The sequence below is a fragment of the Taudactylus pleione genome, unplaced genomic scaffold (genome assembly GCF_031769625.1).
Source record: "Taudactylus pleione unplaced genomic scaffold, aTauple2 ptg000138l, whole genome shotgun sequence".
In the NCBI taxonomy this organism is placed as follows: Eukaryota; Metazoa; Chordata; class Amphibia; order Anura; family Myobatrachidae; genus Taudactylus; species Taudactylus pleione.
Window position 1 is genome coordinate 7887798 of NW_028284540.1, and position 144179 is coordinate 8031976.

Sequence of the window (144179 nt, forward strand, 5' to 3'; positions counted from 1 at the left end):
ATGAAACAGGACATTCACAGTTTAACAAACCAATCACTTCAGCGACAAGGACTACCACTTGTGGCTGAAATTATTGGTTTGTTTGGACCCCCCACAAAACAAGCCGGCAATGTGCAGTGGACATTGGTGGCAATGATCCCATACACAAACTGGCTTTACAACATACTGTAGGTAAGCTCAGATGTCATCATTGTTATCCCCATTAGTGTGTACATCCTCTTCTTCACACAATATTAATTCGTCCCCGCTGGAATCCACCATTACAGACGTTTCTGTATTGTTTTTTACTTAATTGCTGGTAAAGGTCATCCTTGTGGAATATGTAGTTCATTTTGATGAACATCATCTTTCCACATTTTGAGGAAGTAACCTCCTATGCTGATCACTGACAAGGTTCCCAGATGCGCTGAAAACTGTTTCAGAGTACACACAGGTGGGTGGGCAAATTAAGTAAAGCAAATTTAGATAAATGTGCAGTGTAGCACGCTTCTAAGGAGTAACTATTTAGTAATAAATAGTGGGTTAAATGTTGCATCTTTAGGACACTGGTGTGCTCTCCGTTCTCACCAATATTCGTAATTCAGTAGGTATAGTGGTATGTCCCTAATGGCGCAGCATTTAAGATTGGACTATCACCTATAATAAAAAAAATTTTTATGAAATATAGAATATCTGATAACATCAAAGGTGTATCAATGCAAACTATAGAAAACATATAGCTGGTATATAACATGTACAGAATATGAATTAACATAAATACATAAATAAAAGGTTGGTGTAATGGTGATGCTTCAGTTAGAAGTATAAATGAATACTAAAATCAATTAGTGTATAAATAATTCTTGCTGAAACTAAAAGGTTAATGTGAAGATGGTATAGCAGTATGAAATACACTAAATGCAGTATGTTGTGCTAATGATATATGAAGGATAAAATGAATGAATGTGAGTAAGGGGTAAATTTACTAAGAATCGGGATTGTCACGATTTGCAAAGTGATTCATCTTGCTGGAATTCACCTGAACTCGGGTGATTTAATCTCTTTTTTATCTCTCAAATTTACCAACATTTGATTTGAGGCTAAACGAGTTTACTGATGGCGATGTAGGTTGAGATTCTCGGGTGATTTGTAAGCAAGCTATGTCACCCGAGATTGCAATGATTTCTCTCTGCACAACACTCCCTAGCAAGCAGCCTGCACATATCAGTGAGATATGTGTAAGCTGCTTGTGTTGTACCTGTAAAAAAAGGGTTAATGTTTAAAAAAAATGACGTGAGGTTCCCCCCAAAAGACTAACCAGCCCGGACTTGTCAGCCAGTCCTGGTTCTTAAAAATTACGGGGAACAAAATTTGTAGGGTTCCACTGTAATTTCAGAAATGGCAGCAGGGCCAGACCTGGTTTTAAATATATGGAGAAAAAAATTGGAGTGAGGTTCCCCATATATTTAAAACCAGCTCTGGACCATTTCTAGTGGGGGACTGATGCCACAGCCAGGGGAGCCCTTTCACCAGGCCCCCCAGCTGCAGCATCAGCCCTGACCACTAGTCAGTCCATGCCAGGGATCCCAGGGGAGTTGAAGACCCCTCCAACAAAGGGGTCCCCATCTCCAGGGTACCCCTGGCCTAGGCTGATAGCACAGGGCTATCCCCGCCACCCCTGGGCGGTGGGTGGCGGGTTAGTAGTGTATGTAGTGTTAAAAAAAAAGTATATATAATATATATAATATAATATAGGGGTAACCTCACACCATTTTTTTTCTCCCGATATTTAAAACCAGCTCTGTCCCTGCTGCCTGGTGCTGGTTCTTAAATTACAGTGGAACCCTACACATTTTGTTTCCTGTACTTTTAAGAACCAGGACTAGCTGGCAAGTCCGGGGCTGGTTAGTCTTTTGGGGGGACCTCACATAATTTTTTTTTTAAAGTAACCCTATTTTAACCATTTACAGAAATAAACATACACAAATCAAAATGATTTGTGTATGTTTCTGACTATCTCACAGCTCAAAGGATTGAGAGAGTGAAAAGTGATTTTAACAGAGAGTTTGCTCCTATCTCTTGTCATCATGATTCTTGGTAAATTTAAGAGATTTATGTTTTAGGTGAAAATTACTTCCGATTTGGCCTGATGGTGATTTGATTTGAGATTGCCATCTCAACCAAGTTTTACGAGTGAGATGAGAGAAATCTCTCTCTAACTCACCCGACTTTTGCCTTTAGTAAATTTGCAAGCAGGAAAAAAATTAATAAATCACCCGAGATGGTCATCTCAACCTATCTCGAATCTTAGTAAATTTACCCTTAAAAAGTTAAGTTAAAAGTTAAAAGATATTAGCACTGTGTCATATTTCACAAGATCTCACAAGATACTACAGAGAGTCATAGTACAATAACTAACACAGAAGAATCATTCTGTGATCTATACTTAAAAATGGAAAACTAATGACAATAGAAATAAAACAATGATGTGTAACAAATACCATAAAAATATATTGAAAGTAAACTAGTCCCAAGAAGCCTAAGGCTATTTAAGAATCCCACTTTTAAACCATATAGAAAAGATTTACAAATCCAATGGGAACAAGCCCTAGATGAATGCTCTAACAAACTTATGGAACTAATTATAAGAGATAGGAGTGAATCACTAATTATTATCAATAAAGAAATAAAAAATATTAGAGACAAACTCAAACCCATTGAGGAAAAGGAGGATTTCAAGAATTTGGAAACAATGACTAATAGTAAACACATGAATATTGAAGATGGAGCGATAGAGATAAAAAAGAAAAAAATTCATAGGGATAAACTAGACTGCAATGAAGGCAGAAGATCATGACACACATATAGGAAGACGACCACGGATTTAACCACCTCAAGACAAAAAACACAGTACCACAATCCAAATCAACACATTAAAAAAAATTAACCATACACATGAAGAAGAAATCTAGAACCAACGTATGGAAATACCAGAAGATATGGACACTATGAAGATCATCGGACAGAGGGACACCATAGACAAAATAGATGCACCCAACCAAATACCAACACACGACACACAGGATCAGAACTATGCCGAAGATATAAACAACCACTCATTGACAAACTACTGAAACAACTTGGACGGGAAAGAGGACAAATGAATATAACACCTGTGCTAGGGTAAATACATATACACATAAAATTGAATAACACTGAAGGACAATAAGTTTAAAGTTTAAAATACATGATATTTATTACATAAGGATTAATATACCGCTTTGAATGAGCATGAAGGGTGCCCAAAAAATATTAGAAGGGATGTTTAAATTGGGATGACACAAATTGTCCACTTGAATCCGCTCCTAGAGAAAAAAGTATTGTATGTCTTTGGAAATAGGACTTGCTCTCATTCTCAAAGTTAATATTGCAGCAGAACTTTACCAATGATAGAAATGTAGTCCTGTGGGGAATCTTCTGGCATCCAGTACAAGGCATGTGTGTTGAAGCACAAGTAGGAAGGTATCCTCTTAAGCTGTGTAAAAGTTCCAAGGCTGAGAGAAAAGTCCAATGTAAATCCAATATGTCACTGGAGTCCGGATCAAGGTAACCTCAAAGTGTTTCCCTGAGCAATTGTCGCTCAGCACCTGATGACCAGAGCAGGTGAAATGTGTTGGCCACATCTCCAATTGCACAGCTGACCAAGGAAGAGACGAGACGAGACGACAGAGAGAAAGTGCACGCTCACTGCTGGAGCTCCGGTCCCCGTACCAACAGTTCCCCATCTGCAACAGGTGGCTGCCAGCATTTATCAAAGGCAGCCCCCAGCAGACCCCTGACAATGAGCAATTGGAGGACACACACACCATTATCTACTGCACTGAAACTCTACATAGGTGGTAAGAGGTACACACACCCACTCATCAAGGTTCTGACTTTCATTAATTTAAAAAGCGGACAATGCTCCTTGCTCATATGCAAGATCTATCATCTTCCAGACTCAGCAACAGATTTTAAGGAACAGATCCCAAGAACAGTATCAATAACATCATGTTTTATGTGATTGGTGGATACGACACAGTGCTAATATCTTTTAACTCTTACTCACATTCATTCATTTTATCCTTCATATATCATTAGCACAACTTACTGCAATTAGTGTACTTCAATCTGCTATACCATCATCACATTAACCTTTTAGTTTCAGCAATAATTCTTTATTCACTAATTGATTTTAGTATGCATTTAAACTTCTAACTGAAGCACCACCATTACACCCACCTTTTATTTATGTATTTATATGCTTATTCATATTCTGTACATGTTATATAAAGGCTGTTTTTTTATAGTTTGCATTGATTCACCTTTGATGTTATCAGATATTCTGTATTTCATAAAATTTTATTTTATTATACATGATAGTCCAATCTTATATGCTGCACCATTAGGGACATGCCACTATACCTACTTAAGTGTAGCAAAGCCAGTTTGTGTAAGAGACTCCAAATTGCCTCTTTTTCCTGCCAGTAATGAAATGTCTATGTCTGACATGCCTATTTGGATGCTATCACTAAAATAATCAACCACCATTCTCTGAATGGTGACCATATCAGACAAAGTCATGGTAGACATGTCACTATTTGTAGGCAGTTCTTTCAGACCCAACCAGATGTCACTAGTTTATGCTGACTGATCTGCATCACCACAAGCAGTGGGTCTCTTAGGAAAATTTAGTTTTTTTCCTGGCAGCCACAGAAACTGAAGGAGAAGATGCTGCCGTGTTGCTTGAGCTGACAATTTTTTCATCAGATTTACAGTATGTTTGTCTGAAAGAAAGACAAAAGGTATGACTTAAACCTAAGATCAAGTATGGTTGCCAAAATATAGGGATCTGATTTCAAGAGATTGACGTTCCTTGGATCCTGGCAAAGCGAATGAAGGGCTTGATCTACACGTAAAACATACTTAGCGGAATCACTCCATTTCAGCTCCTACTTCAGTTTCTCCAGCTGCTTTTGAAAAAGTCTGATTAGGGGAATGACCTGACTCAAGCTGGCAGTGTCTGAACTAACTTCACATGTAGCAAGTTGAAAGGGTTTGAGAACCTTGCACAACACAGAAATTATTCTCCACTGCGCTTGACTAAGGTGCATTCTTTCTCCTCTCCCTATGTCATTGCCTATGTGTAGCCTTGGATGGCCTTTTGCTGCTCCTCCATCTGCTTAAGCATATAGAGGGTAGAATTCCACCTAGTTACTACCTCTTGCTTCAGCTGATGGCAGGGCAAATTCAACAGTTCTTGCTGGTTCTGCAGTTGCTGAATTTAAAAATTTTCAGAAATCTTTCGGGTCACCGAGAGCATCTCCTGCACGCCCATGTAATTTAAAAAAAAAATGTTGCACCACCAAATTGTGTGAGCAAAAAAATGGGTTGTGTTTGAATTCGCCTCTATGTGATGCTCGCACAATATTGTTGGCATTGTCAGAAATCACAAATCCCTAGGAGAGTCCAAGTGGGGTAATCCATTTGCAATGATTTCCCTGAATTTTTCTAAGAGGTTCTCAGTGGTATGCCTCTTAGAGAAACCATCGATACACAGAGTAGCCTGCCTCTGAATGAGCTGGCATTTGTTAGATGATGCTGCTGCTGTTTACACTGTTGAAGGTAATACTCCTACCCAGTGGGCTGTCACAGTCATGTATTCTTTAGTTTGTCCTGTTCCACTTGTCCTAGACAACATAGCAGCACCCCTTTATGGACTGCAGTGATGCAGGAGCCACTGAAGCCCGCCCTTTCTGTCTGCAGCATTGATCCTGTAGACTACACAGCCTTTATGGACAACAGCACAGTACAGCCCAGCCAGCCCCTATGGACAACAGCAGCCAGCCCCTATGCACAGCAACAGCACAGCGGCTATGGACAACAACAGCACAGCACCTGCTTCCTCTTCACTCTCCACAGCCAGAATGAAAATGTTGGCGAGAGCCCTCGAGAATCCGAGAGCGAGATGATGCTCTTTTGCCTCGCTTTGAGATCCGAATCGGCGGGAAAACCCGAGCCAGACTCGGATCTCATCTCGGATCTGTAAGTTTGGGTGGTTTCGGTACTCAGAGAACGGCACCCACTCATAATAATTATGGATAGGTTGGAGCATGTGGCCAGCTCAATCTTTAATTTGAATCCTGCTACTTTAGGAGTGAACCAAAAAATGTTGTGATCCCCTGCCATAATGCTGTGTAGTTCGGGAGAGAAAACTTCAAGACTGTCAGTGGAGTCTGACTCATTCTCAGTCACCTTGTGTTCTTGAAATGTTTTATGCCATTCGCTGTAATTTTTGTGCTTTTTGTGAAAGAGCATTGTGCTTGATTTGCACATTTTCTATGTGGCCTCTTTTTTTACATTTATAACAATCTTTGTCTTTAATCCAGCAATAATTGTCATTCTGTGATGATGTACCATAGCAGAAACAAGTTGGTTTCTATTTGAAATACATTTAATTTGTGCCATATTAAATCTCCTTTTGTGCAATTCCTCGGCATATTTCACTACCATCCCTATGCAGATTGCAATGGATAATGAGCTTTTCAAAGTTAACTCTTGCTCTTACAACAACTCTTTCTGCAAGCTTTTGCTAACTATACCATACAACAGCCTGTCCCTTAATGCATTTGAGAGCCCAGCTACAGACTGTGGGCTAATTCAACATTGCACGCAAGTGCAATGCTGAATACAGATTCCAAAATATTGGGAATCTGCGTGTGCACACGCAGCCAGTAGCGGATTTACCACTAGGCAATACAAGTGCCTGCTTAGGGCCCGGTGGGTCCCAGGAGGCCCGCCATGAGCTGTATAGTGGAGGCTTTAATATAGTTCCGGACCCGCGCAGACTATCAGCACATTGATTGGACAGCTGCCGGGTGCCACTCTGTCTCATCACAGCCCTCCTCTCCCGTGCTCTGTGCTGTGTGCTGCGTGTGACCAACGTAATGTATAATAATTAATAAGTGTGTGTCAGTAAGTGTATGTGTCAGAAAGTGCCAGTAAGTTGTGCCAGTGTGTGTATTTGTTAGTAAGTGTTATCTGCCAGTAAGGGTATCTACTGTATGTCATTAAGAGGTGTATGCAGTGACATAACTAGGGCAGGGCGAGCGGGGCACGTGCCCTGGATGCCATGGCAAGCCCTGCAGAGGGTGGCACTGCTGGCCAGGGCATTGTACCCGCACGCCCTACCCACACAACCATTGTGTCCTGCATCTGCTTTCTAATGAGCAGGCAAGTGTGCTTGCTAGCCTGCTGTTCGCTTAGCTGCCTGTAGGGGGAGCTGCAGTGGAGGCTTGCAGCCCCTCCTAGGCAGCCTTCATACCAGCTCCATTCTCCTCCTGACCTGCTGGAGTCCTGGACTAGAGCTGCGGTCTGTGCTGGGTGAGGAGTGATTCTTCCCTCCCGGGAGTTCTCCATCGCTGCTGCCTGCTTACCACAGGTAAGTTCTTGGGGGGGTGGCTAATGGCTAAACTGCCACTGGGGGGGTGAATTGTATGGCTAAACTGCTGCAGGGTGGGGAGAGGGGGTGTATTGAATGGCTAAACTGCCGCAGGGGGGGGATTTGATGGATAAACTCAGATGCCGCAGGAAGGGAGACTGGATGGCTGAGCTGCCTTGGGAGGGGAGGGGGTGTTAATTTTTTATGTGGAGGGCTGCTGGCTGCATTTGTGTGTGTGTGTGTGTGTGTAAGTGTTTGTCTCTGTATAGGCTTTGTGTGTGTGTAAGTATGTCTGTATAGGCTTTGTGTGTGTGTCTGTAAAGGCTTTGTGTGTGTGTGTGTGTGTGTGTGTGTGTGTGTCTGTATAGGCTTTGTGTGTTTGTAAGTGTGTCTGTATAGGTTTTGTGTGTGTGTCTGTATAGACTTTGTGTGTGTCTGTATAGGCTTTGTGTGTGTAAGTGTGTGTCTGTATAGGCTTTGTGTGTCTATAAGTGTATGTCTGTATAGGCTTTCAGTGTATGTGTCATGGTGTATGTGTCAGTGTGTGTGTGTATTTGTCAATGTGTATGTATATATGTGTCACTTTTTGTGTGTATGTATATATATGTGTATATATATATATATATATATATATATATATATTTATGTTTCAGTGTGTGTCTGTGTCAGTATTTGTATGTGTCAGTGTTTATGTGTGTATATTATCAGTGTGCGTGTATATGTGTCAGTGTGTATCTATGGTAGTGTGTGTATGTATGTGTGTATCTGTGTCAGTGTGTACAAATGTGTCAGTGTGTGTGTGTATATGTCTGTGGGTATCTGTGTCAGTGTGTGTCTGTATTGAGAAACAACACGGGGGGAGTGATGGTGTGCTGAGAGTTGATGCAGGGGGGGAGATGATGGGGTGCTGAGAGACAACACAGGGGGGAGGTGATGATTTGACTAAGAAGAGATGACATGGAGGGAGATGATGGTTTGGCTGAGATGATGCATTGAGATGATGGTGTGGCTGAGAGATGCAGGGGGAAGGAAGTTACACAGGGGGAACGAGTCTGGTTGAACCACTATTGTATGATGATGACCTTGTTAATATTCCTACACAAACAGGCAGTGTGTGTGTGTATGTGCGGCTATGGGGCAGTGTGTGTATGAGTGGCTATGGGGCAGTGTGTGTGTGGCTATGGGGCAGTGTGTGTGTGGCTATGGGGCAGTGTGTGTGTGTGTGTGTAAAATTGCATGCAGTGTGTGTGTGTAAAATTGCATGCAGTATGGGGCCCCAAACTGATATCTTACGTAGGGCCCACTGAGGTCTAAATCTGCCTCTGCACGCAGCCCCTTCAATGCATTTGTCTGTCTGACAGGCAAAGGCATTTAAGGGACAGTGTGTGGGCGGGGTTGGAAACGTGTCTGCCCTGTTTTCTGGGTGTGGCAATGCCTGGGGCTGCATCCACAGATGCAATCTCCTGGCCTTGCTGGCTGGCCAGCCTGAGTGAGCTGAGGCTTACTCAGCTGGCTGGAGGCCCGGCACTGACCACCATCATGACCGTGATCCCAGCCTTTGACCTTGATTGCAGTGCTGGGATTGCAAATGAAGCAGGGGGTGTCATACACCTCTTTTTGCATTTGCATGTTTGCAAAACTGGAATTGCAAAGCTGGCTGCGTGCAGCTTTGCAATTCTGTCCCTAGCTGAATCAGCCCCCTGTGTTCAAATATCGCCTTAACTCAGCAATAAATTCTGAGATGCTCTTGAGCAGGAGTCAGGGAACTTTTTTACCTTTTACCCCAAAATATATTTAGATATGCCGAAGTTAGCCCCTAGATTGAAAGGAAGGAAATCCTATAGTAGTGCCCCCATATAATGCCCCTGTAGTAGTGCCCCATATAATGCCACTGTAGTAGTGCCCCCATAGTTATGCCCCTGTAGCAGTACCCTCAGTTATGCCCATGTAGCAGTGCCCCCATAGTTATGCCCCTGTAGCAGTGCCTCCATAGTTATGCCCTCATAGTTATGCCCCTGTAGTAGTGCCTCCATAGTTATGCCCCTGTAGCAGTGCCCTCATAGTTATGCCCCTGTAGCAGTGCCCTCATAGTTATGCCCCTGTAGCAGTGCCCCCATAGTTATGCTCCTGTAGCAGTGCCCCCATAGTTATACCCCTGTAGCAGTGCCCTCATAGTTATGCCCCTGTAGCAGTGCCCCCATAGTTATGCTCCTGTAGCAGTGCCCCCATAGTTATGCCCCGGTAGCAGTGCCCCCATAGTTATGCCCCGGCGGCAGTGCCCCCATAGTTATTCCCCTGTAGCAGTGCCCCCATAGTTATGCCCCTGTAGCAGTGCCCCAATAGTTATGCCCCTGTCGCAGTGCCCCCATAGTTATGCCCCTGTAGCAGTGCCCCCATAGTTATGCCCATGTAGCAATGCCCCCATAGTTATGCCACATAGCATTGCCCCCATAGTTATACCCCTGTAGCAGTGCCCTCATAGTTATGCCCCTGTAGCAGTGCCCCCAGCAGAGACGGACAGCCGGGCATGCAATGATTCATATGCATGCCCGGCTTTCCGTCCATTAACTCCATGAATTTCATTTTTGCCTCAAATGGGGTAATTTACCCCTGTTCCCCGACCACTGCTCTTGAGCTTGGACTGATTTCTTTGGTAAAACTTGAATCTTACCTCTGTTACTAGAAGCTTTGGGATCAAATAATTCTGTAAAAATTAAACAATTTATCAGCAGGCTTAACAGATGAAAAACTGTCTTTGTTTCCATGACACTAGTATGCAGTCCAATCTTCTACTGAGCTATAAAAGGCTGCTATTTGTGCCAATAAAGCCTGTCATTTTAATGGCTTGAAAGAACTCTCCCTCATTATGTGCAGGATACATGTATATGTTGTTGAAATGTGGAAAGTGTTACTGCACAGTCTCCATGATGCTCCCTCAGGGAGGCATCAAGTCCCTTACCAAGATGGCTGCCATTTGGTCTTCTGCACATGCACAGTGTCATCAAGTCTGTCTGTGCATATCTGTTAGTATGGCTATACAACTACACAATACTGCTAAAAAAAACACTCCATTCATTATGCACTGGACTATTTGGTGGACTTTAAGGGATATACTGTTGCATACTATTACTGTGTTATTACTATTGCTAATAGTACACACATATTCAACATATGTCACATGGTCCAATTACAGCCTGGGGTCACATAGCATTCCTCCACCTTCATGCACTACATGCCTCCTCTGTATCTCTCCATTGCTCCTTCAATAAAGAGTCACTGATGGAATGCAAAGAAAGATTTAAATCCTTGTCACTTATTGTGGGTTGGGTATGAGATCCCGGCAGACGGGATGCCGCTGGTCTGAATACAGACAGTGGCATCCTGACAGTCAGAATCGCAACACCCATAAGGAAAGCAGGTAAGACTAACCCTTACCCTTACCCCCCCCCCCTAGTGCCTAAGCCTAACCTCCCCATCTCGGCACCCTAAACCTAACACTCCCTCCCTGGTGCCTAAACCTAACCTCAACCCTAGTGCCTAAACCCAACCTCTCCTTCCCCACACCCTAAACTAACCCTCCCCCTAGTGCCTAATGTTCCCATAATGCCTAACCCTAACCCTGCTCCCTAACCCTCCCCCTACCACCCGATACTTACCTTTGGGATGCTGGCGGTCAGGATTCTGGTGCCGGGACCCTGACTCTGTAGGGATTTCGGCATCATTATTTATCCCGTCGGCATTCTGCACGCCGGGACGCTGACTACATCCTGTTGTTGTGTATGCTGTTTGGTAAAAGCGACACTGTACAATTTAAGAGAGGAGCAGCAGCTGAAATAATCATTTACTAAACACAGGGAACTACAAAACCAACATGGTATTATTAATACGCCTTAAAGAAACATGTATACAGCCACGGGAAGTTAATAGTACCAGATACTACAATAACCAATTTCAATTCATATTGGTCTAAAAATACCCTAGTGATCATACTTCATCTTTATTTCATGTAAATTGGAAAGGATTCCAAGATGCACATGTGATGTAAATACCACCTAGAAGTCAGTATTTTTCATACAGCAAGTTAAGTAGCGTACAAATACTTTCATCAATTTAGTAAGAATGTGCATTAATACATCAACATTTAAAAATACTTTACAATGTAAATTAGCACAAACATACAGTCTGCTGCAATCAGTTATCACTTTTCTATTGCTCCTATATAGGATGCTATAGTGAAAATAGAAGAAAAAGTCTGCCTTATAAAAGCCCAATTCAGGGCAGCTATTCAGTATCCTTGTTTAATTATAGTTCAACAGCTGATCATCTGTAACCCTTGTCTCCAAGCAAATGCCAAATAAAGCACCTGACTCAACCACCTTTTGGGGCGATGTAATATCCAGACTCAAATGCCCATAAGGTATTGCAGTGTTAAAGTAGTAAGCTTTAGTGAGGAGCACTTTCAACTCTCTCATTCCAATCTTACCACTCCTTAGTATATAGGGCTTCATTCAGAGCCGCTTGTAAGCGGCCGCTCGTTCGTTCCGAGCGATGTTCGCCCAACTGCGCATGCATACGGATTGTAATACACATGGGCGAACCAGTCAGTTCGGCCGAAAATCGTTTGTTCGCTATATAGTGAATGCCTGCTATTTTGAGTGACAGGAGGAGGCGTATGTGGGTGGTAACAGGGGAAGGTGCTTGAAAAACGGGGAGTGGAATTCAGAATGCAGGCGTGCTTAAAGGTCAAAACGGGCGTTTTAAGGGTGTGCATAATTAATACAGCAGCGTCATTGACCACGTCAGTTGGTTGTTTTAAAGTCAGAACTGCTCGCAATATAGCGGTAGGAAAAACCAGCCACAAGAATAGCGAGCAGTTCATACGCTGCTCGATGTACTCGATTAATCTATTAAATAGCGGACATGACGTATGATGCGAGCGGCCATGGGGCGTATTTTTCAAAAAAACGACCGCATGTTTTGTTCGCTTGTTCAGACATAGAGGTGGCAACAGGCCGCAAAGAGCGAACGGTTCATTTGAATAGCCACCCCCTTTTTCTGAACGAGCGAGCGCTAATAGCGTCCGGCTCTGAATCAGGCCCATAGTCAGTGTGGGTTAATTTCTCCCCATTGGTTTGATACTGCGAGAAGACTGATGATGTCCAGCAGATATAGGACCTCATTCAGAGTCGGTCGTAGCGGCCGCACGGTCGTACGGCCAACGACCGCAAAATCCGATCGTACGGCAGGGCGATCGTAAACAAAGTGACGCCCATTCGTTAGCACTGCACCTCCTCTAGCTACCGACTGATCTGAACGAATGATCGAGTCAATCGTAGTCCGGCGCTGTCAGTCGCTATATGCTAATTATGTTCTGATGTTTGCGGACGTGTGTGCTGTTTTGATGGTCACGTGTCATGTTTACATGGACTATCGATCAGCTTGTTATTAGCTTGTTGGCAAATATCTAATTAAGTGTTTAACTCTTGCTGTTCTTTCAAACGAGTTTTTTAACATGTGTCAATAAACTTTATTGTTCATTTCGTGTTTGTTTTCTCCGTTCTTATTTTTTAACACAATCTGAAAAACAAAGCAAGGTATATTAACTGTGAAAGTCCGTTTGCTAATTGTGTTAACTTTATAAATGCATTTGCATTTTGCGTTAGGATCATTTGCACTCTTATGTTTGCAATTGCACACTGCGTGTTGTAGCCAATCAAATGTGACCTTATTTTGGGGGACACATGATTAAAGGATTGGCAAATAGTGGTGTTTTTGATGAAAGTGTAAATATTTTAGCCAATCATATTTTTTATACCCCATGTATATTTCACGTTTTCTGTAAAAATGCCCATTGCCATCATTAGAGCCGCAGCATTTACCAGGCGCGAGCTCCTTGTCCTGGTCAGCATTATGGACAGGCGGATCACCCAGGCTGAGCCGCCCATTTCCAATCGGGCAAAAAGGGCCGCCTATGCGGAGGTAAGGGGAGCCCACCTATCAGCAGGATTTTGGAGAAATATAGCTCAATTAGAGCTTCGCTGGTCAGACGCCTGCGCTCCTCAGGAATTTGCGTTTGCAAATACGCAGACGTAAGTATGCGTTTGTTTATATGTATTAATTAGTGGACTGTTTAAAATGTATGTTGCTTTCCAAATTATTTTAGTCAATGTTCCAAAACCCTCCTGTATATTGTCCCTATTGTACAGAATGTGTACTTGTATTGTGTATCCGAATTTCTAAACTATGTTTGTGTTTTTATGTTTACATTTTAGGAGCTCAGAGGAGACAGAGAAGGGCACGGCGTCTACAAAGAGCAAATTTGAACCTGCAGCCCTCACCTGCATCTCAAGCCAGCCCTGCCTCCACACCACCATACTCCCCCAGTAACCCTCCTTCCCTGTTCCAATCCTCCCCAAGTCGGCATCCCTCCCCTGCCCACTCATCCCAAATGTCCCAAATCTCCCCTCCCTGTGATCTTGCCACCTCCATTTCACCTTCCACCATTCCCCCCACTCCCGAATATTCACCCTCCCTGGAAGCTTTGCCGGCACCATCTGGTGCTGTGTCTGATCACTCTCAGGGTACATTTACAAAAAAAAAAAAATTTGTGGTGTTGTTGTTAGCCATGTTTTTTTTTTATTTTTCTAAATAAATGCTGGATGGGGTTTAACATCATTGTGCAGTAATGCTGTTTTTCAGACTTACAACATTATGTTTATTGTCTGGCCCTTTTTTGGTTTTGTTGTCGTCCTAAATTTTTTTTTATTTTTATTTAATACATTTTTTGTAGTTTGAGGAACTAATGATTACATTTTTTTTAGTATTTTACAATGTCCAAAAACCTGGCACCAAACTTGCCAAGGTGCTAGGAACCAGACTACCCTTGTTGATGTTGTGTACACTGTGTTTAAAATGTACTAATGTACTTAGGCAAAGTGATGTTTTTTCTAGGCCCTAAAAAAATTTATGATTTTGCTTTATCAACAACATTCTAGAAGTGAATACATTCATTGTGTTTTAAGGATATGGCCATCATGACTTAAGAATACACCTCCCATTATTTGTAACATCATCATAGTGGTTTTTGGATTATGCCACATAGTTAGGGTTTTACATTTTTGGAGCAACAGAAAACTAGAAACCTATTAATAAAGTTGTGTGTCTGCTACTTTCAAACACACTGTAACATCAGTGTGTTTAAACACTTTTTTGTACATTGAATAATGTGTAATGATCAAATCTTTCTAATTGTAATGAAGTTTTTATTTTGCATTTTTTTTAATTTTTCACCAGATCTAACCCACATCCTGAGGGATATCCGGGAGGAGCTGCGTGACACATCTGCCTACTTACTGCAGGCCTACATCTGCCTACAAAGAATCGTGGGGCGTTTGGAGGCTTTTATTTTTTTTTTCTATTTTGGTTTCATTTTTCTGACATATTAAAAAAAATAAATAAAGTTGTGTTCTTTCCAACATTTGTCCTCTTTTTGGCAACACATTAAAGGGTGTAATTCTGCATGTGAAAAATTTGGGGAACAAAGGTGGTTGCCTTTCCATAGTGTAAGAATTTAAAACATGTATTAGTAAACCTTAATAAAATTTGGAGTAATGTTGTTTATTTTACAATTATGGTTTTGCATAAGTTATACAACTCAAAATGGCTTACAAATTTTTACATAAAAAAATTAAAATTTAGCATCATTAAAAACATGTTGCCAACAGGCTTTTAAAGGTAAAATTAAAAACATTACAGATTCACACATAACAAATGTCCTCATGGTTTGGGCAAATTAAACATCTGGCTTAGTCAAACATAAACAAGTATAGTAAAAGTAAAAAAAAAAATATGCAAAGTAAAACATAACATTTACTAAATCAAAAGGCAAATTAACTAAACATGTTGGGGGATATCCGTGCAAAATGTGTTAGTAGTCCAAAAACATACAGGGTATTGCCAATGTGTTCCATTTTTAATCCATGTTTTTGAAAGTGTTGTGATTTTGTTGTTTGGAAAAGAAAACAAAAGAAAAAGGGACACATTAGAATACATTTTGCAAATTTGTATTCTCTTTACCAAAAAAAGTTAATGTGCATACCTAAAAAAATGAGAAACAACCTCATCGCGTCTGGCCCCCCCGACAGCATCACAACACCTTCCTCCGGAGGGCCCTCCTCTGGCAAGGCCTCCTCTGGCTGCATGGGTACTCGACTCCTTATTGCAATGTTGTGGAAAATCCCACACAGGACCACAATGCGAGAAACCATATCCGGCGAGTACATGAGTGCACCACCAGAGTGACGGAGACACCGGAACCGGCCCTTTAAAAGGCCGAAACAGTGCTCCACCACCTGCCTGGTGGCAGTAAACACGGCATTAAAGTGAGTTTGTGGCCCTGCTGTGGGAGTCAAATAAGGAGTCAGCTGCCAGGGCGTGCAAGGATATCCACTGTCACCTGATGGAAATGGGACAACAAAATATATAAATTTACCATGAGAACTTGTTTACACTATTACTAGAAATACATACTGGATTTTAACTTACCAAGAATCCACGCGTCACCAACTTGAAGTGTGCTTAATTTGGGCCAAATCCCTGAATGCTGGATCACATACGCATCATGGCTGCAGCCTGGAAATTTAGCATTCAGGGAGAGGATCTGGAGGGAGGCATCACATAGCACCATTACATTTAGGGAATGGTAATGTTTGCGGTTCCTATAAATTTGTTCCCTGCATGCAGGGGGCTGAAGTGCTATGTGAGTGCCATCCACTACCCCTATGATGTGTGGAAAGCCTGCAATTTCAAAAAACTTCTGCTATACCACATCAAGGGCTTCCAGATCCAAAGGCATACTAATAAAATGTGCTAGATGATTAAAAAATGCATCTAGCACACGCCTCAGGATCCATGAAAATGAGGGCTGGGAGAGGCCACCCACCAGCCCCACAGTGGTTTGGACACCTGCGTTACGGTTTGACAGGTGTACCGCCCCAGTCAAACTCCCCACCTGCCACTGTCCTGAAATGTAACACTGCCAACAACTGTTACAGAAATGTAACACCGCCAACAACTGTGTAGGTGGTGAGATTGCTGTAGGAATGTTAATCTGACTTTCTAGATCATTCTTTATTATTGAAAGAGTGTCTAGGATAATATTAGGAGGCAGGCGATACGTGGTAACAACCACATCATCAGGCATTCCAAAAAGGGTGACACGTGTTCTATATATCTTGGCCCTTGCACGCCTCCTATGCCTACGCCCAGGAGTAGGCTGAGGAAGGTTGGTGGGGGTCTACATGGCCACTATTAGCTGTCCAACATCGCTCTGTAAAGTTAAATATACATTTTTAGTTGGTTCTCCATAGTGTATTGTGAAAATATGTGCAAAAATACTTAGCTTTATAATAATGGGGCACATTCTTACAGGGTCGGGCAGTGCCATCTTCAGAAATCACTACATGTGTATTTGTTGTTCGTTTTAAAAATGATATGAAAAAAAAAAAATTATTAATGACAAACCAATATTACTACTTTTAGGGTTAAACCCATGCTTAATTTTTGAATTAGCAAATATGAAGTGTTGTTAAATGTACCAAATTAAAATTTAAAAATTTAACAATTTCAAATATTTCCAAAAATTTGGGTTTAAAAAAAAGATATTAAATTTTAAAATAAAATGTAGGTTTTAAAAAATAGACACTGTCCTGATTCCAGACCAAAAAGGAGTGTAAAACACCTTTATGAAATATTATAAAAAAATATTAGATTCCAAAAACTTAAAAATGGAAGATTCAGATTGATGAACCCAAAACAAAATATAAAAATGCAGTAGGCTGGCACACTTACTTGTTTCATCAAATAACGTTGGATTTATGAAGTCAAAAGGTCAGACAACCACCCACAAAAATAACTCCGAAACAAGACCAAAAACAAACGGTGTTTTTTAAACCCCACCCCCAAAAAAAGAAAAAAACTTTAAAAAAAAAAAAAACACCAAATACCAAAAAAAACACACCCAAAAAAACACAACACAAAAACAAACAGACAAAAAAACACAACACAAAAACAAATAGACAAAAAAACACAACACAAAAACAAAAACACACAAAAAAACACAACACAAAAACAAAAACACACAAAAAAACACAACACAAAAACAAACACACAAAAAAAACACAAGCAGCTCACAATCAAATTCAAACAAACTCACAAACTACACACACAAGCAGCTCACAATCAAATTCAAATAAACTCACAAATTACACACACAAGCAGCTCACAATCAAATTCAAACAAACTCACAAACTACACACACAAGCAGCTCACAATCAAATTCAAACAAACTCACAAACTACACACACAACCAACTCACAATCAAATTCAAACTATTTTACTGATATTCAACACCTCCTGCACCACCAAACACTCCAACTAAAACCCACAAGTAAGGGAACATTTGGCTTTGCCTTAATTAAAGAAACCAAAACACAATTATTGAAACATGCAGAAAAGGTGTGCATTTGTAGTTAGGGAAATAAGGATGCATGGGTAACCAATCCAGGGATGCGCTCACATCTAGCCAAACCCACGCAGTGATTAGGGAATGCAGGAAAGGTGTGCATTGTACGAAAGCAAATAGGGATACATGGGTAACCAATCCAGAGATGCGCTCACATCTAGCCCAACCCATGCAGCGATTAGGGAATGCAGGAAAGGTGTGCATTTGTAGTTAGGGAATTAAGGATGCACAGGTAACCAATCCAGGGATGCGCTCACATCTAGCCCAACCCACGCAGTGATTAGGGAATGCAGGAAAGGTGTGCATTTGTAGTTAGGGAATTAAGGATGCACAGGTAACCAATCCAGGGATGCGCTCACATCTATAAAGAATTCTACAGAAGCAGTATTCTTCATGCTCTCTCACAGGTTAGCAAAATGGCAAGCGAGGAGCATGGTGAGCAGAGGCCAACTGAGCCAGGTAAGTTCCAATCACATTTTTTACACAACACAAGAACTGGTCAACTTTCCCATACAATTGTGAACATTTTTTACTATTTTTGTAATTTTTGAAGGTGCAGGGATTCAAAGTCCAGCAGTAGAGGAGGAGGAGACGGGCCAAAGCAGGCCAAGACCAAGGCCCAGGCCAAGAAACCCTCCATTTTCCCAGATCGAGCTTGAGACATTGGTGACCATGACAATGGACAACCTAGTCAATGCACCCAGAAATATGGGGGCTGGAGCCAAAGACAGGATTTGGGAGGAGATATCCAGGGCTGTTAATGGTGTGGGGATGACCTACGATGGTCCCATCCCTGAGGAGCTGGCCTTGACAAGGTTGGAGACGCTGGCTCAGGGATGTGTGATGGAAGAGGAGATAGTCGGCGTGTCAACTATGGACACTGACATGGCCGACTTCAACACTCCACATGTGCAAGAAGGTAATTTAATTCTGTAAGCCAAAAAGTATAATGCTGAAACGTCTCTTTATTTTTTGGGTCGGGAAAAACAATTAAAATTTTTCAATTTATATTCCAGACTCAGTGGAGGTAGTGCCTGCTCCTGAGGTCAAGTCTGGGTCCAGCACAGATGGGGACTCTGCAGGGGAGGATCCAAGTACTCCATCTGGGGACCCTGTGCAGTCTACTCCAGGGCAACCATCAGACCGAGCAGTGCCTCTCCTCACCAGGTTGGTCTCCCAAACTCAGGATAACACATGTGTTCTTCTGAGGATGGAGACCTCTCTGGTGAGGGTGGCGGTGGCCCTGGAAACCATTGCTGGGGCCATAGATCGTTTGGCCAATACCCAGGAGCAGGCCAACCCACCTGCCATGATGGAGCGAGACTCCCTTCCTCCCAGGACCACCACCTCTGGCAGCCCAACAGCCACCCCCGCAAGTATGGAGAGCCCTATGCCTAGGCCAGAGGAAATCCCATCTACCTCTGGCCAGGCCAGTTGGCGTGTTACACGCCAGTCGGCTGTCCGTAGCTTACCTCTTCCTCCGAGCCGGCCCAAATGCCGAAAGTAGCCCTGGATATCTCCTCCCTCACCTGTTGTCAAGTCCCCATATTTCTGGTCACCAATGTCTCAATCTTTTTTTTTTTTTTTTTTACAACCAAATTATAAAAAATGTTATGGTTATATTTTTATTTTAATTATATACAAATCTTGCGTTCAGAATTAATATGTTATGTGTGCTGAAAGGCAAATTACAAATAAAACAAAAAATAATTTCACCAAAAATGTCTCTCTTTAATTATATCAATGTATACAAGGTTTAAAAAGTATGGTATCTGAAAAGGGTGCAATGCAAAACACAATGCTAGATGTTTTAAAAACTGTTTGAGCCAAAAAGTTTTTAAAAAGCGCTAAGAAACAGTTTGGTTAGGAATTCCCTAATGCACACGCAAGTGAAATCAGTTACAAGGTAATTAGCAGTGTTAATAGTTACAACGCAGCAATCTTAGCTGCTTGGTTTGTGTGGTTCTAAATCGAAACATCGCAGGGAACATCAGAATAATGATTGTACTGTTGTGGCTTACGGACGCTTCTTGCTTACCTTAGCCTGGACGATCATCCTGTTCGTAGAGTGACGTTTTCATGCATCCGCAATTCTTGGTCGTACGAAGCAGGTAATTTATGCACTCCCCTAAAATGCCTGGAAACGCTGAAGAACGCCTCCGTTTCCAGACCACCACCCACGTATACTCCCACAAACGACCTTTCATGTCAATCAACTTTAGCAATCCACTTCCGTGTCGGAAGCCCTACGACCGACAGTATTTTTGATCGGTAGACCTCGTAAGCACATGCGCACTGCTAGCCGTGCACAGGCGCAGAACGCACAACATCGTATGCGTACGACCGTGCGGCCGCTACGACCAACTCTGAATGAGGTCCATAGTCTCTAGGAGAGAGAATGCAGGTAGTCACGCTTCTGCTGGTAGCACAAAGGGTAAAATAGACGGCTGTAATAATTCCTGTAGGTAATAGCAAATAGGTAGAGTTTCCTTTAATCTTTGACTAGTTTCTCCACTGTTAAGAAGCGTTTTTTTCAGAAGGCAAAAAGGTATGTGGTTTCTGAGACTCTAGTGAAATATTTAAGGTCATTTGACCAATCCAAAAGGTCTCCATAATTAAAGCACCTGTGTTGAAAACCTGATTACATATAACTGACATCTGTGTCAATCTTTAGGCTTTTATCCTGATATATCAGGAATACAATTATGGTGCATGCACACGGTCAGATTTGTCAGATGTGTCAGATGAACGCTCTGAACGATTTGATGAAAGATTTGACCAACGATTTGAACTATGAATGATTTTTTTACTCCATTAAAATGACTGAAATCATCTAAAACTGACTGCAAACACATCAGATGTCAGATATCGTTATCTGACCATCGGGAACGCGCATCGTTCATCGTTCCAAACATGTCAGATATGTCAGATTTTCCTTCAGATATGAACGATTGAAGAAAAATCTGACCGTGTGTATGCACCATTAGACTTAAAACCAATACATTTTACAAATATAGAACAAATCAAATTTATATTGAAATGGCATCATTGAGAGAGAAGAAAAAAAAAATAGAAATATATATTTAATTACTTACAAATTAATTTTTATATATTCTTTGTTAAATAAAAAATAATTTACAAGTCTCTAAAGCTAATCTTCTTTGGCTCAGTGCGCTAATGCAATCATACATTGCATAAAGTAATCCTGATTCTAATCCTGGTCAAGGAAGACCCTTCTCCCCTCAAGTTTTAAATATAATTATTTTTAATTTTATTATATTAATATTATATTTCAATTGAGAATACTTTTTCATTTATAGATCCAAACACATTCAGCAGGCTTTTGTAGTCAAGCAAAATATATATACTGTGTATATATAAAATATATATATATATATATATATATATATATATATATATCTCAGGCTACAAGCAAAAAGGAAAATTCTTAATTAATTTTAACTTATTCAATGTTATATTCTCTGTTACAGGTCTTTAAGGTCAGGCTTCTATGGCTCAGCAGGCTAACGCAGTCATACATTGCATAATGTAACCCAAGTTCCAGTACTGGAAGAATTTTTTATATATGTTTCTTCCCCTCCTTCTTCCAAGTTTTAAATATATTTATTTTTATTTTTATTATTTTTCAAAAGTTAATAATTTAGTTTATGGATCCAAACACATTCAACGGGCTATTGCAGTCAGTCAAACATATATCAGGATGCCAGCCCCATTAAAAATTAATTAATCTAAAACCAAAGACGCTTCATTGATTCAAAAGTCAACAGTAATCATTAGTTAAGTTAAGTACATTACCTATTAAGCAGACATTTGGTTGTTATATTCTTTAGCTGTCCTCTTACAAATAATTATCTCCTTTGCAAAATAAATATCTTTGGACCACATAAAAGTACGGCTTCTAGCAGTGGCAGAACTGTGGGAGACAATGGAGTCAGCTGCTGCCGGGCGCCAGCCCTGAAGGGGGTACCTCCGCTGCTCCATTGTCCCCAGTTCCATGTCCTGCTTGCAGTGCTGTCACAGAGGTGCTGCCGAGGCTGAGTGAGCTCAGTGCCAATCATGGATCTGCCAGACCGGTTGACACTGCCTGTCAGCCCAGGCAGATTCATGAGTCTGCAGTACAAGGGCCGGCTTGTCTAGTTGTCACCTTTTTGCCTTAAGACTTATCCCAGTGAGCTGCCCCATGGATCTGTGTGTTTAATTTGCCTGGAGGATTTGCTCTGATTATTGCACCTGGCCTCTCCTCTGTCTGTGAGCACTGCTAGCCCTGATTGGAATCGCAGGTGTGGTTCTGATTCTCAGAGCTGCAGAGATGAATACTCCATCTGCATGTTGTGCCTTCCACCACTCACAATGCTACTACCAGACCACCTGTCCGTATCCACCAATTGCTGCCAGACCCATGGTATATATATCTTCTCCTGATTGCATTCTGGGCCTGAACATCTCGTTTTCCTGTGGTGTATGGTTCATGCTGTTTCTGCATTCAAGTATATCCCTGAAACCTGCTACAGCAACCCCGGGTGCAATCCAGAAAACCTGTTACAGCTGTACCTGGCAATCCAGTAAATCTGCTGGCAGCAACCCTCGGTGCTTCCAGAAAACCTGCTACAGCTAAACCTGGCAATCCAGTAAATCTGCTGACAGCAACCCCTGGTGCATCCCAAAAACCTGCTACTGTAATACCTGGCATCCAGTCGTCCTGTTACAGCAATACCTGGCCTGTGCTCTGCTGCTAGTCCTACTCCTGGTTGGTCCCTGGCACTCTGTAAACCTGCATCGTGTCACCCTGCCCTGCTTCCTTCTGTGGATCAACTCCTGCCCCTTTTACCTACATTCCAGTCCAGAGTCAAGTTCCAAGCTCATCAGTTCAGTCCACATTGCTCCAGTCCAGAGTCAAGTTCTTAGTTCATCAATTCAATTCAACAAGTCTTCCTGCCGGTCCCAGTCCGGTTCCTCCAGTTCCTGCCATTTATCATCAAAGGCAGTTTTCACTGCTACACAAGTCTTGTAAATAGAGCTATCTACATCACCCATGGTTCCGGTCCAGCCGGCCTCCAGAGAATCCAGTTCATCACCTGAGACAGGTAACTCACAAGCACCAATCATGACACGGCTGCTGCGCTTCCAGAATATGCGTTCTGCGGCGGAACACATACTGGAAACTCCCGGCTCCTGTGTCCCCTCTCACAGCCTCCACTGACAGGCAATTTCCACCCCCTGCCTCTGTGTCACCTCTCCCTCCCCTTCCGTAATGTCCGCCGCCTGCAGTGTGACTGTGCACCAGCGCGACGCTGGTCAAATACAGAGTAGTGGCATGTGGTGTCAGCAGCTAGTCCCAGGTCAGCGCAGTCTCCCTGCTGCTGCCCTGAACTCAGCACATTTAGGAAGAGAGCAATGAACCAGTCCCCAGTGGTCAGCGCAGTCTTCCAGCTGCTGCCCTGCACTCACTTCTCCCCAGGAAGAGAGCAGTGAACCATGGGCCAGGACCCGGGATCTGCATAGAGGACTTCTTCCCGGTGAGGCCCTTCTCAATACTACTCCTGCCCCCTGCTTCCCACTACTCCTCCTATCCTGCCCCCTGCTTCCCACTACTCCTCCTATCCTACCACCTGCAGTGCTTCCCACTTCACCTCCTGTCCTGAACCCCTGCTTCCCACTACTCCTCCTATCCTGCCTCCCTGCTTCCCACTACTCCTCCTATCCTGCCTCCCTGCTTCCCACTATTCCTACTATCCTGCCCCCTTTAGTGCTTTCCACTACTCCTCCTATCCTGCCCCCTGCTTCCCACTACTCCTCCTATCCTGCTTCCCACTGTTCCTCCTATCCTGCCTCCCTGCTTCCCACTACTCCTCCTATCCTGCCTCCCTGCTTCTCACTACTCCTCCCATCCTGCCCTCTGCTTCTCACTACTACTCTCATCCTTCCCTCAGCGGCCTCGGAGTGAATGGAGCTTGTGCTGGCTCTATTGGGGGGTAATAGGCTAACCAACCCTAGCCACTAGTCCCACCTTCAAAACATACTGTAACCCGTCCTACCCCCAGTCCCCTATATATACAGTACCCTCCCCCTCCCTGGCCCCAGAGACATACTCTGACCACCACACCCCCAGGCCTGGTTACATACACTATCCACCCTACGACAACCCCACCCCAAAAGCTAGGGACATTCACTCCCTACCCTACCTCCCCTCGACCCCCTAGACACAGCCCCCCCAACCCAGGGACATACATTATCCACACTATCCAGGCCAATTTGCTTGTTTCATTTTGTTTTTTGTGGAGGCTAATGTCTTTTAGATTTTACTGTGGTGGCTTTTTTTATTTCCTGTTTTGGTCAATGTGTTAGTTTTTTTTTTTTCTTGTGGGGGCAAATGCGTCTGTTTCTCAGCTGTGAATGGGGTTGTGTTGCACCCTGCATGCTTCGAGCAGCGTTGCAGTACAGGCACATGCAGTATACTAAAAAAGAGAGAGAGAGAGAGAGAGATTTTTTTTCCACAGTAGCACTTTCAAATTTTTTTTTTTTTTTTGGGGGGGGGACACCAATACTTATGTTGCCTCCGGGCAACTGGGATGAAGTTACGCCACTGCTCCCTGGAATGTTTTAAGTCCATGTTTTCTTCAAAGTGTGTGAAAGGAAATGTAATATCCATTTGGTGGCTTTAAAAAATAAAAAACAAAGGCTAAAAGGGATAAATCCAACAGTCTGGCAAACCATTTGCAATAACGAGTAACTCATAATTTAGTACAGCATCCATTGTTGTGTGTTTAAAATTGAGACCATTGTTATTAATTTTTAGAAGAGTAGTATAGTGACAGCAGATAGTAGTAGCAAAGTAAAGCTGTCACAGATATGTGTAGTGAAATGTGCTTAGTGCAGAAGTCCTCCAGATAAGAAATTGAAGTAACATACACATGTATTTGCCAAGGTACTGATGGTTCTGTGTGTGTAACGCTGGTGTTGGCGCTGGTGGTGGTTAGTCCACACATGGTTTTTAGGTATTGTCCTTTGGTAAAACAGCTAGAAACAAATGACACAGGGATATCACAGGTATAACAGTGGTAGGCAATCTGTGCAGAATATAGCAGCTTGGAGCTTAGGATAATGCTTGGTGTAGTAGTGCGCTGGGCGTGAGCTGGGTGAATACACCAGCAGAAAGTAGCCCTGGTGTTTTGTATATTGAATGTGGTATAGGGTATTTGTGATTAAGTTTGGGCGCTGAAATGATTTCGATGTGAGAGTCTCATAGTCCTATTTGCCCTAATGGGCATAATGGAGTAAAGATGCACAGAGATGCCATGCATGTGCAGTAACACATGTCAGAGGTTGAACCCCTTCTGACTGATCTCTGGTGGGTCCTAGTAGCTGTAGTTCAGTGTAACTAATAGGAAGCTGGAGGGAGGAAGCACAGGAGTGTACTCCTTCCAGCAATTTTGGGCGCACTATCATTAACAGGGAGTCTTTGGGGTCTATCCATCATTTATTTTTTATACATGGAAATCTTATTTTCTGTGTCTTTTACAAAAAAAATCATTAAATATTGGTCCAGTTCATTGTCTAGACAACACGATTTCACTGTCCCGGGTTGGCCCTATAAAAAGTACTGTAGGTCATCCTAGCTGCCAGTCACTCACAGATGCTCAGCATATCATGAGTAGGCATTGGAGGGGGGAGTTTAGAGGGGTGTTCCAAAGCCTACCTGCCCACTACATCATATGCCATCTAACTGTGGTCACCATGGAAGCCACTTGATAATGTTTAGACCTATAAATTATTAACAGTAGCCTTACAAAACAAACATAGGAAAAATGGTGACTGACAACATTTTTATATCCTACCACAGTGATTTCTGTTAAAGAAACCCTTAACATTTTTTCATCTTATTGCTGCTCTCAGTTATTTAGTGACTACATTTGATAATTGGACTCAAATGGAAAATATTGAATTTGAAGATTTTTTTTCAAGTGGATTATATATTTGTCTACTGGCAAAAATGTACAGGATGCAATAGTCTTACTCTGCACTTACAGCGTACATGAACAACTAAACAATCTAATTTCTACAATGACAAAGAAGCTATGTTTGTTTTAAGTAGGTCACCCTTTGTCTGCTCTAGACTGTGCTCACATTGATCATAACTGAGACAATCGTGTTTCTTCACTAGTTTTTCTTTTTTAACTTCAAGAAACTAAATGAGCCTTTAGTATTTATTGCACTGCAAAAAAAATACTCATACTTCTCCTCCTTGAGGGAATAACCTTGATCTGTGCTAAAACTTTCACTTGTGAATAAAGAAAAATAAATATTTGTTTCTCTGCCCTGTCACCTGGGGTAACAACAGACCCACGGTTATCCTAGTGCAATAAGATCTGTCACAAGCTGCCCATTTCCACTGCTTGAATGCCTCTCTTCCAGATGATGCTACACCTGCTGCCTGTGCTGGGGATACAGATGAAGCAGGACTGCTTTGCATGATAATAGATGTCATATTTTCTGTTTTTATTTTGGCATTGCATCAAGTTTCAGGTAATGAAACAAACTCAGAAGTGTTATTAAATGTTCTTTAATAATATATGGTTTGTCAGGTAACAAATAGAAATAAATTATAAAGTGTGCTAATACAAAAATCGAATACAAGCATATTAATCTAAGTTTACATAGAATGATCAAGTGGGATCTGTCTTGAGTTATGAAATACTACATGCAGATAAACCTGATGCTTCTTTGTTATAGATATCAGGAGATGTGCTCAGCCCTGCAGTCATTTAAAATATGCATTTGAGAAACACAAGTAGTTATAATTCTGTACATTTCATGCAACTGGGTGACAATTGTAAACATAAGAAGGATCCTGAAATACTAATAGATGGTTAAAAATATGAAGAATGGTTTTTGCATGACCATTTCTGTAGAGGATCCTGTTTATGGTACCAACGGCTATAGGGCTTCATACAAAAATCCACGTTTGCTGGACGAGACCGGGCCATGAGGGGGGCGAGTTGCAGGGATGTTGGCTGCATTTCGACATGTTAGGAGGGGAATGCACTCTGCGCTGTCTGTCCTCTACTGACAGGTCTGGAACTCTGTACCTAAGATGGAAATTACAGTGGGACCACCGACCCAACTGTGCTATTGCACATGCACAGCCTATCTGCACATATTTTCTCTCCATCCTCCATTGAGATAGGATGTGTCCCTGAGCATCTCACTGCACCGGTGGAGGTACAATAAGTGCCACAGTGTCACCACTGCCTACTCTTAAAGAGCAAATTAATATTTTATCTGCATTAATAAATCACAAAGATAATATATTTAATATCTTTAAAACAGCAATAAGACCAGTCATAAAGTTAAACATCCCACATATAGCAATATTCCATGTAAAAATATACTACTAGTGAATATATCAATTATATTACAATAAAATCTTTCTGTTAAACCTAAAGGAGGTGAATCCTAAAAAACCTGGCTATACCAGTAAAAAGTAAATGTGTGTGATACTCAAAGTTTATAGTTTGCACCTGTATTGCGATGCAATTTAATTGGAGTCCTGGAGCTTACTTAGAGCTCAATCATAGATTTTGTATAGTCCTGCAGAATTCTGCATTAGAAATGATGATTCCAGCTTATTAACATGCAGTATGCATTCGATAGAGACAAGGAGACACAGAGGGAGGCAATATTCCAGCCAAAGATAATGGGCAGCGACTACCTGTTATATGTGCATAGTCCCGTAGATCGCATATTAAGCTCAGCCTCAACCTTCTTAACAGCAGCACATCCAGCTGTACACTGTAGCGTGTGACTCTCTGGGGCACCACAGATTAATGGCATGTGATAACGAGTATCCACAGCGGGTCCAGTACAAAGGCTCTGATGCATTTTGCACCATAGTATGGGGGCTTTTTCTTAAAGAGCCACTGCCATCATGGATGTATATTACAGGTGTGTTACCCTAAAATGCACACCACCTGCATTAACCTGCTTTAACCCCCATAGAGCTCATGGCTGGTTCTGTTTGTACCAGTTATATGTGCATACCTGCATGAACCGTGTATCCTGTTTTTGCTACTGTAGTTAATAAACCAATAAGCCTGGATAAGTTTTATGCAAGTGGACTGACCTCCATCGCACATTGCTGATACCTATCAACATACCTCCCAACTGTGCATATTTCAGCCAGACAGTCCTGATTCTTGGGCTATGTCCTGCTGTCCCACCCATGGGCCATGGTGTCCCACTGGACTGGTGGGGGGAGGTTGGAGAGACACTCTGACACCACTGCTCTGCATAGTAGAGCAGCGGTGAATGGATGATGCATGCAGCTTTAGGAGAGGCTGGGGGCTGTCCAGCAGCTCCTGGACAGCTGGCCAAAACCCCAGCATGTTGAAAATGGGGGCGTGGTTGGTGGGTATGGGCCACACTCCTTTGTTCATAAGCCCCTGACCTCCTCCATACAAATGTTGGGAGGTATGTCTCAACACCACAGGTTCTACCAATAACTACAAAAGTAACTTACCCCCGTGAATCTAATTGTATTGACCCTATGACTTTCATTCAACTGAAAATCTGATACATATTTGGGCTAAAAATAAAAACATTCTACAAATGTAAAGAAATTAATATATCTATATGTGTGTGTGTGCGTGTGTATATATATATATATATATATATATATATAAATAAACTTTATTTTCACTTATTTTCCCACTATACATATATATATATATATATATATATATATATATATATATATATATAAAAGTTACCATCCATCTTCTGACCTTGCGTAATAGTATGGAATACAACCAATGCAAAAATAGTTTACATTTGTTTCGCCAAGATAAAAAAAAGGGGAAAACAAGCCATCCAAACAGACATGAGTAGTCAACAGTACTTATCTGGTGCCAAAAATTCTCGTGGAGCAACGCTCTAACACCCTTGACATCCATAACCCCATGTGTTACCCAGCATGTCCTGACAGCTGTTTCATAATCACCTTCCTCAAGGATGTATTAGGCGGCACTCCGAGGCTTAGTAAATAAATAAAGCTGTATTAAAGCATGTCACAGTGACCAATGTTTCAGAGCACCACTGTGTTCTTTTTTTCAAGGTAACATGTGCTAATATTAAAAAATCTTACTTTAAATCACCCACCACCATCTACACGCTGTCCCCTTTCCAGTCCTGGACGCTCACCAACATTGCGCCGGTGGCCGCCTGCGATGATGTCATGGATCCTACAGTACATTCCTGGTTGCAATGGTAATCAGCAGCCTCCTCTGTGTGGATCTGTCTGGGAGTATATTACACTGCAGTATAAAAAACACATGTAATAAATAAATACATCTGTATAAAAGTGCATAAACAAAGAAAGTGCATGAGCAAAAAATCAACATATGCAGGCATAAGCAAGTGACATAAAAACATACTGAAGATCAGTGCTCGAAGTGGGAATTTAGAGGTGGGGGTATGGAGATTTGAATCCCCTCCCCTTTCGGCCCCTGCTTCCATATCACCCCCTGCACCCACCACACTTCTCCATGCCTGCTCCCCTCTCTCAACCCTGTCCTTCTCGCTAACTTATTCCCTCACCTTTGACACCTCTAACTGTCTGCCCCTCTCTCTACTCCCTCTCTCACACCCCTCTTACCTGTCTCTCTGAGTCAGCGCTGTCATGGAGCTGCCGCAGGAGATTCGGGCCCTAGCACTGCAGTAGCAGCTCCTGCCTCCTACACTGCACTTTACAGTTAGGACCGGCCGTCAGTCAATCCTGGCTCACGGACAGGCTCAGACGGCCAATAAAAAAAGGGGAGGCTATTTATATCTGGCGCCGGCTGCAGACCAATGAGAATCTGTTATTTGGCAGCTTCTCATTGGCTGGCTGCCCGTGAGCTGCGATTGGCTGGGGCAAGTGCTTTAGTGCAGCTGGGACATGATGCTGCATCACGGCTACGTGCCACCACCGCTGCAGATCGAGATGTGTCCCCAGAGACACATCTCTACATAATGCCGCTGCTGTTCCAGTGTTGGGATCCCATACTCGATACCAGTGCTGGTACATTCTCTTCTGCGGCTAAAATGTAGTTGCGGCGGGAAGTGGTGGTATGTCATACCGCCGTATACAGCCCCACTTCGATCACTGTTGAGGACACCATAATCTAATAGTCGGTGAAGCTAGTATTAATGTGAACTGTTACCTAATTCCCTAAATACTTGTAATGAGCCAGTGGGAAAATAGACGTAGTATATCAGCTCAAGAAAAAGGAACACATTAGAGAACGCTATACTCTTCTTGGGGAAGCTATTCTGAGCCATCCGCATAAAGGAATTATGGAGAATTAACTAATTATGCAAGCATTATTAAGGTATCAGCCAAACATATTTTACAAAAACGTATTTTACAGAAAAACATTCCAGGGCATCTTATCGTTTAAACCATGGGGCATGATTGTATTTAATTCATACATCCATCTAGACTCTAGTTTGGATAATTTGTTGGCACGATCGCCCCCCACCCCCAGATTGGAGGGTGGAACATGGTCTATAATTTTGTGCTTCAAAATGGACAAGGTGTGTCATGCCTCCCGAAAGTGTCTTGCTACGGGTTGTTCCATGTTCTTTCCGTCAAGTGCAGCTCATATGGCCGAGTGGTGTAGTGCCATTCTTTCTTTAAACAATCTAGTTGTTTGTCCAGTATAGTAAATGCCACAAGGGCAAATTAATTATGTATATCACGTAATATGAGGTACAATACAAAGTATGTCTGATTTTGTATTTGTGGCCAGTATGTGGATTCTTGTGTCCATATATTTGCATGTTAGACAGCTTGGGCAGGTGTAACACCCTGGTGGCTTAAGGTATATACCCCTGGTATCTGGATTTGTGAGGCAAAAAATATCCATACATACTAGTAGATCTCTGATGTTTCTACCCCTAGTAAAACAAGATAAAGATATGACAGGCCTCAAACATAAAAAAAACTCTAGGCCTCAATATCTTAGTGGCTCTATTGATGACCGGGCTGGCTGTAGTGTACTCACTTTTCCAGGTTATAGCCTTCTGCTGTTCTCTGTTTATAGTTTCAGTAATTGTTCTCTCGGGATACTCATAATCTCTTTCTTATGTTCCATTAATTGTCTTAGGTCATATCCTCTCTGTGTAAATTTATGGATTACTTTATCCAGTTCTTCACTTAATTTCTCCATATTACTGGTTATCTGTGACATTCTCATCATCTGTGATCTGGCTAGTCCCTTCTTTAGTGATCTGGGATGATGGCTAGATGCGAAGAGCATGGTATTTCTGTCGGTCAGTTTGGTAAATACCTCTGTATGGATGATTCTGTCACAGATGTTGATGTGTACATCTATATAATTGATTTCTGTCAAGCTATACTGGTATGTAAATTTGATTTCCATGTCTGAGTTACTGAGCTCTCCATCTCCATCTTGGTTTCGCCCCCTGTCCACAGTATGAGCAAATCATCAATATACTGCATGTACAAGTAAGTGCTTTTTTGATATCAGGTTTGGCTAGAAACAGTTGTTCTTCCTGCCAAAACTTGTAATCATTGGCATACGATGGGGCCAAATTGGACCCCATCGCCCAACCATTCTTCTGTAGATAGAAGCTGTTGTTATAAAGGAAGCAGTTCTTTCATGTCAAATTGAGGAGCTCTAGGAACAGACCATGCTCCATCTCTGTTATCTTGTTGGAATTGAGGAATAGCTCCATACGTATCATGTCACTTTCATGAGGAATAGAAGTATAGTGGCTACATACATCTACAAAACATAGTAATGTTACCTATGGGAGGTCTTGAATATTACTCAAAAGTGTTAATAAATGTGTTGTATCCTTTAAACAGGTTAGTTGTCTTTGTATGTAAGGTTGAAGAATGATGTTGAGGAGCTGTAAAAGTGACCCCCTGGCCAAGATGATTGTCTACCAGGGGGTCTGTCAGGCTTTTATAAATTTTTGGTATGGTGTAAATTACCGTACCACTGGGAAATCAGTCGTTAGCACCTTCTGATTTTTTCATTGATATATTTGTTCTCTTTTGCTTGTAGGAGGATGCCATCCAATTACTTTTTAAAAGGGATAGTGGAATCACAATGCAATTTTTTATATGTATTGGTATCTTCCAACTGTCTTTCCACTTCCCTCACATAATCAGTGAGATTCTGCACCACTATTCCTCCCCCTTTATCCGCTAGATGGATAGTGTGTCTTTATATTTGCTTACATCTTGTAATGCTCTTCTTTCCAACCTGGATAAATTGAAATGAGTGGTTTGAGGAGTGGCAGTATAGTGAGTCACTGAATCATCCAAAAGTCTTGTAAATGTTTTTATTGATGGGTTTGTAGATATGGGTTCAAAGTTGTAACAACTTGTCATACTAAGGAACTTGGTGTACGGATTTTCTTACTGAGTTTGGATGTTATGTTGAAAGTGTTCATGCAGGTGAAGTTTTTGTGAAAATTTATGTAGGCTAATTTTTCATTTAAAGTAATCATGCAAGTTAGAGGGGATATAATTTAGTCCCTTGTTTAATACTTGTACCTCAAAATTACTTAGTACCCTCTATGAGAGGTTGTATATTAGGTATTCCTTTTGCTGGTGCCTCTTCTGGAACCTTTTATTCTGGCCGCCCCTGCGTGTGGGTGCTCTGCCACAAATTGTTCCACCTCCCCTCTTGTTGCCTCTAAAGGAGCCATCTGTGCTCTTGTGGTGTCATCGGAATCTGGCAAAGCAAATATGCTATCACTGTTGGATGACTGTATTTCTCTCCTTTGATTTTCACACCTCTGTCTCCAGCTTTGCCTGGAAGTCTGAGGACCTCGTTTCAAGGGTGGTCCTTCTCCACCCATCAGCCACCAGTACACTCAATTATCCTCATAATCAGCTTTAATGATTTGATGCTTTTTTTCTTTTTAAATCTGATTAGTTCCTTCCTGTTTTAAACTAAAAGTCTTACCTTGGGGCATATTGACACCTCTACATCCTGTTATATGTTATGTAGGAATCCACTCGAACCGGCACTCTATCTCCAATGAATCAACAGTCCGGGTGCCCTCCTCTGTAATTGTAATACAAATCCAAGTAATAATAGGCGGCACTCTGAGTATTTAGGGAACTAGGTAACAGTTCCCATTAATACTAGCTTCACTGACTATTAGATTATGATATCCTCAATATGTTTTTATGTCAACTGCTGATGGCTGCATATGTTGATTTTTTGCTCATGCACTTTCTTAGCCTATGCACTTTCATATACGTCTTTATTACATGTGTTTTGTTATCCCAGACAGAGCCACACAGATGTGGCTGCTGATTACCATGGCAACCGGCAATGCACTGTGGGATCCATGATGTCATCCCAGCTTGGACAACGGCGCACTGTTGGTGAGCATCCCGGACCAGAAGTGGGACAGCATGTAGATGGTTGTGGGTGATTTAAAGTAAGATTTTTCAATGTCTGTAAATGTTACCTTGAACAAAAGAACACAGTGGTGCTCTGAAACGTTGAATGCTGTGACATGCTTTAATACAGCTTTAACTATTTACTAAGCCTTGGAGAGCCGCATATTATTACTTCGATATAAATATATATTTATATATATATATATATATATGTAGCAGGAGATTACAGCGCCAATGTAGTACAGATCCTTGTGAATGGTATTTATATATACTGTACTTGTCACATACGTGTATATTCCTTGACTATATATTGATGTAGAACTAGGTATCAGGCACTCCCCAAAAATATGAGTGTCTGCTCAACCAGTAAAAAAATGTATCAGTGGTAGTCTGTTACATAAAAAAATGTGCAAATATTGGAACTGGAATAGAGCGCCTCATGTGCTTATATACCCTTATATATGTATATTAAAACTAGTAACTTTATGCAATAAAGTGCTTAGTGGCATACAAAAAAGTGCTCAGTGCATAAATACAATTCATATGGAAAAATCTCCTAATTATAACTAATATTCGCAAAGTGATAGAGTATGATTAGCAGCAGTATATGGACAAAAATTTCATAAATGTGTACAACAGTGCATTAATATTCAGATTATAAATGTGCAAAAATACTCATACAATTTATAAAGAATTATATAAAAAAAAAAACATTTTTAATCAAAGACAAGAGTAATATCCTTCCACATGTAGGATAATATGCATAAAATCCACAAATAAATATACATATAAAAATATTTTTTTTCATAAAAAATGCCGTAAGAATATCAGAATAAAATAGGAATAAAAATGGCTTATCTGATCATAAAAATGGCAAGTTCATGAGTGGGTAGAGAATAGGAGCCTCCAACGCATTTCGTCTGTGTCTTGGACTTCTTCAAGGGATACCTGAGCTCCTGTGGGGCACCTGATATTTATACCCCTCAAATGAGGACAAACAAGGAATCCGTCTTTATCTGGCATCGTGTCACTTCCGCCCGCATCACTTCCGCCCACGTCTAGCATCATATCACTTCTGTGGTCATCTGCATAGTTAGTCCATCTCCTCTATTCAGTCCCCCGTCCATGTGCTATCACGCAGCCGTTCACTTTTCCTCTCCGGACATCTCGTATCCATCCTCCATTGCTGGTGGTGGCCATCTTGGTACTCCTAGTAATAAATTCACCCGCGACCATCTTACTACTCCTGATATTAATTTCATCTGCGGCCATCTTCCTACTCCTTTATGCCTGATGACGTAACCTTTCTTAAGTCCTGGAAGTGTCAATATTTTTAATGTGTCCTATATGGCATAATGGGGACAGTATTAGTATCAATATAAGTTTACCCCATGTATTGGGAATATAAAAAATATAAGTTTTCCATAGAATCTAATTAAAATGGTCTAGTAATTCATTGCACCTGACTTAACCTTATTCATAATTATAATTGGGAACATCCACATATCTATTAATAAAAAACTCAAACGTATATTAATATATTAATTGTTTTATGGATAACATCTATGATATGCTGTTAACTAATAAGTGTAATATAAGTAAAAGTATGTGTGTATTTCCAGAAGGGGAGGAATAAAATGATTTTCCTTGGTTTTCTGAGTTCATATACAGTCACTTCATGTTCTTCTTCTTTTTCGAATGAGTCTTTATGAATAATTCTTAGATGATCTATCAGATGTAGTTCAGGAGTAACTTCATAGGTCACATGTCATGAGGGATTCACACCTGCATGTCCCATACAAAACTACAGTACCCATTCTTCCCTAGAGCTCTATTTAAAGTAAGATTTTTCAATGTTTGTAAATGTTACCTTGAAAAAAAGAACACAGTGGTGCTCTGAAACGTTGAACGCTTTGACATGCTTTAATACAGCTTTATTTATTTACTAAGCCTCGGAGAGCTGCATATTATTACATGGATTATATATATATATATATATATATATATATACAGTATATAGTAACACGGGGTGAAATAAGGACTCACGGCAGGCAGGTAATCGGTAAAGCAGTGTCTTTAATGGCAGCAGACACTGCACTTTAGCATATTTAGGCTTATGCCTGGACCCACAAGCACATAATATAAATGAATGTCCCAGCAGTCCCAGTGCTAAATAGTTAGTCTGCTGCAATGGCCAGCAGCCACAGTCTTCCATGCTCTTCTAACAAAGTCAAAATCATCAGTCCCTGGCACTACAGAACTTTGGGCTACTTACTGGCTGCTTGCCAGCATCAGTGCCCAGAGCAGTGGGTGTATGAGAGTTTTAAACCTTTTCTGTCTCTCAGTGATGAACTGCAGCTCAGCCTGTGTAACTGTGAAACTGAAATGAATCGCCTCCACTTTCTGCAGTTGGGGTTTTACCTGTTCATTGCCGATAACATTCCCTATGTAATTGGCCACTGAAAATCCAATGGTACACTTGGCTAGTTAAATTATGGCAAAGGCCTAGCACCTCCAGTTATATGATTGCACAGGCTTAATATATAATAAATAATAAAAGAGGTATGGGTATTAAATGAGGCATGGGCCTGATAACAACTGCAGCCAGGAACCTAGTGTCTGCATTTATAACTTTGTCCATTGGTCTAGCTCCCGAAATCAAGCTCCCAGTGTTTAGGGAGATTACAAGTAAAAAGTGCAGGGATGTGCCCTTTCCAGCGGGACATGCTGCAGTCAGGCGCTTCATGGAGTTATTTATCTTTTCATCACTGTAGGCTTCTCTGTCCTCAACTTCTTTCTTGTCTCCAATCAGCTGCTGCTTCAGGGTCTTCTCCAATTGAGCTTGCTGTCTTCTGGTGTCTGCCGGGGACTGCTGGGTCTATTCTTCTCCAGAACTCTTCTGTTTCACAGGTTACAAGAGATAATTTATGTTCCATACAGTCCTGGTATTGTCATCCTCGATGCGGATCCTGGTCTTCTACTTCAGTAGCAATGTCCCCAACTGGTCTCTTCCAGGTCATCTTCGTCCTGCATTAGGCATGGCCATATTTCTACAATACTTTTAGTCCGTACCAATAAGATGTATTGTCAGTGGATTACAACTCCTTGGTTAAATTGAAGTAGAGCATTAGGATAATGTGGGCTGTACATCTGTGGCTCTGAATTCCTGTTCTTCCAATCTGATTTGCCAATCAGCGACCATCAATGATCAGTGATCCGTAAGTGGATTGGGGAAAAGCAGCATTTTAAAAATCCCCGACTTACCGATCCTGATCAATATTTGGTTGGGTTAATATAGGCAAATCGAGGAATTTCTCTGATTTCCCGACCCACCGCTGGCAGAATGGGGGAATTGGTGCAATACATTGCAGATGTATGGGCCCCATAAGATAAAGGAATTGGGGGGATGAGAAAATAAATAATGGCAAATGTACTGAATGGTGACTTTTGAGGGCCTTAGTCAGAGTTGAGCGCATTACACATAGCAGCTGCATCTTTGTATGCAGCTACTGTGTGTAGATATGCTAATACTGCAAGAGGTGTCTTGTGTAAATAAGCTCCTTCTGCAAGATTCTGTGATCCAGTGCTGCATCCGAGGATGCAGCATCAGATCATTTGCGAAAACATCAGCCATCTGAGTGACCCAACAAGCCCCCATTTTTAAATACGCTGGCCATCACCGCCCCCTTCAAGGCCCCCAAATGGCCACAACACGTCAATTATGCTGCGGCCTAGGGGGGACTGCAACCAACATCACAGTCAGTAATTGGCACAAGTACAGTACAGATCCTGCACATGCACCGATCATTAAACATCAGAGTTGTCCATAAACCATTGGGTTTACATACATCTCTGAAATAGGCGGGGTTATTAATAACAAAATTATTTAATATCCTCCTCAAATAAATACAAATTAAAAATAAACAATAGAGTGTTAAAGACTCTATACAATTTAAACAATTTGCTAAATAATGGACAGTGGTATAGGAAAGGTAAACAGAAAAATTGAATTATATATTTTATATTAGGATGTATCTACTCAAAAGTTAAATCAATTGATTAATAAATCTAGCTCAAAACACTAGATTTGTAGTTTAATGGATTATTTTATTAAAATAATTTTGCTTGATGGCAGAAATGAATTTGTCAGAAGATTATTTATGGGCAAAACTTGACTTTTAAAGCAGGAACTGTAAATGGTTATTTAATTCTAAACAATATGCTCCTGAAAGAAAAATAGTTTTACCATCAATGTTTGTTATCAATTCTTACCTGTCACTAAGGTAAAGACAAAATTCAGTTACCTAAATACTACATTGAGCCTTTGGTTAATTTGAAATGACTACCAACCCACTATCTCCTCTGCTCTATCTACTGTACATATTCTATACGCTAGATTACTGATTGTGCTTTCTAATCCCAGAGAAAACATACCACCCAACTGTCCCGCTTTGGATGGGACAGTCCCACTTTTTGGGGACTGTCCCACTATCTACCCTCGGGCAGCAGTGCACCGTGTGTGTGTATGTGTGTTGGGGGGGGGGATTGGCGGGCAGAATGGGTAAGCACTCTCTCACCACTGCTCTCCATAGCAGAGGAGCAGGTGAATTGATGGTGTTTGCATGTACACGACATCTACACAGTAAGGGGGGGAGAGTCTGAGGGCAACCCAACATATCCAAGAGTGCTGAGCACTCCCCCAGAGTGATAAAAATGGGGATGTATCACAAAGCCACAGTCCTTCCCATGCCCATTTTTAGGAGTCTGTGTTTTATATGGAAGAAACTGAAGGGTTGTTTATTGTATGGGAGAAGATATCTGAGTCTGTCCTGTAGTGAGAATGGAGAGGTTGCCATAGAAACAAGGAGCAAGCTGGATGGGGAGCACTAGGCATAAATACAGACGCCACAGAACAGCTGGGAAGAGCCTGAGGAAAGGGGCTGGGAGACTGTTCCTGCCACATACACCCTACATCTGGTGAGGGGGAGAAAGAGAATGAGGGCAGTATGATGTGATTGATTAACATACTAGAAGTTTCAGGAGAGAATTATTAGCACTGCTGGAGAGAAGTCAGCTGATGAAGGGATCTATCAAAAAAAGCAATATGGAAACAAGGAGATAGGAGCAAGAGGTGGCAGAGGATTATCAGTGCTTGGAATTATACCTTGTACAAACTATCAGACCTGAGGGCAGAGGAGCAGAGCAAAACACAATATATACTGTGCACACTGAACTTGTGCTATGATGTGGGATCTGCCCAAACAGGTTTAAAAAAATAAGTGTGACTACACCTACATACCTCCCAACTGTCCTGCTTTGAGCGGGACAGTCCCGCTTTTCTGGGACTGTCCCACTATGGGGGGGAAGTTGGGAAGAGCACACTGAAGAAGGTGAACTGATGCCGTGCGCATGCGCACGGCATCTGTTCACCTCTGTAGTGAGAGCCTGGGGGCTGCCAAGCATCTCGGAGAGTGCTGGGCACGATCCCTATAATAACACAAACGGGGGTTGCCGTGAGACTCTGCCCCGTGTCTGGGAAGCCACACCCTTTCTAGTGAAGCCTCATCCCCTTTTCGGGCGAGCACGCCTCCGGCGCGCTAAGTGTCCCTCTTCAAGGGATGAAAAAGTTGGGAGGTATGCACCTATCAGCTGCCTGGAGGATACAGCCCTGGTGGGGTCATGGTAGCCAAGCAGGCCTGTGGGCCAGAAGGTATCATATAAAAAAGAAAGCAAGCAGCGCTACTAATGGTAAAATGCACAACAATATATCTCACAATGAAATGGTATTTATTACGAATTAATGTATAAAAGATTTTTCAAAAATCAATAATAAAATACATGATACATGAACCAATAATATATACACTTGTTCCTAATTTGATGGCTGGACTAAAATATTACTACTCACTAGGACAGAAAGGCATGTAGGCATGCTGGAGCATAGTCCATATATTAAGTCTCCCAAATCCACACCGCTGGAGGAACAGTCCCGTATTCAATAGTGGTTGTTATCACAATATAAATGGGGGGTTGTAAATTCCTCACCAGTAAGCGTTGTCTTGTTGGTAGAGTCCTTTATAATTGGCAGATGAAGATATGTCCCAAAGTTTGGAGTAGTGATGGTAAGGTTTAAAGTCCAGTCCTGGTTCAAGCGTAATAGTAGGTTCTTGATAGGTCCTTGATAGGTTTAAGATCCACATGAAATGCGTTTTGCTGCTATTCTAATGCAGCTTTATCAAAGGGACATATCTTCATCTGCCATATACATATAAAATTCAAGTTAATATTAATTTATTAATGTCCACTCCTAATTTACTTTTACTACTAATATTACTAGTAGTTACTGATGGTCTTCACCCTCTTACACCTACTTTAATACAAATTTCCAGCAGACTATGATGTGTGTATACATTATTAAGATTATACAGCTAATCCCATTGATTTGTTTTTTCTTTTTCACCCTCTATAAACCCCTTTATCAGAGCAGAATTCCAGCAGTCAACCTCTCCGCATGCTTTCTATTCTAAAATGGCAGCTAAGGCCAAAACATGCAAGATGTGAGATTTCAAGAAAATGATGCCTTGTTTTCATATATAAATTTGGTGAGTGCAACCGATCCATGACTCAGTGTACCTGGATCCCCAAAATTCTGTTCTGTGAGATTTCTCCAAATCCGAAGAGCTCATTTTTACGTTACATTTGCATTTACACTATAAAATACTTAATCCTCTAAATGTTCATTAAACTACTTACTGTATATGTTTGAATTTTTTATTTTAATTTGACTAATTTTAACAAGAACTAATGGGCCAATAGCTGTTTGTGACACTACATAAAGAAAGCATCTTTAGTTATTAGAAAGCTATCAATGTGACTGCCTGACTGTTACTCTTATTAAACTGTAACAAGATGCTAATTGTAAAGCATATCAATAGAAAGCCTGAGATGTCAAAAGCAAGAGATATGCCTAAACATCTGTGGTCAAACATAATCTGCAATTTCATCAAGAATTCCAGTGTCAGCATGAGCAGGGAAATCCTCAGAGGGTTGTTTTAATGGCTGGTAATGGGCCATGTGGAACAATACAACAACTGAAATGCTTTGCCGTTAGGATCTAATTTGCAACACACAAAGCTTGAAGTATAAAGTGTACTCGGGACTAGAGCTAACATCTGGATACAATATATATGGAATCTTCTATTTCGTGTATTTATGGAAGAACTATTGCAGTTTGGAATAACCATCCCATGGCCCTCCTTACCTAGGAGTTTGTGGTATTAAATATATCCTAATTATGCTAATTAGGAAAATAACTATATGCCATTTATGATCTAAAATATGAAGTTATTATAGAAAACATGGTTTCCAGCAAATCGCTGTAAATAAGTAACAAGGGTTTGATGTACAGCAATCCCCCTACATAGCGCTGTTAATTATTTTTAAAAATTGGTAGACTAGCCAAAAAAGCTACCACAAATAATACAATTGATCCCCATAACAATTAATTCATTTATTCCTAAATTCCTGGAAACCATATCAAAGTGTAGTAAAACTGTGGTTATTCCACATTTCCTCTTCAGACATCCTCTTCATCCCCACTGGCAGCATTCACTTCCATTGCTCCCATGCCATAAACTTGTTGTCTTCATATAAGATTTCTCACATGCATCCAACCAGTGGCGTAAATTCATCCCAGATGCCTGGAGGCAAGTTATAATGTAGCATTTCACATGCAGAAACACCAGCAGTTGCACACAGAATATAGGCATGGCATAGATCATTTTAATCAGCAGAAGCTGCTTGTGCATCCTATTCGCAACACTGTGCAAATAAGACACATTTTAAGGGACAAATTTGCACAAAAAGATGCTCGGTGCTACCGAGTCACTTTGCACTATGCGTCGCACGGAGGATAGATGTAAGTGGACACATCTGTATGCAGTAGTCAGACAAGATAGTGACCTGTATGGTGCAATTATCATGAGGCTCCTGATGGAGGCGAAAGCCACCTGATGTGGGGCGGGGAGCCCTCCTGATACCCCTGATGGTGGCTTTGAGGACTGAGTTTAAGTCAAGATACTGTAAGACTGCCACTGTGGTGGGACTACAAATCACAAAATGCCTAGTCTACTGCTGACTGCATCACATGCCGGGAAGTTGTTCCAGCAAAGATCTTCCCCCGTTGCTGGTGCCTCAGGTCCCCACCTCTCATGCCCTCTTACCCACAGCTCCATTCGAAGCATCCTTGTTGACATGCCAGGAAGTAGTTCCAGCAAAGATCTGCCCCCCATACTCAGTTGCTGGTGCCCCAGGCCTCCACCTCTCATGACCTTTTACCCGCAGCTCCGTTTGAAACATCCTTGTTGACATTCAGCGCCTGGAAGAAGATTTGCAGCTGCGTTTATCCTTGGGCCAGCCACTCAGGACTCTGCTGCATGGGTCTGTGGCTAAAGCTGCCACCAGGAAGGATTCTGGAGGATGGTTTCCACCAGGGAGGATCACCGGACTGTTGCACTGGTCCACAGCTAGGGCTGTCCCCAGGGAGGAGTGGTACGAGAAGTTGTTGGTACTCTGATGTGCCGAGACTGCTGCACAGGTCCGAGCAGCTAGGTACATAGTTACAGCTCTAATTGGGGTGAATATATTGTGGGCAATGGAGGAGGTGCCTCCATTGTCTCCCATAGTTCTGCCCCTGTATCCAACCATGTTACCAAATGTTTTCACATATAACACAAAGTCCTGCTCCAGTAGTACAATAGAATGCATGTCCATCTAAAGTTTAATATCAAATTATTATTTTAAGTGCAAAACGAGTTCATGACATAAAATAAAAAGACAATTTTTGATTTTTAGTTAAGGTCTGCACCTGGAAGGGTTAATTTTCTGTTAATGTTGCTGAAAGGTTTCTGCATGAACAATAAATATACCATGGGTATTATTGTTACAGAGAAAAATCAAATGAAGCATGTAGAATGTGTAATAGAAATCATTTAATGAAGAGTGGGGAGGAAGGTGAAATTACTTCAGGTAGTCTTTAATTTTTGGTCACAAATAGAGTTATCAGCCGGAGGTGGGCGTCCCTCACCTTCCGGGTGCAGCAGCTGTAGCGGTAAATGTCAGCTGTGAATTATAGTACCAGTGGATTAGATAAATATCAAAGTCCCAGTGAGGGTTCACCTTTGTCCGGTCTCTGTCCTCTTCTTTCTTCTGGTCACCTGTCCTCAGACCGTATTCCGGAGAGTGTATACTCACCACTCACCAGCGTGGTCCCCGCAGTGTGTTCCACTTCCTGGTGCCCGCGTCATCCATACCCGGTATCGCGAGATCACTGCTTGGGGCTGGAGAGGGTTCCGGAGGTGTTCCTGCGCACTCAACTCTGCCAGGTGCCTGTCTGCGAGGAGACTTGTTGTTAAATAATCTTATTTGGATGCATTGGATATGTAGCAGTGTCCTCCTATGCATGTCGACCTTATCAGGCCTTCTTCAGGGAGTTAATGGCAGCCATCTTGGTTAAGGGTGTATATATATATATATATAATATATATATATATATATATATATATAAATGTCATGCATGACGTCATCCTGTCCCGCTATTGGCTCGCTGGTTGTCATAGTAACTCTATTTGTTTTAGTGGTGTTTTAGCGAATGGACATAGTCCCAGTAGAGAATAGTTCAATGCAGTTTGCCAGGGATGCATAAGAAGTGGTATCTGTTGTTAAACACATCTGTCAGGGGAACAGCTTAGAGGGATTCTAATTGCAGTTTTATTTAGATATTAGTGTATTTTATTTTGGTTGAGTGTCTTCAATCAATTTATGTGTCATGACATATTAATAGCTTGTCAATTTAGACAAGTTGATTGAATGGTGTGGTGTACATCCTGTGTAATCGCACATGGTCAATGTTTTGTTACTATGCAGGTAATCATCCTGTAATGACGGATTTAACCTCGTTATCCAGGTTCAACCCATGTGGTGTGATGGTTTTTAGGTTACCCATCTATCTTAGTTCTTCCTTGTTTATTCTTTTCAGGTAGTCCCCTCCTCTCCAGTAAGTGGGTACTAGCTGTATCCAGATCAAATATAAGTTGCTCGGGTCTTAGTTGTGCTTCTCTTTGAAATGCCTTGACACACTATGTGTATCCAGAGTGACCTTCCAGATATTTCTGATATGCTCAGCGACTCTTGTTTTTACCTTCCTACTGGTTCTTCCAATGGAGTGCAGTGCGCAGGGGCATGTAATTAAATAGATGACACCAGTACTGTTGCATGTAATCTGGTCACTAATTCTGAATTCTATCTGTGTCTTATTTAATTTAATAGAATTGGCTTTTTTCATGGTTCTAGGGACCAATTTGCAGTATTGACATGTACCACAATTGTAGAAGCCTACATTTTGTGTTGTACCAGCTAGTGTAGTCTGTACATGTCTTTTACCTTTCACATAGCTATAGACCAGGAGTTTTTTCAGCTCAGGGGCTTTTTTGTAGATTTTTGTGGGCTTGTCTGGTAGTATGTCACTCAATGTTTCGTCCTCTAATAACATATGCTAATTTTTTTTTATGATGTTACGTATTTGTCTGTGGTGTTTGTTATATTGTGTGATAAAGGATGTTTTGAACTTGCTGCAATTGCTGTCATTTTTGTCTTTATATGTTAAGAGAGCTCTTCTCTTTTGTTTTTCTACTTGTTCAAATGCTTGAATGACAAACTTCTCCTGGTACCCTTTCTCCACAAATTGTTGTTTCAATTTGGTGCCCTGTGTGTGGTAATCTTTTAGATTGCTGCAATTTCATCTGGTCCTTTTAAACTGTCCTACAGGGATGTTGCTTAGCCAATTCTCATGGTGCCCACTATTTGATAGTACAGGTTGAGTCTCCCTTATCCAAAATGCTCAGGACCTGGGGCATATTGGATATCGGAATATTCCATATTTTGGAATATTTGCATACCATAATGAACTATCTTGGGAATGGGACCCAAATCTAAACACATTACCTCTATTCCTTGTTTGTGATTAATCACCATGTACAGCAAGATCACATCACTTGTGCACAGCCAATAGTTTTGTTTCCAATTAACCTTTTCTATTGTTCTTAAAATATCTGTAGTGTTGCTTATATGTGATCTTTATTTTTGTATGTATGGCTGTAAAAAACTATCTATGTACTCAGATAAATTAGATGACAATTAGTTGATCACCCGAAATGATGGGGTGTCCAGGTGGGTTGATTGGGTGTTTATGTATTTTTGGTAACAATTGCATTCTTGTAGGTAATTGGTATTCTCCATAATCGCTACCCCCCATCCTTATCTGCTGGTTTAATAACTATGCTTTTGTTTTGAGCAAGTTCTTTCAGTGCCTGCTGTTCATTTTTTGAAAGATTCATGGGTTTGGGGGTTTGGGGGTTATTTGGGTTTTAATTGAGTCTATGTCTCCGCATACCAGTTGTTCCAAGTTTTCTATTAGGGGTCCTTTTACTGTATATGTTGAGGGTATAATGTTGAGGGGGGTTTCTTACCTGTATGTTGTAGGTCTGATCTTCTTTTCCTTGTTGTGGTTGACTAATGGAGTTCTTAGCAAAATACTTGGCTAGAGTCAGTTTCCTTGTGAATCTGTGGAGATCTAAATATGTCTCAAATTTGTTAAGCTTTTAGTAGGAGCAAATTTAAGGCCGTTATATAATAATGTATTGTAATGTGGTTCTTGAGTTCTCTTGCACAGGTTAAATATCCTTGTGTTTTTGTGGGTGTTCATTGTGTTTTCTGTGTTTTGTTCTTGCCTACTCTAACTCCTCTTCTAGTGTGTTTAATTTACTTTTGTTTGGTACTGTAGTATTCCTTTTGCAGGCCTAAAGGCCTACATCTATATCTAAAAAAATGATCCTCCCATGCCTTATTATTGGTAGGAATTATTTTTGGATTAATCCCAGTTTTTGTTTTAGGTGTATCTTCTTAGTTTAATATTTGGAAACCTTTTTTGATGGAGTGCCTTGCTAGGTGATCGTAGTTCTGTATTTCGACAACAGACTATCAATAGTTGTTTCCAAATCTGTGTCTGAGCTAATATTTATATGTCTTTGGGTTTGTTCTGATTGTCTTGTGTCTGTCTTTTTCCTTTCGTGCAGCTTGTTCATATACTGTTGGTAAGTCAAACTGAATTTTTTATATATAGGTGTTTTGATTTTTTGGTTTTGTTTTCCTAAAATAGTCTTGTGTTGAGGGAGCTTGATATGCTTTTTCCGTTTTCCATCTGCCTGTTTTTATTTTTAATGGCTTGCTTTTTCCCTAGTTTGTCCCTTATTATTTTGGATCTTTTTCTATCTAAGGGTTCTTCCTCATTCTTATTCAATCTGTTTTGTGTGAGTTCCTCCAGCTGTTTAAATTCTTTGTCCTGTCTATATTTGTCTAATTTCTCGTTTAGAAACTGAGGGCCTGATTCAGAGCCGGACGCTATTTGCGCTCGCTCGTTCAGAAAAAGGGGCCGGCTATTTAAATTGAGCGCTCGCTCTTTACGGTCTGTTGACGCCTCTATGTCGGAGCGAGCGAACTAAACATGCGCTCGCTATTTTGTAAAGACGTCCCCTGGCCGCTCGCATCCTACGTCATCTCCGCTATTTATTTGATTAATCGAGTACATCGAAAGGCATCTGAACTGCACGCAGTGCTTGTGGTAGGATTTTCCTACCGCAATCATGTGAACAGTTCAGGCTAAGAAACAACCAAGTGACGTGGTCGATGACACTGCTTTGTTAATTATGCACACCCTTAAAATGCCCGTTTTGACCTTTTGGCATGCCTGCGTTCGGATCACCACTCCCCGTTTTCAAGCACCTTCCCATGTTACCACCCACAAACGCCTCATCCTGTCACTCAAATTAGCAGGCACTCGCTATTTTGCGAGCACTCGATTTCCAACCGCAATGACTGGTTGGCGCATGCGCATTATGACCCATACGCATGCGCAGATGTGCGAACATCGCTCGGAGCGAACGAGCGGCCGCTTACGAAGGACTCTGAATCAGGCCCTGAATCTCTTTGTCTAGGTTAGTTAGGTCTGAGAGGTGTGTCTACAATGAGCTGAATCAAATTCAAAGAACATGTATGTAGTGTAGATCCCCATTTTTTCATAAAAAGAGCTTTATATCTTAAATAAGACCTAATCAAAAGGTTAATACTGGGGAATTACAGTTTTCTATGTATCAATCAGAGACATCAATATACATTAACCCCTTTGCCTGATTGTGTAGTCAGATATGCCGAGAAAGTGTCACACGAGAAGCAATCAACTTTTTTTATTGAACAGTTAAATGATCTATAGATCCTATAAGATATTTTTTGGACTAAACAGAATGATATATCAAGTGATTCCAAAAACTGTTTGTAATCATAGGGAACTGTAATGTAACAAAACAATGTTTTCCATATTGCATGTTTGAGAAGACCTCTGTATAAGGGAATTGGTATGTAATGCCCACTGTTAGGATGCCTCCTGTCACAATAACGACAGCGGCATCCCGATGGTTGGTATCCTGTCAAGGGTTGGGTAAGTATACTTACCCTCCCCCCTTCTCCCCTAACCATAACCGTCCCTTCTAGTACCCTAACTATAACCCATCCCAATAGTGCTTAAACCTAAGTCTCCTCCCTTTCTGCCTAAACCTAACCCTTAATGCCTAACCCTAACCTTCCCCCCTAGGGGTGCCTATCCCTAACCTCCCCCCCAAAACCTAACGATAACCCCGCCATGTAACCTAAACCTACAGTAACCCTCCCCCCATGCGGCTAACACTAGGGATGCCTCAGACTTACCTAGTATGGACAGCCATCATTCTTTTTTTATCTAACGTAAGGATTAAGATAGGCGTTGGTATTTCGACGCCTATTTTTTGTCCCTTGTCGGGATTCAGACGTCGGGATTTAGACCAGCAGCTAACTACATCCCCTGTATGTAACTACTGGAACTAACAACATGATGTATTATTATTATATGCAGGCTGTCACAAACCATGCTAGAGACCTCCATCTAAGACCACTGCACCTACCCATACGCCTGTGTCATCGCGGCCTGCCGAGCCGCCAGCCACCGCGTCCTGTGATCTCCTGTGTGGGACCTCCTTTTTACACCGTGTATGGTCAACATCCTCGTTTGCCAGAATTTCCATTGGTGCCGGCTATTGACATTCCGGCTGTCAAAGACACTCTTCAGCATCTTACAGCTATTTGGGAAAAGGTGCATTCCTCTCTATTAAAGGCTTCTGTACATTACAAGAAATTTGCAGATCGTAAAAGACGGGCCGTTCCAAAGTTCCAACCTGGGGACAGGGTGTGGTTATCCACTCGAAACCTCAGACTTCAGTTCCGTCTATGAAGTTTGCTTCACGATATATTGGCCCATTTCCAATAGAAAGAGTTATCAATCCAGGACAGGAAATCGAAATTCAAAGAATCTTGCATACTCCAGTATCTTATCGATTGAAAGGGCTATGGTCCAGAATAGAGAACTTGGATTTTTGCCATCGATGTACATGCTCCTCATCTTGTTGAAACCTTCCATTCCAGATTTCCTCATAAGCCAAGGAAGTGTCCGGAGTCCACTTTTAAAAAGGGGGGTACTGTCACAAACTGTGCTAGAGACCTCTGTCTCATACCCCTGCACCTGCCCATATGCCTGTGCCATCGTGGTCTCCTGTGTGGGGCCTCCACCTGAGGACTGTCTGCGGCATTCTACGCTGTTGCCTGTGTGTCAATGCCGCAGTTACCTGCGCGCATAGCGCGCCAGCATCTAAGTCCTCTGTATCGTGGGCACAGCCATCTTGGCTCAGGTCAGGTGGTGTGTGCGCATCCAGTCAACAACGCTCTCTGCCAGCTCTAGCCAATCCACAGTTGCCTGACAGTATAAAAGGCCCTCCAGAGACACAGACTAGTTGCCAGTACAACAATGTCAATTGCCGCAGCATGACATTGTTCCTGTGCCCCTTGTGTGAATCCTATGTTTCTGTTTGCTACAGTGCCTAAGCCTGTTCCAGCATTCCTCGGGTGTAACCCATTTTCCTGTGTTACTACAGTGCTCCAATTCAGCGTACTCCAACCCGGAGTCACACTCAAGTGCACCACCCCAATCCAGCATACTCCAGCCCGGAGTTATACTCAAGTTCACCACTCCAATCCAGTATACTCCAACCCGGCTTTCTTCAGTCATATTCAAGTTCTCAACTTCAACCAGCAACCCCAACCCAGACTCATATTTCAAGATTTTAATTCTATTTTCCAAGTTCTACTTCAAGTCTACAGTTCTTCGTTACAGTACATCTTCCAAGTTCAGTGACTTTTCAGAGACTTTGTTTTACAGTATTTCAGTATCTTCCTGTTGCATTTTCTCTGTACAGAGGACTATAAATTACATCTCATATCACAGTCCCTATCATATCTGTATGAGCAGAAATTATATTAAACCATCCAAATTCCAACTACTCTCAGGTTCAGGTGTCTCTGTTCTACAACCCAGCTCAGGTCCACAACACCAAGTTCCCCAGTCTGTGACAGTTTGTAATGGCCACATGGACCCATCTGGTAGTCCGAGCCCTGGACCTTGTGCTACCCAGTATGTGTTGAATAACCTAGGATGGCAGGAGTCTGCACAGGTGCAGTTGATGCAATACATTCAAGATATCTCTACTCATTTGGATAATGTTCAAGCTCTTCTCTCTGGAACACCTAGAGCGGACCTTCAGTCGAGCAGTTCTACACCTGTGACCACTCTTTCAGTGACCTCCCCACCAGTTACTCGTCTTCGGCTTCCTCTTCCCAACAAGTTCATTGGAAACCCAAAGTTTTGTCAAGGTTTTTTAAATCACTGTGAGGTTCACTTTGAGTTACAAGCACCCAGCTTCCCCACTTCCAGATCTCGATTGGCATATATAATATCTCTATTAATGGGTCAAGCCCTGGACTGGGTTTCTCCTTTCTGGGAGAAGGCTGACCCAGTTCTCTCCAACTATACTGAGTTTGTAGCTACCTTTCGAAAAATCTTCGATGAACCTGGTAGAATGACCTCTGCCTCCAATGAAGTGTTACATCTACATCAAGGCAGTAGGACTGTCAGACACTCTTCAGCATCTTACAGCTACTTGGGAAAAGGTGCATTCTTCTCTATTAAAGGCTTCTGTACGTTACAAGAAATTTTCAGATCATAAAAGACGGGCCGCTCCAAAGTTCCAACCTGGGGACAGGGTGTGGTTATCCACTCGAAACCTCAAACTTCGGATTCCGTCTATGAAGTTTGCTCCACGATTTATTGGCCCATTTCCAATAGAAAGAGTTATCAATCCAGTGGCTGTCAAACTGAAGTTACCTCCTGCTCTACGAATTCCAAACTCCTTCCATGTGTCACTTTTGAAACCTTTGATTTTGAACAGATTCCAGAGAGTTCTTCCTAGAACACCTAGTGTCCATACTCAATGTGGACAGGAATTCAAAATTCAAAGGATCTTGCATTCCCGCTGTCGCTATGGACGACTCCAGTATCTTATTGATTGGAAGGGCTATGGTCCAGAAAAGAGAACTTTGATTTTTGCCATCGATGTCCATGCTCCTCATCTTGTTAAAACCTTCCATTCCAGATTTCGTCATAAGCCAAGGAAGTGTCCGGAGTCCACTTTTAAAAAGGGGGGTACTGTCACAAACCATGCTAGAGACCTCCGTCTCAGACCCCTGCACCTACCCATATGCCTGTGTCATCACGGCCTGCCAAGCCGCCGGCCACTGCAATCTGTGGTCTCCTTTGTGGGGCCTCCACCTGAGGACTGTCTGCGGCAACCCTGCTGTGGCCTGTGTGTCACTGCCGCAGTTCCATACATGCATAGCGCGCCAGCATGCAAGTCCTCCGGATCGTGGGTGCGGCCATCTTGGCTCAGGTCAGGTGGTGTGTGTGCATCCAGTCAACAATGCTTTCTGTCGACTCTAGCCAATCCACAGTTGCCTGACAGTATAAAAGGCCCTCCAGAGACACAGGCTAGTTGCCATTACAATGATGTCCAATGCCGCAGCATGACACTTGTTCCTGTGCCCCTTGTGTGAATCCTATGTTCCTGTTTGCTACAGTGCCTAAGCCTGTTCCAGCATTCCTCGGGTGTATCCCATGTTCCTGTGTTACTGCAGTGCTCCAATCCAGCATACTCCAGCCCGGAGTCATACTCAAGTTCACCACTCCAATCCAGTGTACTCCAGCCCGGAGTCACACTCAAGTTCACCACTCCAATCCAGCGTACTCCAGCCCGCAGACATACTCAAGTTCACCACTCTAATCCAGCATACTCCAGCCCAGAGTCACACTCAAGTGCACCACCCCAATCCAGCATACTCCAGCCCGGAGTCACACTCAAGTGCACCACCCCAATCCAGCATACTCCAGCCCAGAGTCACACTCAAGTGCACCACCCCAATCCAGCATACTCCAGCCCGGAGTCATACTTAAGTGCACCACTTCAATCCAGCATACTCCAGTCTGAAGTTATACTGAAGTGCACCACTCCAATCCAGTATACTCCCCGGCTTTCTTCAGTCATATTCAAGTTCTCAAGTTCAACAGCAACCCCAACCCAGACTCATATTTCAAGATTTTAATTCTATTTTCCAAGTTTTACTTCTTCAAGTCTACAGCTCTTCATTACAGTTCATCTTCCAAGTTCAGTGACTTTTCAGTGACTTTGTTTTACAGTATTTCAGTATCTTCCTGTTGCGTTATCTCTGAGGACTATAAGTTACATCTCATATCACAATCCCTATCATATCTGTATGAGCAGAAATTATATTAAACCATCCAAATTCCAACTACTCTCAGGTTCAGGTGTCTCTGTTCTACAACCCAGCTCGGGTCCACAACACCAAGTTCCCCAGTCCGTGACACAGGCCCTTTAAGGAAGCTACCTTATGGGAGTAAACTATTTCTCAAATTAATAAATATAAAGTTCCCATGTTTTATATAAATATGTGCAGAAAATTATAATAACTTTTGTGGAATTAATATCATATTTCTGATTTATTAATGAAGAGCAAGGGCAAACACTGGATTTCCAGTAGCATGGTGAAGCCTACTAAACAAGTATGGAGGCAATACTTTTACCCACATAATAATTCTAATAAATTCAGCTAGTGGTAAGTATTTATTTTCATTAGAATATGCTTGAAACATTGAATAAATAAATAGGTGTTCAGAAGCTTAATCTGTACACAACTGCTGATTTCAGCAGGGGTGATTGAGCAAGAATGGGGTGTTGTGTGCCAAAGGCACAGATAGAATGAGAGGAGCAAATACCCAAAAAGGGAAAAATAGGGGACATGAAGCCACAGTGATACAGAGCAATACACACAACAAGTACAGTGAAAAACACACATGGGAAGACATACAGAGAGAGATAAACACACATAGGAGAAGAAAGGGACAGCAACACACACTCACACACATATGGTAATCACAAAGAGAGGGAAAGGGACACATGAAAAGTAAGTAAACCCCTTCCTGCACCTGCTACACCAGCTTTTACAATAAGAATATGTGCATTACTGTAGACAATGTTTGGCCACAGTGTTCATGACCAATGCATTTGGGAACAGGCTGCACACACAAAAAAGAGGAAATTTAGGGAGCAATACAGTTGGTCCCAGAAGTATTTTCTGCCAACGGTATATAGTCAGGAAGCCAGCCATCAAAATGCCGACCACTGGCTTCCCAACAGTGAAATCCTGGCATGGGACTAATGATAGGTGTCTAAATACTGACGCCTATCATTAGTCCCACACCGAAATCCTGCTGCCCGGCATACCGTTCATAGGTAAGCCGGCATTGGGAGCGGATAGCCGAAAGGGGGTCTCCCGAGGGGACTTAGGGTTAGGCACCCCCATGGGAGGGTTATGGTTAGGCTAGGGGAAGGGGGGTTATGGTCAGACATCCCTGGGATTGAGGTTAGGGTTACACCCCCCCTGGCAGGGTTGGTTATAGGGTGTGGGGAGGGAGTGTAGGTTTAGGCACCCCTGGGAGGGGGTTAGGTTTAGGCACTAAGGGGTGAGGTTAGGGTTAGGCACTTAGGGGGAGGTTAGGGTTAGGCACCCCTAAGGGAGGGTTAGGGTTAGGGGGGAGAGGGTTAGTGATAGCCTTTATACTTACCCTGTCGGGATCTCCTATCAAATGACCCTGTGCTTGGTAGAACAGATCTGTAAACTCTCGCTCTGTCACTGACATCCCCAGAGCCCCTACACTCAAACTACAGGCCCTCTGGTATGCCCAATCAGGTCCATCTTTTTCAATGCCAGATCTATAAGAATCAAGACTGCTACAATTGCTGACCTTATTGAATCTTCAGATCTTGCCTGTATTACAGAAACTTGGCTAGACAAAAATGCAGCACCTATCTTGGAAGCTGCCGTTCCAACAAATTACTCTGTCATTCACAACCCAAGACTTAACTGCAGATGAGGGGGAGTGGTCATCTGCTTTAGAAAAGCAATTAAATTTAGGGTCCACCCAATGGAAATTACTCACTCATTTGAGTGCATTGCTGCTTGGAGTTCTACAGAATTAGGATTCAGAGTCCTTCTCATATACCGCCCCCCTGGAGATGGAAAGATATTTCTACAAGAATTTGCAGATATTGTTGCTAGACTAGTTCTTGAGCATCAAAGATGGCTGATTCTTGGGGATTTCACTGCATGGGTTGATGATGAGCGCTCTCACCTTGGCCAAAATCTCCTGTGCACAATTAATACTCTGGGCCTAACACAAGTCATTCCTTTGGCTACTTGTATAATGTAAGTGCTCACACTCTTGATCTTGTCTCCCAGATTGGATGAGAAGTCTCTGACCTTAATATAAACCCAGTTACTTGGTCAGACCACCACTCCATTCACTTCTCAGTCGCAACCCCTCAAAATAGAAAACTACCCATGGACTTGACAAGGTATCGTCCAAGGAGGGACATGAGCCCCCAGGCTCTTGCAGCAAAAATGGATCTTTCTGCAGTAATGGGGGCCTGTGAAGATCCTTGTTCCCTTGTCCATTAATATAACAGGGATGTGACAGCTGTAATGGATATTATCACCCCTGTGCATATACGCAGGGCCATAACTAGGGTAGTGCGGCCTGTGCCATGGCACAGGGCACCACAGGGCAGGGGGCACTGTTGGGCCTTTCATTTTTCCTCTTTTATCCCTAGCATCTTCTGACCTCCCCTATCTTTTCCCTGGCCCTTCATAATAAGGCCATGGCTCTTTTTCAGGTCCTCTTTGTAAGCAGGCATTTTTCCAGAACCATAAAGGAAGCAATTGTTAGACCACTTCTTAAAAACTTAATTTAGACCCCGACTGCATGACCAACTATAGACCAGTATCAAACCCTCCTTTTGTAGGAAAAGTCATAGAAAAGTCATTGAGAAAGTGGTGGCAATGCAACTGGAAACCTGCCTGTCTACCCATGATATCTATTCCAGTAAGGATTCAGGAGAAAACATAGGCCCTCATTCAGAGCCGCACGTTAACAACAGTACGCTCGTTGCGTTCCGATGTTGACTAACCGCGCATGCGTCGGTGTTACATTGCGCATGTGCGTACGGCAGATTGCGAGCTTTTTTTCTCTCGTTCCTAAAATAGCGTACAGGAAGTGACATGTCAAATGTGATTGACAGAACAGGGCGTTTTTGGGTGTTGACGGGGGTGGAGATGAAAAAACGCAGGCGTGGCGAGGCGTTTTTGGGGCGTACATACATTAGCAGATGCGAACGTCAAATGTGTTCGGACCGTCTCATACGTCACTGAAACATCCGCTTTCCCTTCAAAATGCTCGCACAGCTTAGGGTCAGGATTACTCGACCACATTGGCGATGGCCTTCTCCTCCGTCCCGGGACTCCACGATGGTGCTGCGATTAATCGCGGCTGGTCAGTAAAGTAATTAGTGTTGGATTGAAATCCGGCTTGGTATGTGTTTGGAAAGCAGTTTATTGGGATAGCACAAAAGCGTACGCAGGTGGAAATCAGAGCTGCTAATGTCATGATTACACAATCAATTAGCGTACATTTTTGGGGTTTTATTTTGGCCACAATTTGTTGGTTATGGCCTATTGTAACAATAATGTCATCATCTTTTAATTAGCTCCCCTTTTTTTTGGTTTACTGTGGAATTTGCATCGCTATGTGATTTTTGAAACGTTCCTTAAAGAGGCCTTTTTTTTTTTTAAGAGGGTCAGTTTTTGCCTTTAGGGCCAGGATTAAATGTAACCCATTTGTACAATAATGTCACAATACAATGTCAGTTTTTTGTTTTTAATTTATTGTTTAAACACAAACAAATTGGCCTAATATTTTGTTGCCTTTTTTTGTGGCCAAGATATTTGATCAAAAAAAAAAATAACCATAACTGCTAACATAAGCGTAAATACAAAATTTAAAAACATTTCACAAGAAAGGAGAGGGAAGTTTTGACCAGAAAGGAATATGAGCCAAGCACAGAAGGAGTGTGGGAAAAGTCGCCATTGCTGTCACCGTTTTCTCGCCCGTTTGGCTGGGTGAGGGTGGGCGCCAGACCGGGTCCGGGATGCCATCGGGCTGGCCTGTCCAGAGGCAGATGTTGTGGCCTCTGGACTAGGCACAGGGCTAGGCACATTTGGAGGATTGCCTGATGTTGTGCCAGAGGTGGAGGATCCGGATGTTCTGGCAGGAAGGGAGGTCGGCTCCACCATGTGCTGGCGAACGAGCTGCTCCAGGGCATCGGCGATGCGGATGTTGGCCCTGGTATTTTCCGCCAGGGCCTGAGCAATGGTCACGTTGGCCGCAGCATTTTGCTCCAGGGCCTCAGCCACCCGTATCAGACTGGCGTCCATCCTCTGCAGAATCTCCGTATGGCAATCCGATTTAAAATTGAGTTCTGTGAGGAGGCCCACTGCCTGCGAGGGGGCACGCCCTGGACTGGCTTCTGCAGGGTCCTCAGCCGGATGTACTGGTTCCTCCCCTGCAGAGCCAGCAGAAATTCTGCGGCCAAGGCTCCCCTCTGGAGCAGACTCATCCGCCTCTGTCTCTGTTAGGAAATTGGAGAAAAGACTCACATTAGAATCTACATATTGGCACAATAGCATTTCAGAGTTGGTGACATCACAAGACTTACCTTGGCCAACATGAGGAGCCGCAAAGTCTGGCATGTCCGTATCCATGTTGGACACGCCAAACACCTCCACAGCCTGCACACACCCCTGTGCCATCTCTTCTAAGTCTGTCAACTCCAATGACACAGGGGTGGGACCCCCACCTGTCCCCCTTGCATGCCTAGCCCTGTCGGCAAGTTTTTGTTTGAGACGATATTTGAAGTCTGCCCATCTGTGGAATGAAATTGGAACCATTATCCTTTTTTTTACAATGGGGTTTGTTTATAGGATGGGAAAGTGTTTACTTACCGCCGTTTGACATCCCGGGCTAGACGGACATAATCACCCACCCTATTGACAGCAACGGCGACCTCCTCCCACATTCTCCACTTCTGGCTTTGGCTCATATTCCTGGCTGCCTGGGGCAGGATGTCAACGCACTTCTGGATCAAAACCTCCATCTCCTTGCTTGTGAAATGTGGCTGCCTTTTTTTTGGCAGCTTTGGCGGGTTGACTGGGGCCAGCAGTCTCTTCCATGTCATCCTCCTCACCTATTTGGGTAAATATGCAGATTTAGCCACTTCACAACTTGACCAATATATTTGTTTTAAAATAATCATGGAGACAAAATGCATGAAGGCCTTACCGCCGGATTTTTGGCCATTGTTTCCCTGGTCTGAAGCCATGTTTCTGCTTCCAGAATGAAATCAACCAGAAATTCAATGTGATTTCGTGACGTATTTATACATGCGTCCTTTGTTTGCGGCCGCATCATTGATTGTGCGTCCCTATGATTCATCCTTAATTTGTGCGGGAAAATAAACACTATTTATGGCTTGGTGTGTGTGGAGTCGAGGTGGGGTTGTTGGATTGTTGGCGGTTAAGTTGTTTGGATTTGGTTGTTTGCGGTTGGAGGATTTGGCAGAGTTGGTTTTTTGTTTGTTTTTGCTACAGTTCTTTTGTTTTTCCGTTCGCATTTTTTTCCTTTTTTCCACATCCTTTCCTGATTTGGTAAGTTTTGTGCAGTCAAATTTGTGGCCAATTGGTGTCTTCTTCTGTTTTGTGGTTAGTTAATTTTTTTAACACTCATTTCATCTTTTTTAGTTTTTTTTGGCTTTCGGACCCAAAGACGTTTTTTTTGGAAATCTTATATATTCAAGTTGGGTAAGTCCTTTTTTTGTCTTGCATTTGCGAATTAATTACTGCATTTTTGACTGTTGGTGTAGTGACTTGCATTTGCGAATTAATTACCGCATTTTTGACTGTTGGTGTAGTGACTTGCATTTGCGAATTAATTACCGCATTTTTGACTGTTGGTGTAGTGACTTGCATTTGCGAATTAATTACCGCATTTTTGACTGTTGGTGTAGTGACTTGCATTTGCGAATTAATTACCGCATTTTTGACTGTTGGTGTAGTGACTTGCATTTGCGAATTAATTACCGCATTTTTGACTGTTGGTGTAGTGACTTGCATTTGCGAATTAATTACCGCATTTTTGACTGTTGGTGTAGTGACTTGCATTTGCGAATTAATTACCGCATTTTTGACTGTTGGTGTAGTGACTTGCATTTGCGAATTAATTACCGCATTTTTGACTGTTGGTGTAGTGACTTGCATTTGCGAACTAATTAACGCATTTTTGGCGGCTTATTCATCATGTAATCCAGTTTTGCTTTTCCCTTTTCCATTTTTGGGGTCCATTTGAACCCTATTTGACGTACGGTGTGCAATGTCGTTTTCATCGATGGCCAAATGTGTGTTTCGGCTATTTTCTGTGTTGGCTTGCAACAATTTGAATAAAAAAAATTCACCCTCTAAATTTTTGAAGTCTCATTTTTGGCTTTTTTACAGTTTATACGTATCATGACAATACCCCGGCATGTAAGCAGCTATGGATGGTATCAGAAAGCTAAGTTGTTTTTTGTTACTTTTGGGGTGGGTCAAAAGCCTTACATTGTAAACTTTGAATTTCAGGTAGATCTGGGGCGAATTGTTCTGGCCCTGCTCCCGGAAGACGACCAACCTCAAACTCGTCCCAGGCGTAGGCATCGTAGGCATGCAAGGCCCCAGATATTTCGAACACGTGTCACCCTTTTTGGAATGCCCGATGATGAGGTTTTAAGGTGCTACCGTCTACCTCCCAAAATCATCATAGAAACTCTCTCATTAATAGAAAGTGATCTTGAGCGGCAAATTGACAGTCCAACAGCAATACTACCACTGACGCAATTTATGGCGGTGTTACATTTCTGTGCCTCAGGATCGTTTCAAACAACGGTGGGAATAGTGGCGGGCATCTCCCAATCCTCCTTTTCCAGGATCCTGAGGGCAGTGATGGAGGCACTTTTCAAGCACCTCCATCATTTTATTAAAATGCCTTTGGATATGGGTGCCCTTAGTGTGGCCAAGGCCAATTTTTACCAAATAGCTGGCTTCCCACACATCATAGGGGTTGTGGATGGTACTCACATACCACTTCAGCCTCCAGCACGGCTGGAGGCAATATTTAGAAACAGGAAACACTATCACTCCCTGAATGTAATGGTGGTATGTGATGCCTCCCTCCAGATCCTGTCCCTGAATGCTAAATTACCCGGAAGTGCTCATGACTCCTTCGTCATCCGGCAATCAGGGATATGGCAGAAATTAACCAACCTACAAGCTGGTGATGCGTGGCTTCTGGGTAAGTGGAGACCTTTAGTACATAACAATGTTAAGCTTGATACACAGTGTTCCTGATGTGGTCTATTTTTGTTCACAGGAGACAGTGGATACCCTTTGGCTCCCACACCAGGGCCACAAAGTGCGTATAATTCCGCACTTACAGCCACCAGGCAAGTGGTGGAGCGCTGTATCGGCCTTTTAAAAGGCCGATTCAGATGCCTCCACTGCTCTGGTGGCGAGCTCATGTATGTGCCGGATATGGTGTCGAAAATTGTGGTCCTGTGTGGGATATTTCACAACATTGCCATAAGGAGTGGTGTCCCAATGCAGCCAGAGGATGCCTTACCTGAGGATGGCCCCCCCGAGGTTGGTCGAAGGTCAGTATGTGGGGGGGCCATACGCGATGATGTGGTGGCCAGATTTTTTAGGTAAGTTTGCACAAAACTCCAGTGTTTATACCTAATGTGTTTGTGTTTGTTTGCGAACATCTAATTTATTTTTAGTTTTCTCACCATCTTCTGTTTGTTCACATAATCTTTGGCACTCCAACGCTCACTACTTCCTGCTACCCTTACCAAACCTGGATCTGGTCCTTTTGGGCATATATTCTGGAACCCATATCGCAACGCCATGTTTGTGGAATCATGTTGGCATGGTCCTTTGTCAACCAGTTCTTGATTTTGTGTTTTTATTTAATTATTTCTTGGTATGTGTTGTATTTGAATTTATCACTGTGTTTTTTTTTTGGGAGTGACCACTTTGTTTTCTCTGTTATGTTGTGAATAAATGTTTGAAGAGTGAAATGGTCTTCCTTTTTTGGAACGTTAACAGCAAGTGTAACCAGGTTAACACAAGTTACATTTGACTAAGGGGTAAACCAGTACTGACGCCAGTTGAGCTAAACTGAAATATGTTTTCAGCTTCCCAATCCACACCAAAAGGAAGCCTGGCCCAACCTTGGGATTTGTAAGATTGGCCTAAGCAGCTTGCGCACCAAGTAGGAACCTGGAAAATGTAGAAATATGTAATTGACACTACACCCAAAAAGGGAAATGACATTGTTACTGTTATGTGTTTCTTGTGTCTGTTTGACATACAAAGACAAAACACAATCTAACTTTTAAAAAAGGGAAATCCTTGCAGGAACAGTCTACTTATGTCAGGCTAAACTATCTTGGTTTTGGTTTTTAAAAATGAGCCACAACGTATATTTGTCTTAATAAATTTAATTGGAAAATAGAACAAAAATAAAAAAACTAATGCCGAAGGAGGCCAGACAGCCGGTCGAGGGCCACCAGAATGCCGATGACATGTTGGCGCATCTGCCCCACAACATCCGCCACCTCTTGCCGACGCCTCTGTTCCTCTGTGGGTGAGAAAAGTGTGTGGGTTAATACAACAATAGGGAATCCACATAAAAAAAAAAAAACACAACCAAATCACTCCTAAACCCAAAAACAAAAATAAAAAGGGGGGGCTGGCAAAAATACAAGGCCTAGGTACAAATTCCCACAGGTATGATATGTGTATGTTTAAATCACCAGGAAGAGGTAAAGGCAAACCTTCACAATCAACAAATGTCAAGCCACAAAAACACGAAGAAAGGCACGACACATGATTACATACAAACAGTTTGTGCTTTAAAAAAAAAAAAACATACCGGGAGACAAAACGGGAGCTCCGGGCAAACCTCCATGATCCTCCTCGGAGGATCCGTCATTACCCAAAGAATGGGGCGGAGTTATGATGGACTCCGGGGAGGGGGTAATTGGAAGAGGGGTGGGTGGAGGAGAGGGGGAAGTGGGACGGAGGGGAAGGAGGCCCGACATTTCCGGGAGAGGGTCTGGGAAGGATGGGGAGGAGTGGGGAATAGGGGAAAGATTTGGGGTGGAGTGTTGGCTGGGGGTTGGGGATAGTGGGCGGGAACGCCGTCTGGACGGACGGTGACGGCGGAGTCTTGGCTGTCCCCCTAAAATATGTCAAAGAAATTGCGTTTAGTTTATGGACAAATCCGGGCAACCAAACTAAAAAAAAAAAAAAAAAAAAAACAAATAAGCCAAATAGCAGTAGAATTAATAAATCAGAAATAGAGGGGAAACATGCACACGCAGATATGAGTACAAATAATAAATAGAACAGACAGGAAAACATGCACACGCAGATATGAGTACAAATAATAAATAGAACAGACAGGAAAACATGCACACGCAGATATGAGTACAAATAATAAATAGAACAGACAGGAAAACATGCACACGCAGATATGAGTACAAATAATAAATAGAACAGACAGGAAAACATGCACACGCAGATATGAGTACAAATAATAAATAGAACAGACAGGAAAACATGCACACGCAGTTTGCCCCACAAACACAAACATTAAAACCACAATACATAACACTTACTTGCCAGGATCTGCATGCGAAAGCATGCCAGCAAGCGGGGCGTTCGCCGTTGCAGGTCGGACCACCTGCGCTCCAGCTGCCCGATGTTGCGGCGTGAGCCGAAGGACCGCAGGCGGGACCGTGCCTCCGCATACGCGGAGCGCTTCTGCCGGTTGGTCATGGGTTGAGGCTGGCTGGTGATCCGGCGATCCATGACCTCCGTAAGCACCAGCAGCTCGCGCCTGGTGAATGCGGAGGCTCTCATGATGGCAATGGTGTTTTTCTTAAAAATCATTTTTGATAAAGTGTGTAAAAATTTTCTGATTGGCTAATGTATTTTGGAAATTAACAGGAGCAATTTTATTGGTTAGTGTATGAGTCATGTGTTCGACAGGGCCAGAAATCTCTGGAGAGTTAGGATAGGCTTGATGCAGTGACATGCGTAAGCAAATTTAAATAAAGAAATGAACCCAGGGAAATATGCGGGGATCCACAGCAATAGTACAATTGTTTAATTGTGGTTCACATGTTTTTTGAACAATAAAAGCGAATGTTTCATCCGTACGTATTCTGCGGGTAAACACAAACACGGACAAGAGTAAAGTTTCTTGCATTGTGTTGAAAAAAAAAAACAATTAAGCTAATTGATACATTGATTGGCATGATACGATTGATGGAGGTAGGCAGAATAAAGGAGCAGGTAATCGACATCTGACAAGGCCACTTCCTGTTTATACTTGTGCGTGCGTTCCTTTCAAGCCATTTCGGGGATGTACGCTCGCTATTTTGTACGCTCGTTAGTTAGAGGAGGGGTCGTCAGAGTTTTGGGAGGAATTTTAGATGCGAACGAAAATACGAGCGAGCCATTGAATTTAAATATTTTTGTACGTACGCCTAACGTACGTGCGCCCGCTTGCGAGTGGGTCTGAATGAGGGCCATAGCACTGAAACAGCTCTGGTATGTGTGCTTAATGATCTTCTGATGGCAGGGGACATAGGTGATTGTTCAATCTTAATACTTATTGATCTCTCAGCAGCATTTGCTACTGTGGACCACGAGATTCTAAATTTCTGTGGACTGGATGGCACAATACTTAGCTGGTTCAAATAATTTCTGACTGGCAGGTCACAGAGAGTTTCTTCTGGAGTAAACTCTTCATCACCAGTGCCACTTCCATGCGGTGTCCCACAGGGTTCTATACTATCTCCCATGTTTTTTGCAGTATACATGCTACCATTGGGTGAAATAAATTAATCAGACATCATGGCCTGGTCTACCCCTGCTATGCAGATGATACACAACTGTACCTGTCCTTTGCTCCAGGTACAAAGGACCCCATAATAACCCTAAATGGCTGCCTAGCTGAGCTTCAGGAGTGGATGAGTGTGATTGAACCCTGATAAAACAGAAGTCCTAATGATAGGTCACAGGACAGGGCTACAGCATAGCCAACCAACAGGACTAACGCTTGGGGGATCAGAATTACAAAACACTGAACATGTGCGGAATCTTGGTGTTGTCCTGGATAGTGGTTTGACACTTAAACATCAGGTATCCGCCACAATCAAATCCACATTCTTTCATCTGAGGAATATTCATACACTTAATTCCCTCAGAAAATCTGCCTAAAGTCATACTTGCATTTACATTATCACGCCTAGACTACTGCAATGCCCTCTACCTTGGTCTCCCAGCAAAAGAATTGCACCACTTGCAGATGGTACAAAACGCAGCTGCCAGCCCCATTCCAGTGACATAACACCCATTCTCTACTCCCTTCACTGGCTGCCTATCAGATGGCGAATTGTTTTCAAGATTGGCTTACTAACTTACAAAGCCCTACATGACCATGGCCCAAGGTACCTGAAGCACCTGATTCTTTACTGTCCCTTATGGTTACTGCTATCCATTGACGAAGGACTATTAACAGTACCTAGAATCTCCCGGAATTCGTCTGGGGGTCGAGCTTTCAGTTTTGTGGCTCCAACCTTATGGAACTCACTTCCCCGCCTAGTTTGAGAGGCCTCCACTCTAGAATCCTTCAAAAATAGACTCAATACTTACCTCTTCACCCAAGCATTTCACTAATGTCCCGTGTTTAAGCTTATTTTGCATTTTGTACTGTAAAGGCAAATGTAAAGCACTTTGAGTCCTTTAGGAGAAAAGTGCTATATAAATAAAATGATTATTAATTATTATTACAAATATAAAAAGGTAAAAAGGCAGATATATCACACATAAAATGTAGTTGGATTGCCTACCAAAACTTAGGAACTTCCCTTTGACAACCATAAGGAAATCTGCTTTATGAAAATGTATAAGAAGGTTCTCATAGAAATTCTGATAATCCTTTAAAGCCATAATTTCAAGAAAGGATATTTAATTTACATCTGCTGGAAGGTGGTGTGGGATCTTTCATTTGAAATAAGAAGCATCTTTAATCTGAAGAAAAATAAAGCATTCCTTTTATTTTCTTATCATGATGGTGTTTAATTATATTATAGGGTGATGCACTGTTTTGTTTTTTAAGTTGTACACTTTACAGAGTCAATGGGGTATATTTACTAAGGTGCGGGTTTTTAGAAGTGGTTTTGTTGCCCACTCAGCAAAATAGTTGCTGCCTTATTTAACAGTGGAGAATATATAAGCCTCATTCTTCTATTTAACTACACAAGTAGAATTGATGAAAGGTTAAAATTGATGTACATGTCTTTTTCACTCTTACTATATAACCTTTAGGTTGTAAATAATTATGATGCTTCAAAATGCTCAGTATATCTTAATGTTATCTATAAACTCTTGCAAAAAACGAAAAAATAAACTGTTTCATCGAGTGTTACAGCAAAGTTTGTCCATTAGTCTGTGAGGTTTTGGTGCAATGAGATATAAATTTAATGAGTGCTGAACATTATAGGAGCTGAAGTGAACATCTAAAAAGCAATAAAGGAAATAAGATGTCATTAATTTACAAATTATTGCTAGTCAAATGTCATAACTCAAGATGAATAAAAAAGAATGAAAATTGAATGCACTTAATGAATAACATAATTAATTTTATCTTCTGTATCATTCCAGTCCTTGGAAAGGAATTTATAGCACGTGCAATCCATTTATGTACGGTTATTTTGCAATCATCATGGTATGAAAAATCATCAAAAGATCCAGACTCGGAGAACTGAAACCTGATTAATTTAAAATATTTCTCTAAAATAAGAAGGGGGCAATTACTTTCTCCTGCACCCAACTAAATGGACTGAAACAACATTCCTTAACTCCGGTATACCCAATAGGCCATGTTTTTAAGATTTCCCTTTGTATGTAATGCATATGTGGTGCAATTACTGATCAAGCCACTTAAATGAACTCGCCTGCTCACATTTAAAAGAATTCTAAAAACAAGACCAGTTGGGTTTATTGAATGACTGGAGTTAGGCAACTGTCTTATAAAAGCATATGAATAATGGAAATGTCACTTTATATTTAACATATAATGACAGTGAAATCTCCAGCACCCCATAGAGCAGAAGTGATAGTTATGAAGAATATATTTAAGAAGAATTGAACAAAACAGTAACTTCTTTATGTTCTGTAGCTCTTCAGGGTTGGAATCCCAAGCAAAAAAATAAATGATCTTAATTAAATTAAACTACCGACCCATTAATCACTTAACTGGTGTGGCCGCATGTGATGTGACTAGATCCAGAGCCAGAGCCAGAAGTGCTTCCTCTGTCAAGGTTACATCACATGTGACCACACCAGTCCACTCTGTCCCCCGGCTTTTGCAGAGGTGATCAGTTCTGCACAAGTGCACAGCAGATCTCTTACTCCGAGGACCCCAGAACTGGCAGAATGCCATGCGCATGCGCCTAAAGTAAATGAGTGAGGAGGGGAACTATGCATAAACATGCTGATCTCTCCATGGAAGAGATCAGCTGGAGCAACGGGGACTAATGATCAGTCCCCCCTGCACCACGCTCCGCTGCGCTCTACAGCAAGGTGAAGGGTGAGGCTATACATATATAGTGACACATGGGGAGGGGTGTGATAAACTGGGGATCCATTGTCCCTAGGGTGAGGTTAGGGGCTCTGTCACAATGACCTGTTGCCCCTAGGGGGGTGGGAGTTTAAATTTCTGGGAATCTTTTAACACTGGGGGGGGCTATTTTTGATGGGGATGGGAAGTGAAATTACAATGGGGGCCTAAGGACACGGGGTTGGGGGATGCTAAACATCCCCTAGGTATATATTTTTTTATATAAAATATTTAAATATATTTATAAAAATACTTTTTCAATTTAATTAAAAACAAAAAAAATTACAATTTCTGGGCAGTTTTGAAATAAAATCATCAGCTAAGTGGTTAAACCCATTGAGACAGTAATAAAACATTCATAAAGAAAACATTTACAATTAATGCAAAATAATAGTATATGACCTACAGTATAGAAATCACCACCTAAAGAGTATGGGTGACATGGAATGGGGTGGGGGATGACACCTATTTTACAACATAAGGGACCATTTTTGCAGAGGTATCTTGCATGTTATCTCACTGTGCATGTGCAGCAACTCAGTCGCACCTCCACTTACGGCTTAGGGCATAACTAGGTGGTGATAGGGCAAAGGGCAGTGTTGACAGGATTGCGGCATACTTACCAACTCTCCCGGATTGTCCAGGAGAGTCCCACATTTTGTGGGGCTCTCCCAGACTCCCAACTTCCCAAGTGATGCGGACATACCAGTGGTTGAATGATGAATCATTGTGGCCCTGCATCATTGTGGCCCTGCCCCCACTGTAAAATGCAGTGACTCATGGCTTTGAATTGTAGGGGGTAGTTCCCTCCACATCAGGCATCAGGCATTGATGTCCTTTCATAGAGGAGACTAGTTACAAGTTGTTAAGTATGAATTTTGAGCTATGCAGAGTTGTGCATGTGTGTACTACATAAGAGATTGCAGGGCGATCGCAATGCTCACTCACGCACGTGCACTGCGGTGCATACACATGCGTAGTATGCAACATCGACCGATCTGCGTATGCGGGTGCAATTGCGATCCATGATGGATGCATGCAGGGCAGGAGCAATTAAAGAAACTTGCGAGTCTAATTTCACACATGGACCAAATATTTTTTTAATATCTCTTCTAAATTGCTGCTCACTTGTTCCCCATTAATGTCTATAACCAAAAGTAGTAAGTGGACTTCGTAGCTTCAGTACCTTTATATCTTGAAATGTAATTCTTAGTTATTAAATACTTTGCATTATATTGTCACATTTCAATGTGGTTCCAACTTAAAACCAGAGATGTGAGCTGAGCCCCGTGTTTTAGTTTTGGTTTTGTATCTGTATCTCCACTGGTTTTGGATCTGAATCTAGTTTTGGATTTTTTCCTTGGTGTTTGTTTTTAGGTTTTGGTTTTGGATCCGGATTTTTTCCAAAAAATTATATATACAGCTAAAACCACATAATATGCGCCTGTTTTTGTTCCTACAGTATTATTAACCTTTATAACAATCATTTTCAGGCATTTCTAGGCATTTTTAACCACCTCACAGCTCACAATATTGATTTCACTATTTTTTCACCAATACAGGCCAAAGGCTGCAGCGAGCTAGCTGGCTAAAATAAGCACCAGAGCTGCAGCACAAATGCACGGCAGTTTAAAAAAATATAGGACATCTATGAAACATTGCCACACAGCAGTTGCAGACAGGATGGCAGTTTAATAAACTATAATAATGTCAGTCGGCAATGCCCCAAATTGTGCCAAATGTAAAGGAAAGAGGTGCAATATTTAATTGTCCCTCCCACCCACTCTTCTGTGGGAAATTAAAAAGGACATGCACAGTTTAACAAACCAAGCACTTTAGCCACTAGGACTGACACTTTCGTGGCTGAACTCCTTGGTTTGTTTGGGCCCCCACAAAATATTTTTTGGAAGGACTACCTTCAATTATTAAGGAGGAGGTTGATGATGAGGTTGTTGGTGGTGGAGATTGCATGTGCTGGTCCAAACTGCTGGTAGCTGATACTGGACTGCTTGTTATTAATTTACAAATTATAATTTTGTTAAACAAATTGCGTGAACTCGCTGCAAATGACGTAACAGGGAGGAGGTGCCTAGATGTTTAATGTCCCATCATCTTCTAACTTTGGCTTTACAAATGGAACAGATGCCTTCACAACTGTTGTCAGAATTTAGATTAAAATAATTCCATACCCAAGACGTTGCTTTTCTGGCTTTCTTTTTATCATTAGCAAGAACTGCTGCCCCTGGTGGCTGATTTACGCAAACCACATCTTTATCATCAACATCCACAATAGCGTCATATAGGACACAAATTTCCCCCTCATCCTCCTTTTGCACTTCCTCCACACTATCATCCTCATTTTTTATTATTTCACCATATAATACTAGCACAGCCGTCATGGTGTCAGTGATCCACTGTGAAACTATGTGACAGCTGTTATACTGACTTCCTCTATCAAAGGACTGTTTAATAGTCAATTGTTTTTTTAAATTACTTCTGATCACGAATGAGGATGATGATGCAGGTGTTGGTGTTGGAGATCGAATGTGCTTGGATCCCACAGAGAGTGAGCAGGTAGGCGACACTGGACTTGTTACGTTTTGAGTTTTGGAACTTGGCGACATACACTTTGATCTTTGATGAATGCGCTCCAAGTGATGTAACAAGGAGGAGGTTCCTAGGTGGTTTAGGTCCCTCCCTCTACTCTTTGTAATGGTTACATATGGCATGACAAATGTTGTCCGGATTGGGGTGGAAATAATTCCACACATGAGAAGTGGATTTTTTTGTCTTTTGCCCCAGCATGACAGCAATGGGATTTGGCTCTTTCAATCCATGGGCAACAGCTGTTTTCTTACTTACACAAAGGACATCCTCGGCATCAACGTCCTCATCACCAACATCTTCATCAACATCCTCATCATCCTTAGCACCTTCAATTACCAAAATATCCTCCTCCTCCTCCATGTGCTATTCCACAGAAGCATCCTCACTGACTATGTCTACAAGATGTTGATTGCCCTTCCCCACATTTACAAGGGCACACAAATGTTGGAACTTGGACGATCCTCCAGTACACTAATATTTAGGTCTGGCTCACACATGGCAACCGCGGACACACTTGCACTCTCCTCTGGGATTTGTGATTTTGATTTCTCAGGGCACACAGTTGTTTTTTCCGAAGGGCTATCAGAATCAGAACCAGCAGTCTTCATAAAGAAAGCTTGGCCAAGATTATGCCAAAAACCTCTATTGTATTTACTGCAAAATGTATTTATTTATATATAATCAGTTAATTTGGAGTTGTGCACCTGTATTTTTTCTTTGTGTATATATCAATGGTCTCCACAGGTAGCACCTCCAATTATATATATATATATATATATATATATATATATATATATATATATATATGTCCAGAATGTGCAGTCTGAGATCTCTTTTCTTTGTAAACTAATTAGTGCATTGATTTGCACACCTGGGAAACCTGAACCACTTCCCACTCAGACTAGCACTTCTACTACATTGGTTACAGCATGGAGTCTGGCAATGTAATATGCACACCAGTCAGGGCACAATATAGGTAAGTCCTGCAAATATTTAGACTGTGTAGTGCAGCTTTGGTTCATTTTTGGGGTGTGGGTCCCCCTAGATTGCTTTGCTGATCTGCTTCAGGGCACTGCAGTATAACACATTTTCCTTTAACACATTTTAATACTTCACTGTCTGTTTCCTTTATATATATATGTATTTCCCTTTTTTATTTTTATGCTTTATATGCGGCCAGCGGCTGCTCTTAACACTTCACTTTTCTTATTAGAGCGGTGTTTTGGGGTGGATTGGCTGGGCTAGTTTGGGGGTGTCCTGCGCTCTGGATTTGAGCCTTAGTATGTTAGGGACCTGCCCGACAAGAGGTTACCCGGATATGGTGGGCAGGCCCATAAGCTTGGGCAAGATTATGCCAAAAACCTCTATTGTTTTTACTGCAAAATGTATTTATTTATATATAATCAGTTAATTTGGAGTTGTGCACCTGTATTTTTTCTTTGTGTATATATCAATGGTCTCCACAGGTAGCACCTCCAACTATATATATATATATATATATATATATATATATGTCCAGAATGTGCAGTCTGAGATCTCTTTTCTTTTCTTCATAAAGGAAGGCCAAGGCCTTATCATTTCCTTACCACTTTGTGTAGTGAATGGCATAATGCCAATTTTTTGTTTATCTAAAGGCAAATTTCCTTTCAATTTTTTTCTTAACTTCAGTAAAAGTAGATTTACCATATTGATGGCATGACTTAAGCCCTGGGGCATGGGCCTTCATAGAGGGCGAGGAAGTTGATGGCCTTGCACTGCTGGCGGCAGCTACAACATGTGGTTCTTGGCCTTGCTCTCCTGTCATGTGACAGCCCTCCATATTTTCTGCGGTCTTGAAGCAGTGTCACAAGCACCAAATGTGTAGCCAAGGTGTGGTTACAAAATTCACACACGTGCAGTGTTGCGCACACAGAAAAAAAAATTACTAAAAAATACACTGTTTTTGGTTTTTTTTGCCAGTCCACAACTTGGGCCCAGAGCACAGATTGATGATGACTGGAGTCGGGCAGCACTAGGTTGCGTTGCCGACTTGCTAGATCTTGTGCGGCTAAGCCTAACACGCACAGACACACTGACAATTATTTGAAAAAAAAAAACAATATGTTTTTATTTTTTTTCCAGCTCCAGAACTTGGGCCCAGAGCGCAAATTGATGATGACTGGAATCGGGCAGCACTAGGTTGCATTGCCGACTTGCTAGATCTTGTTAAGCCTAACATGCACACAGACAAATATATATTACACAAAAAATATATATTTTTATTTTTTGGGGGGGTCCAGAACTTGGGATCAGATGGATCAGCAACAGCCCAGATGGACACAGCAGACAGCACAGTGACAGCAGTAGCACCATCCCTGATGGATCAGCAACAGCCCAGATGGACACAGCAGAAAGCACAACAACACCAGCCCAGAATGATCAGCACCAGCCCAGGACACAGCAGACAGAACAGGACACAGCAGACAGAGCAGCACAGCACCTCTCCCTAGCCCTACACTCCCCACCCTCCCTGTTCAGTCTCCACAGCCGGAGTGAAATTGCGCCGCCGTGTCCCTTATATATAGAGACGAAAGCTCGTGAGCTGCGAGATTTCGTCTATATGGTTTTGCCTCAATGTGAGAGATCCGAATAAGGTGGGAACATCCAAGCCGGCTTGGATCCGACTTGGATCTGCAAAATTCGGGTGGGTTCAGATCTCTGAAAACCGAACCCGCTCATCTCTACTTAAAACATGCCTCTTTAAAAGGTGTCTATTGAGAGTAATGGCCAAGGTCTGATTTCCACCAAATGCTGGGCATACACTGCCAGATAAAATGTCTGTCAGACCGACAGACATTTTATCTGGCTGCCTGCCAGCCGCAGATGTCGCCGGCATACACTGTGAGAGAAATCTCACAGTGTATAGCCCGACATCCGCGCTCCGCCCCCGGGGGAGGAGACATTTCCCTGTTCCTTCCGTAGGAAGGAACACAGGAAATGTCTGTCGGCCGCGCTGGGCATACACTGCCCGATGCGGATGACAGTTTCCCGGGTAAATATCGCATCGGACGGGCATGCTGGACAATCCAGCATGCCCGACCGAGCAATATTAACCCTCGGTCGCCCGCATACACGCTGCAATTATCGCGGCGATCCGCCGATATCGGGCGGATCGTCCCGATAATTGCAGAGTGTATGGCCAGCAAAAGTAATATAAATAATTACAGTATTTGCACAGGTAAAAATGTTTTGCTGACTCCTGTTAAATTCTACTAAATTGGGTACACCTGTGTAATATCCACTTCCATTGTCTCACTATAACATTCTGTCTTGTACAAATAAAATCTTGTTTTTGCATTTTGATTTGATTATGTATTGTTACTAAGGGGTCTATGTACTAAGCCGTGGAGAGAGATAAAGTGGATGGAAATAAAGTACCAACTAACACAGGCTGTGTTTGATGACAGTTATGAGCTGATTAGTTGGTATTTTGGGCCAAATGTAATAGGGTGAGAGTTCAGAAAAGATTTCTCATACTTTTTAAACTCGGCCAATGTAATAGAGTCTGAGAACATGCAGACTCAAAAAACTGTCATGATTTAAACTCTCATCCAGATGTTTTCCAATTTTGAAAGAACATCTCGACCAATGTATTAGTGTCAGACTTTTACTGCTAAACTCTCACATTTTCTAACCTCTCACCCTATTACATTTCACCCTTTATCTCCATCCACTTTATCTCTATCCAAGACTTAGTACATAGACCGCTCAATGGTTTGCTTTTGTCATCCCCCCTAATTCCACCTCCAACTAGGGCCATACACTACTGTTTACAATTGATGTGTGTTTTTATTTTTTATTTTTATTTTCTCGGTCGTTTCAATAATCTTTGTGTTACCATGGATTGTTTGTACTTTCTACAGACCACTCTATTTTTGTTATGCAATGACAATATCTTTTTCTGTTTCATGGTTATTTATTTTACTTATTTCAATAAAAACATATTAAAATCTTGTTTTTGGAAATCCTACCATAGTCCTACTATAATCTGCTACAATAAAGTACTTATTCTGTATTCCATCTGATCAGCCGAAGATCTTTACCTCTACCCTCAGCAAATATTGATATGTCACGCAAAAGGCACCATATTGCCACATGGATGAATAATGGAGAGAGATCTATAACAAATGTGCTTCACCTCACATTTTCTACAGTTGTAAATGTTCCAAATATGTAAAATAGCTTATATATGAACATTGCATCAATTTAGTAGAGAATAAGAGCAACCGATCAGTAATTAGCTGTCTAGTAAAGAGTATGATAAAGTGTGTCTGATGCAATGTTAGTATATGAGAATAAAGATATAGCTGGGAACACACTAAGCAATATGTTGTCCGATGTCGCGTATCGGAGCAACATATCAGGTACATTGTCTAGTGTGTTCCCATGATATGCGTGCTCCCGAAGGTCGTTAGCAACATCTCCAGTGGGCCTTACTGCAGGGCCAATGGGGGATGTCGCTAATGATGCCAGGCTGAAGAATGCAGCATGGCCCATCTCTCCCCCTGTCAGAACCGACATCGGCAAGTGTGTACGCACTTGCCGCATGCCGAGTCCTGTCACCCGCGATGCCTTGCTGGGTACACATCATCTGATGTGTACCCAGTTTATGTTTGGATCATTGAGCCCTACTAACTGCTAGAGATACTGTAAGCAAAATTGCAACAAACGTACATGTAATCAAATTTAAATTTGCTTTGCTACTCTGCTATTCCCAACTGTATATGTATATATATATATATATATATATATATATATATATATTGCATTTTATGAGATATATAGCATTTCTAATAGTTCAAATTTGCACATCTGCATTTCACAAATTTTACAAGATTTCTGCTTTTAAAAAGCTAATTGTAATACTGTACATAGAATCCTGCGCTTTCTTTCAGTGTGAGGTCGATAGGTTACTTTTTTTTATGCAAGGTCAAAATAAGGGCGGAAATATTCACCAATATCAAGTAATGGAGAAAAACAAAATTATACAGACTTTATTTTAATGCAAATTATTTGTCTGCTGTTGCATGGCACCCGGGACTGTAAAACCTGTTCCAGAGGTGTCAATTTTATAATGATTCCAAAATTAGAAAACTGCTTCTAGGTGTCTAAGGTTTTCTTTTCCCTAAGACATTGTGAATTTTAAAAGTGCAGTAAGAATGTTAGTTTTTTTTTCACATTGGCAGCGGAAGAGACCGGATGAGATAATGTGACAGATAATCACCTGCAAATTGATGAGGCTCTCACACATTATTTCTGACAATAGCCATTTTTGTAGCCAGGTGACACAATCATTTTGTTGCCATTCAGTATTTGCTAAAACCAGTATATATTGTCAATGTTTCTGTTTATGATATATTTTGGTAACTTGAATCCCCAGTGGCTAATCAAGAATAAAACTTCCAAATTGTTGGATTGTCCTCACATTGTATCATCAAGCAGTGACTAGGCAGTAGTGTGAATATACAGTATCATCAATTCACATGTTCGAAGAGACATATCTTATTCTAAGGTGCTATGGTAAAGAAAGACATTTGCAGAAATAAATGTAGATTTCATTCTCATTCCCTTAGGTAAATAGGGAAAATGTACACAGGTCTGCAGGCAGGTAGATAAGTTAGAGAAAAAAGTAGAAAATGAAAACAAAAATGAGCTTATTAAACAAGAATGAGTCTTTATTGACACCAACAATAAAGGGTTATGCCGAATACAATTAGAAAAATGAAGACATTAAACATGCAGTGTCCAGTATCAGATGTAAGGACAATTGCATATATACTTGTTAGATGTTTTTGCAGTTCTTGAAATCTTTTGACGATAAAAAGTGGACGGAATGTACTAAGCATCGCATCCATGATGCGGTACATCCCGGTACTTATCAGGTACATATGGTGTTAATTACACTGGTATGTACCTAGAAATGCATTTAAAATTGCAAAGGACAACTCTCCCGATAAGAGCTGTCCTTTGCAATAGAGGGACTCTTGGGTTTAATACCCAGAAGTCCCTCTGCTTATGTGCAGAACGATGCGTACTGCTTCGGTGGACACTGGGAGGGAGCTGATTGAAATGTGATTAGAAGCCCAAAGAGGTCCAAGCTCCGGAATGTAATGCATTTTGTTGCTTAGTACATATGAGAAATGTGGTCAGACCCCGAAAATGCATTTTCCCGGGAGTTTCACAGCATTTTTGCCTTTAGTATGGTCTGAAGATACCTTAACTAAAAGTTTGCTCAGATCTTTCTTGTTTTTACAGTAGCTAGTAATATAACCATTGGTTTCAACCTTTGTATACACAATCGGAAGCATAAGTGTGACAACATACAATAGAAGAAACCATATATGCTAAAATTGTGCTGTCCAAGATTACAGTGATCCTAATATGACTTATAATTGATATTGTCTCATAGTGGGTAACAAGCAAGTGCCAGAAGTTCATAACAGTATATAATTTGGATAAGTGACAGGAGTGTAAACATTCTTATGCTTCTCCTATTGCAATAGATATGTCCATAACAATTGCAAGATAACTTGTTCTTTAATATTGGGGAGTAATCACTATTGTTGTCCTGTCGATCGGCTTTTGTTCCCTTTAAATAAAAACTATTCAAAATTTGATACCGGCTGCTTTTGCATGTAGCCCACAAATTCTATACAGCTTTATTTTACACTACAATTTACATGCTATACCTCTCAACTGTCCCACCCGCAAGCCAAAGTGTCCTGTGTGTGTGGGGGCAGAGGTGTTTGGGGGAGAGCACTGTCAACGCTGCTAGCAGAGCAGTGGGTGAATAGATGCCATGTGCTTGCGCATGGCATCTGTTCACAGTTCAGGTAGAGCCTGAGGCAGCCCAGCATCTCTGGGAGTGCTGGGCACATCCCCAGATTGATGAAATCGAGCACTCCCAGAGATGATGGGATGCCACCAGGCTCTCCTGGAACTGTGAAGTCATATCCCCTTTTCACCCGCATGTGCCTTTGGTGTGTGGGGGTCCCGATTTTGAATTAAATAATGTTGGGAGGCATGAATTTAGATTTGAGATTGTATACACCCCTCTCAAATCTAAATCTCTCTGCACATTTTACATCTACCCACCTGCAGTGCATCACTGTTTTACTAAAGTGCAAAGTAAATTGTTTTTTATTTTGCTTTCCTACCAACTCAGGATCAGGCCTTGAATGATCATACAAGAGAAAAGGCTGATGCGCTGAGCAGTATTTGAACCAGGTACCCTGCAAACTGTACATCTGCTTTCCAGAACACCAAGTCACATTGCAGTAGATTTGGAGGGGTATTCAATATGAAACATTAACTTCACTGTCGAAGTTAACGTTTCATATCAGAGTTTTTACCTGCGTTAAAGTATCGGGCGCGCGCCCGCTTATCCCCGTATTCAATATTAAATTTACCAAAACGGGAGCCTCCGAAGTTGGATTTGCGTAAAGTTACGAATTTTTCCTTAAAAAAATTGTAAGACCCCCTACAGTTGTAAAAACATGGGGGATCACTATGGGTACCCCCGTTTTAGCCTTTAATTGAAAGTCGGGGATTTAAATAGCCGCAGCAGGTGTTTTTTCCCAGCATTGAAGAAGTGATGCAGAAGAGCACTTAGGTGATTTTTTTCGTTTTTTTAAGTGGTCCCATCAAATTTGGGGTACATGAAAATGGGTACTAGCATATTTTTAAGTCCCTAAAGTAAGTTTTTAAAAATTCTGCAATAGTGCACCTGCCGCTATAAATCTATTCTAGAAAACACCTGCCGCATACTTGCAGAATAGCCCTGAATCTATTTCCCTATTGTTAATAATTTTTTTCCCATTTTTTTTTTCACCCCAATTTTTAAATTAAGTCCCTATTTTTTTAAAAACTTTTTTTGACACAGTCCTTTTTTAAATGTCATTCCCAGGGGTGCAGGCTATTTTTTTTAAGCCCGCACCCCTAAACCCCAATTCTGCACTTTTTTTCGACACCTATTCAATGGTGAAAAGTTATCACCGTTTTTTATCAAAGACTTTTCAAAACTGCGATAAGTCTTTGAAATTGAATACGGTGTAAAACTAAAACCTGCGATAATGACGTCATAAGCAAAAACGATGTTATCGCTCCCATATTGAATACCCCTATAGGTCTTCTATTTTGGCATCCTTGAAGTCTCTGCATTAATATGGCTGTACAGAAACTACCTAACCACAGCCGAACCTCTGTACGGCTGTGAGTATATAAGGCCTGATTATTGTGTCAAACCCTTAATCTAGCTACTTCTGTTCTTGTTGGCTTTTGAATTTCCTGGATTTGACCTTGGCTCTACTTGACTACCCTTCCTGCTCTGATACCCCTGTCTTTATTCCTTAATAATGCTCTGCTTAACCCTTTGACCATATGTTGCAACCCAGCTTGCTTTCCTGTGTACCATAAAAAACATCTGATTTGGATTTTGGCTCTGTTTTTACCGATAGCTACCAACAGTTAGGATTCATTTTCTTAAAGTTCATCACTGCAGCACTCCGTCTCTTGTTGCATGTGACAATAAATATGTCCTCTTTCCCTTCCACTATTTCCAAGGACTAAGGGACATACTTATGAAAGGTGAAATGCCATAAGGCTTCTTATCAGCGTGCCATTTACTGTACATCAAGCGGTTACAGCCAGTTACAGCTTTTCCATACCATTGCATGCAAATCTCTATGTAACAAGGATGACTATGGTAGATTGTTCTTTAAATAAACCAAGTTTTCAAATGTCAGTGGTTTTAAAATAACTTTATCTTCCCTGTCAAGATTTATCTGGAATAGCAAGTTTCCCAGAATCAAATTATCTCTCCTTAAGCTCACTAACAAAGGGGTTACTCTTTATTCTGAGCTGATGTTGTATATAGTTATATTTTGCTACCGTCTCTCTCTGGTATCTGAGAGCTACTTCTGGTGAACATGCCTGGCTTGATTATAGCCCTCCATCCCTGTGAAGTTCTAATCGTGGATCTGGGAGCCTTGTAACCTTCTGTAACCTACTCCCTCCTTGCTATCATTCCTTTTTGGAACAATCCTGACATCTCTCCAGGCCTGGATTGCCTTGGTAATCCAGCTTGTAGGTTAAACCAAAGAACTCTCCTCTTTGTGAGGACTTGCATCCTGCATACTGAGAATCTCAATCCAAACTTTTATAAATATCTACAATCAAGGCAATTTGTAGGACCTCTCCTGATGCACAGATTCTCACCTCCTATTTCTCAATTCGAGAAGCTTTGCCTGATTTGCCTGGTATAATGTGTACTACAACCTGGAGGGTGAGTGATAGTGGGATCTGGAACATCTATTAAATGAGTATTATTGAGAAACCAGAGAAAAGGTGGCCTCCAGTTCAATAGCCACGCTGATCAACTATAATATACAGTATATAAGATATATTATAGATGGTACCACACTCCCAACAATTTAACCAAACTGTACCAATCTACCTATTCTTCCTGCTCATGTGCATGTGGTTACATACTGTAGGAAAACGTTTCCACATTTTATGGTCATGTTTCAAGATTTTCCCCTTTTGGGACAGAATCTCGGACCTCTTCACCTCTCCTCTTCCATGCTCTGCTCAAAAGGACCTGTGCTCCTTCCATTTTTGTCTCTAATTTCAAGGCATTGAAGTCCATTCAGCTAAATTGGCCTCCCACATTCTTGATGCTGCCCATTGTATAATATACAAAAATAAATTTATGCACACAGATATTAATACGTAATTTTTTAAAACTCTCAATGATCACTTATCAAAAAAAGTGATCACAGGGTGGGGGAGGCAGAGGTAAGTGCTGGCCACTAACATAAAAATTGAGACTGTGCAGGTATCTTGATTACAAACTTAACTTAGCCAAGGAGCAACTTTACTAATCGCAATATATTATCAGGAGTAAGGATTCTTCTTTTTTCAACAATATTGGAATTTTCCTATGCTTTTTTTCAGCCGCAGATTACAGCAGCTGCAAGTGATGCGATGAATTGATATAATACTGATACATTATTTTTTTGTACTCCTAAAAATGCTACTAAGAGAGTCTATCTTATCTCTGTAAAGCGCTGCGGAATATGTGTGCGCTATATAAATAACTGGTAATAATAATAATAATAATAATTATATATGTTTTGAAAATTGTTTTAACATTTGATGTTTTGCAATGATGGTATTTTTTTATGTGTTATTTTTAAATTTTTAAATACATATTATAATTTAGCGCTGTCTTTGAGAAATGTGTACTATTATATAATAGCCTAGGCCTGGAAACTTCTCTGCATTTCTTCCCTGAAATCTTTTACCTAGTATATTGCCCAAATGGAAAAAATAACGCTCCATATGCATGGCAAGATTTCTTCATGTAATCTATGTTTTATAAATAAAACAAGTTATTATTATAAAGCCCAAATCTGTGGGACACAGGCTAGCCACACATATCCCCTGAGACAAGCCTGGTGTAATCTGGTGGCAGCTTTGTCATTTCAATTTAACATATGTTTCAATGCACCCAGCACCTATGTTAGAACTATCCCTAGGTACACACTAGCCAATGACCCTTCTTCAATCAGAAATGGCATCCCAACCCCCATTGCTTACCTTAGTGGAGCACCTGACTTCTAGTGTAACATTGATATGGAGGAGAAGTGGCCAGTAGCATCACATGTCAGAGGCCTCTGGATACTTATTCTTCAAGTCAGTAGCTGCCATTCTGTGTGTAGGCGCTGCATGGTCATTATGGGCATGATTTAGAGTTGTATGCAATGACGATGTATTCGAAATGGAGTGATTTTTTGCCACTGCGCATGTATCTGAGTCACACTGTGTGTTGAGGTACATTACCATAGTCGCAGGCTGCAAGTCTTTATTCACAGTGTGATTGACAGGCAAGGAGCATTTGGGGGAGGCAATGGGGAGTATTGTCTAAAAATGCAGGCGTGTCTCGACCGTTCTGCGGAAGTGTCACATTCTGCATCTGTGATCATGTATACAGGATACGGGCTCCGGCATCTCAGCTACGGTGGCCATTCTTAGTGACCACAAACTCACTCAAGGAGTCCATGTTTGCCTCATTTGCGTCTGATGCTATGTATGTATATGCCATTGTGGACACCTGCGATGGCTCCAGTGGGCGTCTCAGTACAAGTCCCGTCCATTGTTCATTAGCATATTTTCACAAATCCTCAGCTGAAAAAAATCGCTGCTACCGCAGTCATAGCATCCGACTCTATGTCACAAATTCAGTGCCTGATTCTAAGTTGGGAGTAAAGCAAAAAAGAACAAGTACTGTAACTGTGCACCTTGGCAAAACCATGTTGCACTGCAGGTGAGGCAAATTTAAAATGTGCTGAGAGATTTAGATTTTGGAGGGGCATGTCCAAAATAAAATCTACATGTGTTTACCCTGCATGCAATGAAAATAAAAAAATGTATATGCACCACGTGCCTTGCAACATGGTGTGGCCAGGTACACAGTTACTTGCTCTTGCTTACATTACTTCATCTCCTTATTAGGTCCTCAGTGTTTTAGGCACCTCTTACCATTAGGGTCTTAGGCAACCACCTAGGTTTGGCTAATGGTAGCGGTAGCCCTAGGAGAAAGAGAAAATTCCAGTTGGATAATTATACAATAGGATACAATCTCCAGAAAGCTGGGTTGGAGCTGCACAATAGCATACAATGTCTATAACGCCAAGCAGAATATATTGTTACCCTGTGGTGGTTTAGTTTTCATTTTCAATGTTTAATCATGCATAACTTTATTCTTTTATTCCTCTTTTTATGTGAAACGGATCCTCTCTTCTTTTCTCTCTTTTTTATTCTGTGGAATTTATTAGTCATGGTAAATATATTTCCATATGCTCCTATTACATTTTCCTATGTCCTGTCTAATATCACTAAATTTGATTTCACAGCTGAACAGGCAAACCACATTAAACCCTGCATACGTCTTCATCATTAACGCCATCAGAGCCATTTCCCATCTCTTAATTGGGATGTTTGGAAAACAAATGGAACCATATGTCTCATTACTTACATTGCCACATGAATCTAGTTGTATGTCTTAAAGAAACACAGTTATATTTTTAATAATTGTCGAAAAAACGGTGTAATTGGCAATTTGTATGCATGAGCAGAGTTTGTTATTGGGAGATTCCAGCACTGGGAGCTACTGTACCCACAAGGGGGTCGGCAACAGTTGGTGGCACTATTCCATTTTAAGTCCATCCATCACCTTTCTCTCTTTAACACACATTTTTTTAATTATTAAAATGAATATACCTTCAATGGTTAAGCTACTTTATTTTCCTACATTAACAGCCAGTGGCATAAACTAATTTTCTAGGAAAGTGCCAAATAGTCGCTTGTTGCCAAGTTGTCTAGATGCAAATATTCCTGACCAATGCCCCTGAATGAAAAAGGTTCCCACCTGAAAATACAGAACATAGAATTATGATATGACTAACCACATACATACATATTCCCAGGGCCGGATAAAGGGCCACATGGGCCTGGGGCTGAAAATGTTTAAGGACCTATACTGAGAAAGGGAGCAGCTGTAACCAGTGCTGTGTAGGTGTGTCCAGAGCCACTTGGGTGTACACCCCATACACTATCAGTTCCATTGTCTCACTAAATAACTCGTACATAAAAATAGAAAAAATGCATCATTTTGTGTGAAAACTAGAAAAACTATTTTAATACTTATAATTTATTGCTGACTCTGTGACCAGCTAGGCAGCTGGTCATCATCATGCTGATGATGGGCCTATTTTTATGTGGATACCTGGAGATGGTGCTCCATCTGCCCCATTGTTAATCCGGCTAACAGGGTTCAGCCTAGGATCGGCCTCTCTCACCTCCTTGCCGGCTTCCCCTGACTTCCTTGCGGTCAGAGGTCTGGTGTAGTGATGGATATGGGGCTGAGTATTCTGCCTTAGGTGCTTTTTGCGAGCTTCCATGGTCGGCTGTGTGTGCTGGGGATCAGAGTTCCCATCATGGGCGCCGCCATGACAGTTCCTCTCATGTGACAGTACTCCTAACCTATGGTAGCATGATTTCAGTCAGCTGATGCTGTGCTCCAGTAATCTGCTACCCCATGCTATAAATCCGCCTCCAGAACTCCAGGAAGATGCTGTTCAAATTCGTTATTCCAAGTGCCTGTGTTACTCCCACTGTTGCTTTGTGCTAAATCCTTCAGCGTGTTGCTTCAGCCTGCTCACAGTTTCCCAGTTTCCTGATTTAGCTTCCATGCTAAACCTTACTCTGAGACTTTAGCTTTCTCACAGTACTTCAGTGTTTCATGTCCCTTCCCTGTGTGTCTTTGTATATGTGCTGCTATTCTATTGCAGCTTTCCTGTGGCTATTATCCTGTATCACTGAAGTGTCAGATTACTTACTGGTATTAATTAGCTCACAGCTGGACCCCCCAGCACATGTCTGTGTCAATCTGCTCTGTGTCTTGTCAGTGTAAATCTGCACTTGCAGTTAGCACTCTCCGAGTGTATGCCTATCTTCTCTATATGTCATGTCTGTGCAATCTGCACCTGCATATATAAATATACCCAGTATTTTGCCTTTGCCCAGTACCAGCATTTCTAGCTCTCCCAGTATTTTGCCTTTGCCCAGTACCAGCATTTCTAGCTCTCCCAGTATTGGCCTTTGTCCAGTACCACATTTATAGCATTCCCAATATATTCCTTGAGTCCACTCTACTCTTGTATGTGCAATCCCTAGTATATGTTGTGTTTTCCTGCATATTTAGCAAACTCCAGTACCTGCCTGTGTCCACATCTCCCTGAGGTGCTGAGCTAGTCAGCTCCTGGATTTCTTAGTGATTCTTAGTACATTCTCAGTAATCTCATGCAAACCTGTGATCAGGATTTCTAATTGTGTTCCAGTGTATCTCCAGTGTTCTAGCAATAACTTAATGTAATATAGTTCCGGTCTTCTGCCATTCCCAGGTACCTGTCCAGAGGGCCGTGACCTGCTCACTTGGTGCAGCGGAAAACCAAATCCCAATTGGAGGGGTCACTGGAGAAAACCACCAAGTGAGTTAGGCTCCGTGCCTCTCGGCAGGTCTAGCCAAACCTTGGTTCGGCCGCAAATAGGTGACCTAGCCACAGTCACTCCGATAGTCACCTGAACCCCCCGGCTCACCGTCCTCCACAGAGAATCACTTTCAATGGATTGTGACAGTTTGAACAGCCTAATATGCAAGCCGCCGGGATCCAGGTTGAAGCAGGTTTTCAGGATTTACTCTCTCGTGTGTCTGCACAGGAGACAGCTTTGCAATCCATCAGACAGCAGCTGCAAGAATTCTCTAGTCAAATGACGGTTATTCATTCAGTTCTAGCTGCTTTGTCCCCAGACAGACCACAAGTTCCGCCAGTGAATTCTCCACAGTTTCGTTCAGAAGTTTCAATTACCCCTACAGATGAAAAATTTTCTGTGCAAGCTAGTGAACCTCTCAAGTGTCCTCTGATTCCCCAATTTCCTGATATTCATGACCCTGAACCTTTCAAGAGTTTCTACTGGCTTCTAGAACAACTACAAAATCTCCATCCCAAAATTTTTCAAGTTATTTCCAAGCTTTCTAGTGCTACTCCTGACTTGACTAACAGCTTTTCCAAGCAAACTAAAGTAAAGCATCAAAGTTTCCTGCACCCTAAACTTACTGAGGTTGAACGTCAGCGACGCCGGGAACTTCATCTGTGTTTAAATTGCGGTTATGACGATCACTTTGCTGTACTCTGCGCCCACTGAGAAGTGGTGACAAGTTTGTGACTCCTAATGTCTGCATTTACAGTTCTCCCCATCATCCATCAGTGATTCCCATTTCTTCAGATACAGATAAGGAGGTGATGTCCACTAAGCAAAAGAAAGTTCAAGTTTTTGATTGAGACCCTGCTACAAGATGCTTCAACCCTCGTCTAAGAAATATTGGGAGGATATTTCAACCTTCTAAAGTCAGGGACACTACTCATTCCACTTCTACTGGTCATGGCCCGGATTCCATTTCCATCAGTCCCAGCCCGGATTCTGCCTGTTCCGGTCCAAGTCCGGATTCTGCTTTTCCCAATACAGGACTCCAATCAGTAGCCCCAGGAGGGGTCTCAACTTCCTTACCCCAGCAGGGGGTCCCAAGTCTGGCACCCCAGCAGGAGGTCTCAAGTCTCGCACCCCAGCAGGGGGTCTCAAGTTTCGCACCCCAAGAGGGGTTCTCAAGTTCCACGCCCCAGAAGGGGGCCTTCGTTTCAAGTTTCATGCCCCAGGAGGGGGTTTCAATACTCTCACCCCAGAAGGGGGTTACAAGTATTGTACCCCAAGAGGGGGCTTTCATTTCAAGTTTCATGCCCCAGGAGGGGGCCTTCGTTTCGAGTTACACGCCTCAAGAGGAGGCTTTCGTTTTGAGTTTCACGCCCCAGGAGAGGGCCTTCATTTTGAGTTTCATGCCTCAAGGGGAGGCCTTCGTTTCGAGTGTTATGCCCCAGGAGCGGACCGTAATTTCAAGTGTTACTCCCCAAGAAAAGGTCTCAAGTTCCATACCTCAAGAGGGGGTTCTGAGCCACTCACCCCAGGAGGTAGTCTGTGTTCTTGCATCCCAAAAGGGGGTTTCATATTGCGTACCCCGAAAGGAAAGGCCAAGTCAGCCTCCCCAGAAGGGGGTTTTAGGTCCCATACTCCAACAGGGAGTGTCAAGTTCTGTACTCCAGGAGGGGGCCTTGAGTTTCTCACCCCAAAAGAAGGTTTCAAATCTTGTTTCCCAGGAAGGGGCCTCAAATGCTATCCCCCAGGATGGTGTTTCTAGTGTTATACCCCAAGAAGGGATTTCAAGTGTCACGCCCCAAGAAGAAATCCTCATTTCAAGTTCATTACCCCAGGAGGGGGTTTCAAGCCTCTTACCCAGAGAGAGGGTTCCTAGTGTCCTTCCCCTAGAGGGGACTTCAAGTGTCTCACCCCAGGATGGGGTTCCCAGTGTAATACCCCAGGAGGGTATTTCCAGTGTTACGTTTCAAGAGAAAGTTCTTGTTTCAAGTTCTTCACCCCAGGACAAGGGTCCAAGTATCCCACCTCAGGATGGGGTTTCCAGTGTTATACCCCAGGAGGGGATTTCAAGTGTTGCATTTCAAGAGAAAGTCCTTATTTCAAGTTCTTCACCCCAGGAGGGAGTTTCAAGCTTCGCACCCCAAGAGGGGGTTTCAGTTTCCTCACCCCAGGAGGGGATTTCAAGTGTCTCACCCCAGGATGGGGTTCCCAGTGTTGTGCCCCAAGGGGGAATTTCAAGTGTTATTCTCCAAGATGGGACCTCAAGTGTCTCACCCCAGGATGGGGTTCCAAGTGTTATACCTCAAGATGGGATTCCCAGCGTTATACCCCAGGAGAGGATTTCAAGTGCCTCTCTCCAGGATGGGGTTCCCAGTGTCATTCCCCAGGAGGGGATTTCGGGTAGTATACTTCAAAGAACAACTTCCGCTAATTTGTCCATCCCAGTTATAAATTCTTCTGTTCCTATGTTCAGGGGATCTTCACAAGCTTCACACTCTTTCGAATCGGAGTCTATCATTTTTGAACAGACTTCCCAGGAGATTGATCACTTGAAAATTTTGACTTTTGTGATCTCAGAGGTCCCTGGGCTTCTGGGGAATAAAGGACTCAAGTCTCTAGTTGAGGCAGTTGGAGGTAGAGTTGTGGAAAATCTTAGTAAAGAAACCAATTACCTCATCATGAGCCCCAACGGTGATAACTCTAAACAGAAAGTGGCAGAAAATCTTGGTGTCAAGGTCATCGATGAGGACCAATTGTTTGAATTAATGTATTCTTCATCCAATGACGTAGCAGGTACTGACCATATAATCCCTGAGAATAACAAATTTTTTAATTCTGGTGCAGATAAAGAACATCAATTAATGCCAATTACATCTCCTGTTTATCAATCGATGGATCTCCAGTATAATTCCATGTCCACTCCTAACTGTGTTTTGTCCATTCCAGTATGCTCAACTAGAGTGTCTGAGGTATCTTCAATTCCAAAAGGGAAAAGCCTTAAATCAAAGACCAAAGAAATTTCATGCTCACAACCAGTTCTCCTACCTTCCTCTGTGGATAAAACCAGTTCTTCAACTAAAGACCTTATCTCTGAGCAAAATTTTTTGGGAACAGATAATTGCCTGAAGGACTTGTCTTTTGTAATCTCGGGAGTCTTAGAATCTCTTGAGAATAATGAAGCCAAATCTTTAATAGAAACTTATGGAGGCAAAGTTTTTGAGAAACTCAGCAGTAAAATCAATTATCTTATGTTGGGCCGTGATGGTGGGAGATCCAGGCGAGCAAAAGTAAAAGATTTGGGGGTCAAAGTCATTAATGAGGATAAATTTTTTGAATTGGTGGACATTTATTTCAGCAAACAGTTACTTCTTGAACAAGCCTCCTTATGTAGTATTCCAGTACTTCCAGTCTCTAAAAACAGATACGAAAGTTGGGAGGATATCTGAAATGTTATTTTTTCTAGTCTGCTGGAACCCAGTTCTTATTGTGTCTTCAAGCAAGATTTTTTTTTGTTGTTGATGTTTTCAAGTCGGATTTTTGAGTTTCCTGTGTTTTTCAAGTATATTTTTTGTGTCCTTCTGAGGAGTTCCAGTTGAGCCTTTATGGGTGTTCGGTGCCCACCCTAAAAGAAGGGGGTACTGTCAGGGTTCAGCCTAGGATTGGCCTCTCTCACCTCCTTGCCGGCTTCCCCTGACTTCCTTGCGGTCAGACGTCTGGTGCTGTGATGGATGTGGGGCTGAGTATTCTGCCTTAGGTGCTTTTTGCGAGCTTCCATGGTCGGCTGTGTGTGCTAGGGATCGGAGTTCCCATCATGGGCGCCGCCATGACAGTTTCTCTCATGTGACAGTACTCCTAACCTATGGTAGCATGATTTCAGTCAGCTGATGCTGTGCTCCAGCAATCTGTTACCCCATGGTATAAATCCGCCTCCAGAACTCCAGGAAGACGCTGTTCAACTTCGTTATTCCAAGTGCCTGTGTTACTCCCACTGTTGCTTTGTGCTAAATCCTTCAGTGTGTTGCTTCAGCCTGCTCACAATTTCCCAGTTTCCTGTATTAGCTTCCATGCTAAACCTTACTCTGAGACTTTAGCTTTCTCACAGTACTTCAGTGTTTCATGTCCCTTCCCTGTGTGTCTTGTATATGTGCTGCTATTCTATTGCAGCTTTCCTGTGGCTATTACCCTGTATCACTGAAGTGTCAGATTACTTACTGGTATTAATTAGCTCACAGCTGGACCCCCCAGCACATGTCTGTGTCAATTTGCTCTGTGTCTTGTCAGTGCAAATCTGTACTTGCAGTTAGCACTCTCCGAGTGTATGTCTATCTTCTCTATATGTCTTGTCTGTGCAATCTGCACCTGCATATATAATTATTCCCAATATTTTGGCTTTGCCCAGTACCAGCATTTCTAGCTCTCCCAGTATTTTGCCTTTGCCCAGTACCAGCATTTCTAGCTCTCCCAGTATTTGGCCTTTGTCCAGTACCACATTTATAGCATTCCCAATATATTCCGTGAGTCCACTCTTCTCTTGTATGTGCAATCCCTAGTATATGTTGTGTTTTCCTGCATATTTAGCAAACTCCAGTACCTGCCTGTGTATACATCTCCCTGAGCTGCTTAGCTAGTCAGCTCCTGGATTTCTTAGTGATTCTTAGTACATTCTCAGTAATCTCATGCAAGCCTGTGATCAGGATTTCTAATTGTGTTCCAGTGTATCTCCAGTGTTCTAGCAATAACTTAACATAATATAGTTCCGGTCTTCTACCATTCCCAGGTACCTGTCCAGAGGGCCGTGACCTGCTCACTTGGTGCAGCGGAAAACCAAATCCCAATTGGAGGGGTCACTGGAGAAAACCACCAAGTGAGTTAGACTCCGTGCCTCTGGGCAGGTCTAGCCAAACCTGGGTTCGGCCGCAAATAGGAGACCTAGCCACAGTCACTTCGATGGTCACCTGAACCCCCCAGCTCACCGTCCTCCACAGAGGATCACTTTCAATGGATTGTGACACCGGCCCTGCATATACCTGGGGTTTAGACTAGAGATGAGTGGTTCAGTTTTGCTGATAACCAAACACATCAAAACTTTAGGGTTCCAAGTTGAACCAAGTCCAGGCTCGGATCACTTTGGAGTTCTGACAAAAACCGAGAACGGACTCCAAGTACTGAACTTGAACTCCCTCATGATTTCTGCTGCTGGGAGATGGTCAAAATTGACTGGAAATGACTTGAAATTAATTTTATTGATCTTAATAATACTATTTGAACAAAACTAGGTTCAAGTTACATGATTTTAGCTGTTTTTTATAATTGTTTTAAAGAAACCCAACACCAGAACAAAAACCGAAACCAAACAGAAACACTTGAGAGTGGTTTTGCCAAAACCAAAACACGACTATAATTTAGAACCAAAACATGGGGGACTGCATATATCTCTAGTTTATACACACACATGTGCCTCAATACACTGTCCACACCTGTGTTTTATCTGCACCTTGATGCAGAGGAAGTACAGCTAAGTATGGATTGAATTACATTTGGTTATCTTGTCCCCTCTACATGGCTGGGACTATTCTCCAAGCTCCTATGACTTATGACTTCTACTGTTTTACATTGCACTCCACTTGTGGCTGATTGGGAAAAACTTTTTGGCAGCTGTGCATTCCCACAAAGACTAAGAGCAATCCGTATCAATGCTAATGTTGACTTTAGTTTATGATTTTTTGCAACTGTGCAAACTTTGCATATAACCCTATGGCACATAAATCACACAGAGTGTACACAAAAAGGTGCTGTTGCAAGGAGTAGCAGACTATTCAGAAGTGAGTGCATGCAGAGAACTGTCTGATTTCAGATGGATTTCTTTCACCCTGGATAAGACAGATGCAAATGTGTGTTTACAGTGATGACCTTCAAAAGGCAAAAGGTGTGGATGCATCATTATGGATACTGTAAGTATTAGGGATGTGCGCCGACCCCTGTGTTTTGGTTTTGGATCTCCTTCTTGTTGGTTTGCCCAAACTGCCCATGCGTGTTTTGGTTTTGGATCTATATTTTTTTTTTCTAAAATTGATAAAAACTGTTAAAATCACATAATTTTGGCTTTTTTTGTTCCTACACTATTACTAACCTCAATAACATTAATTTCCACACATTTCCAGTAAATTTTGACCACCGCACAGCTCACAATATTGTTTTCATCCAGTTTAGGCCAAAATTTGCACCAAGCTAGCTGGCTGACTAAGTTAAGCTGCAGCAGTGGGCGTCACAAACACGTGGTAGTTCAACTTCCAACATGGCGTATAAGGAAACATATGTTTTCATTAATCAAGAGGCCTGAGGGAGATGGAGTATGTATTTAGTTGAAGGCAGGGAAATAAAGGGTTGAATGGTAGTAAATTTTATTGAATGTTTTGATTCCAAAGCAAATTTATGAGGGAGGAGGGAAGAGAATGGGTGAACAATATATAACACATGTTTTGCCCACAAAACCAACTTGGTGGTTAAGAATATTTTTTTAAATGAAAGGGGCATGCAGGAAATGCTGTCTGTGGCCATAAACATTTCTGCACATTTTTGGCATTCTGCAACTGCTTGTCAAAGGTTGCAGCAGTTGTGGCAGTTCAACTTTCAACATGTCAAATCTAGGAAAGAGAATGCCACTGCAGTGGCAGACAGGAAGGCAGTTTAATAAACTATAAAATTAAAAATGTCAGGCAGCAAAGCCCCAAAATTAACATAATGCAAAGAAAATAGGTGCAATATGGAATTGTCCTTGGTCTTTTCCACCCACCCTTATGTTGTATATATTAAATAGGACATGCACAGTTTAACAAACCAATCACTTCAGCAACAGGGCTGCCAACTGTGGCTGAAGCGATTGGTTTGTTTGGGCCCCCACAAAAAAAGCTACCAGTGGGCAGCTGATATTGCTGGCAATGATCTCTCCATGCACAAACTGTCTTTATAGAGGAAAGATGTTGTCACCATCATCCGATTCCACCCCCTCATCAGTATGTACATCATCTTCACACAATATTAATTAATCCCTGTTGGAAGCCACCGTTACAGCCTTAGGTGACTCAGTAATTTTCGGATGTAATTGGTAGTAAAGGTCTTCCTCATGGAATTTGTAGTTAATTTTGATGAACATCATCTTTTCCAGATTTTGAGGAAGTATCCTCCTACACTGCTCACTGACAAGGTTCCCAGCTGTGCTAAAAACTCTTTCAGAGTACACACTGGAGGGTGGGCAGCTCGAGTAAAGCAAAGCCAGTTTGTGCAAGGGCCTCCAAATTGCCTTTTTTTTCCTGCCAGTAGTCAAATGGCCTGTCTGACATGCCTATTTGGATACTATCATTAAAATAGTCCTTAACAATTTTTTGAATAGTGACCATATCAGATGGGGTCACAGTAAAGGTCTCATTAATGGTAGGCAATTCTTTTAGACCCGACCAGATGTCAAAAATTGACTCATCTGCATCACCAGTGGGTGTTTTGGGAAAGGTTAGTTTTTTTCTGGCAGCCGCACTTGCTGGAGCCATTGCTGCATCACGTGCCACTTTTGATGACAATTTTGCTTACCAACAGCTCTTTGCATCTCTTCATATCTGTGTCCATTTAAACCTAGTATCAAGCATGGTCGCCAAAATGTATTGCTTTGATTGGAAGATCCTGACAACCCTTGGATCTTGGTGAAGTGAATAAAGGACTTGATCTACAGTACAAGTCTAACATACTTAGCGAAATCACTTTGTTTCAGCTCCTCCTTCAGTTTCTCAAGCTGCTTTTCCAACAGTATAATGAGGGGAATTACCTGACTCAAGCTGGCAGCATGGCTTACGCTACCATTAGGCAGCTTTAGGCAGCTGCCTAGAGTGCCAGCCTGTGGAGGCCACCACTGAGTTCCCCTGACAAAAAAAATTAAGAATATTTCTTATAGACATTCTTCATCTCCATGGCATTGGCAGTAGTTGCGGGTCCAATCTGCAGCCACCCCCGCAGCTGCCATTTTCCCTGCCCCACAATGGCTGGATTACCCATGGGATGGGTGGAGCTGCAGCTCCATGCCGCCCATCAAATACGGCCCACAGGGTTAGTAATAACTGTGCTGCAGTAGACAGGATTTTTTTTCCTGCTACAGCAGCCTACCAATATTCATTCAAGGGTCTGCCCCCTGACCATAGGCCCCGCCACCCACTAACGGTGGTGGCGACTCTCCAGGACTAAGATCATTGGCACCTGCCCCATCATGAGGAAGTTAGGAACACTGGAAAACCCTATCATATGCAGGTTGCCCCCCCTTGGGTACCCTACCTGATGCTTCTTGCTTTCCTCTCTTAGCTCTGCCTCTATGTCTGCCCTGCCCCTCAGCTCTCCTCTCCTGATCCCATTGGCCAGACATACATTCCATTGTACGACCGTGGCATGTACCTATGTTTATGTGCACCTGGTTTTTGTATATGTGTGTGATATATATATATATATATATATATATATATATATATAAAACTGGTATATGTATGCATGTACCTATGTATGTGTGCATCTGTACATATCTATATATATGCATGTACCTATGTATATCTTGTATCACTTTGGCTCCCCTCCATCTATGCTGCTTAACCTATCTCCTCTTCATGCCTTTCTGTATCCCCCATCCACATCACTCTATCTCTTCCCCCATCCACCCCACTCTTAGCCCATCTGTTCAGCTCTATCTTCTGCTCAGACCTTAGTTGCATAGACTGCATGTGTGTATTCCAATGAGCACACAATTCTGTGAATTAGCAGCTCCACCAATTTGTGAGTGACAGCAATCTCACTCTGTGAAAGTGCTGAATCCACAGGGTGTGATGGCAAACCATAACTGTATTGCACAAGGAACACGTACATAAAGGCATCAGCCCTAATGATCGGAATTGCAGAAATTCAGTCGTTTTTGTGAAATTTCAGATCATGTCTAATGAAGCCTTTATGGTACATGTAAAACCGTAAGGTTTTTGTCTATGGAATTTCATTGCTTTTTTAAAATTTATTAACCATATCAATCATGTGTGCCTCTATTATAATCCTAATTTACTCTAGTTTAAACCAAATATCTTACTCATGTACTCCAGTATAATCTCATGTCATATCAGTCAGTTGGGAGTTGTAATCATGTCCTTGGGAGTTGTAGTTCCTTGCATGCTGCTTTGTAATGGCTTCAACTGAGTAACACGTCCTTTGCAGAACTACAGTACCCATAGCACCCAGGACACTGACAATGACAACTAGCTCAATGCCCCCATCCCATCCTTTGTTGCTGCGCTGCTGGAGGAGAAAATCCCTGGACACCACCACCAGCTACAGGTGGGTACCAGTGACTGAGCCGCCAGTAGCATGGGTGACCTGCTGCTGCTGCTTATATATACAGCACCATGTGTAAAATGAGGACGGCATTGATGTGTAGTTATATTACACATAGTAAAGGGGCAGCACTGCCATGGAACAGGGGGGCACATATGACAGTGCCCAGTGCTGGTCTCTCCTATGTACCATATGAGGAGACAGGACATGTATAGGATATATTAGCAGGTGTATATGACATATATATGAGGTGATAGGCCATGTATAGGATATATTGGGAGGTGTATTTGACATATATATGAGGTGACAGGACATGTATTGGATATATTAGGAGGTGTGGATAACATATATGATATACATAATATGTGAAGTGTTAGGACATGTACATGGTATATTATATATTTATATGACAGTGGAAGGTGAGGGGGACACATGAGGCTGTCGGATGCCGCCATCTTCCCAGACCTGCCCTCACCATAGTTTCAGTTTCAGTCTAACACTTGGAGATCAGTCTCTGCCGGAGCTTGAGCAGTGGTACTGCTGCTGGGATATCTGGGCATTTCCTAAAAACAATAGGAAAAATAAGCACTCCTCTTCTGAGGTATAAAGATGTGTCAATAAGTAGACCACTGTGCATAAATATATATATATATATATATATATATATATATATATATATCTATGTCAGTAGTGAATCCCGGAAATGTTAGTTTCTGAAAAACTCTTCTCCCGAGCAGTGTTATAGTTGATAAATAAATTCCAAATGCAGTGAAAACTGGTTTCTAAAAAATGTCCTTAAATTAATTTACTTATTTCAGCACACTCCTGAAAACACCCTTTCAGTGTCAGACAGCACCTCAATTAATAAAAAACATGGAATCTTCCAACGTGAAATACTGTCACATTTAATAAAGTACACATGTAATTAAAAATATATAAAAGAATGCAAGATGGCAGCGTACTGTACCAAAATTAAACTTTTCAGAAAGGCACAGTGTATAAACATGAGGGGTTAATAATGCTACCCCAAGCAGTTCACCTTCCCTGTAGACTGACAGGTACCTTTCAAAAGGTAAGTTATGGTGGCTTCCACAGATATCCAATGCGTTTCAGCACACAGCCTTTGTCAAGGTATCCCCCTGCCATTCGCTGCCTCCACCCAGAGACAAGATCCGGAGCAGTCTCCTCATTTTTCTGACCTAGTGTGTCCTTGGAAGCAGCATTCTTCCTGGACCCGCCTTGACCATAGTTTACATTTTCTTCCCAAAGAGAGCTGTCACTCACAACTTACATACAGCACACACAGCCACCCTGTGTTTCATACCTGAGGGCTCAGTCAGCAGGTGGCTTCATCTCACAAACTGTCTGAAACTATTATCTACATAGAACACCATGTTTCCCCTCCTGGTCCTGCAGGATGCTCTGTAGTGGGCTGTCTGGTCTCCAGGAAGTGCGGGAGGATCCCATTGGCTGGTGTACTGTACGGTACACAAGGGGGTCCAGCTGCGTGAAATTCTTGTAGATGGCAAAAGAAATGTACATCAGGGAGGGAGCACTCACTGCTACTCACAGCCGGATGGAAACATGCTCCCTGTAGGCAGACCCAGGCAGCTCAGCACAGTGGCATCACTCTGGGAGATCGGCATCACACACAGAGGCAGCAGGAGTTTTGGTGTCAAGGATAGAAGTTGTAAGATGTGCACAGCAGGAGTTTCACTGTGAAGGATAGAAGTTGTAAGATGTGCAGCTGCCTCTTCCTGTTGACACATTTTTGCCCCCTTTCTGTTACCCCCTGCTGCTGTGTCTCATTGGTGCAGCCCACTTCTCCCGAAGCCCTGGAGGTGTAGTTTCAGTAATTTCCCCCTGCCCTCTGCCTGGAGACATTATCTGGACTGGTCTCCTCTAACTAACCTGGTGTGTCCACCTGTGCAGAGGTGAGTCAGTGTGACAGCGCCAGAGGGTGATCTGCTACTGGGCCTTGTACTGTTATATACTTTTTCAGCACATAGCAGGCACTCACCTAACCAATACTCAGCAGCCCCAAGTGCACAACCAAAAAGTGGTATGTAGCAGGACAGGCACGCTGGCATTCCAGGACTTCAAAAGACTCATTAAGACAGGCTAACATAGCAACATTTTGGTTTTAATCAAAAACCGTCATCAGGTTTTTGATTAAAACCAAAAAGTTGCTATATCAAACTGCCTTTATAAGTTTTCTTGAAGTCCTGGATTGCCACCCTGTTTGTCCTGCTATATGTACAGTGCGCCAGACACCGGCTATTACTTACCGGGTTCAGCAGCACTGGAATTCTGGCCAGCAGTGAGCAGCGGGCAGGGAATCCCCAGCGCCAGGTGCAGATGTGTCCTCTCCCAGTCCTCCTCATGGTGAAGCTGCAAAGTGCAGGCAGCCGTGGCTCCTCTAGTGGTGCGCACGCCAACCTGCAGGAAGACTTAAAGAGACAGGTGCACCAAATGTGAAATCACTTTGACAAGAGAATTGAACTCCTCCCTATAAGAGAGAGTCTCTGGCAACAGACAGATGCCAGAGTATAGGCTCTATTACCTTACTCTAGTGTTCCTGTGATTATCTTGTTACTTGTTCCTGACCTTGGCTTGTTTGTGACTCCGATTACGTCTGACCCCTGGTACTGTGTTTTAAATCTGGTTCTGACCTTGGCTATTCTCTGTAAAATTTCCATAAAGTAGATTGAACTGAAGGAACATCATAGACTGGCAGGTCTTTAAATACAGGAACTCTAGGATGGAGACCATAAACCACATAGCATGGTGACTGACCAGATGATGAGTGGTAACAGGAGTTGTGCGTGAATTCTGCCCAAGGAACAGAGTCAGACCAGTTATCTTGGGAGGATGACATGTAAATCCTTAAAAAGGTCTCCAGGTCCTGGTTCACACTCTCTGTGGATCTGTTACTTTGAGGATGATAGGCTGTAGAGAAATTGTATTTGACTTGCAGAGTAGAACAGAGAGCTCTCCTATATTTAGCCTCGAACTGTACCCCATGGTATGATACAATTTAAGTTGGAAGTCCGTACAAACGAAATATATAGTGTACAAACAACTGAGCCAGTTCAGAAGTGGAGGGTAGTTTTGTGAGTGGAACATAATAGACCATCTTTGAAAAATTATCAACCACCACCCAAATGGTGGTGTAACCATTGGAAACCCGCAAGTCCATCACAAAATCCATGGACAGATGGGCCTGTGGATGGGTTGGAATTGGAAGAGGCACCAGGTCTCCAGCAGGAACTTGTCTAGATGTTTTCTGTTGGGCACATTGGGTGCAAGAGGCAATAAACTCAGACACCTCTGATTTAATTTCCATTAATAGGAGTGTTGCAGAAACTCAAACGTCTTATGGATACATGTGTGATCAGCAAGACGAGTGAGCCCAAGGCAGAAGTTGTTTCCATAACTCTGGAGCCACGAAGGTTTTTCAAGGAGGAGGTTGTATTTGAATGGTAGCGAAGATCTTAGAGTCGAGGACCGGAGTCCCTCTGTGGACTTCCACATTGCTGTCTGAAGAGAAGGAGCATGACAGAGCATCGGCTTTTTGATTAAGAGATCCAGGATGATAGGTGAGACTAAAAATTAAATGTGAAAAGAATATGGCCCAGTAGGCCAACCTAGAACTGATGCACTGAATGTTTTTTAGAACGGCATGTTTTGATGGTCGGTATATTCCGTAAATGGAAACTTGGCACCTTCGAATAGATAACGCCACTCCTCCAAGGCTAACTTGACCGCCAGCAATTCCTGCTCTCCGATGCTGGGGAATTTTTTTTAGAAAAGAATCAACATGGATGGATCTTGTTGTCCTCGAATTTCTGCAAGAGAACGGCTCCCACCACTTCATGAGGAGCATACACCTGTAAGAAAAAAGGCCTGCTGGTGTCTGGTTGTTTCAAGACTGGAGCTGATATAAGGCCTGCTTCAACATTTGAAATGCTGTCTCTGCCTCAGGAGGCCACTGGGAGGGGATGACCCATTTTACGGGTTAGCACACTAGCAATGAAAATCCCTTGATAAATTTCCTGTAATAATTAGAAAGTCTGAGAAATCTTTGTATTGCCTTTAGAGAAGTGGAACGAGACCAGTCCAGAATTGCCTGAACCTTTTTAGGATCTATCTCCAATCCAGAGCCAGAGATAATGGGGGTCATTCAGACCCGGTCGTTAGCACCGATGCACTCGGACTGGGTCGATGGCCCCCCCACAGAGCATGCACCATCGTGCGCATGCGTGAGACCCGCTACGACCGACAGCGCCGGTCGTAGCGGGTCTCGATCCAAAGGGGGCGAGCTGTCGATGTTGATTGACAGCTCGCCCCGTTTGGAAGGCGGGCCGGGGGGGTGGCAGCCCAAACAGAGGCGTTCCCATGGGAATGCCTACCGTTTGGGGGCTGCCCCACTGACATCACTAGTGATGTCAGTGGAGAGCTTCCAGCTCTGACAGAGCCAGAAGCTCTCCGGGGCTTACGACAAGGGAGAACCTACCCTGGGGTCTCGTCGTAAGCCCTGATGGTCGCGATGGTCTCTGACCATCGCGACCATCACCGGAGCGGTCATTAGAGCTGTGGGTGTTAACCCACAGCCTAATGACCGCAACAGAGGCGGGCGGTCAGGATGCAAGTGGCTGCCCAGTTTCTGAGCGACCGCTTGCATCCTCCGACCGCCTCTGAATGAGGCCCAATATGTCCTAATAATGGAATGGAAGGAACTTCGAAGACACATTTCTCCAATTTGCAGTACAGATTATTTCTTCTCAGGTGAGTCAGGACTTCTTTAACATGACGTTGATGTTCTATGAGGTCAGAAGAAGAAATTAAGTAAGTCTCAGAATATCTCGTTCACAAATTCTGGAAGACTGCAGGGGCATTACAGAGTCCAAATGGCATCACTAAATATTCAAAGTGCCCATCTTGAGTGTTGAAAGCGGTCTTCCATTCATCGCCAGCGCAAATTCTGATGATATTGCACAACTTTTGCCAAGCATCGCCCCAGGAGTGAATTTGCAATGAATTCCAATCAATTTTGGGATTGTGTTTGCATAGCCAGGGGTATCCTAAAATAACATTGTGAGATGCCCTGGGTTTTATCAGAAAACTAATGAGCTCTGAAGGAAGAGTCCACTTAAGGACTATGATTTTGAGAATAGGGCTGCCATCGACTGCAGATAGGATGATAACATGATTGAGGGTAATACAGGATACTTTTTGACCAATCTGAGGTTAATAAAGTTTCCTGCTGTCCCAGAATCTAGGAGAGTAGAAACAAACACAGGACCTTGTTCCAAGGCCAGGGTTATGGGCAGAATCGACTCAGCATATTTTGAGGACAGAGTCACTACTCCTAACTGAGTGTCCCCTGGGCTGGTTAGGAGTAGAAGTTTCCTGGATGGCGGGAGCAGGAAGCTACAAGATGGCCGGGCTCCCCACAATATATGCAGAGGTTTTCTCAGCATCATTTCTGCCATTCTTCATAAGTGAGGCAAGCCCGGTTAACATGCATAGGTTCATCATCTGTGGATCCAAGGGTTGGAGTGACAGGAGGGATAACAGGGTGAACCCTGGAACGATCACTTCTACTTTTCTCTGCCTGTCATTCCCAAAAGCATAAATCCACCTTGTTGCACTAGGAGAAGAGGTCATCGAGATTAGTTTCCCCGGTGGCAAGGTCGTCTTTTAGCCAATCCAAAAGGCTTTTCCCGAAGGCCGATGTTAATGCCTCCTCATTCCACTTTAATTCTAATGCTACTGTAGCACATGAAACTGGATAACATACTAACTGACAGGACGAAACCCTTGTCTGAGGCACATAATTTCAGATAATGCAGAAGATGTCCTTCCGGGTTCATCAAAGATTCTCCTGAATGATGCTAGAAAGAGTGTATAATTATCCAGTAGAGGATCTGATCGCACCCATAATGGGAAAACCAAGTCCAATGCAGGTCCGGACAGTAGGGACACAATATAAGCCACTTTGGTCTTAGAAGTAGAGAAGTTGGAGGGTTGAAGGGTAAAGTGTACATCGCACTGGTTTAGAAAACCACAACACATCTTGGGGTTGGCATCAAATTTATTAGGCATAAGGAAGTGCAGACGAGGGGAAGCACTGGGAACTGGAACCGTTGGTGCGGGCTGATTGGTGGTTGGTAGAATACTAACAGTGACAAGGGAAGCCTGGAAGGTGTTTTGCCTGAAATACATCTCCTGGAGAAAATTAGCCAGTTACTGCTGCGAGGCCTTCGGCCTTCTTGTCAATTGACAATACTCTGTAGCAAATCTGTTCTAGGCTCCTGTCCAGTGGCCAAATCCATTTGGCCAGTGCAAACTGTCAGGTCTGGATTATTATTTGAACCCGGGGTGGATACAGGAGAAGAAACAGGAATGGGTTTGTAGTATTGGAATGCAGCAGGTTTAATAGGAGTAATATTATTCATAAAGTGTTAATAAATATACTGTATAAACCTGCAGAAAATAAACAAGTCCAAGTGAAGTGAGGCTGAAAACAAATGTCTGGCAGGGAAACAAATTCCAATTAATGAGGCTGGAAACTTGTGTCAGATAGAAAAAACAAAGTCCATTTAGTGATGCTGGGAGCACGTGTCAGACAGAAAAAACAAAAGTCAGATGGAGGTGTGACTAAGGAATAGAGGTCTGAAGTACTGGAGTGGGTCCTGAGTCCGAAGTGCTGTAGGGTATACTAACCGTGGCGTTAGTATCAGGGTATAGCAGGATACATGCACGGATCCAGGAACAGCCTGTGATGGAGACAGAGCAAGAAAAGGAGCAGTGCTGGGAATGCAATAATCACACAGAGCTAAGGAGCACAGAGAACTCTCACACAGCTTGCACTATGTATACATTGCACTGGCAACTAGAGGGTGTGCTGAACACCCTTAAGTACCTTGGGAAAGTGAATGATAGGCTGATGAGTAAACACAAGATGCTCCAACCTGATTGGCCTATTTGAGTCCCAAAACCAAGATGGCAGCAACCAGCAATCCCCAGCATGGCAGTGTTGCCAGTCTTACCTGTCACCATATGGCTTGTACCCCTCAGACATCCATGCACACCTCGCGCCAACCTCCAGGCACCAGCACCCCCACTGCTAGGACCGTGTCAAAGCACCCGCACAGGCAGAGACCGCGACTCACCAGGTACAATAACTCTGGCCATGACAATAGGGAGCTGGTGGCACAAAGGGCCTTATGGAAGTGCCATCAACATCTACACCCAGCTCCCAAGCCACCAGTCCCCAAACGGTCTCACCTATCAGTCCCCCGAGGAGAAGTGCCCATACACAAGGTGGGGGTGCAACTAAAGGGGCAGGGAGGGGTAGAGGCGCATCTGCCTCACAGTATTTTTGTTAAAAATAGGTTTGTTAATACTTGAAAGATCTTACTAGTATAGGAAAGTACAGTAAGTTAATTCAAATTCATGTCTGTCTTTTTTTCTAAACTAAACTTAGATTTTTAAAGTATATTTTGAACTATATTAAAATTGTACAGATGTTTATAAACATTAATTCAGTAAAACATAACAGTTTATGAGTTTGGATAATGGTATTTATACACTTTAAATAAATTACATAAATATGAGTATTTAAAATTTAAAAAATTTGTTTTTACACTTATATGCATATTTATAAATGTTTATGGATTTAAAGATTCCTTTTTAACATTTTTTCAAAAACATTTATAAATTGTCACATACAACTCTCTATTCTCACCTTGGTCTATGTTTTTGACAGATAATGGTAATGTTTTATGTGCAAGTTTCGAACTCGCACCCTATTACATTGGACTAGTTGTATGTACAAACTGTTGAAAACATCTGTATATGAATTTAAAAAGTATGCATTTTGAAAAACGTGAGTTTGCATGTTCTCACACGCTATTACATTGGTCGACATTACAAAATGTGAGAGTTTTGCAAAACTCGCACTGTATTACATCCCACCCTTAGACTCTCCTCAGGGATTTGTGACATTTCTGAGCACACTGTTGGAGATTTTCATCTTTTTGAAACATCTACAGGTAGAAGGACTTACATCGTCATAAGAGGCAGAACCACCAGTCATAAATAAAGGCCAATGCCTTAGCCTTTCCTTGCTACATCGTATGGTGAAAGGCATATGGCCAATTTTATGTCTTTCTGCAGCTAACTTTCCCTTTGATTTTTTTTTCTTTACCACTATAAAAGATTGACTTAAGCCCTGTATGCCCTTGGGCATCGGCTTTAGTAGATGACGTAGACGCACTAGTATCCTCATGACTGGTGGCACTGGCAGCAGCTCCAGCACTAGTATGTGGTTCCTGTTCTCCTCTCAACTGATCGTTCTCCATATCAACAAAAACGAATGAAACATCAATTTGTACCAATTTTAAATTTTACATTGTGATATCAATGACCTACAGCATCACAATATTTTTTATGAATACACTGCACTACCACTTACAGTGTCACAATATTATTTATGAATAAAACACTGTGCTTCCACTTAGTGTCACAATAGGTGTTGAATATTACACTGCATTTCCACTTATAGTGTCACAAATTTTTTTATGAATACACTGCAATTCCACTTACAGTGTCACAATATTTTTTATGAATACACTGCATTTCCACTTAAAGTGTCACCTTATTTTTTAAGAATGTACTACCACTTAGTGTCACAATACATGTTGAATAGTACACTACATTCCATTTGCAGTGACACAATATTTTTATGAATACACTGCTTTTCCACTAACACTGTCACAATATTATTTATGAATACATGATGTTTCTACTTACAGTGTCACAATATTTTTTATAAATACACTGCGTTTCCACTTACAGTGTCACAATATTTTTTATGAATACACTAGTATTGTCATGACTGGTGGCACTGGCAACAGCTCCAGCACTAGTATGTGGTTCCTGTTCTCCTCTCAACTGATCGTTCTCCAGATCAACAAAAACGAATGAAGTGGGGTACAGCACACACGTCAATTTGTACCGATTTTAAATCTTACATTGCGGTATCAATGACCTGCAGTGTCACAATATTTTGTATTAATACACTGCACTACCACTTACAGTGTCACAAAACGTGTTGAATTTTACTCTGCGTTTCCACTTATAGTGTCACAATATTTTTTACGAATACACTGCACTACCACTTAGTGTCACAATATTTTTTATGAATACACTGCGCTACCACTTACAGTGTAACAATACATGTTGAATATTACACTGTGTTTCCATTTACAGTGTCACAATATTTTTTATGAGTACACTGCTACCACTACAGTGTCACAATATGTGTATGAATATTACACTGCTCTATGACTTATAGTGTCACAATATGTGTGTGAATATTACTCTGCGGTCTGACCGGCAGCGTCACAGTAAAAAAAATATATATATATATATATATATATATATATATATTACACTGGGGTACAGTGCAAAAAATAAAAAAATATTATTTTTAAAATTATATTATTAGCTTTAATTTTTTTTACACCCTTGGATGGACAGAGCACCCCTGGCTGGACACAACAACCCCTGGATGGACACAGCAGCCCCTGCCCAGAATGGACACAACAGCCCCTGGATGGACACAGCAAGCCCTGGATGACAGCAGCCCCTACCCTGGATGGGCACAGCAATCCCTGGATGGACACAGCAGCCCCTGCCCTGTATGGACACAGCAGTCACTACCCTGGATGGACACGAAACCCCTGGATGGAAACAGCAGCCCCTGCTCTGGATGGACACAGAATCTCTGGATGGACACAGCAGCCCCTGCCCTGTATGGACACAGCAGTCACTACCCTGGATGGACACGAAACCCCTGGATGGAAACAGCAGCCCCTGCCCTGGATGGACACAGCAGCCCCTGCCCTGGATGGAAACAGCAGCCCCTGGAAGGACACAGAAGCCTCTACTCCTGGATGGACACAGCAAGCCCTGGATGGACACAGTAGCCCCTGCCCTGGATGGACACAGCAAGCCCTGGATGGACACAGCAGCTACTGCCCCTGGATGGACACAGCAACCCTTGGATGGACACAGCATCCATCTGCTCACTACACTCTCCAAAGCCGGAGTGAAATGACGCTGATGACCGGGTACTGTTATAGTATCCAAAACCCACGAGAATCCGACAGCAGGAGAATGACGTTTTGCCTCATTTTGGGATCCGAGTCAGGCAGGAACACCAGAGCCAGACTCAGATCCCAAAATGAAGTTCGGATGGGTCCGTTTGTCAGGTAACTGGACCCGCTCATCTCTAGTAAATATAGGCAAATATCTGCATTTATTATCGAGTACACAGTGTGCCCACTCCTGTGTCCAACTAGCATTCAACTATGAATATGGCCTGTGTACTATACAGGGCCTATGATAATTTTAATGCACTGCTGCTTTTTTTTTATCTTTGACACCAGTGCAATTATTCTACACCACAGCCACCACATCAGTGCTATTTTTCAGCAGGAACAAGCAGGAACTCAGTTTCTTAAACCTCTCATTAATTATGACGTAATGTCCTGGGCCAAAATGTTGTTTCCATTAGATATGTTTAATTTTAAAGTCCCTTTTGAGTGCCTGCTTTTTTAAATACTATATAAATGTATATATAATATAGATAATGTCTATATATAATTGTTTTGCTATATCTCCACTCCCAGTAGCTCCACCCCCAGTTGCTGAACCTATTTTTCCAGAAAAATAGCCCTGCTCCACATTATTGTCTTACTGTCTCTGATTCAGTGACAACTGCACTTAGGATACAGAAACAAAGTTACACCAGGCTTCACTCTTGGGGGTATATTTACTAAAGTGTGAGTTTTTAGAAGTGGAGATGTTGCTCATATCAACCAATTAGATTCTAGCTATTATCTTCTAGAAGGTGATAGTTAAATGTTAAGTAGAATCTGATTGGTTGCTATGGGCAACATCTCCACTTCTAAAAACTCTCCCTTTAGTAAATATACCCCTTGCTTTCAACACTCAATGTATATGCAAGCCTGGCTCCTCTGACCTACAGTGCTGCATATTAATTGGGACAAAGTAAGGTTTTGTGTTTTCTGGTTTTAAATGTAGAGGCTAGACAAAAACAGGGCTGGACTGGCCTACAGGGGTACAGGGGAAATTCCTGATGGGCCCCACTGCCTGAGGGCCAACCCCCTCTTCTAGGTGTCATGTTCCATTTTGTGCACTGAATTGTACATTGTTACTCTGTTAGAGGGTCAGTTACCTTGCGGAGCAGGACCACTGATAAACATTGGGTCCTTGGTTTGCTTCTATGGAAACTACACCAATTTTGCTTAATGGTTAGCAATGCAACTGTGGTGGCTGGCCACACCTCCTCTGGTGGTTGACTGCACCCTTTAAGCATGCACCACTATTACTGAATTTCCCCGGTGGGCTCACTATGACCCAGTCATACACTGGACAAAAAGCAAACATAAATGACTGCCATATTGATGACTATTATGGTCAGTAAATTTAGTGTTTCTCGGTTGCTTAAAACCCAAAGGAAAACTAGATCTGTATCATCAAAAGGTGAAATGAAGATGAAAACATAAATCCATAACCTGAATTTTCAAAGCAAAGGACATTGAAAGAGACCAAAAATAAAATTTAAATTCATAATGTGTAACTAATTATTTGTTTAATAAACAAAAATAAGATGCAACAAAAAACATGCTTAGTCCCAGTTACTTTGCACATCACTGCAACTCTCTGCTTATCACTCTTGGAATACCCATCTAGAATTATTACCGGTCACTACCTCAAAGTCCTGGGGGATTTAACTCGGAAACTCAGGCACACTGAAGCTGATGAGTAGTGTCAGGCTTGCCCATAGTCTTCCAAATGGATTAGAACAAGACTTTTGAAAAAGGTCTCTTTGGACACATGAGTCTCACAAGTAAATATAGTCATTATTAGCGAATTATGATGACTCAGCATTATTTTAATATCAGACAAGTTAATAACAAAGTAAGAATTGAATCTTTGGTGGATTTAAGCTTTGTAAAGTCTCTAGTGGTCATTTGGCATGATAAATATATTGGAAATGTAATGGACAATGTCCCTCATTCAGAGCCGCTCGATAGCGGCAGTACGCTCGTTCCGAGCGATGTTCGCACATCTGCGCATGCGTACGGTTTTTAGTACGCATGCGCGAACCAGTCAGTGCGGACGAAAATCGTTTGTACGCTATATAGCGAGTGCCTGCTATTTTGAGTGACAGAATGAGGCGTATGTGGGTGGTAACAGAGGAAGGTGCTTGAAAACGGGGGAGTGGAATTCGAACGCAGGCGTGCTTAAAGGTCAAAACGGGCATTTTAAGGGTGTGCATAATTAATCCAGCAGCGTCATTGACCACGTCACTTGGTTTTTTTAAACTCAGAACTGCTCGCAAAATAGCGGTTGAAAAAACCAACCACAAGAATAGCGAGCAGTTCATACGCTGTACGATGTACTCGATTAATCTAATAAATAGCGGACATGACGTAAGGTGCGAGCGGCCAGGGGGCGTTTTTATCAAATAAACGAGCGTATGTTTTGCTCGCTCGTTCAGACTTAGAGGTGTGAACAGACTGCAATGTGCGAACGGATCATTTGAATAGCCACCCCTTGTTTTTGAACGAACGACCGCAAATAGCGAACGGCTCTGAATGAGGGCCAGTGTTATATGGCTGGATAGTATGAATGAGACAAAACATACCATATAATATTTATTTAAAAATTAATTAAAATTATATGAATCAGAAAGAGATGCATTGAATCATATGATGTGAAAATGACATCAGGACAGGAAAGTAAAATTAAATGAAGTATAAATTATTGAGTTTAAAGATCCATTGAATGTTTTGCAAGAGACATTAAGATAAATTAATGATAGTTCATAAGAAAGATCTGAATCAGCAATTCAACGTTGGTGCTAGTTTCATTAGATTAAAATATAAAATGCTGAGTATAGGCCCTTTCTATAATGTGGGGAATGCGTTGGTACAGATGACTACACAATGGCAAAACAACACACAGAAAATTTAGTATACAGTATATATACATCATAATTGCCTACTTTGAAAAAGCATTTCAGGGAGATTGTGAAAGCAACACCTATGAGCGTGGCGTTAAAGTACTGTTTATATACTGAATATAGTATATATATCACCAATATAATTGTTCATCGCAAAGTAATGCAATACTGATATATTTTAGATCACGAAGTAAAGCATCATCTTTTAAAATCCTTAATTAGTGAGGCTCCTTTTATCTCAGTTTTTCTCCTGAGGGTAAATCTGAAAAGTATAAAGAGAACTGGGCATACAATAGTGAAAGTACTGTACTAAGAAGCTTGTATTCCACTCACACCTGATTAAAAGTCTCGTACAACATAAACATCTTGATAAAGTGCACGATTTGCATGCATGTATACTTAGACACCAGTGTTATCTTGCTTCCACAGTGTCCGCGGTTCCAGGTCTCCCGATCTCCCAATACTTCTGGCGCATGACGAGGTCCAAGACAATGGAACCTGTTGGGTGTGGCTAAACCAGTGACACACATGCAGTTCCCCAATGCCAGAACTATTGGGAGATCGGGAGACCTGGAAGCAGATAGCGCTGGTGTCTAAGTATACATGCATGTAAATTGTGCACTGTATCACGTACGTGATTTTTTATCTGGTGTGGGAGGAATAAAAGCTGCTAAGTACTTTCATTTTTGTGTGCCCGTTTTCTTTATACTTTTCATATATACAGTATATATATATATATATATATATATATATATATATATATATATATATATTAGGGGTGTGCACCGGCCACTTTTCGTGTTTTGTGTTTTGGTTTTGGATCTGGATCTTTCTTCGTGTTTTGGATCTGAATTGGTTTTGCCAAAACCACCCTTCCGTGTTTTCGGTTCTGGGTTATATGTTTTGGATCTGTATTTTTTTTAAAAAAAGCATAAAAACAGCTTAAATCACAGAATTTGTGGGTTTTTCTGCTCCTATGCAATTTTTAACCTCAATAACCTTCATTTCCACTAATTTCCAGTCTATTCTGAACACCTCACACCTCACAATATTGTTTTTATGGCCAAAAGATTGCACTGAGGTAGCTGGATGACTATGCTAAGTGACACGAGTGGGCGGCACAAACACGTGGCCCATCTAGGAGTGACACTGCAGTGGCAGACAGGATGGCAGTTTGAAAAACTAGGCCCCAAACAGTACATACTGCAGAGAAAAAAAAGAGGCGCAAGATGGAATTGTCCTTGGGCCCTCCCACCCACCCTTATGTTGTATAAATAGGACATGCACACTTTAACAAACCAATCATTTCAGCGCCAGGGTCTGCCACATGACTGTGGCTGAAATGATTGGTTCGTTTGGGCCCCCACAAAACAAGCTGGCAATGTGTCCCTGCACAAACTGGCTCTACGGAGGCAAGATGTCGTCCTCATCCTCCTCATCCACCGATTCCTTGGATAAAACAGGAAAAATGTATTTAGGTGTCCCTGGACTGCTTACGGTCTTAGCCAAAGTTTCTGAACTTGACAGTAACTTTTTATGAACGCGCTGCAGGTGCCGTATAAAGGAGGATGTTCCTAGGTGGTTAACGTCCCTGCCCCTACTTATTTCACCTTTACATATGGTACATATGGCAAGACAGTTGTTGTCTGGATTTGGATAGAAATATTGCCAGACCAAAGAGGTGGAATGTTTGGTCTTCTGCCCAAGTATGACCGTGATGGGCTTTTTCATCCCACGGACAACAACTGTCTCCCCCTGAGCCTGGTTTAAACAAACCACATCACCATCAGAATCCTCCTAGCCAACTTCCTCCTCAGTGCCAGCTACACCAGTATCCTCATCCTGTTGTACTTCAACAGTGACATCTTCAATTTGCATATCAGCAAGTGGACTGTGGGTGCTCCTTTCAGCACATGCAGGGGGCGTGCAAATGGTGGAAAGAACCACCTCTACCCGTCCAGTGCTGGGAAGGTCAGGCATCGCAACCGCCACCACTCTTGGACTCTCCTTTGGGATTTGTGATATCTTCTTAGAACGCACAGTTCTTCGCTGTGCTTTTGCCAGCTTAACTCGTTTGATTTTTTAAGCGGGAGGAGGGCTTCCATCGTCATGTGAAGCTGAACCACTAGTCATGAACATAGGGAAAGACCTTAGCTGTTCCTTGCCACTCCGTGTCGTAAATGGCATATTGGCAAGTTTACGTTTCACTTCAGATGATTTAAATGTTTTTTTCAAGGTCATTTACCTGAAATTTGTCATTTGGGATTGTATGTGCCCTCTACTATGACATTGGGCATCGGCCTTGGCAGACGACGTTGATGGCATGTTATCGTCTATGTCATGACTAGTGGCAGCAGCTTCAGCACTAGGAGGAAGTGGTTCTTGATCTTTCCCTATTTTATTTTTATTGGAGAAATTTTGGTCCTCCATTTATGTTATATTGATATATACGTTTGGCTAAGGCGCACACAAACACAGAAAATATTTTTTTATTTTTGTTGGAGACTAGTGCACTTTGTGGGTTACACCACCCTTTAAGAAATGAGCCAGCCGGCCCTTTACTTATGGGACACAGGCGCTCGCTTGGCGCTGCTCCTTTGTTGATGCACGTGCAGCTACAGCCCACACAATTCACAAACAGAGAAAATATTTTTTTTTTTGTTTGGAGTGCCATTTGGGGGTCACAGCACCCTTTACCGGACAAGCCAGCCGGCCCTTTACTTATGACACAGGCGCACGATTGGCACTGCTCCTTTGTTAATGCATGTGCAGCCACAGTGCACACAATTCACAAACACAGAATTTTTTTTTTATTTTGTTTGGAGTGCCCTTTGGGGGTTACAGCACCCTTTAGCGGTCAATCCAGCCGGCCCTTTATTTATGGGACACAGGTGCACGCTTGGCACTACTTTGTTGATGCACGTGTGGCTACTGCGCACACAATTCACAAACACAAAAAAATATATTTTTTTATTTTGTTTGGAGTGCCCTTTGGTGGTTACAGCACCCTTTAATGGACAAGCCAGCTGGCCTTTTACTTATGGGACACAGGCGCATGCTTGGCGCTGCTCCTTTGTTGATGCACGTGCAGCCACAGTGCACACAATTCACAAACACAGAAAAAAAATTTTTTTTTTGCACTTGGGGGTAGCACCCCTGATGGACAGAGCACCCCCTGGACAACACTACAGCACCCCTTTAGGACTGGGACACTGCACAGGACTTTGGAGTGGACACAGCCCCTATGGACAACTGACTGCACAACACAGTCCAGCCAGCCCCTATGGACTTTCAAGTAGTGGACACAGCCCCTATGGACAACAGCAGCACAGCGCAGCACAGCACAACACTACACTGCACTACACTACACTACACAGCCCAGCCAGCCCTAACTCCCACCCTCCCTCTTCACTGTCCACAGCCGAGTGAGAAAATGGCGCCGACGCGGGTACCTTATATAGGATCCAAAACCCGCGAGACCCGGAAGGCGGGATGATGATGTTTTGCCTCGATTTCAGATCCGAGTCAGGCGGGAAAAGTCGAGCCTGACTCGGATCGGCCTCGGATCGGGGGGGCTCGGGGGGGTTTGGATTTCAGAAATCCGAACCCGCTCACCCCTAATATATATATATACATACATGAAATCCTTCTGGCTAGGATGCGTTCCCAGCACAATACAAAAGGAAGGCGGCACTCCAATCAGTAAAAAAAGATCAATATATATTATAAATTCAACGACATGATAACATCCATGTATCAACGTTTCAAGGCTATGAGCCTTTTCATCAGGAAATACGTGTACACAAAGTACACTCCAAAAAAATATTTTTTTTATTGGATATTTGTGAATTGTGTGCGCAGTAGCCGCACGTGCATCAACAAAGTAGTGCCAAGCGTGCGCCTGTGTCATAAGCAAAGGGTCAGCTGGTTTGACCACTAAAGGGTGCTGTAACCCCCAAAGTGCACTTATAAATAAATTATTTTCTGTGTTTGTGAAATGTGTGCGCTGTAGCCGCACATCCATCAACAAAGGAGCAGCGCCAAGCATGCGCCTGTTTCATAAATCGAGGGACGGCTGGCTTGACCGCTAAAGGGTGCTGTAACCCCCAAAGTGCACTCCAAAAAAAATAAAAAATTCTTCTTTTCTGTGTTTGTGTGCGCCTTAGTCGCACGTATATATCAATCAATATAACATAAATGGAGGACCAAACTTTGTCCCCTAAAAATAAAATAGGGAAAGATCAAGAACCACTATCTCCTAGTGCTGAAGCTGCTGCCACTAGTCATGACATAGATGATAAAATTCCATCAACGTCGTCTGCCAAGGTCGATGCCCAATGTCATAGTAGAGGGTATATAAAATCCCAAATGACAAAGTTCAGGAAAATGACCTTAAAAAAATATTTAAGTGATCTGAGGAGAAACATAAACTTGCCAATATGCCATTTACGACACGGAGTGGCAAGGAACGGCTAAGGTCTTTCCCTAAGTTAATGACTAGTGGTTAAGCTTCACATGATGATGGAAGACCTCCTCCCGCTACAAAAATCAAACGCGTTAAGCTGGCAAAAGCAAAGTGAAGAACTGTGAATTCTATGCATTCTAAGAAGAAATCACAAATCCCCAAGGAGAGTCCAAGTGTGGTGGCAGTTGCGATGCCTGACCTTCCCAGTACTGGATGGGAAGAGGTGGCTCTTTCCACCATTTGCACGCTCCCTGCAAGTGCTGAAAGGAGCACCCACAGTCCACTTGCTGATATGCAAATTGAAGAGGTCACTGTTGAAATACAACAAAATGAGGATACTGGTGTAGCTGGCGCTGAGGAGGAAGTTGGTGAGGAGGATTCTGATGGTGATGTGGTTTGTTTAAATCAGGCTCCGGGGGAGACAGTTGTAGTCCGTGGGATGAAAAAGCCCATCACGGTCATGCTTGGGCAGAAGACCAAACATTCCACCTCTTTGGTCTGGCAATATTTCTATCCAAATCCGGACAACAACTGTCTTGCCATATGTACCATATGTAAAGGTGAAATAAGTAGGGGTAGGGATGTTAACCACCTAGGAACATCCTCCCTTATACGGCACCTGCAGCGCGTTCATAAAAAGTTACTGTCAAGTTCAGAAACTTTGGCTAAGGCCGTAAGCAGTCCAGGGACACCTAAATCCCTTTGTCCTGTTGTATCCAAGTGTCTGCAAACCACACCGTCAACTCCTTCCTCGTCAATTTCCTCCTTAGTCAGGATCGGAAGTAGTCCTGCAGGCCATGTCACTGGCATGACTGACTCTCCTATCCGGGATTCCTCCGAAGGATCCTGCATTCCTACGCCAACTGCTGCCGCTGCTGCTGTTGCTGCTGGGAGTAGTTCATCATCCCAGAGAGGAAGTAGAAACACCACTACTTTTACTAAACAATTGACCCTCCAACAGTCCTTAGCGAGGAGGATGAAGTACGACAGCAGTCATCCTGAAGCAAAACGTACAACTGAGGCCTTGGCTGCTATGTTGGTGTTAGATGTGCATCCGGTATCTGTATCGGTACCGGTGTCCGGTATTAGTGCAGTGGGATTTAGACAATTGATGGAGGTAGTATGTCCATGGTTCCAAATCCCGTCTAGATTCCACTTCACTAGGCAGGTGATACCGAGACTGTACAGAGACATCAGAAAAAGTGTCCTCAGTGTCCTGAAAAATGTGGTTGTACCCAATGTCCACTTCACCACGGACATGTGGACGAGTGGAACTGGGCAGACTAAGGACTATATGACTGTGACAGCACACTGGGTAGATGTTTCACCTTACGCAGCAACAACAGCAGCGTCACCAGTAGCAGCATCTCAGAAATGCCAGCTCATTCCAAGGCAGACTACGCTGTGTATCACCATTTTCAGTAAGAGGCACACCGCCGACAACCTCTTAGAGAAACTGAGGGAAATCATCGCCCAGTGGCTTACCCCACTTAGACTCTCCTGGGGATTTGTGATATCTGACAATGCCACCAATATTGTGCGGGCATTACATCTGGGCAAATTCCAGCACATCCCATGTTTTGCTCACACAATAAATTTGGTGGTGCAGAATTTTCTGAAAAGCGACAGGGGCGTGCAGGAGACGCTTTGGGTGGCCCGAAAAATTTCTGGCCACTTTTGCCATTCAGCGACTGCGTGCCGAAGACAGGAGCACCAGCAAAGACTCTTGAACCTGCCCTGCCATCACCTGAAGCAAGAGGTTGTGATGCGGTGGAACTCAACCCTCTATATGCTTCAGAGGATGGAGGAGCAGCAAAAGGCCATTCAAGTCTATACATCCACCTATGACATAGGCAAAGTAGGGGGTATGCACCTGACTCAAGCGCAGTGGAGAATGATTTCCGTGTTGTGCAAGGTTCTCCAGCCCTTCGAACTTGCCACACGTGAAGTCAGTTCGGACAATGCCAGCTTGAGTCAGGTCATTCCTCTCATCAGGCTTTTGCAGAAGCAGCTGGAGAAAGTGAAGGAGGAGATAAGATGGAGCGATTCCGCTCGGCATGTGGGACTTGTGGATGAAGCCCTTCATTCGCTTTCTCAGGATACCAGGGTGGTCAATCTGTTGAAATCAGACCACTACATTTTGGCCACCATGCTCGATCCTAGGTTTAAAGCCTATGTGGTGTCTCTCTTTCTGGCTGACACAAGCCTGCAGAAGTGCAAAGACCTGCTGGTGAAAACACTGTCAGCTGAAGCGGAACGTGACATGTCAACAGCTCCTTCTTCATTTTCTCCCGCTACTGGGGCTGCCAGGAAACAACTTAGGTATCCTAAGCAACCTGCTGGCGGTGTTGCAGGGCAGGCAGGACCAAGTTTGGACATATGGTCCAAACTGAAGGACCTGGCAACAATTTCTGACATGTCTACTGTCACTGCATATGATTCTGTCACCACTGATAGAATGGTGGAGGATTACATCGGTGACAGCATCCAAGTAGGCATGTCAGACAGTCTGTAACTGTACTGGCAGGAAAAAGAGGCAATTTTGAGGCCCCTGTACAAACTGGCTCTATTTTACCTGAGTTGCCCCCCCTCCAGTGTGTACTCCGAAAGAGTGTTTAGTGCAGCCGGGAACCTTGTCAGCAAGGCGTAGGAGGTTGCTTCCACAAAATGTGGAGATGATGTTCATAAAAATAAATTATAAACTCTTCCAGGGAGACCAGCCTCCAGAACGTACAGAGGGACCTGTGGTGGTGGATTCCAGCAGGGACTAATTAATACTATGTTGAAGATGAGAATGTATACAACACTGAAGAGGGAGAGGAATCGGTGGATGAGGAGGATGAGGACGACATCTTGCCTCCGTAGAGCCAGTTTGAGCAGGGACACATTAATTGCCAGCTTGTTTTGTGGGGGCCCAAACGAACCAATCATTTCAGCCACAGTCATTTGGCAGACCCTGGCGCTGAAATGATTGGTTTGTTGAAGTGTGTATGTCCTGTTTATACAACATAAGAGTGGGTGGGAGGGCCCAAGGACAATTCCATCTTGCACCTCTTTTTTTCTTTGAAAAAATTGTCCCCAAACAGTACATAATGCAAACTGCCTTCCTGTCTCCCACTGTAGTGTCACTCCTAGATGGGCCACGTGTTTGTGCCGCCCACTCGTGTCCCTTAGCATAGTCATCCAGCTACCTTGGTACAACCTTTTGGACATAAAAACACTATTGTGAGGTGTGAGGTGTTTAGAATAGCCTGGAAATGAGTGGAAATGAAGGTTATTGAGGTTAATAGTAGCGTAGGAGCAGAAATTTCTGTGATTTTAGCTGTTTTTGTGCTTTTTATTAAAAAAAATACAGATCCAAAACCCAGAACCCAAAACATGGAAGGGTGGTTTTGGCAAAACCAATCCAGATCCAAAACACGAAGAAAGATCCAGATCCAAAACCAAAACACAAAAAGTGGCCGGTGCACACCCCTAATATATATATGTCTTCCATAAACAAATACAATGTCCCAGCTGCTAAGTACTTTCACTATTGTGCGCCCTGTTTTCTTTATATTTTCCATATATACATTATATATATATATATATATATATATATATATATATATCCTCCAAAAGGCCTGGCACTCCAGATAATACAGATATCAGAAGGGTGCCTTCCATGAACAAATACAATGTCCCAGGTTCCCTTTCATAGAACAAGGCGGTATTCCCATTCATTGTGTAAACAGAACTGTTTTTAAATCTTTAATGTGACATCAATAGCATTGACGTTTCAAAGTCCTTAGACTTTCATCAGGATGAATCACAGGTAGTGAAACAAAGCAATCAAAATTACCAGTGCAGGTTTCTTACCTTATAAACCCAAATCATGCTGCATCTCCCCTCCTCGCAGTGCTGCCTCCAGAGAGAATGGCGGGACTTCAGTCAGCCCGGACACTGGAAAAGACAGAAATGATGAAACGAGGTTGTCTAGCAACCTCTGAAGCTAAGTGCCTCTCAGACAGGCAGCGCAGCCCTGAAGGGTGAAGTGATACAAAATTAAGAATATACATATCAGACCATATGACCTGCCAATGGACATATAGTGAAAAATATGCATATAAAAAGTGCTAGTGCACAAAACATTCACTTTAAAAAAGGGGAAAGTTAATGTTTTATAATACTCACAAAGTCAAACATCTGATCTATACATTAAATATACTGTAACATTACTTATCATAACCATAATTTACAGCAATGTAGCATACCAGAGATCAAAGTCACTGCCCTGACCTCAGCACACATGGAAATCCTGATCATATGTAGAAATAGACACCTGAATAAACCACAGCAACAAGAATAAAGGGGATGCTTAGATATCCTGATTCTAATGTCTTATTAACCCCCATTGTTAGCTATAACCCCTAACTCACCCCATTATGCTTAAAGAAGAGCCCATACCTTGGAAAACCCAAAAGAACAGACTACCTGACATTTACAGAAATACATTAAGGGCTATCATTTCATTGAGTCCTCCAAGCGCAATGGTGTAAAGTTTGTGTATCCAACGTGCAGGGACATATCTACCCATTGGCCAGGATGGCATTCGCCAGGGGCGCCGGCCAAAGGGGGGGGGCGCTGTCCGGCAGTGCCACCAGCAGCCAATGGGTGGACTACCCCAGGGGTTTGAACTAGCCCCGCTAGTCCCTCGGGCCCCACAAGTGTATGGCAGACAGCAGTGAAAGCAGTCTGCCCTACATTGTAACAAACACACACAGCCGCCAGCGGTGGCTGTGTGTTTGTTATAGCAGCCAGCCAATGGGAGTTAGACAAACTCTCATTGGCTGCTGCATTCATGGAGGCAGCCGGCTGGAGCTCACTCATGAGCTCCACCTCCAGGCTCCTCCCCCGCAGCGGGTGATGGGAGAGATGTCATGATGTCTCTCCCAACCCATAGTGCAGAGTGAGAGCTGGCCCGGAGGAGTGGACAGCGGCAGTCGTTGGCTGGAGCGGGTATCAGATAAGTTGCTTTTTTTTCCTGGCACAGCACGGGGGGGCGTTGCTACTAGGGGGCATGTTATAGAGGGGATGGATGCTACTGGGGGCACTGTATAGGGGGGATGCTACTGGAGGCACGTTATGGGGGAGTGGTAGCTACTGGGGGGCACTGTATAGGGTGGACTACTACTGGGGGCACTGCATAGGGTGGACTACTACTGGGGGCACTGCATAGAGGGGACTACTACTGGGGCCACTGCATAGGGGGGGAATGCTACAGGGGCACGTTATGGGGAATGGCCCATACTAGGGACACTGTATAGGGGGGACTACTACTGGGGGTACTGCATAGAGGGGACTACTACTGGGGGCACTGCATAGGGGGATTACTACTGGGGGCAATGCATAGGGGGAACTACTACTGGGGGCACTGCATAGGGGGGACTACTACTGGGGGCACTTCCTGAAATTATGGGGGGAGGGGGGCTCCAGTCCATTACCTTGCCAGGGGCGCTTGGATCCCTAAATACACCTCTGCAATGATGTTATTTATACAGTTGATTGACAAGAGCCACAATAACACTGCATGCACGCCAGGGTACCTTAGCAATGACACTCACAGAGAAGATCTCTTGAAAAGTGATTGACAGTCAGCTACCATTTAGGGGCAGTTACGGGGAGTGACAGCAAAAATGCAGGCATGTCACAACTGCTTGGGGTGTGTCTCAGCAGTCTACTGCAATCCTGTATGCAGAAAACTTTATTTAGTTCCCGCAGCCATTCTTAGTGACTATAGGGATACTCAGATGGTTGATTATCAAAGGATCTGTGACCACTGTTGTGTGTTTGTACAAAGACCCGTATTCAGCTATATGGAAATGTACAGTGCAGGGATCATCATTAGTTTGCTATGAAAATCCAGTTAAAGCGGGAAAAGCTATGGACAGTTACTAGCAACCATGTTGATAATCCAAGTTCAGAAGAAGTAAACAGAGCTTTGGAGATAATGGAATTTATTTACTGATTGACAAGTTGTAAAGCTCAACACTTCTGTTCATGCTCATGCCCATTATTTAAAAGGACAGTTCTTTTACTAGCAAAACAAGGCTAGGAAAAGCACTGCCCTTTTAAATATCAGGCATAAACACAAACACAAGCGTTGGGCTTTAGAACCCTACACTTTGTAAATAAACTCAAATAGATCTAGCTGTTGGAGCTCAGGGCCTGATTCAGAGCCGGACGCTATTTGCGGACTGTTGTTCCAAAAAAGGGGCCGGCTATTTAAATTGAGCGCTAGCTCATTGCGGTTTGTTGATGCCTCTATGTCTGAGTGAGCGAACGAAAAATGCGCTCACTATTTTGTAAAGACGCCCCTTTGCCGTTCGCATCACACGTCATCTCTGGTATTTATTAGATTAATCGGGTACATCGAAAGGCATCTGAACTGCTCGCAGTGCTTGTGGTAGGTTTTTCCTAATGCAATCACTGCGAGCAGTTCAGGCTAAAAGACAACCAAATGACGTGGTCGATGACGCTCCTTTACTAATTATGCACTCCCATTAAATGCCCTTTTTACCGTTAGGCACGCCTGCGTTCGGATCTCCACTCCCCCGTTTTCAAGCACTTTCCCCTGTTACCACCCACAAATGGTACATTCTGTCAATCAAATTAGCAGCCCCTCGCTGTTTTGTGAGCACTCGATTTCCGACTGCAATGATTGGTTTGTGCATGCGCATTAAGACCCATACGCATGAGCAGTTGTGAGAACATCGCTCATAGCGAACGAGCGGCCGCTTACGAGTGGCTCTGAATCAGGCCCTCTGTGTTTTTCCATTATCCACGGAAAAATGACCGGATATGATATCTGGGTGACTATATAAATGGCTTATGGAGATAAAGGACTAATTAGAAAAATTTACGTGAGGCACACATTATATGCAACAAACCTAAGTACATGTAAGGACACTAACAAATATATAGACAGAATGTTCTCCATCTCTCTGCAATTGACTTCTGTGGGAATAATAATAGCTAAAGAGGAGGTTGCAATGGTGATGCTACAAAACCTTATGCAACACTATGACTTCTTGGTTGTGGAAAAACCTTATGCAAGAACTTAGGAGCACAAGGCATTTTAGCTTTAATTAAAGTCAGTTCAAGTCATTAAAGCCAAGTGAGTCAGTAAATATCTGGATATACTGTAGGAGACAAGGTACTAAATGCCACAAAAGTTGGGACAATTACTGTATGCTTGAAAGTCATTGGTAAAGCAATTGTCACAGACACAAAAGATGTGACACATGAGGGTTGGAGTTAGTTGGAACAGGCGTGGGAGGCTGAAGTGGAGTCTAAAGCTGGCCACACATCTAAAGAATATCTGTCCAACCAGCCAACTAGTTGATTGGTTGGAATGAAAATGTGGTAAGGGATGAAAGCAAATGACAATCAGCAATTTGCTCCCAAACGCCAGAAAATGGACAAAAACTGTTGTTTGAACAAATTGTTTAGATCAAACATTTAACATACTTGTCTGACTGACCATTTTCATCTGTTTTCTGGCATTTAGGAGCAAATTGCTGATCACCAGTTACTCCCATCCGTTACCAGATTTTCATTCAAACCAATTAACAAGTTGGCTGGTTGGATGTAAGTTGGTCTAGTGTGTGGCCAGCTTAAGAAGGCGTAATTGAATCTGGGTGGCTCATACCAGGACTTCCTCATGCAATGAGGGAAGATAGACGGCAGTGGAACTGCTGGATGTGATGAGCCCGAAAGTGAGGACAGTAGGAAACAAGACTGGAAATTGACTAAGAACTGTATTGGTAAATCGGAAAGGAACCAATGTAGTAGAATCGATGATATATAATTGATGAAGAAGGATTGGATTGGAACCAATGTTTAGAGACAGTCAGATTGGAACTGATGTTTGGAGACAATCCGGTTGGAACTGATGTTTGGAGACAGGTTGGAGCTAATGTTGGTGAATTGAAGAACTGGATTTGTTTGAGACCAAAGTTGATGAATTTAAGAACTGGATCGGTTTTAGATAGATGTTGATGAATTGAACTACTGGATTGTTTGAGACCGATGATGATGAATTGGAGTACTGGATCATTTTGAGACTGATGATGATGATGAATTGAAGTACTAGATTGATTTGAGATTGATGTTTGGAGATATTGGCTGGGCCAATGATTGGAGATATTGGCTGGGACCGATAATTGGAGATATCATCTGGGACCATTGATTGGAGATATCGGCTGTGACAGATTATTGGAGATATCGGATGGGACCGATAGAGGTAGTTATGAACAAGTCTCTATGGTAAAACCAGACTGCAGTACTAGATCGAACTGGAGACTTGATAACCAGACTTGGAACTGGAATGATACGGACTGGAACCTTTCAGATACAGAGTACCTGAGAGCTCAGCACAGAGCTGTAATCATTGTACTGGCAAAGTGGGTCAGTCAGGAAATTGAATTTACAGGGGTGGATCTTCAGTGGTTGAATGCTGCAATCATCTGGTCTGGGAGCAGGAAGAGAGTCAGGTGACTGAATCCAACATGGCTGCATCCATACTGAGTTTTGGAGGGAACTCTGGTGTGCAGCCTGAGTGCTAGCATGCTGAGTAAACACACTGAGAGCACAGAGCAGGAACAGTGTGGACAGACCTCATAGCCAGCTGGTGCAATGTGCACTGCAGGCGGATCTCTGCGTCATCCGGGATTCACAAGCGGACCTCAGCGCTAGCTGGAACAAACACCGCAGAAGTAAAACATAGGAAAATATGGGAAAAATTCCTTAGAATCATGACAGATGTACTATAGTATTTGTGCCTGATCTAGGAAATAATCTGATTGCCATTATTATACTTAAATGGAGAGGATACAGAGTTGCAAAGGGTCAGTGTATTACTAATATGTTGGGGGTAGTGTGGAGGGTTAATAATATATGGGGGTTATGCTGTAAGTCATTATTGAAAGTGGGGATAATAATACAATGTGGTTGTTTTTCTATTAAGTGTGGAGGCTAGTAATATATTGTACAGGCTCTTATTGCAGTATGGGATTTCTATTTATATAGAGGCTATTATTTTAAAATTGGCATTTATTGGGGGAAAAAACCTATTCAAATATTTTTAAATACATTACAGGCCAATGTGCCTTAATGCTGAACATGACATGGAAAAGAAAATATTTGGAGGCATATTTAGGCTAAGTACTGTAAATAGAGTTGTATAGGTTTAAAGTGCAGAGGAATGCCAAGGTGAAGGCGTTTCAGTATGGTCAGATAAGAAGAAGGGAAGATCTTAAACCATTATATTGCTTGGGGCCTAGGGCACCTTTAACCATGTCTATGATTTTGAATTAAATGTGAACCCACCTATTTAAAATTATATGCATCACACATTTTAATTAGACTTCTTATACAGTATTTATTAGCTGGAGTAGGAGTAGTTATAATGACTGGGATTTGATAACAGATCACATTCCACTAATCCAAATAAAAAAATAAAAAATATATAAATATAGTATTTTATGTACCTTGGCGAAAGTTATATACTACACTATAAAATATAGCGTATCCCTCCATTTTAGGTCATATTTAGTTTGATATATCTAGTCTATACCATCTCCTGACACACCAGTCATATTATATACTAATGTTTAACCGTTGAAGTGCAATCAGTGCCCAATAAGAATAAGAGGAGACCTAATCTACATGGACCAATGATCAGGGCCATACCAAGGCCCGTTCAGCAGAGCGTCCGCACAAGGGTGCCACCTTCACAGGTCACATGGAGCATGCTGTCCAGACCTGCGTACATTGATGCAGTGACTCGGCAAAGGAATCACTGACACTGATGCAGTACAGGCTGCAGTGCTGAGTGCACATGACTGCAGTTGATGACTTGGGCTGCAGGTGACGACTCCAGTGCAGGTGGTGACTCCAACTGCAGTGCTGACTGACTGAGCAGGATCTGATGGGCCTTTAGGTGCTAATGGTTGAGGTACTGAGGGCTGTGGGGGCCAATGAATCTGTTTATTTTTGATTTGGAGGCCAATATGTGTTTTTTTTTACCCTGTGGGGGCCAATGTGTGATTTTTTTCCATGTGGGCCAATATGTGTGTTTTTTCTGTGGGTCCGATGTGTGTGTTTTTTTTTCATTATGGGGCTAACGTGTTTTTTTTGTTATTAAAAAAATTAATTATGCATATAGTTAGATGGGTGGGCGGGGGAAACTAGAAAATGCTGCCACACTTAAAAGTGCCCAAAGGATGACTGTTGCCCTATTGTCTCTCAGGTAAAGTTTATCTTGTTTGGTTATTTAAATATTTATTTATAGGTGAATTTATTGTAAACACAGTTGTTCTGTTATTTTTTTCTAATAAGCATTTCTTGACTGATTGATTAGGGAGTGTGGGATTGTGGGATGGCGGGGTAAAGAAAATGTGACCTCGGGGCTTGTGCAGATGATTTCATTTGCTGCCTGGCAGTTTACAGCAGGATTACCTGACATCAGCAGAAAGGTTGAGAGAATGAATCACTATGTGCTTCCTGTCACTTCATTACCAATTACTAAACTTTTATTAGACCTGAAGCTACAGGACAGATAGACAAGTGGTTTCATCTTGCCCAAAGCATCTCTCTTTATTTTACAGACTAGAAAAGAATCAGCACCTACTTGGGAGCCTATCCAAGCATATGTACAATATAATTACCATGATTTAGTGAGCTGTTACAATAATTGTGCCCCTGAGGGATTATACATTGTATCCCAGAAGAAGCCTTGATGACCACGATACTGCCTGTGACCCGATTCAACAAACTTCACAGGGCCGTAGAGACTGGAATAATATAGGCTGCATAACTTTGTCTTCATAGCTATTTATGTTATATATTTGTATCAGAAATAAAAGTGTACTTAAAGCTCAGGATATATAAACTATTTGCTTTCCAATTTCCTTCATCGGCAAAGCTAAAAAAATATATATATACAAACGAGTGTATTATTTTACTTGCTCCTGTCAGATTTGTTACATTATGGGGTATATTTATTAATTATAGGGTCGTAGACCCAATAATTATAATTTGTTATTGCAGATATTAGTGATTGTCAAGCAGGCCTGTGACAGGGGGGTACAAGGGTCTCACTTATACCAGGCCCCAAAATTCTTAGGGGCTCCAGAACCTGAGGGACCCACAGATGATTACATATGCCCCCAATTGTTTTAAAGGCTGCCTGCACTGCTGCAGTAAGCAGTAGGGAGCCCTTTCACTTAGTCCCCTGGCACTGGTGGCACAGCCCGAGCCACATCATTACTGTCTGCTGTGCTGAACTGCTAAAAGGCAGAGGGGCCACTTCTGCAGCATGAAGAGGAGCAACCAGAAGACACAGACAAAGGTAAGTGACTTTGGGCTGGAGCTGTAGGAATGCAGAGGCTGGAACTGTGGAGACACGGGGGGCTGTAAATGGGGAAACACAAGATGGTTGTAGCTGGAGAGGCACAGGGAAGGTTGGAGAGACACAAGAATGCTTGAGACACAAGGGAGCTGGAGAAACACAGGGGTGCTTAAGAGACACAAGAGAGCTGAAGAGACACAGAGGGGCTAGGAAGTCACAAGGAAGCTGGAGCAGAAGAGACATGGGGGCTAGGAAGACCTCTGTGTCTCTGTACACATGGTAGCTGGAGCTGCTGAGACACAAGGAGGTTGGAGCTGGGGAAACACAGTAGGTGAAGAGAAACAAGGGGGCTGGAGAGACACAGGAGACTGGAGATGAGGAGACACAAGTAGGCTTGTGATGGAGAGACACAAGGGGGTAAGGAGACATAAAGGGTTGAAGCTGGGGAGACACAAGGGGCAGTAGCTGGGAATACATAAGGGGCTGGAGATGGGGAGACAGAAGGGAGCTGGAACATGTGAGAAACAAGGGTGAGACTGGACAGTCACACGGGATAAGGTTGGAGAGACACAGGGTGTGAGGCTAGATAGACACAGTGGGGAAGGGGCTGAAGAAAACTGGAGAGAGGGGGAGTGCCTGAGATTATCCACAACTGGCAGTAGTGGAAGACAAAGGGACAACAATCTGCATTAGGGCACCAGATTATCAAATACTTTTTAATAATATAAAACTGTTTGATAAGGGAAATTCAAATTTCAGGCTCTGAAAGGAGCTCATCCTTGTGGTATGTAAGAAGAGAAGTGATGCAATTACATTCCTTTTTCTACTGGACCACCTGGTGCTACTGTGCATTTGAAGACTGCTGACCACACATGAACGGGCGATCATTACCATGGAGGTCTTTGCATTTTAGAGCTTGGTTAATTCTGCCATAGTGCCATATGGTAAAAAGGGGGGTCTGTGCTGCACATCCTAATTTAAACATAATAAGAGGTTTAACTCTAATGCAGAACAAAGGGGGCAATACAGATGCACACTCTAAGCACTAAGAATGCTAAATATGAAAATCTATATAATGAACTATCAATTAACATGATTATTTATTGAGGTTCTTAGTACATGTTTGGCCAAAGATGTTTGCCCACCTACCACGTCACAGTGACCTCATCAGGTGGGTCCCTAACATCCCTACTACTGACATATTGTATAAATTTATCTAGGACTTACCTATTATAGTGCCCACTACATGTGTGTACTGCAATGCACAGAACCCATACTAATTAAAATCACCTGGGGCAGGTGGGAGGAGTACTAGTCCAGGAGAAGGGTCTCACCTTCAAGTGTACCTTAAATACACACATACATAGGAAAAAAGAGGGGGCTGGGCTGCACATTCTAAATTAAACATAATAAGAGGTGCTACCATACTGATCCCTGTAGTTCTAATGCAGAAGAAAGGGGGGAATGAAGATGCACACTCTAAGCACTAAGAATTATATATATATATATATATATATATATATGTATATATAATAAATCAATTAACATGGTTCTCTATTGAGGTTCTTAGTATAAGTTTGGCCAAATATGTTTGCCCGCCTACAACATAACGGTGACCTCATCAGGGGGTCCCTAACATCCCTAATACTGACACATTTATACAGGAGGGGTTAGTGTTAGGTGCCACTAGGGGGGCGTAAGGGGTAGGCACCCCCCTCGGGAGGGTTAGGTTTAGGGAGCGGGAAAAGAGGGTTAGGGTTAGCCATCACCGGGGGGAGGTTAGGGTTAGGCACCACTGTGGGGAGGTTAGGGTTAGGCACCACTAAGGGAGGGTTAGGGGGGAGAGGAGAGGATTATGGTACTTACCAGCCCCAGTCAGGATCCTGGTGGTTCGGGCTTCCAACGTCAGTACTTAGTCTACCAGCAATACATGCTGCGGCATTACATACTGATTCTCGCTAAGAGGTGGCAAGGAAACACCTCAATGGCTTCCCTGTGAAATAGCTATGTGCCACATTGAATGGGGGAGAGGGGGCATCTCTGTGCCATTTTTGAGGTGTGATCTGCTTGAAGTGCCTATGTTCTCCCCATATTTATGTAGTTTTCTTTGGTTTCCTCCTAAAAATATACTGTGTATGTTTGTGTATACCTGCCTGTGTGTGTATATTTTCATCTTTGTGTATGTGTACGCATATTTAAGTGTTTGTATGTACGCCTGTAGTATGGAAATTAAATTGCAAATTCTACTGGGGCAGAGACTGAATACAGGGTCTCATTCAGACCCCCTCGCGAGCGCAGGACGCTAACAAGTGGGTCGATGGTATCCAAATGCGCATGCGCACGATGGAGGGAGCTCCGTCGTGCACATGCGCGAGACCCGAATAACGACGGCCAAGCTATTGTTATGGGTCTCGCACTAAAGGGGGCGTGCTGTTGATGGTGACTGACAGCACGCCCCCTTTAGTGGGCGTGCCGGGGGCTTGGTTGCCAGGCGGAGGCGTTCCCATGGGAACGCCTACCGTCTGGGTCCGGCCCCACTGACATCACTAGTGATGTCAGTGGGAGTGATTTGATCATCATGGACACTCACATAAGCTGTGGGTGGTCACCCACAGTTATGCGAGCGTCCAAGAGGCCGCTCCATTTTCAGGTAGGAGGGCCCTGATTCAGAGCGAGCGCTCTGGTCAGAGCGTCCGGCTCTGGATCAGGCCCACAGTTCCCAAGGTGTACAGAGATGTTGTTAGCACTAAATGAATAAGAAGTTAGATGTCTGTAATTCTTATTCAGTGTACCTCACTTCTGGGCGATATGGACAGGGCCGCAACTAGGGGGGGGGCTAGAGGTGCACATGCACCGGGTGCCAGATTGCAGGGGGTGAAAAATGCTGACTCAAGGTGGCTTGGGGGCTGCAGACTCAGAAAACGGCCATCCAAAAATGGCCGCCGCCAAAGAGGAGACAAATGCTAGAGGTCCTTACTGGCCAGGGGGGTTTATGCTCATTGCCAGGGGGTTTATGCCAGCCATCCGCATGGACGAGCAAGGACAATCTTCAGGTACAGGAAGGGAGGGGGCGCAAATTGCTGCCTTGCACCGGGTGACAGGTATCCTAGTTTCGGCCCTGATATGGAGTTGGATATAATAGCATAGTTGGATGTTGCTTGATGACAGCAAATGGTTGGGACAACTCATATATTAATTTATGGTAGAATTGTATGCACTCTCTAAAGTCTGAAGGTTACACTAATCCAATTATCTTCGGACCTACCAGGTGAGTAGGCAAATATTGTTTTTCTCCACTATTTGGAAAGGAGACTCACACAAATACTATGCTGTTTTGAGACCCTGCTCCTTCTACTGTGTAATTCTTAGTCTATTTATGTTGCATGTATGTAAATTGCATTATATTCAAACAATATGTGCAGTACAGTTAGCCAAAGATATGGATAGATGCTGCTCTGAAAAAAGCCCTGCAAAGAAGAGGCAGTGTGAAAGATTGCACTAGACATTGAACCGCAGTACAACAGTTGAATTTAATCAGTAGGTCTGGTCTCAAATGGGATTCTGGACACCCACTGTAGGCTATGTACTTATAGCCTCAGAAACAGTAAACATACCTTTGACAATAACAACTATGTTCACAACATGGGGAGAGAAAGCGACCACACTACAAAGGGGTATGGTCACATGACTTTGTGGCATGCCCACTGTCAGCATCAGCGGTCTATTCATGGCTACTGTTTGTGGACCATGCACTCACCAAAGAGTAAGAAATGATTATCAGATGTCAAGCACCTGCATGTGAATTCTAGCTGTTGTGTTCCAACAGCTGGAACCTTGGACTCCTGCACAATAGAGGAGGCACCGCCCTGCTTGAATATTCAAGCTGATTGGTGGTATTTAAGGGTGCCTCACCAAAAAACAATTCCTCCTTGCCTCCTAACTTTTGTGCCTGTGGACACCTTTTTGGCTTGGACCAGACCTGACCTGCCTCTCATCTGCACATTTGAATACTTTTGCCAGACCTTTGGACTGGACCTGACCTGATTCTATGTTCGCCCTGCAAATTTTGATATCAGATCCTGGACAGTGCACATCTTGCCATCTCTCAGTCACTACTGCATGTCTGCTGTGCAGGGTTAGTCAGACTGAGGGCCTTATTCAAAGATGTACATCTGTGTATGCATCATTATCATCTGCAACAACAAATTGTTGATGCTTGTGCTCAGATTCAGCCAGGAAAATTGGTCAAGGTTCATCATGATTGGGAAAAGAGAATAGCCTTAACACTGCAACATGGTGGACTGTACTTGGAACATATCCTATGAAATTTATGTTAAAACTATTGGTGTGCACGGCCACTATTCATGTTTTGTGTTGTGGTTTTGGATCTGGGTCTTTCTTCGTGTTTTTGATCTGGATTTGTTTTGCCAAAACCACCATTCCGTGTTTTGGGTTTTGGTTTTGGATCTGTATTTTTCTGGAAAAAAGCATAAAAAGAGCTACAGTATAATCAAATAATTTTTTTTTGTTCCTACACTATTATTAACCTCAATAACATTCATTTCCCCTCATTTCCAGTCTATTCTGAACACCTCACACGTCACAATATTGATTTCAGGCCAAAAGGTTGCACCGAGGTAGCTGGATGACTATGCTAAGTGACTGTCACAATTGGTGTCTGCGAGTTACCTGTCTCAGGTGGTGATCGGGTTTCAATGAAGGCCGGCATGACTGGAATCACAGATAATGTAGATAGCTCTATTTACAAGACTTGTGTAGCAGTGAAAACTGCCTTTGATGATAAATGACAGGAACTGGAGGGACCGGACTGGGACCGGCAGGAAGACTTGTTGAATTGAACTGATGAACTAAGAACTTGACTCTGGACTGGAACAACGTGGACTGAACTGATGAGCTTGGAACTTGACTCTGGACTGGAACAACATGGATAGAAATGATGAGCTTGGAACTTGACTCTGGACTGGAGCAACGTGGACTGAACTGATGAGCTTGGAACTTAACTCTGGACTGGAATGTGACAATGGCTGAAGGGAAGTCAGGTAATGCTGAGATGAGGGATAAACAGGGTAATCTGGAATTTCTATGACAAAGGCTGGAACTCAGGTGCAGGCTGGATTGGATAATCGGGAATAACAGGTTTCAGGAAGGAATGGGTAGGTTTGGGAATTTTAGGTTCAGGGAGGGAGTAGGTAGGTAAAAGGGGCAGGAGTTGATCCACAGCAGGAAGCAAGGCAGGGTGACACGATGCAGGTTTACAGAGTGCCTGGGACCAACCAGGAGTAGGACTAGCAGCAGAGCACAGGCCAGGTATTGCTGTAACAGGACGACTGGATGCCAGGTATTACTGTAGCAGGTTTTCGGGATGCACCAGGGGTTGCTGTCTGCAGATTTACTGGATTGCCAGGTTTACCTGTAGCAGGTTTTATGGTAGCACCGGGGGTTGCTGCCAGCAGATTTACTGAATTGCCAGGTACAGCAGCAACAGGTTTTCTGGATTGCACCAGGGGTTGCTGTAGCAGGTTTCAGGGTTATACTTGAATGCAGAAACAGCATGAACCATACCCCACGGGAAGACGAGATGTTCAGGCCCAGAATGCTATCAGGGGAGGATATATATACCCTGTGTCTGGCAGCAATTGGTGGATATGGACAGGTGGTGTGGCAGTAGCATTCTGAGTGGTGGAAGGCACAACATGCAGAGGGAGTATTCATCTCTGCAGCTCTGAGAATCAGAACCACACCTGCGATTCCAATCAGGGCTAGCAGTGCTCACAGACAGAGGAGGGACCAGGTGCAATAATCAGAGCAAATCCTCCAGGCAAATTACACACACAGATCCATGGGGCAGCTGACAGGGGTAAGTCTCAAGGCAAAAAGGTGACAACTAGACAGGGTCGTGACAGTGACATAAGTGGGTGGCACAAACACGTGGCCCATCTAGGAGTGGCACTGCAGTGGCAGACAGGATTGCAGTTTGAAAAATGAGGCCCCAAAGAGTACATTATGCAAAGATCAAAAAGAGGTGCAAGATGGAATTGTCCTTGGGTCCTCCCATCCACCTTATTTTGTATAAACAGGTCATGTACACTTTAACAAACCAACCATTTCAGCGTCAGGGTCTACCACATGACTGTGGCTGAAATGATTGGTTCATTTGGGCCCCAACAAAACAAGCTGGCAATTAATCTGTTGCTGCACAAACTGGCTGTACAGAGGCACGATGTCGTCCTCATCCTCATGCACTGATTCCTCACTCTCATCAGTGTTGTGTACATCCTCATCCTCACAGAGTATTAATTCGTCCCTGCTGGAATCCACCAGCACAGGTCCCTTTGTACTTTTTGGAGGCTGGTCTTACTGGAAGAATTGATCATTCATTTTGATGAACATCACCTTCTCCACATTTTGTGGAGGTCCTATGCCTTTCACTGACAAGGTTCCCGGCTGCACTAAACACTCTTTTATAGTACACACTGGAGGGGGAGAAACTTAGGTAAAGTAGAGCCAGTTTGTACAGGGGCCTCCAAATTGCGTCTCTTTCCTGCCAGTACAGGTACGGACTGTCTGACATGCCTACTTGGATGCTGTCACCAAAATAATCCTCCACCATTCTGTCAATGGTGACAGTATCATATGCAGTGACAGTAGACATGTCAGAAATTGTTGGTAGGTCCTTCAGTCCAGACCAGATGTCCAAACTTGGTTCTGCCTGCCCTGCATCACTGCCAGCGGGTTGGTTAGGATATCTAAGTTGTTTCCTGGCAGCTCCAGTTGCGGGAGAAAATGAAGAAGGAGCTGTTGCCCTGTCACATTCCACTTCAGCTGACAGTATTTTCACCAGCAGGTCTTTGCACCTCTGCAGGCTTGTGTCCACCGGAAAGAGAGACACCATGTAGGCTTTAAACCTAGGATCGAGCACAGTGGCCAAAATGAAATGGTCTGATTTCAACAGATTGACCACCCTCAAATGCTGGCAAAGCAAATGAAGGGATTCATCCATAGGTCCCACATACCGAGTGAAATCACTCCGTCTTAGCTCCTCCTTCACTTTCTCCAGCTGCTTCTGCAAAAGCCTGATGAGGGGAATGACCTGACTCTAGCTGGCAGTGTATGAACTGACTTAACGTGTGGCAAGTTTGAAGGACTGGAGAACCTTGCACAACATGGAAATGATTCTCCACTATGCTTAAGTCAGGTGCATACCCCCACCTTTGCCTATGTCATAGGTGGATGTATAGGCTTGAATGGCCTTTTGTTGCTCCTCCATCCTCTGAAGCATATAGAGGGCTGCGTTCCACTGTGTCACAACCTCTTGCTTCAGGTGATGGCAGGGCAGGTTCAAGAGTCTTTGCTGGCACTCCAGTCTTCGGCACGCAGTTGCTGAATTGCAAAAGTGACTAGAAATTTATAGAGCAAATCAAAACTTCTCCTACACGCCCTTTTCATTTCTCAGAAAATTATGCACCACCAAATTATTTGTGTGAGCAAAACATGGGATGTGCTGGAATTTGCCCAGATGTAATGCCCGCACAATATTGGTGGCATTGTCAGATATCACAAATCCCCAGGAGAGTCTAAGTGGGGTAAGCCATTGGGCGATGATTTCCCTCAGTTTCTCTAAGAGGTTGTCGGCAGTGTGCCTTTTACTGAAACTGGTGATACACAGCATAGTCTGCCTTGGAACGAGCTGGCATTTCTGAGATGCTGCTACTGGTGATGCTGCTGTTGTTGCTGCATAAGGCCATACATCTACCCAGTGGGCTGTCACAGTCATGTAGTCCTTAGTCTGCCCTGTTCCACTTGTCCTCATGTCTGTGGTTAAGTGGACATTGGGTACACCGCATTTTTTAGGTCACTGAGGACACTTTTCTGATGTTTCTGTACATTCTCAGAATCGCCTGCCTAGTGAAGTGGAATCTAGACGGGATTTGGTACCGGGGTCACACTACCTCCATCAATTGTCTAAATCCCACTGCACTAATGGCGGATACCGGATGCACATCTAACACCAACATAGCTGTCAAGGCCTCAGTTATCTGCTTTGCCACAGGATGACTTCATCCTCCTCACTAAGGACTGTTGGAGGGTCAATTGCTTAGTAAAATAAGTAGTGGTGTTCCAACTTCCTCTCTGGAATGATGAACAACACCCAGCAGCAAGAGCAGCTGCAGCAGCAGTAGGAGTAGCAATGCAGGATCCTCCAGAAAGATCCCGGATAGGAGAGAGGAGTCAGTCAAGCCAGTGACATTGCCTGCAGGACTGCTTCCGATCCTGACTGAGGAGGAAATTGACGAGGAGGGAGTTGACGGTGTGGTATGCAGACACTTGGATACAACAGGACAAATGGATTTTGGTGTCCCTGGACTGCTTATGGTTTTAGCCACAGTTTCTGAACTTGGCAGTAACTTTTTTTGAATGCGCTGCAGGTGACGTATAAGAGAGGATGTTCCTAGGTGGTTAACATCCTCACCCCTACTTATTACACCTTTACATATGCAACACATGGCAAGACAGTAGTTGTCCGGATTTGGACTGAAATTTTTCCAGACCAAAGAGGTGGAATGTTTGGTCTTCTGTCCAGGCATGATTGTCAAGGGCATTTTCATCCCACGGACAACAACTGTCTCCCCCGGTGCCTGATTTAAACAAACCACATCACCATCAGAGTCCTCCTTGTCAACTTCCTCCTCAGTGCCAGCTACACCAATATCCTCATCCTGTTGTACTTCGACAGTGACATCTAAATTTTGAATATCAGCAACTGGACTGTGGGTGCATCTTCCAGCACTTACAGAGGGCATGCAAATGGTGAAAAGAGCCACCTCTTCTTGTCCAGTTTTGGGAAAGTCAGGAATCACAATCACTGCCTCACTTGGACTTTCCTTGGGGATTTGAGATGTCTTCATAGAACACACAGGGCCTGATTCAGATAGCGCTTGCGAGCGGGTTGATGGTGGACCAGTGCGCACGCGTGAGCCACGGAGCGAGCGCAAAAAGCACTCGCTCCCGGACTCACTACAAAAAGGGCACCTGTCGTTGTTGATCGACAGCTCGTTGTTGTCATTGTTTATCGACAGCTCGCCCCAGGCGTGGTGTGGGGGTGGCTTCACAAACAGAGGCGTTCCCATGCGAACGCCTGCCGTTTGTGGGCGGCCCTACTGACATCACTAGTGATGTCATTAGGTGGACTTCCTGCTCTAATAGAGCAGGTAGTCCACTGTGGCTTGCGGCAATGAGACCCTACAGCAAATATCTTGTCGCAAGCCTGATGGTCGCGATGTTCAAGACCATCGCGACCATTATCATGGACGCTCGCATAAGCTGTTGGTGGTAACCCACAGCTATGTGAGCGGCCACGAGGCCGCAACAAAAAAAAAAGCACATGCCCTGATTCAGAGCGAGCACTCGCTTTTTATGAGTGGCTCTGAATCAGGCCCACATTTCTTTGCTGTGCTTTTGCCAGCTTAACTCGTTTCATTTTTCTAGTGGGAGGAGGAAGGCTTCCATCATCATGTGAAGCTGTACCACTAGTCATGAACATAGGGAAGGACCTTAGCCGTTCCTTTCCAGTCCATGTTGTAAATGGTATATTGGCAAGTTTACGTTTATCCTTAGACGATTTCAATTTTTTTAAGGTCATTTTACTGAACTTTGGCTTTTTGGATTTTATATGCCCTCTACTATGATATTAGGCAACGGCCTTGGCAGACGACATTGATGGCATTTCATCATCTATGTCAAGACTAGTGGCAGCAGCTTCAGCAGTAGGAGGAAGTGGTTCTTGATCTTCCCCTATTTTCACTTTCATTCATTTTATGGAGTGAGTAACCCCTGTAAAAGGTTTTTTTTTTTTGAAGGGCAGTGTACCCATGCGCCACACAGGTCAGTACCTGTAAAAATTTAAGAAGGGCAGTGGCCTACACCACAACACACAGGACAACCCCTGTAAAAAAAAATATTTTTTTTGAGGGGCAGTGTACCCCTGCATCACACGGGACAGTACCTGTAAAAATGTAAGAAGGGCACCGGCCTACACCACAACACACAGGACAGCACCTGTAAATATTATTTGTATTTTATATTTTTGGGCAGTGTAGCCCTGCACCACACAGGACAGCACCAGTAAAAATGATATGTATTTTGGGCAGTGTAGCCCGCCACCACACAGGACAGCACCTGTAAAATTGAAAAAGGGCAGCAGCATACACCAAAACACACAGGACAACAATTGTAAAAATTATTTGTAATTTATATTTTTAGGTAGCGTCGCCCGGTACCACACAGGACAGCACCTGTAAAAATTGATTGCATTTTTGGGCAGCGTAGCAATGCACCACACAGGACAGCACCTGTAAAAATTATTTGTATTAGTGTACCCCTACAGCAGACAGGGCACCCCTTGCAAAAAATATTTGTAAGAGCGTACCCCTACAGCAGACATGGCAGCCCCTTTAAAATGTATTTGTATGAGTGTACTCCTACAGCAGGCAGGGCACCCCTGTACAAAATATTTGTATAAGTGTACCCCTACAGCAGACAGGGCATACCCTGTAAAAATTATTTGTAAGAGCGTACCCCTACAGCAGACAAGGCACACCCTGTAAAAATTATTTGCGTGAGTGTACCCCTACAGCAGACAGGGCACCCCCTGTAAAAATTATATGTATGTGTACCACTACAGCAGACAGGGCACCCCGGGCACCTTCGGAGATGCTCGGCTGAACCCAAAACAGTAGGAGAATGGAATAGCATTTGGTGCAATTTTGTTGGTCGCAAGGTACAGATGTAGTCGAAGTAAGGCAAAGGTCTTTATTGCTCAAAGTCTTAAAAAAGACCCTCCCTTCCGATTGAAGGGTAATATCATACAGAAATCAAACAGAAGTTCTTCTCCACAAAGGATTTTCAAAGATGTACAACTACACAGGCTCACAGACCCTATTTTTATATAATTTTTACACACAATATCAAAGGGTGGTAAATCCGCCCTGTGTTCTTCTCAAACAATCATGCTGTCTCAAAAAATTTAAATAACCACATCTTACATTTCAAAGCAGTCACCCAATTTCCTCCTTTCTAATCTACCACCCAAACCTAAGCACAAACTGATTTAGCATATATTATAACTGTCTCTTAAAATGTTGATATAACATTTCACAGGAAATGGTAAATGACATTCATCCTTCCCAATGGAAGTATCTATCAGTTTGGCATTTCCAACCTTAACATATTCAGGTTTTAGAAAGTGACATCCAAAAGGGGCTTCTCAAAAACAAGCAAATTGTCTTTCCCAACCTTGCTGGCTATTGCCTTTTCAAAGTAAGTGCTGTAAACGAAGGGTTTAGCCATAAGACACTATTCACACCTTCACACAGAAAACTTCCATCCAGGTCTTTATATTCATCAGACCTCCTGCTAGGAAATGACAATTAGCTTCTAGTTTCCTGCAGCCAAAGAGGCTGGTCATGTCATCTACAAAAAGTGCATTTTTAAACCCATATTACATACAAAAATATATTCAAACATGTTGTAGACTATACTACTCCACTATATACACCAATGCATTGCAGATGCAGTGCTCTATCGCAAAATATGTGTATATTAATACAGTTTACTATAAACCATGAGCAGTGTGCTTTTAAACTGTGTCCACTTTAACTGTTGCAGTGCTGGTCACAGTGGGAGCTGGCTCTCCCTGTCCCCCAGCATGCAGACACACTGTACCTACATTCCCCCAGTGCAGCAGGTCCAGGCGGTAGCATATAAAACATTAAAAGCACACTTATTAACACTTAGTGCCTAGAACAGTGTACACATTTACAATGAGCGCCTGGCGTCTTTTGTCTTTTAAAGATGGTGCCGCAGACCAGTTAACCCCTTCAGTGCCGCGGCCACCATTATACACGTAGGGCTGGTCTCTGGCCACAGTCCCCCCCCCCATCCATGCGGGCCACCAGGGGCTATGTCCCAATGATTTGGCTCATGGTCCTGCAGTCCTTAGGGGTTACTGAGAGTTCCCAGGGGATTCAGGCTCCTCCTGCCAAGACAGTCCATTCGCATTGCTGTGAGCCTTGCCTTGCTTGTGGATAATATCAAAGTCAGAAATCTGAAGTGCAAGGCTCCACCGCAACAGTCTTCCATTTTCCCCCATGGTGTGTTGTAGCCAGTTTAAAGGATTGTGATCGGTCATCACAGTGAAATGTCAGCCATACAAATAGGGCTGGAGCTTCTTCACAGCCCAAACAATGGTCAAACTCTTCTTCTCAATTGTGGCATACCCCACGTCCCAATGTAGCAGTTTCTGTCTCAAATAGGCCACAGGGTGCTCCTGTCCATCTTGCCCCTACTGGCTCAGTAGTGCTCCCAGTCCATACTATGATGCATAAGCCTGTACAACAATGTTTTTACTGTAGTCCGGTGCCATCAGAGTCTGGAATACCAACTCACAAGCAGGTGTCCAGTCAACTACCTTGGGAGTTTCTTCTTAGTCAAATCCGTCAGGGGTTTGGCCACAGAACTGAATTTCTGTGACCTAAGAAGGCCAGGACCTGTCTTTGGGTTGTAGGCCGGGGCCAGTCTCAGATTGCCTCTACTTTTGCTGGTTCAAGCTTCACCTTACCTCCCCCCACACGTTGCCCCAGATACTGTACCTCTGACATCCCCATTTGGCACTTGTCTGCCCTGATGGTCAGACCTTTCCACTGAATCCTCTCTAACACTAGCCCCACATGCCTCAGGTGATCTTCCCAAGTTTGGCTGATGATGGCGATGTCATCCAAGTAGGCCTGAGCAAAATCTCAGTACCCTTTCAGCATGTCATCAACAATGCTGTGGAAGGTGGATGGAGCATTCATCAACCCAAATGACATTATCTTGAACTCGAACAAGCCAAATGAGGTGATGAAGGTAGATTGCTCTTGAGCTTCGTGGGTCATTGGTGTCTGCCAATATCCTTTGCTCAATTCAAAAATCGAGATGTATTTTGCCCCTGCCAACTCATCTAACAATGCATCAATGAGGGTAAGGGATAGGCATCAGATTTGGTTACCTCATTCAACCAGCAGTAATCTACAGAAAACCATGTTGTACGGTCCTTATTGGGAACCAATACAACAAAGGCGGCCCAGGGACTGTTGGAGTGTGTAAATATGCCTACCGCTAACATCTCCTGCACCTCATTGTAGATACTCACCTGCGCCTCTGGTGAGACCCGATATGCGGGTTGCCGAATTGGCCTATGCTCACAAGTATCTATGTGGTGTGCCCACAAGGAAGTCAAGCCAGGCTTCCTACTGAACTGGGCCTCAAAGGACAGCAGCACTGACTCAAGCTGCTCCCTTTTGAGGTTACCAAGTTCCTGGCTCCAGCTTACTTCCTCTACACCTCTACACCACCCTCGCCGCTGGCATCCACGAGGAGGTCAGGAATTGGATCATTTCATGGTTCCTCCATCAGTAAGCAGCACACAGCTGCTATCGACTTCACACGCTCATGGTATGCCTTCCACATGTTCACATGGTAAGTAGGCTGCCTCCTACCATGAAGGTTTGTCACATTGGTGATGTCACTTAGGCGTTTTGAGACCAAGGACCTGATTCAGACTTGTTCGCTAAGGCACGATCTCTCGCTCTGAGTGATTTTCGCCTATCTGCCCATGCATATAATTTGCAGTGCGCATGTGCAAGCCTTTCGTTGTGATCTGATTTTGTTTACCCGGAAGCCACAATCAGGTTGCTGCTTTGAGTGACAGTGCCATTTGTGGGAGGTAACAGGGGAAGGTGCTTGTGAACATTGGAGTGGATGTGTGAACGCAGGCATGTCAGGCCGCCAAAACGCCATTTAAAGGGCGTGCATAATTAGCAAAGTAGCATAATTGTATACGTCACCTGCATGTATTTCTGCCAGCACTGATCGCTGTGCTTGCGGCAGGCTAAGGCAACCACAGCTCTGATGGCTCACAACGGTCCCAATTAATCCTTCATTTCCCAGAGATGATGTGTGTTGCGAGTGGCAAGGGGATGTCTTTAGACACTTGCGAGCGCACTTTGCCATAGCCTGCTAAAACATAGTGGGCGTCCGTACGCGAAGCAGTGCGAGCACTTCATTTAATTATCCAGCCCCTCTTTGCAAGTGAGCGACCACAACTTGCGAGTGGGTCTGAATGAGCTCCCATGTATGGTCTTGTCCAGGCAGCCTGGAGCTTGTTTTGGTGTGTGAGCACCAAAACCAGCACCTTCTGCCTAACTTTAAAGACCCAGGCCCGTGTGCCCTGGTCATACCAAGTTTTCTGCTTTGTCTGCACTTTTGCAAGATTCACTTGCGCTAGCCCCATGAGATTCTCTAACCAATCTCTGAGCTTCAACACATACTCCACCAAGGACGCATCCTGGAGAGTCAGCTCCCCTTCCCACGACTCACGGAACAGGTCGAGGGGTCCACGGACTCTGTGGCCATATAGTAACTAAAAGGGTGAGAAACTCCTGCTCCCAATATGCAAACAGGAGGTGCGGCAGGTATTGCTCCCAGTCTCCTCTCTCCAAAGTCACAAATGCCCGTAGCATCTGCTTCAGAGTGCCATTGAATCTCTCGCAGAGTCCATTCATCTGGGGGTGATAGGGGGCAGTACAGAGTTGCCTCACTCTGCACTTTGCCCAGAGAACTGGACCAGTTCACTCATGAACTGCATCCCTTGATCGGTTAGGATCTCACTGGTGAACCCTACTCTGCTAAATGCACCTAGCAGCACATCCGCTACCTTTTCCACAGTGATGGCGGACAGAGCTACAGCCTCTGGCTACCAGGTGGCATAATCCACAATGGTGAGGATGTATCTCTTCCCCAATCTACTGGGCACAGGTAGCGGACCTATTATGTCCATGGCCACTCGTTGGAAAGGTTCCCCGACTATTGGCAAAGATCTAAGGGGAGCACGAGCACTGGGGCATCCAAGTAGGTGGCACACATCATAGGACTTACAGTAGACTTGGATGTCATCCGACATTCCAGGCCAGGAAAAGTTTTGTGTCAGGTGCTTCAGTGTTTGGTCCCTCCCCTGGTGTCCAGCCAAAGGGATTTAATGCGCCACTGACATCAGTGGTGCTCAAAAGCTCCTCGGAACCAAAAGTTGAACTTGCTCCCTAACTGGCCTATCCCCTTCTACCTTGCCTAACCTGTACAGTAACCCTTTCCACCAGGTCACACTCCCTGCCCCCATCCCAGTAAGGCCGCTGCCAGCTTGGCACCTCATGCCTTCCAGGGATGTATCGGAGAGCTGAGCCTCCCTAAAATCCTGCCTGTGGCCCTCACCTTCTTCTAAGTTGGGACACTCTACAGGGGGGTCTAGGTTGGGATTACTAGGGTTCATCTGGTTGGGGTCAGTCAAAAGAAAATCATTGTGGTCACTCATACTCACTGCCAGAGTTGGCAAACTACTTGGGACAGGAGCATAATTTGGCACCCCCACAGGATCCAACAAGCCAGAACCAACATCTCTGCATTTCTAGGGGATGTTGGCATGCCAGAGGTAAAAGGTATGCTGGGCAGATGTGAAGATCTGGCAGCTGCAATCTTTTCCTCTAGGCTGGGCTGTGTCAGGATCGATGAGAACTGTAGTCAGTTTGCTTGACTCCGACTGATTGCGTTGGCGAAAGCAGTAACAATTCCACCACCAAGATCATTCCCTGGGACTACATCAGTTGGGAAGCCAACCATGACGGCAACATCTTGCAACTCTTGACCAGCTCCCCAGTCCAGGTAGACTCTTGCCATAAGTACCTCTCACTCCATTCCATCTGCCACAGTCACCTTGGCAGTTTGATTCTGCAAGACTGCGGCAGGGTCAGTAAGGTGAGGGCTCACCACTGTGATTGTGGCCCCCAAGTCTCTCAGGCCTTCCCACTGCAGGGCCCCCACTTGTACTGGCTGCAAGTCCTGCCACATATTTTGTGGTGGCCTCTTGGCCATGCAGGTGACTTGTTCCACAGAGTCTACCTGCTGTGCTCCACACTTGATAGGACTGACTGGAGTGGGAACAGTCTCTTTGGACTTAACTACTTGAGTTAGACAAGTAAGCCGGGCTCCAGCACTCGGATTTGGGGCAAGAGTCTGGGGTGCTTGGGGTGTAGGATAGTTCATCTTCAGATGGCCAATTTTCCCACAGCCATAACACCTCTTCGGGGCCCCGGTGGTCTTTGATGATTTGCAGGGACAGGAAGGGATGGTTGCTGGCCAAGGTTGGAGGATGCCTCCTTCGGGGGGTGATGAGCAGCAGAGAGGTGTTCCCCTGATTGTATAGTCCGTTTGAGCCAGCTGCTGATTGGGTGCTTCTTCCCTTGTGGCTGAATTGCCACATATTTGTCCGCTAGCTGGCTGCCATCTACAAGCTGGGTGGCTCCCGGTCTAGCACCCACTCCTTCAACTCTGTGGTATAACTGCTCTTGGCATAGCAGATCAATCAGGGCATCCCAGGTAGTGGCACCAGATCCCTTTACCCACTTCACTATGCACTACCTCAGCTGGGTGGCGAACTGCTCATGGGTGCTGTTAGGGTTCTTGGGCAAGTACCTTAACTTTTTCCCGTAGGACTCAGGAGTGACAAAGTATCATTGTAGGAGGGCCCTTATGACTTTGTCATAGTCACCACAGTCCTCAGTGGCCACTCCTTGATAGGCCTCCAGGCCTCTCCGTGCAGGGTGGGAACTAGGTGCCTGACCCACTCCTGCTTGGGTAAATCATGGAGTTTGCAAGTCCTTTCAAATACTTGTAAATGCCCATCAATATCCCCATCACTGTCTGCAAACTTGGAAAACTGTATACATCCTGATCTGGGTACAGCAGTCTGCAACGGTTCTCGGGGTACCACGGCCGGTGGTGCCCACTCACCATACCACATCCAAATGATGAGCATGCATTCCTGCTCCATTGCCCTTTCTCCCAATTCTGCTAGCCGATTCGCTAGGGTATCCATTCTGCCCCCCCTGGGATGGTGGGATTCCTGCCATGCTGGGGAATGCTGGGAAAGGTAACTGCTCTGTGAGGAGGCAGAGCTTGGACTTCTTACCCAGTCCTGATGGTTGTCCACTGTTGGGTCAACCTCATGGGTACATCCATCTGCAGTGTCTCCCATCTCCACCTAGTTTGACTCCTCCTAGCACCTGAGCGCCTCCTTCATGTTGCTTACGGTTGCATTGTAAGGGAGTGGAATGCCCTTTTCTTGGCACACCATTTCAAGATAATTTTTGGACGATCCGCTGTAATCAGCCATCCTGCATGTTCTCTGTCTTCTCTCATCGGGTGACCGAAAAGCCACCTGGGATTATCCCACTGCTATATCACCAATATCTGTGACCAGATGGCTTCCAGTGTGGGCTCCCGATCACAGGTTGGGGTTTTGATCCCAACTGGAACTTATGGTTTCAGGGATTCCCTCTCACCGTCAGTGACCGCCTGTCCCTGACTCCACCCACTGCGCAATGGGTGTGTATGTCGCTGCCACCGCTGAGCTTCTCCTATCGGTACTTGGAACTGCTTGCGAATGCCCAGGCTCCTACCTCGGCACCTGGGACTGCTTCTGCTGCATATGAATGGACTAGCTGTGGCCACACTTCTTGTTTGGTGTTGGCTGTTCCCACCTGATCCCTCGCAATGGACCTGGCTCTGCTCGGTAGCTGGCAGGGGCCTTGAGCTTTGGCTCAACCCAGAACATAAGGAGAACAGAATATTTTAGGGCGCAATTCTGTTGGTCACAGGGTACAGATGTAGTCGAAGTAAAGGCAAAGGTGTTTTTTGCTCAAAGTCTTAAAAAAGACCCTCCCTTCCGATTGAAGGTGAATATCAGTATTCAAGATGTTACAGAAATCAAACAGAAGTTCTTCTCCACAAAGGATTTTCAAAGATGTACAACCACACAGGCTCACAGACCCTCTTTTTATATCATTCTTACACACAATATCACAGGGGAGTAAATCCGCCCTGTGTTCCACTCAAACAATCTTACAATCTTACATTTCAAAGGAGTCACCCAATTTACTCCTTTCTAATCTACCACCCAAACCTAAACACAAACTGATTTAGCATATATTATAACTGTCTCTTAAAATGTTGATATAACATTTCACAGGAGATGGTAAATGACATTCATCCATCCCAATGGAAGTATCTATCAGTTTGGCATTTCCAACCTTAACACATTCAGGTTTTAGAAAGTGATATCCAAAAGGGGCTTCTTAAAAACAAATTGTCTTTCCCAACCTTGCTGGCTATTGCCTTTTCAAAGGAAGTGCTGTAAATGAAGGGTTTAGCCATATGACAATATTCACACCTTCACACAGAAAACTTCCTGCCAGGTCTTTCGATTCATCAGACCTCCTGCTAGGAAATGACAATTAGCTTCTAGTTTCTTGCAGCCACAGAGGCTGGTCATGTCATCTACAAAAAGTGCATTTAAACCCATATTACATACAAATATATATATTCAAACATGTCATGGACTATTCTACTCCGCTTTAGACACCAATGCATTGCAGATGCAGTGCTCTACCGCAAAATATGTGTATATTAATACAGTTTACTATAAACCATGAGCAGTGTGCTTTTAAACTGTGTCCACTTTAACTGTTTCATCGCTGGTCTCAGTGGGAGCTGGCTCTTCCTGTCCCCCAGTGTGCAGACACACTGTACCTGCACTCCCCCAGTGCAGCGGGTCCAGGCCACTGCATATAAAACATTAAAAGCACACTTATTAACTCTCAGCACCAAGTGCAGAGTACACATATACAATGGGTGCCTGGCACCTTTGGTCCTTTTAAAAATGGTGCCACAGCACGGGGATTAACCCCTTCAGTACCGCAGTCGCCATATACATGTGGGGCCGGTCTCCGGCCACAGCATCTGTGTAGGTTCAGATGTGAAACTCAAATAGAAAAAGCTGTTCTATTTGATTTTTCTACTTGGGTTATTTTTTGCATGTTTTGCGGACGATTTGCACAATTTTTCGGTCGATAAAACAAATACGATTCCTTATTAAATTTCCAGGATCCTATTGCTTTCTATGGCAAAGTGCTGCTGAGTTGTTCCAATGGTCTATGTGTCCGAAAGCATGTTACCGGTGAGTTACAGGCAGTGGCGTAACTAGGGGGGGTCGGGCATGGTGCATGCCTTGGGCGCCGTGGGACCCCCCCACGCCGCCGGCCACGGTCCGGCCCGCCCTAGTTAGCCACAAGTGTAGCGCCAACCACAGTGATTGCGGTCGGCGCTACACAATTACACAGGACCGGCGCTAGGCTTCCAGCGCCGGTCCTGTGCTGCACACCTGAGCCCGTTCCCTCCCCCATAGCGCTTGCCCAATAGCGCCAGGAGGCGGCCTCAGGATGTGCATAACACACGCATCGCCGCCAGTGCTGGCGGTGATGCGTATGTTAAACAGCAGCCAATGAGAGTCAGATAGACTCTCATTGACTGCAGCAGCACCCACTGCAAGAGCCGGGCTTCCATCCGGCTCCTGCAGTGGGTAATGGGACTGACGTCATGACGTCATGATGTCTGTTCCATAATGCTGAGCGCGCCAGCCCGGGAGGACTAGCGGGCGGCGGCGGGAGCGGCGGCGCGGACCGGAGCAGCAGGTAAGTATGTTTTTATATATATATACATATATTTTTTTTTTAACCTATCTGCAGAACGGGGGAGGGGGGTGGCTACTACTGGGAGGACCTCTACTGGGGGTGGGGGCACCATTATTGGGAGGACCTCTACTGGGGGGGGCTACTACTGGGGGCACTTAATCAGGAGGGGGAACCTCTACTGGGGACTACTACTTGGGGGGGAACTACCACTGGGGGCATTATAAAAGGGGCCTACTAGTAGAGGCACTGCACTCGGGGGACCACTACTGGGGGCAATAATAGGAGGGGCCACTACAGGGTGCACTGGATAGGGGGGATCACAACTGAGTACCTGCATAATGGGACCACTACTGGGAAAACTGCATGGGGGGGACTACTGCTGGGGGCACTATATAAAGGGCACTGCATAGGGGGGGACTACTACTGGGGGCACAATATAAAGGGCACTGCATAAGAGGATACCACTACTGGGCACACTGCATTGTGGGGACTGCTACTGGGGGCACTGCATAAGGGGGAACACTACATGGGGCACTGCATTTGGGAGGACCACTACTGGGGATACTGTATAAGGGATACTACTATGGGCCTGCATAAGAGGGACCACAACTCCATACTGGGGGTACTGTAAAAGGGGTACTACTGGGGTTAAGGTGCATATGTATAGGAATGTTCAGTGTGAAAATGAAGGGGTGTGTCATGTTGACACGCCCCATTTTAAGTGACCACGCCCATTTTTTTTGCCGCACGCGCCTTAGGCGCGCGCACATCGGGGGGAGGGCTCCCTTTTCAAATTTGCCCTGGGCTCCAAATACCCTAGTTACGCCACTGGTTACAGGTGTTGTCGGCAGAGTTTTAGACATCGAATGGAGCAAATTTTGGCAGAGTTTAGCCTTTAGTGCACTCCGATTATGCGTATAACGACCAAATTTGCCCCATTCAATCTCACTCAACCTTAGTACATTTCCCTGGTGATTCTGAAAACAGATCTGTACAATGCTGAAACAGTCAGGAACTTCATCTGTGACAGCTTCAGAGGGATATCAGTGTCAATCCATTGACAGGAAAATATCTGCAGATCAATATCCCAGAAATAGATGTTTCAGGCACTTACTAACACACATATATATACACTCCTTCCCTATCCTTCCACAGGCTAGTAGCTAAATTATCGGTATTTAATGTTACCATGTACCATCTGTTTCACAACAGTCTATTCATGCTCAGTTGTGCAGACCTGCAGAGAGAATTCTGCTTTTTCCAAACAGCAAGGGACCTTTTCATTTGTTTGTTGGAAGTTTAATTCACAGACAAGAGAAAACTAATTAATTGTCAGAATCCATTGTCATTTAGCATTAGAAACTTAGGTGTTATTTTGTTTTGTTGAAGAATTAAGCTACTGTAGGTGGCATTGGTGAGCCGTTGAATCTGTGTTAGTGATGGTGGGATCCAGCCAAACAAGCTTAGAAAGGGTTTTTATCACACCTATTTGCTGGCCTAAAGGATACAGCCCAGGTAGCCAGATGAGGTGTCCAGTGGGCCAGACCTGCAAAAACAAGCAGGACTCTGTGACTTTGTGTTGTGTACAGCCTAGCTACCCTCATTAGTTAGGGCTGAAGAAGTGAGTTACTGTAGTTATTTTCTGTTTTCTTTCTTCTGACTAACAGTAAACTAAAGCATAATTTTTTTTTTAAACCCAGACAAGCTGTGTGGTGACCTTTATTTGAGCACCCAAATACTGTACCACTGACCACTCTACTGAGCAAATTGCCCCAGAGCATCACATTGTGGTGGAGAATTGTCTTGCCGTTGAGCTCTACGCAGATTGTGGATTGCAGCATAATGGCAAAACATGCATGCTTTCTGCACAGCAGCAGTTAATGGAGCCAACTGGATTCCCCTATATGAAGCCCAAGGAGGTAGTGAGTACCAAAAAGCCTGTTGCTAAGAGTTGTTTAAACAGAAAATGGTCTGTATATGTGAATGTGCAAAAAGGTGAAAAATTTGCTAGAAAGCAAGTCATTACATTTATCATTATAAGCTTTGTTTGATATTTTTTTTTCCATTAACCCCAGGCATCAAGGACATAAAATACAGCACAAGCACAGATATAGTGAGTCTTTGAAAGTCATTGAACAAATAAAGCATTGGCCTCCAGGTGCCAGCTGTCAGGAGGACACAAGGGCCACAGATATGTCAATTTATAACTAATGCCTATACCCTGCTGATCACTGCAGTGGTGCAGGCAGTGGTTATATATGGATCTATCTGTGAGGTCTGAGGATCTGCTTCTGTCACTTTTGGCTGCCTAGTACAAAAACATTTTTCTTAATTGCCACACAGAGCACGTGCTGTGGCGCCCTCCCCGCAGTGTGACCCGGTGTGGGGAGGGACACTCTGTGTGTGGTGATAACAAAAGGGGATGTGTACTCACAGGAAGGGGGTGTGGTCACACTACCCAAACCCCTGTGGTCCCGTGCTTATTACTGGGGTGGTGATGGTGGTGGGGGGTGCCCTGTGTGCAGTGCCAGCTCCTTCACTGTGTCAGAATTTGAGTGCTGCACTTAATACTACAATGCAGCACTTGGCACCTGTCACTGAGGGGGAGTCTGCACCCGCACCAGCCCGCATCGGCCCGCACCCCCCTTGTGATGCCACTGGGCATGTGGCATCATGGTATAACACTGTGCTGCACCGGACCCCTGACAGAGATGACATGGCACAAAGTAGAGCAGCCACCCAGAAGACACTGAAGAGGGTAAGTGTCTGTGGACTGCAGCTGGAGGGATGAGATGGCTGGAGCTGGAGAGACAGAAGGGGTTGGCTGGAGAGACACTGCAGGGCGGGAGTGACAGAAGGAGGCTGGCTGGAGAAACAAGAGGACAGACTGGAGAGACACTGTGGGGCCGTAAAGACAGAAGAGGGCTGTAGAGACAGAAGGTGTCTGACTGGAGAGACTCCAACACTACATCATCACAAAAACAGGGACTTAGTCACTCCTACTGGGATGTAGTCGGAATCCCAGAGCACACAATGCCGGCACTCATAATCCCAGAGCATGAGTCAGAATCCCAGTGGCTGCAAACCTGATAGAGAGTATTAGGGTTAGAGGTTAGGCTGTGGGAGGGGAGGGTTTGAGTTTGGCTGTGAGAAAGGTGGGTTAGGGTTATGGGTAGGGTTAGAGGAAAGGTTTGATTATTTACCAGCTGGCATCAGGATTTTCACAGTCGAGATTCCGGCGCTAGGATTCTGACTTCCAGCATTGTGTGTGCCAGAATTACGATCCCAACCCACTTACCAAGGTGGGCTATCCTGTCCTAGACTGTTGTCAATCCATTTACTGAGGTTCATGGGTGCAGCCATGTTGTCTCTGAACAGGTGAGCACCAGTATCCAGTCTCAACCTGTCTCCAGCGCTCACACGACCACTTCAGCCTGTCTCTGACAAGACTGCTCTATTTAAGTCTCCACCTGACACAAGTACCTTGTCGGAACAATGTGGTTCTTTTTCTCCCAGTGATCTCACTCACTAGTGAGTATGTGCTGCCTCTGATCCACTGTCTGAACCTACACTGCTGGATTCCTCCAAGCTGCTGCCTCTAAGTTACATTAACTCTGCAGTCTTGTGCTGTATGCTGCTACCAAGCCGGCACCTACCAGCCTGTGTTCAAGTACTGGTTCCAGTCTTGCTCTACTACTAATACTCTCATGACCTCACTCCAGTCTGATCCAGCAGTCCCGACACAGCTGGCTGCTGCTATCTTTGGTCCTACTCCGGTTCAAGCCTGTGGTTCCACTGTCACTGGCTGTTGCTCTCTCTGGTTACACTCCGGTATAAGCCTGCGGTTCTACCCTCACTGATTGTTGCTCTCTCCAGGTCCACTCCGGTTACAATGCTGCTCTACCTCCGGTCCGAATCCAGTTCAAAACTCCGGATCCACTCTATTTACTCTGCTGCTCTAATTTGAAAAACTTGTGTCAACTTAATAAAGGTCACAGTAGTGACCAAAACAAGTAGTTGCTTCATTATATTGGTAATCCCTTTGGTACATGCAGAACCTGACATGCTGGAGCTAGCGGCCGCAGCAGTGAGTTTGTTGGAATAACCACCCATCAGACATCCAAGCCAGCTTATATAGAGAGATACGCTGTGTCTACAGCTGACTGGATACACTGGAGGTCAGCAAGCTCCCTGCAGGTGGATATACCAGGCACAAACGGAGGTCTCATACACCTTCCTACTAAGCATCAAAGTATGCATACAGGGAGACATGCTGCAGCTGTAGCTGACTGTGCATGCTAATAACCTGTGAGCCCTTTACAAGTGAGGACACTGAATGCTGACAGAGGTCCCATATACAAGAACAGGTGGTCCAGCAGCCGAAGACCAGATCTTACACCAACATATTGTACCGGATATAATTACCACTGCTAACTGTCTGCCTCATGCCAAGAAGTAGCCTCCAATATGGCTATTACATCTTTTAGCAAAATAAGTGCATTTGAATTTACCTACTTGAAACATAACATGACACATAATTGGAATAGAGAGTGAGAACTTTTTCATTCAGTATTACATCTAAGCTTCCACATTAGCAATTGCAAATTCAATACAATGGACAATTTTTCCTTTTTCCTTTTTCTTTTTTATTGTTGCAACTTTGTATGCTACATTTATATACAATTGTGTCAATGTAATCCAATGTTGTTGTATTCAGCAACTTTTTATGCAAGTTGTTTTTTTACCTCATCTTATGGGATATGTATAATTGAATACAATTTTTTTTATGATTTATATAAATACACCAGCACAGAATTGTGTTTTTTATTTCCTTGGCCCATTCCAGTTCTACTCTGGCTACTCTGAAATTACCTCCAGCTGTACCTCCAGCTGTAGTCCGGATCAAGCTTTCAGTTCCACTATGGCTAGTC